The following is a 144,179-nucleotide window of genomic DNA, read 5'->3' on the forward strand; positions in this document are numbered from 1 at the left end:
AAAATGTTGTCTTCATCCATAAATAGATTGTCTATCTCTTCCCTGAAACCCCCCAATTAATTTCAGTTGCTAAAGCCATTGACACTGCTGCAGGATTAATATAGTCTTCATGAACAAAACATTGTCTATTTAACTTGCTGCAGACAATGGAGCTCGGTTCCTCCTGGCCGTCCCTACCAATCCTTGTAAGAAATTAAAACCTACCCCTCTCCTAGAAAAATGAAATATTGTGGGAAATATTGAAAAAGGCAGAATATTATATTTCCCTGGATAAGAAATGGAGAAACATGTTTTTAGGTAGGAAACAGATTCACTTAATAGCCCCCACCTTTGTCAATGGGCCATTAAAATGTCTGAGCCAATCTATTCCACATAACAAAGATCTCCACCCTTCAACTCCAGGGCGATAGGATTAAGGCATGATAGCATTAGCCCTTTACTCATCTCACCACAGGGCACCTGGGAAGAAGCAATGCTCAACCAAACTTGGACTCAAAACACAGCCTAGAGAGTTGCCCCTGCATGGCCTCATGGGAGTCTGACAACCGATCAGAATACAAGCTCAAGATCAAAGGCCAGAGAGCGCATAAAACCAGGAATTTTCAGCATCTCAGTCACTTGTTCTTCTTCACCCAACATGTGGAAGCATGTGATCCCCCTTTTCTGTTCAGGAGCTCAAGCCATGTGATTGTCTTCATCATTCAAACCATCTTTCCAAGCAGCCTCCATGTTTCCAGTGTCTTTTTCCTCACTTGGAACTGAACCCAGAAGGACATTTCTTCCAACATCCTCATGCAGCTCAAGTTAAAATGTTAAACAGCTGAATTTTATCTTGCATTTTTAAAGGCTAATCTCTTTGGGCTTTTAACTTCAGGGTAGGTCTATGTAAAATACTTTAGATTTTATTGTCCACAGAAAAGTGGATGCAGAAAGCAGCAACGAATGAGTATTTCTAATCTGAGCACAAATCCCACATTTGCTCTGTTTAAAGGTCTGAATGTCCTTCTAAGGTGATGAATCTCAACATGTTCCAGAAGAACCAATATATATGTACAATGCCATCTCATCTTGGCTTTCTATTTTTAAAGGGAGATGGGAAGATAGGATTAGGATTGATTTAATAGGGTAAAATTAATTTGGTTCTCCTCCTCCCACTAAAAAACCAGAACAAATTATTGCTTTATACAGTGTATACTATTTGCCTTGGGTCTTCCTAATATTTTGCTTCAGGGGGAACATTTTTACTGTCATCTCTCTTGGCTCCTTAGAAATATACTGTACAGGGTGCTATTACCTCAAAGCAATGTTTTTAAAATTGGTTTCAAGGAATTATTTATTTATTTTATTTCTTTGCACTTCTAGACCGCCCCCTCTCCCAAAAGGGACTCGGGGCGGTGTACAGTCCACACAGCAAATACATCATCCACAGTAAAATTCATTAAATAGATAAACAGATGAATAAATAAATAAATATGGAGGAGGTTAAAAGAATTAAAAGAACTGTACAGCAAGAATATAAATATGGCTTTAAAACCCCTAAAATCAATCAAATTTAAAACAATACCCTTAAAATACCAGTTAAAAATATATTTCCAGGAGGTAACAGTTATAACAGTTATAATTATGCCAGGCCAGCTAATCGGAACAGGTGAGTCTTCAATTTTTGTCGGAAGGAGCGGAGGTCCGTGATGGTTCTAATATCGGGGGGGAGGTCATTCCAGAGGGTTGGGCCCATCACAGAGAAGGCCCTACTCCTTGGCGCCACCCGCTGGCATTGCCTAGTGGACGGCACCTGGAGAAGCCCCTCCCTGTGAGAGCGAATTGGCCGCAGGGATGTATGTGGGAGGATGCGATCCCGCAAGTAACTAGGTCCTGTGCCATGGAGCGCTTTAAAGATGGTGATCAGAACCTTGAAACGCACCCGAAAAACCACAGGCAGCCAGTGCAGCTCGCGCAGGAGTGGTGTTACGTGGGAGTATCTGGTACTCCCCATGACAACCCGCGCGGCTGCGTTCTGGACTAGCTGCAGTCTCCGGGCGCGTCCCAAGGGAAGCCCCATGTAGAGAGCATTACAGTAGTCTAGGTGAGACGTCACCAGCGCATGAGTGACCGTGCGTAGGGCATCCCGGTCCAGTAGGGGGCGCAATTGGCGCACCAGGTGAACCTGGTGGAACGCCCCCCTTGCCACGGCTGCCACATGGTCATCCATTGACAGCCGGGCATCTAGGAGGACGCCCAAATTGCGTGCCCATTCCACAGGGGGCAATTGCTCGTCCCCTATGGCCAGCGATGGAGTCAGCTGGCTGAACCGAGGTGCCAGTAGCCACAGCCACTCAGTCTTGGAAGGGTTGAGCTTGAGTCTGTTGTCCCCCATCCAGACCCTGACGGCTTCCAAACACCGGGATATCACTTCGACAGCCTCGTTGGGGTGGCTTGGGGTTGAGATGTACAGCTGGGTATCATCAGCGTACAGATGATATTCAACCCCAAAACCACGGATGATCTCGCCCAGCGGCTTCACATATGCGTTGAACAGAAGGGGCGAGAGGACCGACCCCTGTGGCACCCCACAAGAGAGTGGCCTCAGGGTCGACCTCTGCCCCCCTGTCAACACATATTGCATCCGGCCGGAGAGGTAAGAGCCGAACCACCGTAAAACGGTGCCTCTGACTCCCATCCCCTCCAGCCGGCGCAATAGGATACCATGGTCGATGGTATCAAAAGCCGCTGAGAGGTCTAATAGGACCAGGATAGAGGAACAACCTCTATCTCTGGCCCTCCAGAGATCATCAACCAATGCGACCAAGCCTGTCTCTGTGCTGTGCCCGGGTCGGAAGCCGGACTGGCGTGGGTCTAGATAGTCGGATTCATCGAGGTGACGTGGAAATTGCTGCGCCACCACATTCTCAACAACCTTCGCCAGGAAGGGAAGGTTGGAGACTGGACGATAATTAGCTAGCTCCATTGGGTCAAGTGAAGGCCTCTTGAGTAAGGGCCTCACCACCGCCTCTTTCAAGGCAGTTGGTAAGGATCCCTCACCCAATGAGGCGTTCACCAGGCCCAGAAGCCAGCCTCGTGTCACCTCCCAGGATGCCAGTACCAGCCAGGAGGGACACAGGTCCATTGAACATGTGGTGGGTCGCAGCCGTCCACGCAACCTGTCTAAGTCCTCGGGGGCAACAGAGTCAAACTCCTCCCAGAGTGGTCTCATAAGACTCGCTGTTGACGGCCCGTCCAGTCCACTGGAGGGGGCCCATCCGCTTCGGATCTGAGCGACTTTGGAAGAGAATGTTCAGAATAAATAGACTTTGTATGTTTTAAAAAAAAACAACAACTGGCTAGGCTGGTCCAAAATGAGACAGGTAGGCATCTCTCCCTCAACAGCTTGCTTGGGAAAATGTGTAATTTCTATTGTTTCTAAACTGAGCCTTTCTTTGAGTCATTGGGGTGTGCCAGAGAAATAAGGGACAGCTTGCAGTCACTTCCATGGCACATTTCCTGCATGGAACCTGAACTGTAATGTGCTCTGAAGTCAGAGGATTATTTGCTCACAGGCCGGCAACCCTATTTTCAGTTGGTTTTGCCTCTTTGCAACGTGTGCCTAGGTTTGTGTGTGATCCACGCAGGTTTCTCTGGTGAACCTGCTGTCTGCTTTTAGCATGTTATAATCCCAATAACATCGTTGCTGGTGTTATACCTTCTGGCAGTGAAGATCCCAGTATGTGTATGTGCAGCAGAATGTTATTTAGAAAAAGACTTTTGCTCTTTTCCAGGACTAGGAATTGGAGAGTTCATGCCAAGCCTTGTCTTTATCCCCTAGAACAGTGATGGTGAACCTATGGCACGCGTGCCACAAGTGGCACGCGGAGCCATTTGTCAGGGCACGCGAGGCGCTGCCCTGTCAGCTGGCCAGCACGCATGTGCATGCTGGCCAGCTGATTTCACCTTTTTAAAAGCTTTTTTTCGCCTTCCCCAGGCTCCAGAGGCATTATAGGAGCCTGGGGAGGGCGAAAAGATTCTCCCCCCCCCCCCCCCCGGAGGCTTCAGGGAGCGTCCAGAGGCTTCCCTGAAGCCTTCGGAGCGCTTAAAACCACCCTCCGAGCAAACCGGAAGCGACTTCCGGGTTGCTCAGAGGGTCGTTTTAAGCGCTCCGAAGGCGTCAGGGAAGCCTCCGGATGGTCCCTGAAGCCTTCGGAACGCTTAAAACGACCCTCCGAGAAACCCGGAAGTCACTTCCGGTTTGCTCGGAGGGTGGTTTTAAGCGCTCCGAAGGCTTCAGGGAAGCCTCCGGATGGTCCCTGAAGCATCCGGAGGGCCTCCGGGGGGCGGGGGAGGCTCTTTTCGCCCTCCCCAGGCTCCTATAAAGCCTCTGGAGCCTGGGGAGGGCGAAAAAAGCATGTACAAATTGGGGGGATCGCGCGTTGTGCGCGCATGCACACTGGGGGATCACGCGTTGCATTATGGGTGCGGCATGCTCGCACATGACCCCCCGCGCTCCCCCCACTTGTGGCACGCGAGCCAAAAAAGGTTCGCCATCGCTGCCCTAGAACAGTGTTGGCAAACCTTTCCATCACTGAGTTCTGGGGAACACCAGTAGAGCAGTTCCCCAGTGTGCATGCACACCGGGGAACATATGCATGGATCACCTGATCCGATCACACGCATGCATGTGTGGAGACCAGTTGGCCTGCACGCATGTGCACACAAGAACTTGGAAGAGCAATGGCTGGTGACAGCTGGCATGCCCAGAGAGATGGCTCTGCGTGCCACTTCTGGCATGTGTGCCATAGGTTCGCCATCACGGCCCTAGAAGATACTATAGACCATCCTGGCATATCTAAAACTCCCATGGAATTCAAATTTACCACCCAGTCTGGAAATCACCCAACCCAGTTCCTTTTGGGCTACATAGAACCAACTGTGTACTTCCGTGGATATAGTATAGATAATGTTGGCTAAGTGCTCTTGATTAGTACCGGCAGATGGATAGGAGGCCACCAGGAATCCTTGGCCTCTAGACCAGATTGTGAAAAGAAAATAGCAACCAAAGAATAGTAAAATTGCTTCCAAGAAAACTAGAAAACTCCATCTATGATATCATTCGGAGTCTAAGAGAACTCGAGAGAGATTTTTAGTCCACAAGAGGAGGCAACATTAAGGGTGGTTTTGGCTGATTTCAGAAAACGAAGCATCAGGCTTAGTCAGTACTTGGATGGGAAAGCATCAGGAAATAGCAGGGCAGCAGTCTAGTTTGGGAAGCTGAGAAAATATGCAAGAAGAAGGCAAGGAAAACCACTTTTGTATTATGGCCAAAGTCAAAGAACTTTATTTTAATCATTGACCAGACTAAAATAACATAGCAGAATAAGTGCAATAAAATAAAATTAAGATGAAATAGGGTTAAAAGTAGGATAGAGTAAATAAAAGATATCATCACACCAAACCATTCCTGGTAATATCCGGATGGATCTTGCCAACTATTTCACAAAATTTGATGACATTTTAGGAGAGGACATCACTTTGGTCAGCTAGACGCCCTGAACACAAAAAGTGTAATAGGTTTGTTCTGTAATTTTGTGATAAAGTTGACAATAGAGAAGTACAAATGTGTTATGTCAATAGCTCCTGATTTGCAGTGACAAAGGGTTCGTTGTATGGGTTTTTCTAGAATCTCCCTTCCAAAACCTTAATTTGCAAAGCAGTTCAGCATACAACTTTTACAGCTCTTTGAAAGTTTGATATAACAATTTGATTGGGATATCTGGCAGACTTATGTCTAATGGCTTGAATACCTACACAAACATCAATAGAGATTATACACTTCTCAGTGTATTGCTCTATATCAAACACCATTTTCTGCGGTTCTTCCCGGCTGAGTCATATCCCAGTGTAATGGAAGCATAAGGGGAGAAGCTGTAAAAATGCAGCTTTTCCTCCAGTCTCAAATTGTTCTTGATTTCTTCTACTGTGATATAATCATACCCAGAAGCTTTCCCAGACTTTAGCTGCTTTACCAGCAAATCTGTGTCAATACAGGTTATTGATGCCCAGCTGGGAGAGAGAGGGGGAGGCCCACTCCAGATTCAACATTAGGGGTGGCTTCACCCCCATTTTACAGTGCCTGATAGCATTCCCCAACACTGCTGGAGGTGACTTCTTTTGGAGTGAGATGCAGTAGCTTGCCAGGAAAAAAAAAAGCTTTTCTATTGAGCTGCAGTAATCAGTTAATGCTAGGCCAGGCATGTCCAAAGTCCGGCCCACGGGCCATTTGCGGCCCGGGGGGGGTTAATACGGCCCTTTAACAGCCCTCCCTGCTCTGTGTAAATGCGGCCCTCCCACGGCCCTCCCTTCTGATTGAGGGCGGCAAGCAGAAGACTGTCTGCCACAGGAGGGAGGGTGGTGAGAGGGCCGCATCGGAAGCTGGCTGGGGAATTCTGGGGGTTGAAGTTAAGAGGGCTTAAAGTCGCCAAGGTTGAGAAACTCTGTCCTACAGCAAAGGTACCTGTCATCCACAGGCCAGCCAAAAAACAGGCAAGGCGACTTGCTTGTAAACTGGTCGGGCCACATTCGTACCAAAGAAAAGGGGGAAACATCTGTCTCCCTTGGGGGGGGGAGAAAGGGCACCTTTTGAGGAAACGAGAGACCAAGCCTCACGGGTATCGCCGAAGAACGCGCGCCGTAGCCTTCGCCACACAGGCTGCGAAATGGGCAAACTACCAGGCGGCGCAGGCACAGTACATGAAACACAGGGCCAAGGGATACTTGTAGCTTCTCCGCCGGGCTCGGAGAGGTCTGGCAGGCGAAAAGCAAGGAACCTTCCCCCAAGGTGGGTTGGTTTTTTGTTTTTGTTTTTTTTAAGGAAGGAAGGAGGAAATATTCAGCCACGCATTAACTTCTCTGCCATCACGGGTTTAGATTGCCCATTAAAGCTCACCTGAGCCGCTATAAACAAATATCGGAAGGTTTTTAAAGGGTATCAATAAGCGTACGTGTGTGCGCGCTCGCATATTTGCCGCGTCTAAACTTTGGGGAAGTTTATTAACATCTTAGCGATGTAGAGAATGAAAGAGAGGTTGTAAACTGGTGAGAAGGAATTGAAGGGGGTAACTCAAGTTCCCGGTTTCTTTCCTTGGACACAGCAACAAAACTCACATATTTTGCTTCCGCTTTAACAAAATAATGATTCATTGGGAAAATGGGGCATAAATCTTCATTTTGGACACATTTTGGACCGAGCCTATTTGCTGCAGTACAGATCTCAGTTTCACCCTTCACATTAGTGCAGGTAAGTTTTTTTAAAATTTATTTAAAATACATTGTGAAAACTCAGTTGTCAGTTGATCTTAATGTTATGAAATGAAAAGTATGCCATTTGCAATTAACTTGGCATAAAATAATTCATTTGCATTTAATTGTAATTGTTCAAAGAATGTTCGGAAAAATGTTCGGCCCTCCAGCATGTTCACTTCATCCAATCTGGCCCTCTTTGAAAAAAGTTTGGACACCCCTGTGCTAGGCTATCCTTGTAACTTCCTCTCATTTTGCTTCTGAGCAACTTGCATTGCTTTTTTTTAAAGAAAGCTCGGTTTCTGTAGAGGAAAGGATGATGGGCGGTCTCTGTGTTCTTGATCTGCATTAATGATGAGATTGGTAGAATCTCAAAGACCGGTAAACCAGATTGGTGGGTCCTTTTGTCTAGTCAAGTAACCAGTGAAAGCTTAACGGACAGTTGCAAATTCCTATTCAAGTAAAATATACTATATGTGGGGATGACCATAAAAAGCGTTCAGAAAACACAGCTAGTGCAAAATGCTGGCATGCGCTTCACATTCTCAGGTGCACCAGCTTCCAGTTACTGAGTCCAGTTCACAGCCCTACATTTAGAAACCTAATATCGATATTTCCATAATTTACAAATGTGATTTGTAAATTACAGACTTAGTTATGGATTTCATCAGGGGTGGGATCCTGCAGGCTTAACAACTGGTTCACTGAGCATGCGCTTCGCAGTTTACAGAGAAATCACCTTCCGCATTACTGCTGGGGAGGAAAACAGCTGAGGTGCGGCAATCCATTCTGTTGCGCCTGTCATCTGGGCTTCAGAAAAGGGAATATAGGGGAGTATAGCACAGGGGTAAGCGGGTGTGCCCAGCTGAAAGTCGAAGTGAACTGGTTCGCTCACAGCTTATAGTTGGAGCTACTGGTTTGCTCGAACTGGTCCGAACCGGTAGAATCCCACCTCTGAATTTCATCATATATAGAAGTTAATCTGATTACCTCTTAAAATAGGGCCTTTTCTTTTAACGGTAAAAGGTAAATGGGTCCCTGTGAATTTTACTCCACTAGTCATTGCCAACGATAGTGTGTGATGCTCTTCTCTGTTTCAAGTCATTGAGCCAGCGCTGTCTGAAGACATTTTTGCAGTCATATGGCCAGCTTGACATCAGAGAGCATTGTTATCTCCCATCGAAGTGGTATGTATTTATTTACTTGCATTTGCATGCTTTTGAATTGCTAGGTAGGCAGGCACTGGGGCAAGAACAGGAGCTCACCCCATCACATGGTGCTGGGGTCTCGAACCTGGGCTACCAGCTTTCCAGCCAACAAGCCCAGCCTCTTAACACTGAGTCACTGCTCCACCTCTTCTTCTCCACCCTGATTTAATGGCAGCCATATATGTAAAACGAGAGCTTTGGTGCTGGAATAATTACTCATGTTGTGGATCAACTCTTCTTTCAGCTCAGAATAGAGGATGTTATATCTCTGTAAAAAGCTTCATGGTAGTTTTGATGTCACACAAAAGAAGATCAAGAAGTTTGACCTCTGGAACTCCAGAGTACAGTAATAATCCAGTAATGGATCTAAATTTCAGGAAGGAAGATGACAACTGTGTCTTACTTCCTAACACTAGCAGTGATTTAACAGTGCAAATTTGGTAAATTCCCCATCTATTCGTTCATCTAAGTCATTTATGAAGATATTAGCACTTAGCACTTAGCCTATATACTGCTTTACAGTGCCTTACAGCCCTCTCTAAGCGTTTTACAGAGTCAGCCTATTGCCCCCAACAATTTGGCTCCTCATTTTACCTACCTCAGAATGTTGAAAGGCGAGTCAACCATGAGCCGGTGAGATTTGAACTGCCGAACAGTAACTAGCAGTCAGCTGAAGTAGCCTGCAGTACTGCACTCCAACCACTGTGTCACCTCAGCTCTATTGAAGAGTAGTGGGTCTAAGACGGAATCTTGTGGTACCCCACTGCTTACTTCCCTCCATGTAGATGTAGTACCATTAAGGACTACTTGTTGAGTACGGTTTGTCAGCTAGTTACAAATCTGAACAAACACCACATTGTATTAGATTACTCCAGAAAAAAAGGCTTGTTCTTACATTTCTTGTTTTTGCTGAGATACTTAATTGCATTGCTTTATTCCAGTGTAGGGAGTTTCTTTTGACTGGGATGTTCATCAATGAAATGAAACCACAGGCTTCCCACTAATAACATCTTTCTTAGTGAAGACATTATTTTTTCTCATTGGGTTTTACAGTTATAGTAGTATAATTTATTGTCAAAGAGCATGCAAACTTCAATCTTTTATGTATTGAAAATTTACTGCTGTCGATAAACATATAAATGGCCTTGGAAAATGGGCTTTTTGTTTCTTTCATGGTGGAAGCCAGGGCTATATTTATTTATTCAACTTGTACATCACCAAACTCTGTCGGACTCCTGGAAATTGACAGTGTTGTAGATCCAGGGTAAATAATTGGTAAAATACCCATAAGAATTCAGTGAAACATACATAAATCATCCATGATGGAAGAGATTTGATTTAAAATCTAAATGTGAAACCAGCCTTAACAATACAGCAATATATTCAATCTAAGGGATAGCCCCCAATCTGTAAATACTGTATAGGGAATCCTTGACTTATGACAACAATTGAGCTCAAGCTTTTTGTTGCTAAGTGAGATAGTTTTAAGTGAGTTTTGCCCCATTTTACAATCTTTCTTGCCATAGCAGTTGTTAAGTTAGAAACACGGTTGTTAAGTGAATCTGGCCTCCCCGTTGACTTTGCTAATCAGAAATTCACAAAGGTGATCACAGCACCCCAGCACACTGCAACTATGATAAATATAAACCAACTGCCAAGCATCCAAATTTTGATCATGTGACCGTGGGGATGCTGCAACAGTTGTAAGTATGAAAAAAGTCATAAATCACTTTTTTCAGTGCTGTTCTGAATGGATGGTTATAAGTCGAGGTCTACCTACATAGAAAAGCTCACTTTTGAGCATCTGAATGGCATCTAAATAGGAGCTAAGTAAACAACCCTAGAACTAAGGAGAAATTTCCTGATAGAACAATTAATCAGTGAAACAACTTGTTTCCAGAAGTTGTGTGTGCTCCAACAAGGGAGGTTTTTAAGAAGTTATTGGACATACATTTATCTGGGATGGTATAAGTCTGCTTGAGCAGGTGATTGGACTAGAACAGACTGAGAAGTGCTGGGTTGGTTTTTTTTTTTATAAATTCCAGGTGTGACATAAACTCAGTCATTTGAGGAGGAAAAAGAGGCATGTGGGATTTAATAGGCATCTATATTGGAAGGAAGCAGTGATATACATTCTTGCCTCTTACAAAGAGAAGATATGTTTAAAAGGAAAGAACAATGAAATGTGTTTTATTCTCCAGCAGCTCCTGCTACTTATTCTGTTAATAGATTTTGCAAATAAGTAAATAAAAGTAACACCCAAGTAACCCAAGTAACACACCCAACGAATGAAGACTCTGAGGCTTGAAGTTCCTCAAAGTTCCATTTTATTAGAGATATCATATTGGCACATCTGGGAAAATCCAAATCTGAAATCTTCCAGATTTTCCCCACCCAAAAGAAAGTCCAAGCACCTACCCAGCACCCACATGTTCATCATATGGTCCAATTTGAAGCACCGTCCCAATTGGAGATGCCTCCCAGTCACACCTCTCCAGGTGCAGGGCAGAATGTCCTTGACTCTTGGAGAAAAAATGTTATTATGGTTATATATCTCCTAAGCTCCATACAACCCCCCCTCCCAGTTTCCCACAGACTAAATTTGGCAGGCCTGAAGGCCCAATGCTTCCAGGCCTGACAAAGTTTGTATATATATAAACGTTATGTTATATAATTATATTTATATTATATAATTATATTATAATATAATATAAATTATATTTATATCATATAATTATATTATATATGTGTATATGTATATGTATATGTATATGTATATGTATATGTATATGTATATGTATATGTATATGTATATGTATATGTATATGTATATGTATATGTATATGTATATGTATATGTATATGTATATGTATATGTATATATGTATTTGTGTTACAACCCCTGGTATGCCTAAATATGGGAGGAAGGTCACTACTCCCTCTTTCTGTCCTTCAGCTTATCACAGAAGACCATGCAGGCAGAAAACCATATAAAAAGGCAACATTAAAAATAAAAATATGGTTTTCTGCCTGCATGGTCTTCTGTGATAAGCCGAAGGACAGAAAGAGGGAGTAGTGACCTTCCTCCCATATTTAGGCATACCAGGGGTTGTAACACAAATACATACCTATTTCCCTGGCTCAACTGATAAGGAGTCGAGCCTGTGGCTTAGTGGCTAAGACTTCTGCCTAAGATATAATACAGCCCAGGTTCGAATCCCAGTAAGGGTATGGCTAGCTGATGAGAGCTAATTAGCTCAAAATAGATCTATACTAGTCTCCCTTTATTTATTTATCAGTACAAATAACACACACACACACACACACATGTATGTATGTATGTATGTATGTATGTATGTATGTATGTATATATTTGTGTTACAACCCCTGGTATGCCTATTATTTATTTATCAGTACACAGACAACAATAATATATATATTATTCTTGCTTTGGAGAAATGTTCAAAGAATAATTGAGTAAAAAAAAAAAAGTTCTGATAAGTTTTGTGAAACAACCGAGGGGAATATATCCATAAACAATTCCCAAAAAAAGTCTTTGCGAAGCTTATTCATTTATTAACACTGTTTATGTTCTCTAAAGTGTACATTGGTTAAGGTTATACTGCAATGTAAAAAGTCCCTGCTGAACGGCGGATAAATCTGGGGAATTCTTGATTTCCCAAGGCTATTAAAAAAAGCCAACATAATGAGAAAAAGAGTGCAATAAAATGCATTCCAAATGTGGTGTATTTTCACTAAAAACAATGGTTACAGTACTGTAATGTCAAAAAGGCTTGCCAAGACGAGAGTTTAATATCTTATAAAAAGGAAGAAATTTCATAATGGCTCTTGGCAGAATCTCCCTTTTTTTTCTGCCATGAAAACTGGTGATCTTCCCTCTTCCACCAACTCCATGGAAGCAGCAGGGTGTGATTTTTGTTTTCTTTTTAAGTATGCAATTGCTGCAGATTATTTGGTAATTTGGAAACCAGGAAATGGCTATTTTAATATATTTATATATTAGAATGTTTAATAACAGGGTAAGGTTATATATAGGGATGTGGTGGCTCAATGGCTAAAACACTGAGCTTGTCGATCAGAAAGGACAATAATTTGGTTGTTTGAATCCATAGCGCTGCATAATGGAGTGAGCTCCCATTATTTGTCCCAGCTTCTGCCAACTTAGCAGTTCGACAACACGTAAAAATGCAAGTTGAAAAATAGGAAACATCTTTGGTGGGAAGGTAACAGCGTTCCATGTGCCTTTAGCATTTAGTCATGCCGGTCATATTACCACGGAGATGTCTTCGGACAGCGCTGGCTTTTCAGCTTTGAAATGGGGATGTGCATCGCCCCCTAGAGTTGGGAACGACCAACACATATCTGTGATGGGAACTGTAGAATAGGCGAAGAAGTAGACGAACGCCGTGAGGCAATTCAAAAGGCTTTTATTTGAACAGGCTGTCAATGGACAAAATACAGGAGAGAAGCGGGAGTTGTCCCTGCCTGACAGCTATTTATATGGAGCTGTCAAGCAGGGAGGCCAATCAGAATGCAGGGATTGCCCGCGTTTAGCCAAGCCACGTCTTAACCAATCAGACGCGGCTTGGCTGTTGCCCGCAGACACAGAGGGAACTCCTGACGTCACCGCCAGGATTCTACAGGAACCTTTACCTTTAAGGTTATATATATGACTGTATCTTTAAAAACAGTGGAGAGCTCTACAGCCTATTTTTCCTGCATCACTATTTCTTGCCAGAGGGAATACTTCAGCCATTCCTCAAATATTTGGGGAATTCTGTAGCCTATCTTTCTCCCTCCCTAAATTGGAGCACAAAGTTATCCCAAACAGAATAAATAATTTGGATAACAACAGAATCAAAATGCAATGAGTTTATTTGGATAAAAATAATTTCATATTTAAAATTCAAACAAAATATGAATCTGGATTCAAGATACACACATTATTTGATTTATTATAATGAGCCATGGTGGCATAGTAGTTAGAGTGCAGTACTGCAGGCTACTTCTGCTGCCTGCTGGCTGCCTGTGATTTGGCAGTTCAAATCTCACCAGGTTCAAGGTTGACTCAGTCTTCCATCCTTCCGAGGTGGGTAAAATGAGGACCCAGGTTGTTGGGGGGTGGAGGGAATATGCTTAGTCTGTAAACCGCTTAGGGCTGTAAAAGCATTGTAAAGCAGTGTATACGTCTAAGTGCTGTTGCTATTTGTTCCCAAGCAGTTCAGGACAAAAGATGCTAGGAGCTGAATACCTGTATTCAAAAGACTTTGCAAAATCTGCTTGCAGAATTACTTGAGAATTGAACAGCCTGGCTATTAAAACAGAGAAGTCTTTTTTTGCTGAGCCTGCCTCTGGAAATGGAGGAGTATTTCCTGGACCAACCCAAACTTCCTAAGTCCTATTGGATTCACCCTCTCCAGGGCAGAAGAGGATCGTCTAAGTGAGATTGTTAACTAAATTTCACATAGCAAAGAGTTGCATGGGCCTTGCTTAGTATACAGAGAAGAAAGCAAGGATAAGTGAAAAGCAAAGAAGCAAGGATAAGTGTTTTCATAGGGGTGAAATGCCAGAAAGTGAGATAACAAATAAGTAACCACCAAATGGCACATTGCTCCTTTACCACCCCCATCCCTGATGATGAAAAGATTTCCTCTGCTGGAATAAATGAAGAAAATTAGGATGTAGCAGTATGGGTTCGGGATATCTTTATTTTGCATCTAGTATTCTTAAATATTCTCCTTATTGTACAGGTCTAAAGAAAAAAAAAACCTCTTTTTCCTTGGCTTTTCTATTGTTGGGAAACTGCCAGCTAGGCTAGAAGGAGGGGTTAAGCGAGGGCCTAGCTTGGAATCTTTGCCCTAAGATTTCCCCCAAGATCTGTGAAGCCTTATCTGATCATTCCCAGGGAAAGGCAAGCAGTCTGGAGAGATTCTTGTAACAGAGGTGGTGGACAATAAAGTTACTGACGTCTATTCACTAGCTTGCACTTGACACCTATATGAGCCATGGTGGTGCAGCACTGCAGGCTTCTTCTGTTGACTACTGGCTGCCTGCAATTTGGCAGTTCGAATCTCACCAGGCTCAAGATTGACTCAGCCTTCCATCCTTCCGAGGTGGGTAAAATGAGGACCCAGATTGTTGGGGGCAATAGGCTGACTCTGTAAACTGCTTAGAGAGGGCTGTAAAGCAGTATACAGGGGAAACTCAAAAAATTAGAATATCATGCAAAAGTTCCCAAATTCACCATCTCAGAAAATCAGAATATTACATGCAGTCAATAAAACAAGGATTGTACATAGAACAATATCAGACCTCTGAAAAGTATAAGCATGCATATGTACTCAGAACTTGGTTTGGGCCCCTTTTGCAGCAATTACTGCTTCAATGCAGCGTGGCATGGAAGCTATCAGCCTGTGGCACTGCTGAGGTGTTATAGAAGACCAGGATGCTTCAATAGCGGCCTTCAGCTCTTCTGCATTGTTCGGTCTCATGTCTCTCATCTTTCTCTTGGCAATGCCTCATAGATTCAGGGTCAGGCGAGTTTTCTGGCCAATCAAGCACAGTAATCCCACAGTCATTGAACCAGGCTTTGGTGCTTTTGGCAGTGTGGGCAGGTGCCAAGTCCTGCTGGAAAATGAAGTCAGCATTCCCATAAAGCTCGTCTGCGGAAGGAAGCATGAAGTGCTCCAAAATCTCCTGGTAGACGGCTGCATTGACCCTGGACTTAATGAAGCACAGTGGACCAACACCAGCAGATGACATGGCTCCCCAAATCAACACAGACTGTGGAAACTTCACACTGGACTTCAAGCATCTTGCAGTGTGTGCCTCTCCATTCTTCCCCCATACTCTGGGTCCTTGGTTTCCAAATGAGATGCAAAAGCTGCTCTCATCAGAAAAGAGGATTTTGGACCCCCGAGCAACAGACCAGGTCTGTTTTTCTTTAGCACAGGTAACACACTTCTGACGTTGTTTGTTGTTCAGGAGTGGCTTGACAAGAGGAATACAACATTTGAAGCCCATGTCCAGGATCCGTCTGTGTGTGGTGGCTCTTGATGCACTGACTCCAGCCTCAGTCCACTCCTTGTGAAAGTCCCCAACACTTTTGAATGGCCTTTTCCTGACAATCCTCTCCAGGCTGCAGTCATCCCTGCTGCTTGTGCACCTTTTTCCCTTCCGCATAACTTTCTATTAATGTGCTTTGACACAGCACTTTGGGAACATCCAACTTCTTTTGCATTTACCTTTTGAGGCTTTCCGTCCTTATGGAGGGTGTCAATGATGGTTTTCTGCACAACTGTCAGGTCAGCAGTCTTTCCCATGCTTGTGATTCCTACTGAACCAGACTGAGAGACCATTTAAAGGCCCAGGAACCCTTTGCAGATGTTATGGCTTAATTAGCTGACTAGAGTGGGACACCTTGAGCCTAGAATATTGCACCTTTTCACAATATTTTAATTGTGGATTTGGGGTTTTCATGAGTTGTACGCCATAATCATCACAATTATGACAAATCACGGTTTGAACTACCTTGCTTTGCATGTAATGAGTCTATCTCATATATTAGTTTCACCTTTTAAGTTGCATTACTGAAATAAATGAACTTTTGCATGATATTCTAATTTTTCAAGTTTCACCTGTATAAGTCAAAGTCCTATTGCTATACAGAGAATAGAGAAGTGCAAGTGAGTAGATAACAAAGGTGAGGGAAATTTCTGGGCTGGAACTTTAAATGTAGGTATATTCCAGGCAGAAGGTATGACAATTCTGTAGCAGGAGGAACACTCAAAGAACCAACAAATCAAAAGTGAGAGCAGTATGATGTATAAGCTGGCTGAAGAAATGAGACTTCTTTCTATTGAATAGTTCTAAAGTGGCAGAAGAACATCTGGCCAAAAGACTGCTTAAAATGGCTGGGAAATAAGTAATCCTGGAATGTTTGTTCTGTGGCATTTGTCATCTCTGTGCCACTATAACATATATGGGCACATACAGCCTGTCTCTAAACACTTGGTCTATGATACACCATCCACAGATGGACTACTGCTGGTTACATATTCTACTTCATTTTAAACTCTTTTATTATTTTTAATGGGAAATTATATTAATGTATAGATCAGTGGTGGGTTTCAATTTTTTTAGAACCTCTTCTGTAGGTGTGGCCTGCTTTGTGGGAGTGGCTTGCTGGCCATGTGACCTGGTGGTAGTGGCTTGCTGGCCATGTGACTGAGTGGGAGTGGCTTGCCAGACATGTGACTGGCTGGGTGTGGCCAACTTGTAAAATGTGGTGAAACTCACTTAACAACACTCTTGCTTAGCAACCAAAATGTTGGCTCAGGAACTCTGGCATTGAAGCACGCAAGCCTTAAAGCTGTCAAGTTACAGGATCCTTGCACACCTAACCCTTTAGAAAAAAAAACCCCAGGGGTGTTCAAACTTGACAGCTTTAAGACTTGTGGACTTCAACTCCCAGAATTCTTCCTCTCGCTCTTCATCTAGATGATGTCCGGACGGGCGGGGGTAGGGAGAGGGAACCGGTTCTAAATGGCACTGTTGATTTGTGGAACTTCTTCTATAGAAGAGGGTAGAACTGGCAGGAACCCACCCCTGGTATAGATTCAAAAATGTCCATGTTCTCACCCAATAACTATTATGTGTAGCCAGTTCAGTCTAATATTTAAGATACTGGGCTAGAGACCATGAGTTCTAATCCTGCCTTAGCAGCTGGGTGATTTGGACCAATCACTGTCTCTCAACCCAGCTCATCTTACACAGTTGTTAGAATATAGGGAGAACAGGAGGAGGAAAGTCTGTTGGATATGTTCCCTGCCTTGAGTTATTTGTAAAAATAGTAAAGGTGGGTCATAAATAAACAAACAAACAAATCCCTTTACTAAAAGCTGCTTCAACCATTCTACACTATTATTTCCACCACCCTACAGGAATAACTTTGTATTCACTCTTCTTACTACATGCCTATGGTGAAGTGGACTGTGAACCATGAAAATGTGACAATAATAAATTTCTTATATTTAAGGGGGGGAAAATGGATTCCAAAATCTTTGGTAGATGTTTTCCAGACCGAGTCCTTTGTCAAGAGTTCTACAAATTAACAAATGTTTATCGGAACATTTGTTTAGAATACATCCGTAAACTTTATATTGTCAAACAATTAACTGAATTTACTGAAAACATTAAGGGTATTCTAAACAAAAGACATATAGCCTGAAGAGTCCTGCTATCATGCTTGATCTGTTTTTTATGTTAAAACTATACTTATATACCCAGATGAGGGAGGTTTTTGTGTGTGTGTTATATAAAAAACAAAGCAAAACATAAAGATAAGAGTTATACATAAAAACCATATGCTAAAAACCTAAGCCATATTTTTCTCTGAATATGCTGCTAGTTCTATCTGTCCCACAATAAAACAACTTATCAGACTCTACAAAAGAATAGAAAAAAAACCCTAGTAACTTATTTTTAAGAAAAAAGTGTTCTTCATAATAAAATGAATAGCTCAGTTTTTATTTGCCTGATACATTTTTTCTCATGCTGGTTACTGTTTATTTATTAGATTTGTATCACACCTTTATTAATTTTATAAATAACTCAAGGCAGCAAACATACCTAAGACTCCTTCCTATTTGCCACACTACAACAACCCTGTGAGGTGGGTTGGGCTGAGAGAGCGGAACTGGCTCAAAGTCACCCAGCTGGCATTTATAGCTAAGGTGGGACACTAGAACTGACCACAGGGACGTGCGGTCAGGGGAGGCAAGGGAGGCAGAGCCTCACCTCTCTTCATGAAATAATAGTATATAATATTATATACTATATATATATATATATATATATATATATATATATATATATATATATATATATATATATATATATATATATATATATATATATATATATATATATATATATATATATATATATATATATATATATAATATTATAATATTATACATCCGTCCGGGCGCACCCGGGAGCTGCGGAGGGCGGAGGCAGAAATGTTGTCGGCGCTCCCGGATGACGTCATCCGGAAACGCCGACATTTGTGCCTCCGCCCTCTGCAGCCCAGGCGCGCACGGACAGAGGTAGCTACAGCGACACCGAGGCGATCCGGGCGGACGAAAGAGCGAGCGAGGCAGCCTGATCCTCGGTCGCTCACCCGCCGGACTGCCTCGCCGCCATTCTGCCTACCTCCATCCGTGTGCGCCCGGGAGCTGCGGCGGGCGGAGGCAGAAATGTGTGCCTCCAGCACACGTGGTCCCATTCCCCACCTTCCTGATGACGTCACCAGCCTCACCAGCCATTAACCTCACCGCACGTCACTGACTCACCATCTTCCAGCTTCTAGACTGGTACTTTAACCACTACACCAAACTGGCTATGGTGAATTGGTCCTGTACTTTTGTCTCTAATAAGAAATATGGTCAGATTTTTATGTGTGTGAAATGTTTGTACATTTGGCGCAGTGGTTAGAATGCAGTACTGCAGGCTACTTCTGCTTCCTGCAGGCTGCCTGCAATTTGGCAGATCGAATCTCACGAGGCTCAAAGCCATCCATCCTTCCGAGATGGGTAAAATGAGAAGCCATATTGTTGGGGGCAATATGCTGACTCTGTAAACTGCTTAGAGAGGGCTGTAAGGCACTGTGAAGCTATATGTAAGTCTAAGTGTTATTGATAAGGGCTATTACTTTATGAGATAATATGAAGGGAAATAAAGGAGAGGTCCTTAATTAATTATATTTAATTTTAATATATTGTAATAGCACATGCATAACTGTCAGCAATGTTCTCCCTGCATTTGTACTTTCACCCAGCCATCCTGGCACAATCCTAGAGTCCCACAAACCAAATACCAGGCAAAGTGCTCCTAATTCATCTGCAACTTCAGCCAAACATTTTGGCAACACTTCTGCCACACAAAGCCATTGCAGAATCTGTTCTTAAGCCAGCAATGTGGCTGTCTGAATATTGCTGAACTACAACATCCAACTTCCAGCATCCTTGACTACACTAATTGAGATTATGGGGAAAAGCCAGTTAGCAATGCCACGGGTTTGCTACCATCACGTTTCTCAAGTTTAGAAAACCTTTAGCCTATCTTTGCATCTTTGGTGTCTATTGTCAAGCTCTGTTCCATAATACTCTGTTTGGTACTTTATAGCTGAGTTGATTTTGTTTTGAAGGCAGGAGAAGAAGTAACAAGTGGAAAGTCATTAAAGAGAGATCCAACCTAGAATTAAAGAGAAAGTTCCTGACACCAATCAATCACTGAAATGACTTGCCTCTAGATGTTGTGGTGCTTCATCACTGGAAGAGATTGGACTGCCATTTGTGCAGAATAGTATATGGCCTCCTGCTTGGACAGGGGGTTAGATTAGAAGACCTTCAAGGTCCATTCCAACTCTGTTATTCTGCTACCTTTAGGTAAAGGTAAAAGTTCCATTTGTATATATGTGCTAGTTGTTCCTGACGCTAGGTAGTTCATATACATTTCAAATCCGAAGAGCCAGCACTCTCCAAAGATGTCTCCGTGGTCATGTGACTAAATGCCAAAGGCACCCAGAATGCTGTTACCTTCCCACCAAAGTTGGTTCCTATTTTTCTACTTGTATTTTTACATAAGTAAAATATGAGTAACAGGAGCTTCCTCTGTTATGCAGCGCTAGGGATTTGAACCGCTGAACTGCCAATCTTCTGATCAACAAGCTCAGTGTCTTAGCCACTGAGCCACCACCTCCCTTTATACATTCTACTGCTACTATTATACAGCTATGATTTAAGCTCTACCATTTTCAAGTCATTTGTTCCTCTTTTTCTCAGCTGTGATGTCTACAGCCACTGAGGTGGGAGGGACAGAGAATTCCCCCCAAGTTTTATGGACCCTGTCACAAGAGAGGCATCTCAAAATGAAACGAGGAGCACCCACAGGTAGCAGTAGAAGACAGCCCCACCTGAGTGTGTCTTGGGAGGAAGCCCAGCGCCTCGTATTCTCTAAAAGAGAAAAAGTAATAATAGTAACCCAAAGTGAGCCAAGAATATCAAGCCTTTCATAGCTGTGAAAAAGCCAGGAAAGGCTGAATCGTGCCTGTCCAATGTTTTTCTTCCAAAAAGGCCTGACCACCCGCCCTACATAACAACTTATTTATTAAAGTTAAGGTTGCTCAACTGGAACAAAACTTATGCATCAGTTAAGGTCTGAAGTGCTATATGGAATGACTTGTAAATAAGCATCATTAAAATGATGGAACTTGTTAATCGGATGGCTATGTTTTAGGCTCACAGCCCACATTTTAATTACTCCAAAGAGGGTTTAAAAAATAATAATTGGGGGAAAGTAGGAAATAAAATGGCAAAAAGACACTGAGAAAATAAGTTGCACAGACAAAAAGAAAATTTTAATGGAGAGGTTGGCACATAGAAAGTTGGACTGTTATTCACAAAACCACACAAACACACACACACAAACACACACGTATTTGTGCTGATCTGTATTGTGACACAATATGTATGTATGTATGTATGTATGTATGTATGTATGTATGGAGAGAGAGAGAGAGAGAGAGAGAGAGAGAGAGAGAGAGAGAGAGAGAGAGAGAGAGAGAGAGAGAGAGAGAGAGAGAGAGAGAAATTGTACAATTTGATTTCAGAAAGTAGGAGCTGTCACTAATTATGGTTAATTAGTACAATTGTAGATGTGCATATGGACGCGGTGGCTCAGTGTTTAAGACACCCAGCTTGTCGATCAGAAGGGTCAGCATTTCAGTGGTTCAAATCCCTACCACCGCGTAACAGAGTGAGCTCCCATTACTTGTCCTAGCTTCTGCCAACCTAGCAGTTCGAAAGCATGTAAAAATGCAAGTAGAAAAATAGGGACCATTTTGGTGGGAAGACAGTGTTCTGTGCACCTTTGGCGTTGAGTCATGCCCGCCACATGACCACAAAGTTATGGTTCCTTGGCTTTGAAAAAGCACTGCCCCCTAGAATCAGGAACGACTACCACATATGTGTGAGGGGAAACCTTTACCTTTGGATGTGCATATAGAAAAATTTTGTACAACATGTTCCAACACTGCATACTCAATTAAAAAATGTACTTACTGGTTGACCATAGAAAGAGATGATGGCGGCAGAGTAGAATTTAGCAAAGTTTGCTGCAGTGATTGGAGACTGATCTGATAGTAGATGGTTTATGTTTTCCATCTTGCAATGTTATTTGGTACTAATCAATCAGAGCAGCACAATACATACTCAATTATCTCTATTTTCCTGAATTTACATGCATAACTCAGTTCCAGGCTGGGTAGACTTTAACATTTATTTAAAATGTTAAAGACATTTAGCCAGACAAAGACATTTAGCCAGACAAAGAAAGTTTTTTTTTTGTGTGTGACAATATTAAATAATTAGTAATTATAAAGATCTTACCTGTAGTCACTACCAGTAAAAAAAGGAAGGCTCCATTTCTGCCTATAGAATCTGCAATATATGTATGCACACACACACACACTATATATATATATATATATATATATATATATATATATATATATATATATATATGTATGTATGTATGTATGTATGTATGTATGTATGTATGTATGTATGTATGTATGTATTTGTGTTACAACCCCTGGTATGACTAAATATGGGAGGAAGGTCACTACTCCCTCTTTCTGTCCTTCGGCTTATCACAAAGACCATGCAGGCAGAAAACCATATTTTTATTTTTACTGTTGCCTTTTTATATATATATATATATTTGTGTTGTAATTGTACTGATAAATAAATAAAGGGAGACTAGGCTAGATCTATTTCGAGCTAATTAGCTCTCATCAGCTAGCCATACCCTTACTGGGATTAGAACCCGGGCTGTATATATCTTAGGCAGGAGTCTTAACCACTAAGCCACGGGTTCTCTTCCTTATCAGTTGAGCCAGGAATAAGGAAGAGAACCCGTGGCTTAGTGGTTAAGACTCCTGCCTAAGATATATACAGCCCGGGTTCTAATCCCAGTAAGGGTATGGCTAGCTGATGAGAGCTAATTAGCTCGAAATAGATCTATCCTAGTCTCCCTTTATTTATTTATCAGTACAATTACAACACAAATATATATATATTAAAAAAAAAGGCAACAGTAAAAATAAAAATATGGTTTTCTGCCTGCATGGTCTTTGTGATAAGCCGAAGGACAGAAAGAGGGAGTAGTGACCTTCCTCCCATATTTAGTCATACCAGGGGTTGTAACACAAATACATACCTATTTCCCTGGCTCAACTGATAAGGAAGAGAACCCGTGGCTTAGTGGTTAAGACTCCTGCCTAAGATATATACAGCCCGGGTTCTAATCCCAGTAAGGGTATGGCTAGCTGATGAGAGCTAATTAGCTCGAAATAGATCTATCCTAGTCTCCCTTTATTTATTTATCAGTACAATTACAACACACACACACACACACACACACACACACACACACACAGATAGATAGATAGATGATAGATAGATAGATAGATAGATAGATAGATAGATAGATAGATAGATAGATAGATGATAGATAGATAGATAGATAGATAGATAGATAGATAGATAGAGATAGATAGATAGATAGATAGATAGATAGATAGATAGATAGATAGATAGATAGATAGATAGATAGATATATAGATATAGATATAGATATAGATATATAGATATATAGATATATAGATATATAGATAGAGATAGAGATAGAGATAGAGATAGAGATAGAGATAGATAGATAGATAGATAGATAGATAGATAGATAGATAGATAGATAGATAGATAGATATAGATATAGATGATATAGATATAGATATAGATATAGATATAGATATAGATATAGATATAGATATAGATATAGATATAGATATAGATATAGATATAGATATAGATATAGATATAGATATAGATATATTGTGGCCCAGCAGGAGCCGTTGGAGCTGCCACGAGACTCTGACATCGAGGGTCCCTATGAGTCAGCTCTGGAGGATGTGGAGGACCCTGGGCAGGGTTCTGACTTTGAGCAGGGATCGGAGAGTCTGGTCGGCCACCAGGAGGCGCCTGAGGCATGGAGCAGCGGTGAGAGCCAAAGGAGGAGGGCTCCTGATGCCATGCCTTGGAGCAGTGGGGAGGAGTCACGGGACAGTGACTCAGACATCAGCAGGGAGTTCTTAGATACTCGTTACTGCCGCGCCCCCAGGCACAAGGAGCAAAGGCGCAGTTACCGGCGGTAAGGGCTCTCAGCTGCTGATAAGTAGACTCCTCTTCAGTCTATAAAAGGACTGATTGTGCATACGCCCTTTGCAGAAGTCAACAAAGGAACTATTGGGAAAGTTCTGTCTTGGGAGCTTGGCATGCTGGATAGCTGCTATTGTGTCTCTGTGCCGGAGGGTTCTGAGAGTCTTGTCGTGGTGGATTGCTGCCAAGGATCTGTCTGTCTGTCTGTGCAATAAATCCTGTTGAAGTAGTTTTGGTCCGGAGTGTGTTCTGTTGTGAAGCCAGAGACCCCAAGAAATGTTTTCAATTGATAATCAAATAGATCCCTCAAAGTGGATAGGAATTTCTCAAGGATTGTTTCTCCCCCCACCCACATGTTACATAAGGTTAGGCTAGATAATCCTTGTAGTTACTTCCAGTTCAGGGGTGGGATTCAATTTTTTTCACTACCAGTTCTGTGGGCATGGCTTGGTGGATGTGGCAGGAGATGGATATTGTAAAATCTCCATGTCACTGCATTAATTGTTTGCTAGCCATGCTGAAAATTTACTGCGCAGGTCATAGGCCTTATCAGCAATGATTTACTGTGCATGCTTCTTAACACGTTTCTTAATACATCACACATTCCAGAGACTTCTTTACTTCTGATCTTCTGTTCGTCTGCCAAGAAGGTGGACGACAATTACTCTTGCCAAAATGTAACAATTAGATAGATTTGTTTTATTTTTATTTTCATATTAAAAGTTTTGTTTTTAATTAGATCATGTTATCGGGTCTTATTTTTGCTTTTTCTGAAGATATGCTTTTTAGGAAAGCCGACGGTCTACACCTCATTAGCTCAGGGTGAAATTTCCCCTGACACTCCATTCCCTCCCCACTCCAGGGGAAGGTTACTGCAAAATCTCCATTCCTTCCCGATTAGCTGGGATTCGGTAGGCAGAGAATAGATGGGGACGGAGCCAGTCAGAGGTGGTATTTACCGGTTCTCCAAACTACTCAAAATTTCCGCTACCGGTTCTCCAGAACTGGTCAGAACCTGCTGAATAACCACCTCTGTTCCAGTTCCATAATTCTATAATTCTATCTCCCTATAATCTAACCCCTAGAAGAGCAAGTGCATGTGATGAACTGGACTGAAAGACAGCGACTGACCCAAAATCAATCAATCACCTTCAGAATGAAGGATGATGAGCTAAATAGATTAGAGGTCATGGGGCACAGATCCAATGAGGAAAAAAAATGCTTCAGCCAAAATTAAGACAGTTGGGAACTTTGGTGTTCTCTGAGCTTGGTTGCATTCTTGCAGACATTTCATCACCAAACCAGTAACGCCATCAGTGCTAATCCTAATACCATCAGAGTCAGACTATACCTGGTCCTAAACTAGCACTGATAATGTTACCAACTTTGGTAATGAAACATCTGCAGAAAGATAACCAAGCTCAAAGAGCATCGAGAACCCCATGGTTCAGCCCTGAGCTACAAACATTCTGTTCTATAATTAAAACAACTAGTTATTATACATTCAGGCCGTTCCCAATTCCAAATTCACTAAGAATAAATTGGGGGACCTAAAATGCAGCTCTTGAGCACTTTGGCAGAATAACTTCCAGTTGTCCTATCTTTATCTATACAAACCTGGGAGCCATAAAACTTTAGTTTGGTTGTCTTGACTTAAAAATAGCTTTGGAGCTTTTGAGGGAACTCTCAGAATTGGACTCAGTTTATTCTCTCCAAATTCCAAAGGCTAGAAAATAAGGCTGTGCAACTATTTGAAGGGGCCCCTAAAAATGGGCACGATGCTACTCTAAAAGAGCTAACAGCAAACATTTCAGTCTTCTCTACCACCAGTTCCAAATGGTTTGTATATATGCAGTATTCTCTTCAAATCACAGGAGATAATAGGGATTACGGGGAATTGGTCTTCAATGGAACAGAACTTTCCTTCATACCATTGTAAATACCACTTATTTCTTCCTTCTGACACCAGAAGGACCATGTCAGAATAGCAGGCATTATGGAGGGTTCTGCAGGATAGGAAAGGACAACCAATTTCCTTTCTTCCAAGGAAGGATCTCTTTCACTCTGATTATAAGATGTCTACTTGTTCTTTCCCAGAGAGGATTGGATGGCAGCCTAAAGTATCAAAGATTGACAGAAGTGAAGTACGCACAATGATGGACAATTAGCAACCTACTTTCAGCAAGTAACAACTTAGAGTTGTGGAAAATGAATCAGAGCATGTTACGCTGGTTAAGAGAGGGAGGAGAAATTGCAGTTCTTTGGATCTGTGAAAATTATGTTGTAAATAGTGGGGAATATATATTAAACCTTTCTTCCAGACATACGTATATGTTTGGATATATGTCCATGTATTCATATACAGAATAGATCGTGTTTGTCTTATTTTTTTAGTCTTAGATAATTATTTTACATTCAAAGTGATTGAATTATTTCTGACTACATTATTAAGAATATGCTAAACTGAGCCAGGTAGACATGGAAGACTGCGATGGTGTCAGAATACTACAGAGGTGTGTGTGTGTGTGTGTGTGTGTGTGTGTGTGTAGATATACACAAGTTCCAAGATTATTATTATTTTTAGAAAAAGTTCAATGGATCAAGAGAAAAACTAAATAAATGTCAAGGCATGGAGTAAGCAAAGCATCCTGCATACTAATTGGAAGAGGTTTTTTCATACAGTAGGTGATGTTGGGTGGAGCTGGAATTTTAGCTGAAGACACTCCCAGTCACAATCTTTTGAATATTATTCATTAAAGTTGGATTGACAGCAGTGCAGCATTGATTGCCAATCTCCAAACCCAAGAAAGACATATGGAGGTTCTTCTAAGCAATTTCCTTTATTGTTGCTCACAAATAGACAGAAATCTTGCAAAACAAAAGCAATTAGTAAACAATGCTCTGAGAACTCTTAGGGAGGAGCTGATTTAACTCTCTTCCTCCCACACAAACTATTTAAATTTTGCTGCCTGTTACTCCTCTGGAACGCACTACACCAACCTATTTCAGGTGCACAGAAAGGGCACATTGTGGGGGCAACATTTCCTGCTATCTCCAGGATAGGAGGAGAGTACAACAAAGCAAAGTATGGAGGCGGGCTACACAACTCCTCCAAGCTGTAAACATACTTGCAAGAAAAGGTTTACCCTGTTGCAATATTGTGTGCTTACATAGGAAGGAATTTATACTGGAGGCTTAGCAGTTGAATTTAGATAGGTCTCAACTAAAAAAAAATATCCATATAATTTCTTGGGGGGGGGGGGAAATCAGCAAGACAATGTGTTCAGCTACTGGAAAACTACAATTGGATATCCGCATTAATTCGCCTGCTTAATCCTTAGCACAGCCTCCAACTCCACCAATCCACAGTGTGCTATTTAATGTATAAGGATCCTTATTTTGCCAGCAGCACTTTAAGGGTTTTGCTTTGCAATAATATTATTATTTTAAAATATGATATTTCTGGGATTAGGTTTTTTTCCCTCCATGAAGTCACCTTGTGATTCCTTTACTTATCACTCATTTACCTATGGAGAGCATATTGAGAAGTTTTATGGACCTAATGGACCTATTGCACTCAGAAGCTAGTTCCACCTGTGAAGGAACACACACACACACACACTTCTGTTAATGCAAAATTGGAAACTATATGTTGCCCATTTGTAAGTCATAAATCTTTTTAGTAACCTCAAGATAATACATTCTGTTGGGGAAGAATTATTGGCTAATTGGGATTCCATGTGGGAAATTCTGAGAAAGAAAATATTCCGTCCAAGAAAATATTCTACTCTTGTATTAGTGCTATTAGAGACATGAGATCATGGTCCCTATTTCACTGAGGCCATTCAAGCCTTTGAACGGAATTAGAAATCATAGGCTTCCTTTTATTTTAGATGACATGTTTTTAGAGTTGAGGAGGAAATGAGTACATTCATTGATCGGGGTGAGCTTTTAAAAATAAAGAATATATACAGCAAAATTAACGAAAATGTGAAGTAGGCCAACCACCTATTTGTGTGTATATATTTCAATAAACTTGGAGTGTTTTCAGACATAGATATTTCATCTATGGGATTTCCATTAATAATTACATTATTTCATTTATATCTGAAATATCTAGGGCTACTTTCCACCTTTCCTTCTTCCTAAATATGATGAGCAATGGAATTTTTGTTTTTGTGTGTGCCTGTTTTTACCACATTTTCCATTTCTGGGCTTATAAGAAAAGATTCGCTAGTGACCAATTCAAATGCTGGAAGTCATTTGCAACCTCCTCAGCATTTAGTATCTGAATTTTGTCTACCTAGTAAAATCTGGGAGGGTTGTCTCATTCCAGGTTCTGTCATTTAAATAATCTTATCTCCCTGAGCTTCTGACATGGGTTATTTCTGCTAGGATTCCTGCCTTCTGGAATAGTATTCTCTGCATAGAACACAGGCCCTATTGGGTTTGAATAAAGCCTTGAAGTCTTGGTTTCTAAAGCAGGCCCTGGGCCAGGGAAGTTGTGATCCACTTCCTGGTGGGTGTTTTATACTAGAGGTCTCCAAACTTGGCAACTTTAAGTCTTGTGGACTTCAACTCCCAGAATTCCTCAGTCAGCCAGAAATAACAAAAGAAAAGAGAAAAAGTTATCTTTTTAAGGCAAATTTTTTAAAAATTACTAACTTGTTATGGTTCCCACCCACCTCCTGACTGGTGCAGATCTTTGGTCTCTGCTAAATATAAATAAGTTTTATTTTCAAAAGGTGGCTTTTCTTTTCAAAACTTTTCAATTAATTCATCAGATATCAGGATCATAGTCTTCTCCCTTTATCAACTTCAAATCATTGGTTCAGGTAGTCCTCGACCACAACTGGCCCCAAAATTTCCATTGCTAAGGGAGACAGTTGTTAAGTGAGTTTTGCCCCATTTTATGACCTTTCTTGCCACAGTTGTTATGTTAATAACACAGTTGTTAAGTGAAGCTGGCTTCCCCACTCACTTTGCTTGTCAGAAGGTCACAAAAGATGATCACATGACCACCGGGACACTACAACCATCATAAGTACATGACAGTTGCCAAGCGTCTGAATTTTGATCACATAACCATGAACGTGAAAAACGGTCACAAGTTCAGTGCCTTTGTGACTTCAAGTAGTCACTAAATGAATAGTTGTAAATTGAGGACTGCCTATATTTGTCTTCTTATGGCAACCAAGAAGAGTGACATCCCCCTGCCCCCCGAAATATAGATATACCTGCTCTACTGTTAATCCTGGACTGTATTAACTGCAAGTACCTACAAGTGATAGACAATGCGCCAGTTAATTTCCCATTTAAAATTGCTCTGTTCCATCCAAAATAACTCAATAGCTTCAACCCATACTTTATATTATAGTATAATATACCGTAGGCATTCATTTGGAGTATTGCCCATGTAATTTTGCAAAGTTTGTGCTTACCGGTAAAGGTGGGATTAATTAAATCAGATCTTTCTTGTTGAAGCATTGGGTTTGATCAAAAGCTACACAATATGCCAATATAAAGTGGTTAGGAGAGGAAAGCCCAGTTTATATGACTCACCTTTTTTGTGTGTGCTAATATTAACTTTGGCTAGTGAGCCTTTTTCCCTGTATTACTTTTCCAGATATGAAAGGCATTTTATAATGTCTGCAACCCAGTTAACTAGATTATATTGAACTGCATCCTGGTTATATCTGAACATTTTTCCTTTATACAATATGTTTGTGTATATACATGTATGATATAATACATACACACAACACACCTCTGTCTGTGAAATCCCTCTAAGATATTTTGGGCCAGAGGTGGTATTCAACCAGTTCTGACCAGTTCTGGTGAACCGGTAGTGGAAATTTTGAGTAGTTCGGAGAACCAACAAATACCACCTCTGACTGGCTCCACGCCTATCTATTTGCTGCCTCCTGAGTCCCAGCTGATTGGGTCTTCTTCTGTTGCCCTGCCTGCACAGGAGAACAGAGCTGGAAAGCAGGTTAGTGGGGTGGAGAGTGAATGGAGATTTTATAGTATCCTTGCCCTAGAGTGGGGTGGAAATGGAGATTTTACAGTATCCTTCCCCCAGGAGTGGGGAGGGACTTGGGATTTTGCAGCATTCTTCCCCTGCCACGCCCCCAGGCCACAGCCAGCAAGTCACACCATGCCCACAGAAACAGTAGTAAAAAAAAATTGAATCCCACCACAGTTTTGGGCCATTGAAAACTGCCGACTAGAAACGAGCATGAAACAGATGCTCTACTTTGCCCCCCTCCCCCAAAGCCATCACATCTGATTTGTCTGGCTTTCAACAAGTTGCCTCCAGAAGTTGTGAAAGCCCCAACACTGGAAGTCTTTAAGAAGATATTGGATAGCCATTTGTCTGAAACGGTATAAGGTTTCCTTCCTAGGCAGGGGATTGGATTAGAAGACCTCCAAGGTCCCTTCCAACTCTGCTATTGTATTGTATTGTATTGTATTGTATTGTATTGTATTGTATTGTATTGTATTGTATTGTATTGTATCGTATCGTATTGTATTGTATTGTATTGTATTGTATTGTATTGTATCTCTCTCTTAATGCTTCTTGGATCTAGATGAATGGCACCAAAAACCAGCATTTCATCCCAATGAGATTCTAATACATCTTCAGGAAGCTGTTAGCACAATAACTATAAGCAAAGCAGCAGCTAAAAGTTCATGGGAATGGGAAATCAATTATGGGAAGCTGTTGTAGAGTCAGATTAGAATTTTTGGAGTGAAAAATTTAATTTGAGTCAAGAAGGGATTTAATAACAGCTATAGCAAGGCCTGGTAAGGACAAAAGGTTTTTTGGGGGGGACTTCAATGAGAGAAATGTGGGTTTTAAAAGAGTACATTCAGCTACGAAGATTAGAGATCAGCTCACACTTCTTGCAGCAGTATGTCTTGCTGGAGTTCAGTGCAGATTCTGTTACAATCATCCATAATTTTCTGGAGAATGGCCACCACAGAATTTTTAAATAAATAAATGCTATAAAATGCTCATAAAAGACACTAAATGCCCTCTTAAAAACCATTCTTTGCACAGTTCAGCCTTCACCTGTCAGGAACTAGATATCTCAGATCATATCAATCACCCATATTAATTTTCAAAAATAGGGGTATAAAGCCAACTCCCTCTGTAAATAGTTTTTATCAGAAATAGTTATTCTCATCTTACTCCCAAATAAGCAGTCTTCAGAAATCATCTTACACATCCTATGTTGTTATTTAAAAATCCATTAGCTCTCCATTTATATTATCTGTCTAAAATCTGTTTGATAATTTTAAAATACTCATTGTTGAATGTTAAGGAAATTCTTCATCTTTATCCCACAAGTCTGTATGGCAACATTTTCTTTGTTATTTACCAAACTTGATCGGATTGTCAAACAAGAAACTTTCCTAGTTGTACCTAAGAGCCATGGCCGTGCAGTGGTTAGAATGCAGTATTGCAGGCTAATTCTGCCAACTGCCAACAGTTCAATCTTGACCGGCTCAAGGTTGACTCAGCGTTCCATCCTTCTGATGTGGGTAAAATGAGGACTCAGATTGTTAGGGGCAATAGGCTAACTCTGTAAACCATTTAGAGTGGGCTGTAATTCACTATGAAGTGCTATATGAGTCTAAGTGCTGTTGCTACTTCCCTCTGCTAACCCCCCCCATATAATCTTCCAGAGGTTGCGCCCCATTCCCAAGGCATTTTCCAAGTCCAACAGGGAGCTGGAAGAGGCTGTAAAGAGTAAGGAAGATGAACTTGATGGAGATAGGCGGGAACCATTATGTAGTCAATAAGGGCTACTACATTTTTTGAAAAAGTTCTGAACAATAAGATATGTGTGGAAGCAGTTCAGTAGATACTTCCTTAACTCACTGTATAAGAAGGAGGTACAGCCCAAGTAGCCCAATTCCCCCAAAAAGTAGCTGTAGCCTTCCCGTGGAGTTCATTTCTGAATCTGGTCTATCTAGTGGATTTGACAAAGAACATAGAAGTGCATGGACACCAGGAATCAGCGAACAATAGGGCAAACAAGGAATTACTGCAGTTCTAAATTCCTACTGAGATTACTCTCAGCATCTAAAAATCTATGACAGCCATGGCAACAGGAGGTCAAGACTGCAAGGGGTGAACAATATAGAAATGTGAGATTTCAGGGGAACGTTTCTTGAGTAATGTTTACTTGACAATAACTGTTGTTACTCTCAAGTAAATTTCAGCTTGCAATTTAAATCAAAACAATACACCTGATTTGGGGCAGAGACTTGAAGCCTGGACCATAAAACTGGCTGATGGGAGATGATCCCAGACTGAAAGTAACATCTTCATTCTCTGTATTTCTCTTAACAAGCTGATAGGACTTTCACTGCATTCCCTAGGATTGTCTCTTTGGCTTGCAACATACTTCGTACTCTGCCTTTGCTCCTTTTTTCTATTCTGCAGGCTTTGGATTTCTTTTGCTAAGTTGGCTGGCTCTTGAACTCTTGATAGACATCTATTCTGCTTTAGTCCATCTGGAAGTTATTTGGCTAGAAGGGAAGCTTAGCAAGTCTTATCTGTCAGCCAAGCAAAGTTCTCATCTATTGGAACAGGCCACCATCGGCCCTCAACCATGTATGATTAGAAGGAGGATGGGGCAGAGCACAGGTTTTATTCCAAGGTTGGAAGAAATATTGATGATTTCAAATGGCACTGGTTCCAGTGTTCAATTAAATAATAACAAGGAAAGCTCATATGAATGACACAAACAGAACTCTGTGTATCTAGATTCAGATCAAGCTATATTTAAGTGTTCTGGCTGGAAAATGCTAATTAATACTAACATGTTGTTTAAACACTAAACGAGTTTACTTTAAGAAATAAAAACAATTTATTTGTTGAAGTAATAAGTAAGAGGGGAGGTTGATGAAATTTCTGACATCCTCAGAAATCCATCCAAGACAAATGGCTTTCCAAACTTTGTCTTTAGTGATCTTTAATAATCTTTAGTGATGGAGCACCTAAGAGGCAGCTAGGCTGTTCCATTGCTTAGAAAGTCTTGTGGCCAGGAGATTCCTTTTTATTTCAAATTTAGATTTATCTGTCTGTCTGTCTGTCTGTCTGTCTGTCTGTCTGTCTGTCTGTCTGTCTGTCTGTCTGTCTGTCTGTCTCTCTGTCTTTGTCTCTGTCTCTGTCTCTGTCTGTCTGTCTCTCTCTCTCTCTCTCTTTCTCTCTCTATATCTATCTATCTATCTATCTATCTATCTATCTATCTATCTATCTATCTATCTATCATCTATCTATCTATCTATCTATCTATCTATCTATCTATCTATCTATCTATCTATCTATCTATCCCCCTTGCTTTTTAGTCAAGGAGTACCTATAAATTAGTTTAGGTTTAGAACAAATGGTCCAATGCAATGTTGATTGGTGATGAGGGAAAATAGTGGATTGAAAGTGCAGAAATAGGCAACTGGTTGCTTTCTGAAGTTATTGAAGTGCAGCTCTATCCCATTAATAATATTGGTGTTAGATACCAACAACGTAGAGCAGGCTCCATTCGAGCAATTTCTGATATAAAGAGTGAGGTATTAATCAGATTTAATGATGCTAGTTCCTTGCAAGCTACGTTTAGCTCACAAGGACCAGCCAAAATTATCTATCCTTTAAACAATTAGGTCTCATTAGTCCAAAACAGTTAATAATATTTCTAACTGATCATCATACCTCTGTTAGAATAGCGAATATGGATCCATGCTGACTCAAAAGAGAACAAACAGATAATAATGCTCCGTTTTCTCTCTTGCCCCCCACCCCCCTGTAAACATTGACTGAAGTACCCATTTAACATCAGCATATTTGGACTGGAAGAGTATTGATGCTCTGAGAGCATAGGAATAAGCTTAAAGTGTAAATTGACTTAAGGAAAAATCGACGTACACTATCGTGAAAATTGTACCCATGGAAATACATATATGCTAATCTTGTATTCATTTCGGATTGTTTATGCAAGTAAACTCCTTGGAGACAAAAGAGTAAAATTCTTCTGAGATCTTGTGGTTAGATCAATTTGTAGAACCGTTTCCATGTTTTCTGATGCAATCAAGTGTAACAATGTTGTGTATCCCAGTAAACATGGAAATGGAGCAAGGAAAACATTTCTTAGCTGATTTCCTAAAAAATACTACGCTGGCAGGGGAGGAATTCTAGTTCAGTTTCCAGACTTTTTGAGCCATTAGACTTTCCACAGTGTCTCAGATCTCACATCTTAACATTTAATGTAGCTACAAATCGGGAAACGCAGAAAAGACTCCAGCCAAAATGCCCACTAGCTTGACATGCAATAACCATTATGCATTCAAATTTTTATATTCATAAGTGGAGAAGTGCCAAGTCTAGCAAAAAGCAAACCTGATCTTTGGCAAGAAGGGCAGCCCTTCTACCTCAAGGCAAATCTCAGTAGGGGCTACCCTTACTTAGTATTTGTGTATATTTAATTCATGTCTATGGGAGGCCGGAGATTTTATTTCATTTTATTTCATTTTATATAACATCCTGGTTAAAACACGGAACAGAATTTGAGATGCAAATCGGTCTGCGTTCATGTTTGCTATAAGCATCAAATTCAGGTTTATATGATAAGAAAATCCACTTTTTTTTTTTGGTTCCTAAACAGTCCAGCCTATTCATTGAGAAGAAAGAGATGATGAGGATGAGAACTACAGCACTATTCCTTATCCCATAACATTTGCATTTCCAGGTTTCCAGTATTCTTGGTTGGCTAACTAAAAATGATAATTGACTCCATCTCCTCCAACTTACGACTGTATGACTGTAACTTTGTTGCTTGTATCCTTACGATTTATATTGATTGTTTCCTAGTATGATTTGATTGCTTATTTTTACCCGGTGACTATCTTTAATTGTTGTACTTTATGATTCATGATGAATGTATCTTTACTTTTATGTACACTGAGAGCATATGCATCAAAGACAAATTCCTTGTGTGTCCAATCACACTTGGCCAATAAAGAATTCTATTCTATTCTATTCTATTCTATTCTATTCTATTCTAAGTCTCCTTATTTCAGTGCTGTTGTAACATCGAACGGTCACTAAATGAATCATTGTAAGTCGAGGACTGCCTGTACTTGTGTACAGGTATAAGGGAATGATCTTGAGAAATGGGTGGAAACCAAGTTGAATAAGAGGCAGCTGTGCTCCCAGCATGAATGAGGGAGTGACAAAGGTCTCAGCTGGGACCCTCACTAGGACTGTAAAGATGAGTGGGTGGGGGATAATATACTTTCAGGCTTATGAAATGTTGTTAATGTGATCTTATAATGAAGTAGAATTAATTCATCTTTACATGCTTCCTGCCTGGGCTGCCTCACAAGGCTGACAACTTGCTCTGTTTGCTTTCTGTCTTGGGGGATGATTTTCCATGAGTAGAAACTCATTGTTTGCCATCAACAATGAAAGACCAGGTTAGGAATAGACAGTCATGGAGAGAATCTATTGCTGTAGTAGCTAGGAGTCAACAATGACTTGATGGGACATAATCAATCCTGAATAAAGGTGCCATGGGAGTTTGCCATATTTCCCCCATTGCATCTTGATTATTTTGAAGAGTGTTTCTGCCATGGACTATATACAGTGGCTATAAAAAAGTGTTCAATATCAAAACCAAATGCAACAAGAAAAGGACAAGTAAGAAAAAAAGGCACTAACTAGCTAACCACCTGACCACCCAGCTGACCATCTGAAGGCCAGCTGCAGTGGTGGGTTTCAAAATTGTTTAGAACCTCTTCTGTAGGTGTGACCTGCTTTGTGGGAGTGGCTTGCCATCCATGTGACCAGATGGGAGTGGCTTGCCAGTCATGTGACTAGGTGGGCGTGGCTAACTTGTAAAATGTGGTGAAACTCACTTAACAATGCTCTTGCTTAGCAACCAAAATGTTGGCTCAGAAACTCTGGCATTTGAAGCACGCAAGTCTTAAAGCTGTCAAGTTTCAAAACCCTTGCACCCCTAACCCTTTAGAAAAAAACCCCCAGGGATGTTCAAACTTGACAGCTTTAAGACTTGTGGACTTCAACTCCCAGAATTCCTCCTCCAGTCATGTTGGTCAGGAACTCTGGCAATGAAGTGTGCAAGTCTTAAAGTTGTCAAGTTACAAGACCCTTGCACCCCTAACCCTTTAGAAAAAAACCCAGGGGTGCTCAAACTTGACAGCTTTAAGATTTGTGGACTTCAACTCCCAGAATTCCTCGTCTCGCTCTTCATCTTGATGATGTGCGGATAGGCAGGGGGAGGGATCTGGAACCGGTTCTAAACAGCACTGTAGATTTGTGGAACCTCTTCTATAGAAGAGGTTAGAACTGGCAGGAACCCACCCCTGGACAGCTGGCTGCCTCAAATGAGTGGAAAAAGGAGAAGAAGGGGAGATCATGGTACAGTGGCCCCCACAATGCTTTTGCTAGGTTTTTGTGAGGAGGTGAACTTGACAGTCATATGGAAGAAAACTCAGTGATCAATTTCAGCAAGCTCCACCAGATGCTATTAAGCAAATGCAATTGATATGAGATACAATTAAAGTAACGTGACTTTGCTTCAAGGGTGATAGACGTAGTATCCTACTGATGATGGCTTAATATTTATACAGTATATCACAGAAGTGAGTTCACCCCCTCACATTTTGTAAACCAGTTTAGACATTAATGGCTGTGTGCTGTGTTATTTTGAGGGGGCAGCACATTTATACTGTTATTCAATCTGTATACTCACTACTTTACATTGTAGCCAAGTGTCATTTCTTCAGTATTGTCATATGTGCTCCTGCCCAACTTTGGACATGATTCTTTGAGGTTCCTGTTGGTCCCCTTTCTCTTTATTGTGAAAGAAGGCTGCTTATATCTGTAGCTGTTATTTCCTGTTGTTATTTTCTTTATGGGCTCATAGACAGTTTTATAATTACAATGGTGTTTGTTTGTTTGTTTGTTGTGCAACCACCCTGTCCATAAAACAGAACTGCTGGCTGTTTCTAAGACAATTTTAGTTCAACCTGAGATTTCTCCATCTGATCATTTACATGGGAGCAATGAAATTACCGGGGGCGGGGGAAAGAGAAACAGCTGGCTTGTATTTGTAGATGAGAATTTAGGAACCATACAGTATTCAACCTAAAGCGCCTGGTGCCTCACTAACATCATACTTTATATGCAAGGAATCAACATAATTTTATGTATTTCTGTTTTCCCTTCCTTGCTTTTGTGATGCTTGGAAGAAGCAGAGAATCAGAGATAAGTGGCAAATTTTGCCAGAATGACTCATTGTTGGCCTGAGCTATTTCCGACTTAGTTTGATTAATCCAGATTTATGTGCAGTGATTAAAACAGAGAGCATTCTTAGACATTGGGATCAACCAGAATTAAGGGGTGGGAGCAGAAATAGATGCCCCTTCCTTCTTCTCCAGTGTCTTTATCTCAACATTGCTCTTGTGGATTCTTCGCATTTGGAAATCTCCAAACTGTTCCCTAGGGTGACATTTTTCTTCCAATCGATCACACTAGTTTTCAAGTAAGATATATTAAGCAGAACAGAGCATGTGTTTATTTTTTTTAAAAAAAACTTTATTCTATTTGATTTCTTACATTTCTACCTATTTTTCTTTAAATTTAAAATGTCTTCAAGTCGGCCTGTCAGAAATACAGATAAATGCTAAACTAAAACAAAACTTCTGCTAACTAATAATTCACAAAGCAACACGGAATAATTTTTTTAAAAAAAACCTACACTGTATTTAAAACATAGATACAGTACTTTGAAAAAGACCAGGAACTTTAAATTCTCCTATTAATGACGTTATCTTGCAAACGTTTTTCAGAGTCAGATACCACTGCATAAATAGCTATACAACTAAGCTCAACAATCAGAGAAATTGATAGGCAAATAGGTAAATAGATATTTTATATAATTATCCACTAAAACAATTATATTTGATATACAAGGTTCCCTTTTCTACCCTTAGTTTTTCTTTAAATAAGGTTGAAAAACTGAAGATACCCAATAAATACATAATAGTTTGCCTTTTGTTGTTGTTGTTGTTGTTTATTCCAGTCCCTTCTATTCTGTTCCTAATTCTCATACCACTGATGATTATCTAATCATATCAAGTCCAGAATATATTTCAAATGCATACCTAAATGTTTAGATAAGATTCTATGGTTCATATTATATATACAAGAGGTAATTGTAGATTAAACAGATTTGCCTGCTCAGGCCTTTACAATCTATGGACTGCAAATGTTGTTTCCAATAAATCCAAAGTATTTCCAAATGGAGTTACTGGATAAAAATTACTTTCAAAATATCTAGGCTTTCAAAAACACCAGTATGTGGATTACACCAATGCAGCTTGATACCCCTTCAAATAAGCAAAGTTGTTAGATTGGCTCTGCTATTTGCATAATTCTGCACTAACCAAAAATAAAGTCAATAAATTGCTGATAATTGCATAAATGTCAGGCACGGTGGGGAAGGGTCAGAGTTGGAATGTTTAGGTCTGTTTGCCAGGTGTGATGGGGTCAAAAGCAAGGGAAATGTGTCAGAGATAATAGCTGTCAGAAGGAGCCAAAGTGAGTGTTGTATAAGGTCATAGTCAAATAAACATCACCCAGTGCTTCAAGAATTGCAGACCGATTAACCACGAATGTTACGTTTCTTGAATTATCACAATTTATCCTATGCAATGTTAAAGACCTTTGACTTACAAATCAACTCTTGAAAAAAAAAAGAGGAATGCTTCTTTCATTCTATACTGTCCAAATTATGTGAGCCTAACAGATGCTGGGATGCTAACCTATAGGACGTCCTTGTATGCTTATTCAATTATTCTGATAGTCTGCTCCCATAATCCACTCCCAATTATTCCTATTATCTACTCCCATCCATTCCTAATTTGTTGTTTCAGAAATATTTAGCCTGATTTCAAGTGTGGTAGTAGAAATCATACAATTTAAAAAAATTCTATAATACCCCTCTCTCTCCAATTTCTCCACCGACTGCTAAATCATTGGGCTGTTGTGATTTTAAGGAGCCATCTGATGTAGATATCATGCAATTTAATATCTCCCATCTTCCCTTCTCCATCATTATATTTAATATAACCTACGTACTGTTCTTCCTACCCCACCCTTCATTTTGGGCAAAGAAAAGAAATTGGGAGAAAATAAGTATCACGGAAGCACAAAATTAGAATCAGAATCAAAATAGAGCTGGAAGGGACCTTGGAGGTCCTTCTAATCCAACCCCTGCTCAAGCAGGAGATTCCATTACATCCGTGGAAATGAAGTTCTCTTTCACTTTGCCCAGGTCCATCTCATGGTTGAAGGTTGATCCAGAATTGAAGGGGTACTTCCAACTGTGAGCTCAGGTATTATTCAACAGGTGTATTTTATGTACTGTATAAACAGATATACTCAGTGGTGAAATTTTCCCTACCGGTTCCGTGGGCATGGCTTGGTGAGCATTGCTTGGGGGGGGGGGGTGTCATGTGATTGGGTGGGCATGGCCAACTCTTTCTTTTTTTTTTTTTTACTTTTTAAGCATTTTTTAACTACCGGTTGTTCCAAACCAGTAGTTTAAAAGTGCTAAAAAAAAGTTTTAAAAAGTTCTGACAATCAGCTGTTTGTCAATCAGCTGTGCCGTGCGATCATTGGAACTTTTTAAAAAAAAATTTAAGGAATTTTTTAACTACCGGCTCGAACCAATAGCATTTCACCCCTGGATATATTGTTAAGTACCGGTATATAAAATAGAAATTCATCTTTCACTACCGAGGTTGGGAAATCATAGATACAAATGCCACTTCCCTGTGGTAATTTTGCATCTGATAGACCAATTTTCTACACATTCAACTATAGAGTCATTTTGTTCATTAAACTGTGTCCAGTATGCTTAGAATCACTCTTATGATCTTTACACTGAATGTGTAAAGATCAGAAAGCATGGGTAACATTAACAGATTCAGTAGGGCCAACACACAAAGCCCCCAAATTTCTACATTTATATGTTTTGATTAATTTCTGAATAGGACAATTGTTTGCCACTGAAATGGAACTGAAATGGATCCCTAATTTGATGATACTGTACATATCAGACACTGATTACTATGCAGGTAGTTCTTGACTTATTATCACAACTGAGACTCAAATTTCTTTTCTGCTAAGTAAGGCAGTTGTTAAATGAATCACTGCAGTGGTTAAGTTAGTAACACGGCTGTAAAGTGAATCTGGCTTCCCTATTGACTTTGCTTGTCAGACGATCGCAGGAGGTGATCACATGACCCTGGGACATTGCAGCCATTGGAAAATCATTTTTGGAGTGCTATTATAACTTCAAATGGTCACTAAAGATAAGGTAAGCTGAGGTCTGCCTGTATTCACTGCAATACTTCAAAGAAAAATAACACAGACTTTCCTAAAGAAGCCGTGGGTTGTTTTCTTCAAAAAAAAGAAGCAAAGCATCCAATCCATTGTCAGTCTGAAAATTTCTATTTAGTTCTTTGTTGATCAAGATGTTGTATGCATAAACAGCAACGGTTGTTTAGAAGCCATCCATTCTGATGTCCCTGTTCCGGCTCTTATTTCTCCAAAGTGCTGAACAAGCAAGAGGACTATTCATTTGTCAGATACAAGTCCAGGACCCGGTAAGCATTTAATAAAAATATGCATCTTCTTCTTTTTCTTGAAAAGAATCCCTGCTTTCTCTTCTGGAATTGTTTTAAAATTTTGGAGAGGAGGAGACGAACGACAATAGCGCCTTTCACAGCTCTATATATGGTTTCTTTTTCTACTGGTTGGCCTTGAAAACACTTCCTATTGAAGGGAGACTTTGAAGTGTCCTCTTTGTTCTTCCAGGCTAGTTGTTTTTAGTCTAAAATAATTTTAGAGGTTTTTTTTTTTTAAATATATGCAAAAGAACAAAAATGCATAGCTTAAAAAGGCCACAAGCAAGTCAAATTTAAATGATGGAAAGTTTAATGTTTTAGTATAAAGAGCACTACATTATTAAATACAAATGAATAGCTTTCATGTTGTCATTATGGATATCTGGGGAGTGAGCCCCAACCAGTTTGTATATTACCATTGATAGTCCACACTTTTCTAATGTTTTTCCCTCCAACTTATTTAGATAATATGCATAGTCATTCATTAATGATGTGAAGAAGGTTCTGAGATTATTTGATAGAAGAAGCACTGTACCCATTAGACCTGGAAACAGCACAATCCCAATATCACATGCAGGTAGAGATAGTTGAGAAAGGAAGATCCAGAAAGCACATCAGCTTTTCATCTGAGAAGACACCAAAGAGTCTGGAGTAGTCTGAGTTCCAGGTCTAATTATCTTGAGACAATAAACAGGTGTCACTATTTATTCCCCAGACATAAGATATGCCAGTTCAATAGTACTTTGTGTATGGTAATTTTGCATTAGATTCTTCATGAAAGTAGAGTAGAGTAGAGTAGAGTAGAGTAGAGTAGAGTAGAGTAGAGTAGAGTAGAGTAGAATAGAATAGAATAGAACAGAACAGAACAGAACAGAACAGAACAGAACAGAACAGAATAGAATAGAATAGAATAGAATAGAATAGAATTCTTTATTGGCTAAGTGTGATTGGATACACAAGGAATTTGACTTTGGTGCATATGCTCTCAGTGTACATAAGGAGAATAAAATACATTCATCAAGAATAAAAAGATACAACACTCACTGATAGTCAAGATTACTAATAAGCTATCAAATCATACTAGGAAACAAAAACAATATAAATTGAATATAATATAAATATAGAATATAAATACTGCTTCTACAGCTTTCGACTTATAATTTTGAACAGTCACTAAATGAAAGTTATAACGGCACTGAAAACAATGACTTATGACCATTTTTCACACTTACAACCATTGTAGCATCCACATGGTTACATATTCAAAGTTGAGATGCTTGGCAACTGACATATATGCTGTAGGGTATGGTATCCTTTCTGTTCAAGCTGTTTTCAGACCCCACTGGTTTGTGGAGAGAGTAGGCTAAAAAATAAAAAGTGCAATAAAAAAGCAGATTAAGAATCTATGAAACTTTAAGCATGCCAGAATGCAGGACAATATATTGTATGATGCATGATGTCTTTCCCTCCAAATTTTTTGGTAGCGTATCATCGTCCTTATTTCAATGATCATTGTTTGATATGGCTTTTTCATTAAATGTGAATTAATAACATGAATATATCAGACCGTGATGTTAAACTAATTGCCCCATTAAAATCAGCAAGACATCTTGAAATGGGACTGCCAACATACATGCATAGAATTTTTATGTCCGGAGAAATGGATATATTTAAATATATTCATAAATATATTTAATGAAATTTTTTTAGCCTTAATGGCAAATTTAAGATACTAACCGGAACTGGGCAATTCTATAATGATGTACAAATAATGAATTATTTGCCACTGAGGTTTATTCTTTTTGACGTATATAAGGGTTGCACATTACATTTTAAGGCATGGTTTTTCTCAAAAGTTGTTGTAAATTTCACTTTATTTATTGTTATTTATTTATTAAATTTCTCTGCTGCCCATCTCTCCTACAAGGTGACTCTGGGTATCTCATTATAAAGCAAGATTTCTAAGATTTCACTATATAAGGGATGGTGAATCTTTTTATTGTTCGGTGTCCAAAATGCGAGGGCGCGCATGCAATAGTGCACCCATAATGCAAAGCATGCCCCCACAAGCGCATGTGTGCAACCCCCCCCCCACTAAGGAAATGAACTAACAGTAGGCCCTTTGGGCTTGTTTTTTTCCTTCCCCAAGCTCTGGAGGCTTTAAGCCTGGGGTGGGCAAAAACAACTGCCCTGGCCCTCCGGAAGGCAGAAAGTCAGTTGGCTGGCACGCACATGCGTGCTGGAGCTGACAGCTCATGTGCCAGCAGATATGGCACATGTGCCATAGATTAACCATCATGGATAGTTAGCTATTGTTAAGGTGACCAACTTTTTTACAATGAAAAGGAGGACAAATAAATTGGGGAAAAATATCGTAAATAAAAGAAATATTTTATTCATTGCAACAATAATACACTAAAATATGATATATGCATAATAAAAACATTTGTAACATTTTATATTGTAATTATTCTTACATGCTTGTTAATTATTATTTAAATGAGTACTTTTCCATTGAATTAATATTTTTTGTCAATGTATCATCTTCTAACAATATATTGGAAATATCTGAACAACAAATATCCTTCATATTGAATTTTACAGCAAGTGCTGCAGCTAGAGTATCAACATTCAATCTCAATCTCAGTCTACTGCATGCGTATGTGCCGGGTCGTGTTTCAGTAAGAAGTAAACAAAGCCACTTGCACGTGACGCTCTCTCTCAAGGTCTCCCATGCGGAGTGCATGCGTCTCATAATTGCATCTTATACTGCACTATACCGAGCCTTGACGAATTGTCATGTCAAATACAAATACGTCACATAACGTGCAACAGATTAGTCTTCAAATATCGAAAAGGAGGACATGTAGGAGGACACTTTTCGGGGGAGGACAAAACTTACAAAAGAAGGACTGTCCTCCCTAAAGGAGGACGGTTGGTCACCTTACTATTGTGTCCCTCTGAATCCATATTTATTTGTATGCAAGAAAAAAAACCCATACAAAACAATATGACTTTCTCTGTTTATATGCTATTTCAAGGAGTAGCAAGGCTGCATTTTGTTGGTATGGAAACAAAATGTTTTAAAAGTGAATCTATTTAAAGTTGAATGTAGACTAATCTCTACTTTTAAAGAAGTGAAATATTTTTTTTTCTTTACTACGCAGTAGACACAACTGTTTATACACTGTCATGGAAACTAGCAGAAATTAACATTATTTCAATATACAGTAATAGCTTCTGTTTCAGCTCTTGGAAAGGCTACACAAATTACAAATATCTTCAAAGTCATTTGTGAAATAGCAAAAAAACAAAGATCCATACTTTTTGATATAGGCCCGTATATCAGATATACTAATCATTTTTATTTTATGCAAATTTTCAAACTGTTGGGTTTTTTTTTTATTGTTGTTGTTTTTTTTTGCTTTCCAAAATCACTTGGGCTGAACAGCTAAACTGCTATGGAAAGTTTTTTTTTAAAAAAAATATTGGCAATTCTAGAATGTAGACAGAGTTTAAGGGAAATTGATGCATAATATGACTGGAAAAATGAAATTTACCTAGTAGCTCAAGTAATTTTTGCTGTTGACTTAAAGGAAAGAGATAGAGGATGGGAAGTTGAAAGCTGATAAATACAAAGAAGAGAGCCATCAAAAAGGGCATATTCTGAATAGTGGGCCAGGAAGGAGTCTTAGCTGAAGAATTCAATGGAAAAGCATAATACAGGTAATCAGTCCTTGGCTTATGACCACAATTGAGCCCAAGATTTCTGGTGCCAAGCAAGAAAGTTAAGTGAGTTTTGACCCATTTTGCATTCTTTCTTGCCACAGTTGTTAAGTGAATCATTGCAGTTGTTAACTTAGTAATATGCTCAAGTGAATCTGGCTTCACCATTAACTTTACTTGTCAGAAGCTCCCAAAAGATTATCTTTCTCTCTCTCTCTCCCCCTCTCTCCCTCCCTCCCCCTCTTTCTTTGTCTGTCTCTGTCTGTCTCTCTCCCTCCCTCCCTCTCGCTCTTTCTTTGTCTGTCTCTGTCTGTCTCTTTCTCTCTCTTTCTTTGTCTCTGTCTCTGTCTCTCTCTCCCTCCCTCCCTCCCCCTCTTTCTTTGTCTGTCTGTCTCTCTTTCTCTCTCTTTCTTTGTCTCTGTCTCTGTCTCTCTCTCCCTCCCTCCCTCCCCCTTTCTTTGTCTGTCTCTGTCTCTCTCTCTCTCCCTCCCTCCCTCTCCCTCTTTCTTTGTCTGTCTGTCTGTCTCTTTCTTTGTCTCTCTCTGTCTCTCCCTCCCTCCCTCTCCCTCTTTCTTTGTCTCTCTGTCTGTCTCTTTCTTTGTCTCTCTCTGTCTCTCCCTCCCTCCCTCTCCCTCTTTCTTTGTCTGTCTGTCTCTCTCTTTCTTTGTCTCTCTCTGTCTGTCTCTCCCTCCCTCCCCCTTTCTTTGTCTGTCTGTCTCTCTTTTTCTCTCTTTCTTTGTCTCTGTCTCTGTCTCTCTCTCCCTCCCTCCCTCCCCCTCTTTCTTTGTCTGTCTCTGTCTCTCTCTCTCTCTCCCTCCCTCCCTCTCCCTCTTTCTTTGTCTGTCTGTCTGTCTCTTTCTTTGTCTCTCTCTGTCTCTCCCTCCCTCCCTCTCCCTCTTTCTTTGTCTGTCTGTCTCTCTCTTTCTTTGTCTCTCTCTGTCTGTCTCTCCCTCCCTCCCTCTCCCTCTTTCTTTGTCTGTCTGTCTCTCTCTTTCTTTGTCTCTGTCTCTGTCTCTCCCCCCCTCTCTCCCTCCCTCCCCCTCTTTCTTTGTCTGTCTGTCTCTTTCTCTCTCTTTCTTTGTCTCTGTCTCTGTCTCTCTCTCCCTCCCTCCCCCTCTTTCTTTGTCTGTCTGTCTCTCTTTCTCTCTCTTTCTTTGTCTCTGTCTCTGTCTCCCTCCCTCCCTCTCCCTCTTTCTTTGTCTGTCTCTGTCTCTCTCTTTCTTTGTCTCTGTCTCTGTCTGTCTCTCTCTCTCTCTCTCTCACACACACACACACAAACACACACACACACGTACACACACTCACATCAGCATCTGCTCTGCGACCTACTTTGTGCTTCTCTGTCTGCCTTCGGCAAAGAAACTGTTCTGCCTGAGGAAAGGGCCAATTTAAACCTGGGCTCACAAATATGTCACTGTTCTTCCTTGGCTTATGGCATAAATCTAAGACTTTTCTGTTAGCACAGGGCTTAGGTCTGTTTATTTTTTTGCCAGCTGCAACATGCTATCCTCTTAGGGGGATCACCTAAAATCAACTAAGGTTTAGGTTGGAGTGGCATGTACAACCCAAGCTGTGGCCTCAGCCCCTCTCTGTGAATTGCAACCTTGTCAAAAACCAAGATTATTATTTTTTTAAATCAAGGCAGGTTTTCTATCATATCAAATACCTGCACAGTAAATTATATTTCTGGTGCCAGTCTGACACACACATTCTCTTCCTCTTCCCTCAACAGCACCTTCTCAGATTTTCTTCCCTTTTTACGATTAAGCCTCCTGTTTTCTTCACTCTCCAGGAATCCACTTCATGCTGGTACAAAAATGTCACTGGAGCTGTATTTGTTACTTGGAGTTTGCCCTGACACATCAGTCAATATAACGGCAGTGATCAAATTATATTGCTGGCAAGTATTGGTTATTATTTGAGGAAAGAGAAGAACAGAAAGGCAAAAATGGGTATGTATTTTCATCTGATATTCTAGGACCAAAGCTTTACCAGATTAATGGATTGGAAGGGACCTTGTAGTTCATCTAGTCCAAACCCCCCCTCCCCCAAGCAGGAGACCCTACACCATTTCTGACAGATGGCAATCCAGTCTCTTCTTGAAAGCTTCCAGTGATGAAGCTCCCACAACTTCCAAAGGCAAGCTGCTTCATTGGTTGGTTGTTCTCACTGTCAGAAAATTTCTCCTTATTTCTAGGTTGAATTTCTCCTTGTTCCAGTGATGAAGCTCCCACAACTTCCAAAGGCAAGCTGCTTCATTGGTTGGTTGTTCTCACTGTCAGAAAATTTCTCCTTATTTCTAGGTTGAATTTCTCCTTGTTCAGTTTCCATCCATTATTCCTTGTCTGGCCTTCAGGTGCTTTGGAGAAATAGCTTGACCCCCCTCTTCTCTGTGGCAGCCCCTCAAATATTGGGACACTGCTATCATATTGCTCCTGGTCCTTCTCTTCACTAGACTAGCCATGTTCAATTCCTGCACCTGTCCATCGTTATGTTTTAGTCTCCAATCCCCTAATCAACTTGGTTGCTCTTCTCTGCACTCTTTCAATCTTTTTTATAGTGTGGTGACCAAACCTGGATGCAGTATTCTAGATGTGGTCTTACTAAGGCTTTATAGAATGGTATTAGTACCTCACTTGATCTTGATTGCATCCCTCTGTTAATGCAATTTAGGATTGCATTGGATTTTTTTTGGCTGCAGCTGAGTACTGTTGGCTCATATTTAATTGGTTGTCCACTAAGACTCCAAGATCCCTCTCACAGTTACTGCTATTAAGGCTGGTTTCACCCAGTCTGTATGTGTGCCTTTGGTTTTTCTTGCTTAAATCTAAGACTTTACCTTTCGATGATATATCACGACAGAAGAGAGTCTAATTCAGTTTTAATTCCTTCTACCTTCATGCTTGATTCTTTGGGAGAAAAGTACAAACCGTTTACAGCCTAACATGTTACATTCCTTCGTCTAAGGAATTCCTAGGTGTTTCTCAAACTCTCTGCAATTGCAGAAAACTAAATAAACATTTGGAAGATGCAGAGAACACCCAATTAAGCAAACACTCCCTTCCTGTATTTGGGAATGGGAGTTCACTTTTTCTGGTGAGTAAGATAATGATTACTGTTCCATTCATAGATGATTGCCTATGGCACTCATTTTAAAGAACCTTTAAAACTACTTTTTATACCCTCCCGCCCCCAGAATCACAGGAAATATTTATGTATTGCTTGTTCTAACCACTCTTAGCACAAAGGTTGGGATTTCCAGCCCAATAAAATGTTAATTTATTTAAATTATTCATCATCACCATCATCATCATCATCATCACTTTTATTTCGTTGTTGTTTACACAAGATCACATTGCCACTTAGTACATCACATCCCACCACCAGTAATTGCCCTTGAGACATGTTCACTATTGTCAATTATCTGAATTTTAGCACCCCCGTTATTACTCGCATTGCATCTTGCACACTTCAGCCATTGATCCATCCTCACAGCTGGGTGTCAGGGCATGAAGATAGGCAGAACTGTGGGGGCCAAGCGGGTCTTGTCAGCCAGCACCCCTTTTTTGTAAATAACATTTCAAAGGCCCATGCATGTGTCTGATTGCCCTGCCCCCAACTCAACTCAAGAGATTATATTCATGTCATCTAACATTAGAAAGGACAGTTTTCCACTACTTGTTTTTTCTATCTCTGTGCTTTTATTAATGCTAGTTAATTGTAGCTACTATGATTATATTACTATTTAGCATTTGGAACTGCCTCTCCTTGAGAATATCTGCCTATTCTCCCCGATCTGTCAGAGTTTTGTTGCAGTAGCAGCATCCAGCAAGCACACACAAGTAAATGAACTTCACCAGGATTAAATCAGGGGTGGGTTCTGGCTGGCTTTATTGCCAGTTCGCTCATGCGCACGCATGCACAGTTCAATTAAAATTGTTTTGCGCATGCGCAGAACTAAAAAAACAAGATGGCAATGGTGGCGACCGGAGAACCAGTTCGGGGGCATGGCAGGCCTGGGTTGCTGCCGATTCCAATGACCCAGGCTGCCATACCACTACCGGTTCGGCCGAACCGGTCTGAACTGGTCAGAACCCACTTCTGGATTCAATTATATATAAGAAACTTCTTTATATACAATACCATACAGCAGAATTCAGCATACAATATCAGGAACACAGAAGCAATAGTCATAGAAGCAAGTCATTTCAGAGTAGAGGCTGTACTACATTACTGCACTACAGAGGCTAATATTGTGCAGAGGCTGAAAAGTTAGAGGCGAAACCAACTCTTATATACAGTCAGCAAATCTAAGCCATGCCCAGGTGCCAAATTGTTGCTTATGGCTCCATACAAACAAATACTATGTTTCAGTTTCCAAACAATCCCCATTGGCTGACCTGTTACCATGTCTATTCCAGTCTATGACCATTCATACTCTAACACGATCAGATAGAATGGGCAGACCCCAGATCTCTACCCTTAAAAGTTGCCACTTTGTGGGATCTAGGAAGTGTGCCTTTTCTGTGGCAGTCCTTGCCCTAGCTCAGAATTCCCAGTACAAAAGAAAAGTCATGATTTGCAGCTGAGAAAAATGCTCCCCCAAAATTTGATTAAATTTGAGTAAATGGTAATGGTTGGGGGAGACATCTAACATTGCAAGAACTTTGGTTTCTTAATTTTTACAAAAAAAAAACAACCCATTCCCATCCCCAGTACAGGTGGTCCTCAACTTACAACAATGGGTTCAATGACCTTTCAAAGCTACAATGGCACCGAAGTAAGTGGTTCACAACTGGCCCTGTACACTTATGGCCATCAGTGCACAATCCCTACCGTCACTTGATTAAAATTTGAGTTCTTAGCCGCTGGCATGTATTTATGACAGTTGCAGCATCCCGGGGTCATGTACAATACATTGCAATACAATAGTAGAGATGGAAGGGACCTTGGAGGTCTTCTAGTCCAACCCCCTGCCTAGGCAGGAAACCCTATACCGTCCCAGACAAATGGCTATCCAACATCTTCTTAAAGACTTCCAGTGTTGGGGCATTCACAACTTCTGGAGGCAAGCTGTTCCACTGATTAATTGTTCTAACTGTCAGGAAGTTTCTCCTCAGTTCTAAGTTGCTTCTCTCCTTGATTAGTTTCCACCCATTGCTTCTTGTTCTGTCCTCAGGTGCCTTGGAGAATAGCTTGACTCCCTCTTCTTTGTGGCAACCCCTGAGATATTGGAACACTGCTATCATGTCTCCCCTAGTCCTTCTTTCTCTTAAGCTAGACATACCTAGTTCCTGCAACCGTTCTTCATATGTTTTAGTCTCCAGTCCCCTAATCATCTTTGTTGCTCTTGTCTGCACTCTTTCTAGAGTCTCCACATCTTTTTTACATTGTGGCGACCAGAACTGAATGCAGTATTCCAAGTGTGGCCTTACCAAGGCATTATAAAGTGGTATTAACACTTCACGTGATCTTGATTCTATCCCTCTGTTGATGCAGCCTAGAACTGTGTTGGCTTTTTTGGCAGCTGCTGCACACTGCTGGCTCATATTTAAATGGTTGTCCACTAGAACTCCAAGATCCCTCTCACAGTTACTACTATTGAGCAAGGTACCACCTATACTGTACCTGTGCATTCCATTTTTGTTGCCTAAATGTAGAACCTTACTCTTTTCACAATTGAATTTCATTTTATTAGATAGTGCCCAATGTTCAAGTTTGTCAAGATCCTTCTGTATCTTAAGCCTATCTTCTGGAGTGTTGGCTATTCCTGCCAGCTTGGTGTCATCTGCAAATTTGATGAGTTCCCCATTTATTCCATCATCCAAATCATTGATGAAGATGTTGAGTACTGGGCCTAAAACAGAGCCTTGGGGTACTCCACTGCATACTTCCCTCCATGTAGATGAAGTTCCATTGAGGACTACACGTTGAGTGCGGTTGGTCAGCCAGTTACGAATCCATCTGGTGGTGATGCTGTCTAACCCACATTCTTCTACTTTATCTAGTAGTAGGTTATGGTCTACCTTATCAAAAGCCTTACTGAAGTCCAAGTAAACTATATCAACGGCATTCTTCTGGTCCACTAATTTTGTCACATTATCAAAGAATGCAATAAGATTAGTCTGGCATGACTAATGTGGCATGTGATTGCCAATTGGTGACCTTTCCAGACATCTTCTGGCAAGCAAAGTAATAGGGGAAGACATTGAGTCATTTAACAACTGTGTAGACTTACTTAACATTCACCTTGCTTAGCAACAAAATTATGGGCCCAGTTGTGGCTATAAATCGAGGACAGGGGCAAGCACTGTTTCCTATAGGATTTGACTACTGCCAAATGAAGGTCTTTTCATGGTTATCTTGTTTACTTATTTATTATTATTTATTTGCAAAAGAGAAGCTGTTCCCGCTCTCAGTGTGGTAAGGGGAGTGGCCACATAGTCAGAGGGACCATGAGGTTTTGGGAGGGCCCTTGGTTGAGCTGCCTGATGCCAGAATCACTGAGGTTCATGTCTATGGATTGTTAGTAGATTTTCTCTATAATGTTTTAAAGATGTGTATCCAAGGCCTACTCTCTTTGCCCTTAGTATTATTCCATTAAAACTGACGTTAATGTGAGCCAATATGTTTCTCCTTATTTTAGACTCCCTCCCCCACCGTTCCTAAAGGTTTGTAAAAGGGAACAATGGAGCATCTATGTAACAAGCTTGCTGGACTGGAAACTCAAAAGTCCTAAGAACAACTAAATAAGGTTTCTAAAAGCACTTTGTATGCTGAACATGCTTTAGGTATAACTTATTAAAATAGTAAATAAAAATAGACGAGTGGAAATTTGAAAAGCTGAATTTTCACTCAGTAATATTATTCCACATCATAAATGGGACCATCAATTGGGCCCTCAGGTTGATAGGACCTTGTAGGCTGTAACCGTCTTCAATGCAAAACAGAACCAGAATTCCATGTCGGGGCAAGGAGACATGTTGGCTTGCCAAAAACCTGAGCAGAGGGGAGCAATTTGCATAATCAGGTACATAAATTTACATAACATCCATTTAAAAAAAAGTCAACTCAATGTTTTATTTTACCATTATTAAATAAACAGATATAATGCAGTTACATTTAATGCATACAATGGCCTCTATTTGCAAGCCCAGTTTAAACAACAGATGATCGTGACCAAAGGAGTATATAGATTATGTTTTGAACCAACAAACGCACTAGTATAATTGGGGGAATAATGCATTTTTATATGCATATGTATGTTTTAATGCAATACACCATATTTTTTTTAGCAAAAGGTATTTGGAAATACTAAATACTTAATTTCTATTTCAGATACATGGCATGACGTAAAAGGTTAACATATGTGACATGTAACATGTCATTAACATATAAAATGCATAAATGTATAAAATTAGGATCACCAGTGTGCTGTGCACAATCTTCATAGAACCATCAAATCTCCCTTTTGGCTCATGCCCAAAATATGATGTTCCCAGCAGTGTGTGTCTGTGTGTATGTGTATGTGTATGTGTGGGTGTGTACACTGATCCTCCCATTAAAAGTAACCTGGTACTTGTGAATTTTAACCTCCAGACATCTTATCCTCCTTCTTTTAGAGCCAGCATATTTGTTGTTCCATATGATACATCAGAATACTTCCAGTGCTGGGATCCTGCCAGTTTAACAACCAGTTTCGTGAACACGTGCTTCACCTGATGCGCACTCCACACGTATGTGTGGTTTTAACAAAACTTACATTCCACGTTATGTGTTGTGGCCCAGCAGGAGCCGTTGCAGCTGCTACCAGACTCCGAGAGTGAGGGTCCCTATGAGTCAGCTCAGGAGGATGTGGAGGACCCTGGACAGGGTTCCGACTCTGAGCAGGGGTCGGAGAGTCTGGTCGGCCACAAGGAGGTGCCTGAGGCATGGAGCAGCGGTGAGAGCCAGAGGAGGAGGGCTCCTGATGTCATGCCTTGGAGCAGTGGGGAGGAGTCACGAGACAGTGAATCAGAGATCAGCAGGGAATTCTTGGACGCCCGTTATCACCGCGCCCATAGACGTAAGGAGCGTGGGCGCAATTATCGGCGGTAAGGGCTCTCAGCTGCTGATCAGTAGACTCCTCTTCAGGCTATAAAAGGGTTGACTGAGCATACGCCCTTTGCAGCAGTCAACAAAGAACTCCTACAAGAAGTTTTGGTCTGGAAGATGTAGCAAGCTGGATAGCTGCTTTCATGTCTTGTCGTTGTGAGCTTTGTCGTGGTGGTTTACTGCCATGGAACTTTCTGTCTCTCTGTGAAATAAACCTTGTTCATTCGTATTGTTCCAGAGCGTGTTCTGTGTGGGCGAAGGAGGAAGGGGAGTCAGAACAGTTATGTATGGGAAGTAACACAGCTGAGGCGTGGCAAGCTGCTCTGCTGTGCGAATCATCTGAGAGGATATAGGTAAGTAAAGCACAGGAGCGGATGGGCGGGCCCACCTGATCGTCAGAGCAAACCGGTTTGCTCCCCAGCTGATTGTCGGAGCTACCAGTTCACCTGAACCGGTCCGAACCAGCTGAATCTCACCCCTGGATACTTCCATAACGTTTCAAATATGCTAGCCAGCCCCCAAAATACCAGGGACTCTTCAGTCTTTCTCAAATGAGAAAGTTCATTTCTTTTTAGTCATTTTTCCTATTCTTATTTCATCAGCTTAGCAAGAGTTTAGCTCATTTTCAAAGAAGCTGTTTTAAATGTGAAAACTTATAAACAGTTTTATCCATATTCTAATCCAGTTAGTGATACATAATTAGGAAGAATGAAAGTTGGATCAAGGTAGAAACATTGCACTATAGCACTGATGGTTGCGCTGATCCATTTGCAAACCATGTTAAATGTAGGCAGGGAAAAATATAAATAATAATAACACTGGGTAACATTTTTTTCCTTGCTTCTTGAAACAACTTTTGGTGATTATGCTAGACCCCTTCAGACTGAATACAAATATAATTTCAGAATGACTGCATCACAGAGGAATCTTGAGAAATATGAAATTAACATTTAATGATTATAATGTATTTGATCACATAATGTTTCCAACACATTGCATGAGTTCAACTAGGTTTTGCTGCTGATTTTCGTTAGTACTCGGTGTCTGAGGCAATGTATCTCACTGCAGTAACGTATGCAACAATAGTCAGCTAGCATTGATGTATTCCAGTTCATCTGACATTGCTTTTCCATTCTGGCAATGTCCTAGTAAAACCTTTCACCATGTTCGTCATTGACTATACCTAGATTTTTGGGAAAGATGTTCAAGAGTTAATGTAGAAAATGAATTTTCAGTGAGATATTGCACGCAATTTTCTCTAGCCCCATTAACAGAACTTCAAACAGCTTGTCATTGATCTAATCCCACTCAAACTTTTCTCATTGCTGATGACATAAAACCACATTCTGTCCTTGTAAGATAGGATAAAGTAAAGGTAAAAGTTCTTCTCGCACATATATGCTAATCATTCCCAACTCTAGGGAAGGCTGCTCATCTCTGTTTCAAAGCCGAAGAGCCAGCGCTGTTCGAAGATGTCGCTGTGGTAATGTGGCCAGCATGACTAAATGCCAAAGGCACATGGAATGCTGTTACCTTCCCACCAAAGGTGGTTCTTATTTTTCTATTTGCATTTTTACATGCTTTTGAAGGGTGTATTGAAAAGGAAACCAACTGGCTGCTGACACTTATTAGTATATTATGAATATCCACGGGGAATCACAGAACATTTTGGGAAACAATTCTTTATTAAAATAGATGAATGGTCATTGTTTGGAGGAAACAGTGATAAAGCAAAATGCTTGCATAATGCTACCAACCACATGTCCTGTTATTAAAATACAGTGCTCTTCTGTGCATTTATACATTTATCTTCTTCATTTCATATCTATGCAAATAATATCCTTCTACAGTATATGATAACAGGGATGGAACAAATACCCTGAAAAAACCTTTTATAATAGATAAATATGTAAAAGTGTTCCTAATTTCTGTACAGAGATTATATACCGTTATTCAAATAGTCTTGTAGGCTAGGTTCTGAAAAGAACTGGATGGCATATCCCATTCACTTGATTCTAAATTTTTATTTTAACCACAACTTCCCTTAGTTAGCTACAACGCTCTTCCTAAAAATTAGGGCAACCTCAGTGATAAGAATACTTACAGTTAATTGTTTGCACTTGATCATAGGGGAATTAGAACTACTATTATATGGAAATTTGTTTAGCTTAAACCCAGGCATCTGTGGAGGTTCATGAAATTTATAATGACATCATCATATGTGATGTGACTAATGAACCTGCATCAGTTGTCGTACTGCAAGTCCATAAATGTGTCATTTGTATGATGACCTCATGGCAATTTTGACATCAAGTTGGCTTGCCACAGCAGTGTGTGTGTGTGTGTGTGTGTGTGTGTGTGTGCGTGCGCGCACCTACAGACACACATACACAATGTAAACATTACACTGAAATTTTTGAATTAAAGTGGAATAATTCCATCACCAGCATGCTGGCTAGGGAATTCTGGGAGTCAAAATTCATGCAGCTTAATGTTGTCAAGACTGAGAAGCACTGTTTTTGTGGCTCTATCTATCTATCTATCTATCTATCTATCTATCTATCTATCTATCTATCTATCTATCTATCTATCTATCATCTATCTACCTACCTACCTACCTACCTACCTACCTACCTACCTACCTACCTACCCACCTACCTACCTACCTATCAATATAGGTATCTATCTATATATTTATCTATATCTATATATGTCTATATTTACATACATACATGCATACATAATACATATATACATACATTACATACATACATGTATGCATACATACATACCAGGGGCGGGTTCCTGCCAGTTCTAACCTCTTCTATAGAAGAGGTTCCACAAATCTACAGTGCTGTTTAGAACCGGTTCCAGCTCCCTCCCCCCGCCCATCCGCCCATCATCAAGATGAAGAGCGAGAGGAGGAATTCTGGGAGTTGAAGTCCACAAGTCTTTGTCAAGTTTGAACACCCCTGGGGGTTTTTTTCTAAAGGGTTAGGGGCGCAAGTATCTTGTAACTTGACAGCTTTAAGACCTGCGTGCTTCAAATGCCAGAGTTTCTGAGCCAACATTTTGGTTGCTAAGCAAGAGCGTTGTTAAGTGAGTTTCACCACATTTTACAAGTTGGCCATCCCCACCCAGTCACATGGCCTGCAAGCCACTCCCACCCGGTCACATGGCCGGCAAGCCACTCCCACAAAGCAGGCCACACCTACAGAAGAGGTTCTAAAAATTTTTGAAACCCACCACTGATACATTCATACATGTGATTTTAGTTAGATGCTTTCTTCTTTGATTTCAAAGAAGGAAATGACTCTTATCTTACCAACATCACATCAGTGAACTCCACACCTATTTCCAAATTATTCTAAATATGCAAATTTTCCCATTGGCAGGTGATGTTATCAATGATCTAATGGAAACTCAACAGGAGTTAATTTGGGATGCTTAAGTATAGTATCTTCTCCATATTTATCCAATGCAGCAGTTTTACAATTTTTAGGATCTAGATGTAAAAAAAGAAATAAAGCCTATTTTAGGTTGTAATGTTTTATTCATTTAATGAAATAATATTTAATGCAATTAAACCAGACTTATTGCATTTGAGAGCCTGGATTTCTGCTCTAGATTGTTAGCCTTCCATTCTAATCAACAGATTTAGGATTGTGTTGAAGCTTTGCATCCAGCCAAGATAGAAAATTCTGTCTCCCTCAGTTCTACATTTCTAAGTAAACTCAAGAAAACGAGATAAGTAGACTTCCTAAGAGAAACCTTCCTCTTAGAAACTTACACTTAAGAAGATGCTCTGAATTTAGCACCACAGAGAAAAATTGCCTTCTTTATACATTTGGATCCCAAAGTTCAAATCCTATGCCTCTTCCTCACTACCATTTTGAATCAACAGATTTTTAGCTAATTAGTTATTGGTTAGATTAAGAAAAAAAATAATCCTGGAAATAGATTATGGCAAACCATATCTATAACACTATCAAGAAAACTGCATTGATCCCACCCTCAGGGTTTAATTCAGGTTAAATAATTGTGTTTTTTTTTTTCCATTTGTGATAAGAAAAGTTTAGGCTATTAAGAAAATTAGAGTAAAAAAAGAGGCATGAAGAGGGGAAAGGGGAAATATTAATGGAGAGGAATGGGAGAGTAAGGGAAAAGGAAGAAAAAATAACAGAGAGGAAAAGTAACAAATTTTTAAAAAGTACAGAGGTGCTTTTAGATGCAAAGCTTCAGAGTCTATTAATTATAGACTTAATTATAGTGTCACTATTTGATATTTTTTCTTTCTTAATGGTCTTTATCTTAGGAAAAAGATGAGAACAATCTGGTGAAAAGAAAGAAAAGTTGTGCACAGTGAACAGAGTTATCTGGATACCTTATAAAACTTCATAAGTGAAGGAAAATGCACAGTAAACATTTAATCTGAAAATACACTGAAGATAACCAATATTTATTTTATTTAGTTATTAAATTTGTATGCCACCCACCTTCCTTATAAGATGATTTTGGGCAGCTTTCCTTTTAAATTAAACACACACATAGACACACACATAGACGGGTGTGTGTGTGAAAACAGTATATCTCAGTCACTAAGTCTGTATCAATACAGTGGGGATATAAACAAAAACAACCCACATAATTTGTTTTTAAAAAGCTGTCCTTTTGCATACCAGACAAGAATAGATTCCCTTTTACAAAGGCATGAGAAATATAATTTATCCCCATAGCTATTTTTCCAGGGCACAAAGTATTGTTCCGTTACTGTTAAGAACTATTATTTAGATGTTAGTAAAACCATGGGAGCAGTGTTGTTTATAACAGAAAGTGTTATGTTCTGGGTGAAGAATTGGGGGGAGGACTGAGTGACTTCTAACAGCTCTTTATTCAATGCTGCCTGTTGAGGCAACTGTTTCTCCCTGGCTGACACAGGGCGCTTTATAGGGAAGCTGATCAGCCCACAACCAATCAGGAGGGAGTATATTCCTGCTCCAGTAGAGGACCAGACTGAGAACTTCAACTGACAACTATATACAATACATAACAGAAAGAGTTTCCACAATGGGAAGCAGCTTCTCTAATAGACTTTTCTGGAGGGTCGGAGACAATTTATTTTGAAATATGAACTTGCAATTGCCTCTCCTCCAACAAGAAGAGGTTTTAAAGAAAAGATTGGACAGCCGTTTGTCTGGAATAGTATACTGTCTCATGTTTGGGCAGGGGGTTGGACTAGAAGACCTCCAATTCTATTATTCTGTATTATTTCCTAAGTAGAGGTGATTTAATAGAGGTGTGCTATGATAGATTTCCGGGCTTAATTGACACTATTCCTTTCTAGAAGCTGATATGACTTGCATAAGAAATGTGTGATATGCCTCCCAAAATATCAGATTCCACCTTTCATTGTGCAATCACAACTTGACAGTCTGATTCCAAACTTACCTTAGTTTATCGAGATAGAATTGAGACAATCAGCTATTTTACAATTACTAAGTATCAACACTCCTGAGAGTTTGATTAGGCAGTGAACTGTGATTAATTAATATTGAATGAAAGGTGTAAATTTAGAATGAGCCTAATGGTATTTGGAACTTTGATGTTATACATGCTGACAGCCAGTGACGTGCGGTGAGGTTTATGGCTGGTGAGGCTGGTGACATCATCAAGAAGGCGGGGAATGGGACCACGTGTGCTGGAGGCTGAGGCTGCCTCAGCCTCCAGCACAAGTGATCCCATTCCCCACCTTCCTGAGCGCGCTCCGCCGGCTCGCGCTCCGCAGTCCCCAACAGCAGCTGCTTTTCAGTGCTTTCTGAGCATCTGGTGTTTAGGACATCCAGCTATCTACCTAAACGCCAGACACACAGAAAAGCACTGAAAAGCACTTTGCCTCCAAGCCACTTCGTCTTGATGACATCGCCGCAGCGGCTGGGCGCGGCTGGACCTCCAGAGCGGCGCCGAGGCAGTCCGGGCGGACGAAAGAGCGAGCAAGCGAGCGAGTGATGGAGGATCAGGCAGCCTGATCCTCGTTCGCTCGCCCGCCGGACTGCCTCAGCGCCACTCTGGCTACCTCCGTCCATCCTGGGAGCTGCGGCGACATCATCAAGACGAAGTCCAGCGGAGGCAGAAATGTTGTCGGCGCTCCTGGACTTCATCTTGATGACGAAGCCACAAAAGCGACTGGGGAACGACAAGAACCTTCCTGCCTCTGCTGGACTTCGCGCGCTCCTCGCGGCTGCAATATACGTCCAGAAGCGGCTTTTATGGCTAATGGGGTTTGGGCTTCCAGCCCAACAGCCCCTGCCACTTCTGGACGTCTATTGCAGTTGCGAGGAGCGCGCAAAGTACAGTGGAGGCAGGAAGGTTAGTGGCGCTTCCGAGAACCCTCCTGCCTCTGCCGGTTGCCCAGCTGGCACCGCCCCTTGCGCGCACCTCATCCTCATCCTCCCTCCTCTTTCTCTTCACTCCCCAAAAGCTCTTCTCCTTACCGGAGCTTAGCGGGAACCGTGCAAAAGGGATGGGAGGAAATATATATTATAATTTATTATTATATATTATATATTATTTCATGATGAGAGGTGAAGCTCTGCCTCCCCTGCCTCCCCTGACCGCACGTCCATGCTGACAGCAGCAAGAATGCTCTATGTACAAAAATGGAAAGATATTTCAATTCCCACAATGGATAACTGGCTGCAAAAAGTGATGGAGATAGCAGAGATGGCTAAAATGACAGTTTTATATAAAGAAAAGAATACAACTAATTTTGTTTCTACTTGGAAACCTTTTCTGGACTTTGTGCTTGAAGTGGAAAACATGAAATTTTGACTTTGGTTTTTGTTGATTTTTATTGTTATAGAAATGGCAGGTATATTTTATTATATAAAAGCAAAAAAATGAGGCTGTATGTTATTATTCTATTGCACTAAAAAGGGTTGGAAATCAATACTTTTTTTTTTCTTTTCCCCTTTTATCCTACACATTTTCCTCTTCCTTTTTTTCCTCCCTTACTTTCCCTTTATGTTCAATTTTCTTTTTCTTTGATATTTTGATAAACTAATACAAATTTAAATACTGATAGTGTGATCCTAATACTGTGCTGCTTATTTTCTCCATCGTTATACTTTCTTGGATTATATATTTACCATATAGGGAAATTGCAACCAAAGCATCAGTTAATGGATTAGTCCTCATGCAAATGTCCTTGAAGAATAATAAATGGATAAAATTTTAATTCACAACCAGTTATTAACTTGGGAAGTGGGTGGAAACACTGTTCTGTTGCAGAGATAATGCTCACCCCCTATCTGACCATCCTATTATTTGTACTTGAGTGCACATTTCCTATTGCACCACAAAATTTGCATTGCTTTATATTTCTAAGGAAGTGATAGCCCTAGAGCACTGGTGAAATGTAACTTTTAAAAAATATTTATCTCTCCATAAGTGCCTACACTTTTCACATTATTATAGGGTTTCTCAGTGTTCCATTTTATTAAAAAATATTTATTTGGTTTCTAAGATTACTGCTTCTCAGACCACAGAAAATTCAATTACTGAAAACTGCAGCTATCAAATTGGTCAGAAATAAATAGTCTTTTATCCAAACCTGGCACAAGCTGGTTTACTTTTTAATATGTAGCCATAAAAAAAAAAGTTCTTTCCACAGAGAGTTAGTTGGTTACAGTGCCAAAAGCCAAAGTATATTTCGCACCATCAGATTTTATTTTGAAAAAGTAGAAAGGAGCTTTTCAAAATGGAGTCATTATATCACAAATTAACTTTGTTATTACAAGCGATAATACTTTGCAATGCTTTGTCCCCTGAAAATTCTTTCCTCTCTCCAGTTAAAAAGACAATAGCTGTTACAAATTGTATTAATGCAATGCCAAATCATACTAAACCAACCTGATCTCCTTTTCTGCTACAATGAGCAGTGTAGATGTCCATGAGAACATAGTTGGCCCAGTATACTTTGACTTCAGTGGAGTGTTTGATAAAGTCTCCCATGAAACCTCAGTTACTGTGGACTTATGAATTTAATGAGAAATAAATACATGAATCAATAAAATGCCTTGCAAAATATTTTTAGTTTAGAATAAATCCTCAGATTTCATTATATTTTATTTAAAGTATTTGAATATAAATCTGGGGGGTCAAAATAAAAGTAACTATGTGTTAATTCTTCTCTAAACTAATCCCTTTTCCCTTTCAATAGATCTTATTAAATAAAACTTCAATAAAAGTTGTTTGATTGTTAATTGTTTGATTGTTAATCCCTTTTCCCTTTCAATAGATCTTATTAAATAAAACTTCAATAAAAGTTGCTTGATTGTTAAAAGTGTTATCCAACACTAATGAAAGAAACAGGAAAACCACAATGAACTTTGTTTGACAACAGGGAACCCAAGAACCACTTAACAGCATCAAATAACCAATCTGTCAGGCCTGTAGTTATGTTCCTTTTAGGATCTTTGGCCTGCCACACTTTCTATTATTTCATTGTGCTGTTTCATGAGTGTTTATTTATTTATTTATTATTTATTTATTTGAACTTGTTAGTCGCCCCCTCTCCCCACAGGGACTCGGGGCGACGTACAAAAGCAACAATCAAAACAGTATCATATAGAGAAGGTAAAAATAAATAAATAAATTACAGTGCTTAGAAAAAGTTAAAACCCCAATAACATTAAAAATTTAAAAACTAAAATTAACAGTTAAAAAATGACCAAGGGGTGGAGAAGCTGTAGAGTTATGCCAGGCCGGCTAGTCGAAACAGGTTGGTCTTCAGTTTCATACGGAAGGAGCGAAGGTCGGTTGTTGTCCTAATGTCTGGGGGGAGGTCATTCCAAAGGGTAGGGCCCACCACAGAGAAGGCCCTACTCCTGGGCACCACCCTCTGACACTGTCTGGAGGACGGCACCCGGAGGAGTCCCTCTCTGTGTGAGCAAATGGGTCGCAGGGATGTATGGGGCAGGACACGATCCCGCAGATAACTAGGCCCTGTGCCATGGAGCGCTTTGAAGATGGTGACTAACACCTTGAAGCGTACCCGGTAGGCCACAGGAAGCCAGTGCAGCTCGCGCAGGAGAGGTGTTATATGGGAGAACCTCGATCTCCTCATAATTACCCGCGCGGCTGCATTCTGGACCAACTGCAGTCTCCAGGTGCACCTCAAGGGGAGCCCCATGTAGAGAGCATTACAGTAGTCCAGGCGAGACGTCACCAGCGCGTGAGTGACTGTGCGCAAGGCCTCCCGGTCCAAAAGGGGTCGCAATTGGCGCACCAGGTGAACCTGGTGGAACGCCCCCCTCGCCACGGCTGCCACTTGATCTTCCATAGCCAGCCGGGCATCAAGGAGGACGCCCAAATTGCGCGCCCATCCACCGGGGCTAATTGCTCATCCCCGATGGCCAGCGATGGAATGTGCTGGTTGAACCGGGAAGCCGGAAGCCACAGCCACTCTGTCTTGGAGGGGTTGAGCTTGAGCCTGTTGTCACCCATCCAGACCCGTACGGCTTCCAGACACCGGGACATCACTTTAACGGCCTCGTTGGGGTGGTTTGGGGTGGAAATGTACAGCTGAGTGTCATCAGCGTACAGATGGTATCCCACCCCGAAACCACGGATGATCTCGCCCAGCGGCTTCATATATGTGTTGAACAGGAGAGGCGAGAGGATTGACCCCTGTGGGACCCTGCAAATAAGGGGCCTCGGGGTCGACCTCTGCTCCCCTGCCAACACACATTGCGTCCGGCCAGAGAGGTAGGAGCGGAACCACCGTAACACGGTGCCTCCGACCCCCACCCCCTCCAGACGGTGCAATAGGATACCATGGTTGATGGTATCAAAAGCCGCCGAGAGGTCTAATAGGACAAGGATGGAGGAACAACCCCCATCCTTTGCCCTCCAGAGATCATCCACCAACGCGACCAAGGCCGTCTCCGTGCTGTGACCGGGTCGGAAGCCGGACTGGCGCGGGTCTAGATAATCAGCTTCCTCCAGGTGACGCAGGAACTGCTGAGCCACCACACTCTCAACAACCTTCGCTAAAAAAGGAAGGTTGGAGACAGGACGATAATTTGCTAGCTCCTTTGGGTCCAGAGAAGGCTTATTGAGCAGGGGTCTCACCACCGCCTCTTTCAAGGCGGCTGGTAAAAGGCCCTCACTCAGCGAAGCGTTCACCATTCCCAGTAGCCAGCCTCGTGAGCCCTCCCAGGAAGCCAGTACCAACCTGGAGGGACACGGGTCCAAAGTGTGGTAGTTGGGGGGGGAATAGAAAGGAGTAGAATTGTGGAACATGTTGTTGTCATTCTTTTCTAGAAGCCCAAGGTCATCTTTTGTCTCCGCACCTCTGCACCTGACCGGAACCAGCTGGGTGGAGATGCCAGCGTGGCCGAAGAAGATTGCACCATGTGATGGATTTATGGGCGTGGGGATAAGATCATGAACTTTCAACTGGGTGGAATCCCAGGAAGTTTTTCAGATTTGGGATTCCACAGTTTGTTGCCAACATGTCTGTCTTATTAAATTGAAACTTTAAGGATAGCTCTGCCTTGGACTCTGATTTAATTCTGCATGATATTTGGAACAACGACACAATCATTTTAATACTAAATAATAAGTAGTAGTCTAGCACTTACACTCTAATGGCAAATTCCATGAAACCAGGGGTTCTATTCTTCCGGTTCGCCACGGTTTGGGTGAACTGGGAGTGGCAGTGTTGGGAGACTCCGCCCACCCTCCTAGACATCATCATGGATGCTCTGCGCATGCGCGGAAGCACCGTGCACACTCCCAGTTCTGAACCGATAGAGAAGATAAGAGTTCATGCCTGCATGAAACCTCACAAACAGTGCATGCTATGCTGAAGGAAACAATAACAAGAAGGTTATAAAAGAAGCATGAACCCAAGAAGACACTGGAAAACATCTGATCTGGATCTTCACAAAATCACAAAGCAGACTCCTTGTCCTGACAAAATCCCCTTTTATTCAGCTAATGTGAATTCCTCACATTCACATCCAACAAAGTCACAGCAAACAGTCTTTCAAGGAGGCAGAGATGGGGCCAGTGCAGGATGAATTTACAGCCACACAGCTTATCAAGCTTGGAGAGCTGCCAGGTCGATATCTTCCAAATGCAATGCTGTACAAGAAAATATTTGGCAAGGAGTCTCTGAGAGTCACTAACAAACCTTCACACCAATTAAGCAAACTAATTGTCTCCTGCAAACTCCCCTCCCATTTCACTCCTCTTTATTCTCTATGGGAGGGGCCATTCACCATCCACCTGTGCCTTTATTCCCGAGTCAGCCCTTGTTCCTTAACTGTTCCCTTTTCCTGGAACTTCTACACATGCTCACATTGAGAACAGGCTCCAGCTGTTCTTCTGCCCCACTGATCTCCGACTCTGAAGGCAGCTGATAACTGTCAGAGGGCACTGGCCCCATCTCTGCCTCTGACACAGAGCACTCTTCAGAGCCTTCCCCAGACTCCAGGACTGGCCCATGTTTCTTCCCAACCTCCTCACTCTCTGAGTCTGCCACCAACTCCGCTGTCCGCTGGCGGGCCACGACAACATGTGACGTAGACTGCAATTCAATTGGACAGATACAGAATGGGCAGAACAATCATAACCAAATAAACTTTTGTCAATGGCTGTATATCAAGCTTGAAGGAGGCAATTGATACCATGTTGCAGGGTTCCATTCTAGGCCTTGTATTATTTAACACACTTATAAATGACACTGGATGATACAATTATGAAACTTTTGGATGACCCAAACATACAAGGTTAACAAATGCCTTACATTCAGATTCAGGACAAACTTGATCATTAGGAACAACCACAGACTGAAATCAGCAAGGTTTAATTTTAACATGGAGAATGCAAAAACCTATATTGGGGTGGAAAAAATTGTAGGCATGAGTATAGACCGGGAAATACATATCAAGCAACAATAAATGTTAAAAAAAAAAGGATCAGGATGTCTTGTTGCATCTCCTGGCAGTGCAATAGAGCTGCAAAAACTCAAGCAGAATTTTAGGCTGCTTCAAGATCAAGAAAAGTCATTTTTTTCCTCTCTATTCTACATGAATCAAATCACAGCCAAATATACCGTGTAAACCCAAGCTAATAGATAAAGGGGAAAAATGGTTTGATTCAACAATGGAAAAAAAGGCCACTGCCTTCATTCTTAGTTCTATGATAAAGACAGAATTCTACAAAATAAAAAAGACAGTGATGTTAAATTATTTCAGCTTGGTTCTGTAATAGTCTTTCATTTTCATGGTAAAGGAATTCCGCCCAAAGTGTGTCTCAAATGTGTATTTTTAAAGGCATCTGGACTGTGGTTTTTTTTCCTCGAGAAGATGTTTTCCTTCTCATCCAAGAAGCTTCATCAGTTCTGACAGCATGGTGGGAGGAGGGAAATAGAAGAATTATATTTCTTTGCAACCATTTAGTTGCTAACACTCGTTCTGAGAGCCATTGAGGTTACTTAGAGGTTTATCTGTGCCCTCGGGGTCACCTGAATCAGAGAGCAAATGGATGTGGAATGTTCTTGGAATTGCTGAAAGGACTACTTTGTAGACAGGAGATTGAGGGAGTTTTTCACTCTTATTCAGGACACAGAACACTCCCCCCCACCCCCGGCAATAGCTCTCAGAGAGACTGCTAACAACCACATGATGGCAAAACAATAAAATCCTTCTGCCCCCCCCCCATTCATCCAGATCTGATGAAGCTTCTTGGATGAGAAGTGAAACATCTTCCTCAAAGGGAAAAAAAACATAGTCCAATCGCCTTTTGAAAAAGCAGCTTTGAGATAACCAACATCTAGATGACTGAGAATCTCCATAGACACGTCCAAAAACGTAATAATTCATTATATCTGAGGCCCATTGTGTACCAGAGGTTTACCTTTCAATACACCTACAGTTTACTGTTAAGAGATTTTGTTCACAAATCAACTGAATCAGAGTCCTTTGCTTTAGTGGATGAAGAGTTCACAGGGGAAGATGGTTTGATGGGGTATATTGTGATTAATGGAAGGGAATGAAGGGGCCCTCTCCAGTTGGCAGAAGGATGAATAGACCAGAGATCAAAGCTAAAAGATAAGAATAGAATAAGGAGCATGGAACTCAGATCTGTAAAGAGAAATCAGGCTATCACCAAAAATAAACAAATCACATATCATTTGGAGGAGCAACAAGTTAGGAAATCCAAGCACATATGAATATTTCATTTTCTGGCACTATCTTTAAATAGGAAGTGTTAGAATACAAAGCAGCTGGAGCCCTTAAAGAACTATCAGGATTCTTCCCTTTCCCTTAACAATTTGGAAAAAATTTCTTTTGTGCAGTCCTCTGAAATGAAACTCCTCTAGAAATTATTTTCTCTATTTTTTTACATCAAATGTGAGAATTCAGAGCTCATAGTAAGGATTCCCTTCCCACATGCTGAACAAACATACAGCATATCTTGGATATGCCTTCTGAAACCCAAATCCCATTGAGTTCAATGGTCCTTGTGCTGAGGAAAGTGGAAAGATCACAGCCTTAGGAATGCCTACAGAACCTCATTGCTTCAGAGTGCAATTGATTCCAGAATGGAACTAACTATTTTAGGATGAAACAACCTGTTGTATTACTTCGTAGAAAGAAGCACTGATATAACAAACTAACTTCCTTTCCTTTCCTTTCCTTGCCTGCTACAGCTTTAAATGCCCTTTCCTTTCTTTTCCTTTCCTTTCCTCTCCTCTCATTTCATTTTTCCCTTCCTTCCTTCCTTCCTTCACTCACTCACTCACTCACTCACTCACTCACTCCCTTGAATCACATGGTCCAAGAGTTGGATGGGATCATTTAGGCCCTACTCAATGCAGGAATCCAAATGAAAATATCCACAAGAGTTAACCTGAGCTTTCACTTCAACACATTTAGCAAAAGAGATCCCACCATCTCACTGGATAATTGGTTCTTCTGTTGACCTAGTGTTATTGTTACACTTGTCCCTTAATATTAGATTGCATTCTACCTTCCTGTAACTTAGACCCATATTCTAAGTTCTGCATTCTTAAGCACTAGAGAACAGGATTCTGTGTGCCATCCTTCCACCCGATACTTGACGCAGATCATTATATCCCCTTCATCTCCCCTTATTTTTTTTTGGCAAAGCTAAGTATTTTCAGTCTCCTCAATTTGTCTTTACCAGGCTCTATTTCAAATCAGTTGATCAACTTTGGGGCTTCTGTATCAACCATGCCAATTTCTCTGAATTCTTTTTTAAAGGGTGGTGTCCAAAACTGGATGCAAAACAGCCTAAATTGGAAGGATAACTTCCTTGCAACCATACACATTACTTTCAAATAAGACAACAAACATGCCGCAAGCACTGCAGGTCATAATTTCAGTTTATTTTTGTCCTCCAACAGCAGCACCAGTAGGAAGATTGTATTTCTTCTTGTTGTTGTTCTTTCCTCTGGCGCCTGCATTAGCCAAGTCCTTGACTGTCAATGAGAGGCAAAATTTGTTAGGGTCTCTTTTATAAATACCCCAGGCAAACTCCTGTTAACTTTCCTTCTTTTTTTTTTTACTCAATTAGCAGTGCATATTCATTCAAATAGTTATAGTTATGATATTTAAAAATAAGCCCTTGAGAGCTTTTTTTGTGATTTTGCACCCATTCTTTGTCAGAAGATGGAATAAATTTATTTTCTGAGCAACTTGTAGAATCTTCACTGTGTACTTTTCCTTACATTTTTTTAACCCCCCAAAAAGAGTTTCTAATATTAAGGGGGGGAAACCTCAAAATTCTACTTTGCCCACCCACTATTTACAATAGCTCTTCTTAAAGTTCAGTCCAGTTAATATGAAGCCGAGAATAAACTCCACTGAACTCTTACTTTCTAGAAGCAAACATGTTACGTTGCATTATAGATTGCTGCGCTAGGCAATAAAAGGGCTGGAGAACAATCAGGCAAATAGTTTTAAATACTTTTCAGTTCCAAATCTTGGAAATCTCAAGTTGGGACTTTGTGATCCTACATAAAACTGTGGGCAGACATTCTCGCTTAGCCCAACTCTTCTCGCAGGGTTGCTATTGAGAGAAAAATAGGAGGATGAAGATGTGTTTGATGCCTTTAGTGTGTGTATATATACATACACACAAATGTGTGATACTGAGAAAAAAGAATAAAAAAACAACTCAGAAGGCAGTTCGAAAGCATGTAAAAAATGCAAGTAGAAAAATAGGGAGCACCTTTGGTGGGAAGGTAACAGCATTCCATGCACCTTTGGCATTTAGTCATGCCAGCCACATGACCATGGAGACATCTTCGGGCAGCACTGGCTCTTGGGCTTTGAAACGGAGATGAGAACCACCCCCTAGAGTCAGGAACAACTAGCACATATGTGCAAGGGGAGCCTTTACTATAAATATATTTACTATAACTTATTTACTATAACTACACACACACACACACACACACACACACACACACAAACACACACGCTTCTGAGTAGATTTTTTTCCCCCTTTTTTCTCAATATCATATAGAAAGAAAACTTCTCCAATATCTTGCTTCCTTCCACCGTGCATCCTAAGAAAATACTAGCTAATGCCACCTCTCCTGCTGGATGTGTCCATTAAAATGCATTTTGAAGAAAGTCATGTTTAATTTAAACCTCTGCCACCTGGGATTGATGTCCCACCTCCATCCCACCTCCATTGTTTTGACTAGACGGAAGATCATACTGAATACATTAGCCAGCCAATGACTTGGGACACCCATGGCTTGGAATGTCATTGCATTCTGAAAGGAGAGGAATAAAAATGTCCACCCTTCAGCCCTCCAACCCAAGAACACAGTCATATTTCTGCCACAAAAATACTTTGCTGTCAGTTCCAGCAAGGCAAGGCGGGGTAGCTGTGGCGGTTTGTTGTCAAAATGAAAAATGGTTCAGTGCAAAAGGTCTCGTGGTTGGGATGCTAACAATCAAAGAACCTTAACTCAAGCATTTGACAGGAACTTTGGTCTTGCTGTTAAATACCACTTAATATTGTCCTGCCTGATGATCCCTGCTGTTTAACCACTATGCAGCCCAAAGCAGAAACCTGGGCTCTAGGTCATGTGTTTGCCTGCATCCGAAAAGGAAAACATAAGGCCCTTTTAACTTTCAAAGAAAATAGAAATAACTATTTCTACTTATGTGCAACATAATTGTAAATTTATTAGCAAATCTATTTGTCCATGGTGCCTGTTTCTAAGATGAAGGCATGTGTGAGATTCCAGCTGATATGGGGGAGCTTATAAAACTAAAAAGGACTTATATCACCGCCATTTTATTTAAGCTGAGCTCCTTCTTGAATGCGAGGACCTTCTGGGAATTTAGGTGTTCAGCCATTCTTAACAGAGCTTGAAGCCAAATCTGTGGAAGTTAACACAACATCTGCATGAAAATACATACAGTTTAAGGAGAAATTTTCACCACCTAATTCGTTCAGGTACGTTCTTCAAACCACATTATCTCTGGCCTCCATATTTTGGCAGTGGGATATAGAGAACAATTGTCAGACTGCTTTGGTTAAAAAGGTAAAAGTTCCCCTCACACATATGTGCTAGTCGTTCCTGACTCTAGAGGGTGGTGCTCTTCTCCATTTCAAAGTCAAAGAGCCAGAGCTGTCCGAAGATGTCTCCATGGTCCTGTGACCGGCATGACTAAATGCCGAAGGTGCATGGAATGTTGTTACCTTCCCACCAAAGGTGGTTCCTATTTTTCTACTTGCATTTTTATGTGCTTTCGAACTGCTAGGTTGGCAGAAGCTGGGACAAGTAATGGGAGCTCACTCCATTATGCGGCACTAGGGATTCGAACTGCCGACCTTTCTGATCGACAAGTTCAGTGTCTTAGCCATCGAGTCCCCCCATCCCCACTTTGGTTACTGAAACCCTATAATATCTGGCTCTGTGAAGAATGGTAAAGAAAGATGTAACGGCTCATTTTAATAGTAGCATTTACATATACGACAAATAAGCAGAACATCTATCTATCCATGGGAGATAAGTCCCAAAGGTGCTTTTTTCAAAAGACAACTGGACTTTCTTTGTTTTTCCTTGAAGATGTTTCACTTCTCATCCAAGAAGCTTCCAATTCTAAAGAACCTTTTTAGATGAGAAGTGGAACGCCTTTGGGACAACCATGACCTGGATAACTGAGAATCTCCATGGATACAGGAGACATAGTGTCTCAGTGGCAACTGCATTTCATTAGAAACATTTGGGTTGGATTTTGGAGGCAGAAGATGGCTAACAGGGATGTCCATATGCAATGTAGCCTTTCCTCCCCCTTATATTTCCCCTATCATACTTCGTATTTACTATACCATATTTTAGGAGTATAAGATGCACCTTTCCCCCTCAAAAAATAGGCTGAAAATCTGGGTGCGTCTTATACATTGAATACAACATTTTTTGCCTCCCAAAACCCTGCCCCCTTCACCAAAATGGCCGTGCATAGCCTTTAGGAGACTTTCAGAGTGCACTCTATAAGCCTCCTAAAGGCTCTGCATGCCCTTTTTTTGAAATAAAATGGGCCCATTTTCACAAAAAACGGGCTGGTTTTTTTGCTCGTTTTTGGGGCCATCCATCCCCCAGGAGCACTCTACAAGCCCCCTAAAGGCTATTCATGCCCTTTTTTTGGGAAAAAAAAAACCAGACCTCTTTTCATGAAAAACGGCCCATTTTGGGGAAGTCTGCAGAGTGTAAAAACTTTTTTTTTTTTTAATTTGCCTCTTCAAAATCTTGGTGCTTCTTATACTCTGAAAAATACAGTTGAGTGAGTTTGGAGACATTGGCATGTTTGAATAACTTTGCTAACCATTTCCAATGTCCCCTTGAAAAGAAAAATGAGAGGCTATTTTACAGTAATGGCACTAGAATGACAGAAATTAATCTGCAATGATTTTTTTGCAACTACTGTTGTAAAAGTCATTAAAGATCCATCTAGGTCAGCTCTCAGAAATGATGTTGTTGTTGTTGTTGTTGTTGTTATTGTTATTAATATTATTAATATTATTAAGGAGGCAGATGCCAAAATGTATTAATAAGAGCCACGGTGGTGCAGTGGTTAGAGTGCAGTACTGCAGGCTACTTCTGCTGATCACAGGCTGCCTGCAGTTTGGCAGATCGAATCTCACCAGGCTCAAGGTTGACTCAGCCTTCCATCCTTTCGAGGTGGGTAAAATGAGAACCCAGATTTTTGGGGGGCAATGTACTGATTCTGTAACCCTCCTAGAGAGGGCTGTAAAGCACTATGAAGTGTTATATAAGTCTAAGTGCTATTGTTAAGTGCTAATAAAGCAGCATCCTTTGTTCCATCTGCACCAATCTGTAGAATATGGTTGAATTGAAATATCAAATAGTGAAATAGATACATTTTAAAAAAAATTCAGAATGATAAGTAACGAAATACTTAAAAGATATTACTCTATACCCATAAGAATACGACTGTAGGTTTTTTTTTAACCTGCTTTAAACACCTTCCTGTATGTAAGTATTTAAACATAAGGACCAGATTAAACAGAATCTATAGAAATATTCTAATAGCAAGTTACTTACTGCAGTTTTTTCACCTTTAAATAACTTAAAGAAAATGCAAATGTTTGTTTTAAAAAAATAAAAAGACATTTTTTCTGTGCATATTCTTGATTACTACTGCAACTTTTACTCTAGAAAAAAGAATTGAAAGGAAATTGATTTCTCTTGAAATGGAATCTGATTTTAAAAGCTGTATTTAAACAAGATCAGGCATTTAAAAGGCAATCAGGAAATTTCGACTTTTCAAAAAAGTTATTGGAGCCTCTTTAAATAACCTTTACTTTTTGTAGCAAGCAACATTTTTAAAAAAGAAGCAAAATAATAATTAATCCCCTTTCTACCCCATCCCCAATCTGAAGTCAAAAGATTTTAATAAACACAACATTCTTTTGTCTTACTATTTGCAGAGTGTGAGTTTATTGGCTCCGGCTAGCTCTTATTTCTGTTCCAAGCCTGCACTCCTTGTTGAGCAAATAGCATTTTTTGTCCTTCAATAGCTCCAGAGGGAACGTCTGAAATTCTACAAATTCATGATTGAACGTTATAGAGAAATGATACTTTGCCAGATTGAACAAAGGAGCCGAGAGGTGCCCAGCGACAGGAACAGGGCTACTGTGGCTGTGTTTCTTGGTTTGCTGGGGGTGTTCATTTTTAAAGAAGGATTACTGGCTCGACCAACTAATATTTAGTTGCAGGAATGGAAAAGAACGATTGATTGTTTCAAAGCATTTCCATGTAGCTGTTTCTCCTAGGGTTTTGCAAAGAAGTCCAAAGAGATATTTCACCAAGCCCATTAACAGACCCTATGTGGCCATCTCTAATTGTTTGCACATGCACAGATAACATTTCTACTGGAATCACAAGGAAGCAATTGCTTCTGAATGCACATGCATTATATATGGATGCATCCAGGGAGAGCTTTCTCAACAATTAATAAGTGGAACAACTTGCATTCCAGAAGTTATTTTAGAAGTTTTAAAGAAGAGATTGGACAACCATTTGTCTGAAATTACATAAGGTTTTTTCCTTTGCTTTAGCAGGGGGTTGGACTAGGAGATCTCTGAGGTCCCTTCTAACTCTGTCATTCTGTTAATCTGTTAAACAACTATGCAAGCTTTGCAAAGTATAGGGCAGCTAATCAGTGGTGGGATTCAAAATTTTTTACTACCGATTCTGTGAGTGTGGCTTTGTGAGCGTGGAGACAGGGGAAGGTTACTGTAAAATCCCCATTCCCTCCCCACCCCACTAACTTGTTTTCCAGCTCCATTCTCCTGTTCAGGGCAACAAAAGAAGATTCAGCTGATAGGCTGGGAGGCAGCGGGGGCAGGGCCAGCCTATTTGCCGGTTCTCCGAACTACTCAAAATTTCTGCTATCAGTTCTCCAGGACCTGTCAGAACTGTCTGAATATCACTTCTGCAGCTAATGCTTCAAAGAGAGGCTTGGCGTAAACACACTTTGCAAACAACTCTTTAAAATAATTTCAACAACCCTTATTTCTCTGCTCTCTTATGTATATGACTGCATGTATTGATTGCATTCATTAGAACTGCATTCAATAAAAAATCTCATCTAGTCGGCTGTATGACTTAGATGCATCTGCTCCCTTGCCATAGTGCTCTTTGTTTATTTATGAAACAGGTTTTTGGGGCATAATATAACCATTTTAAAAATAATAACAATGAGGAACTAAGATCTGGGACTGTTGGAAGAAATGTCCTTCTGGGTTTTGGCTCCAAGTGGGGGAAAAGACACTGGAGGCTGCTTGGAAAGATGGTTTTAATGGTGGACAGGACCACATGGCTTGAGTCCTGAACAGAAAAGGTGATCACATGCTTCAATGTTGGTGGAGAAGAGAAGAGAAGAGAAGAGAAGAGAAGAGAAGAGAAGAGAAGAGAAGAGAAGAGAAGAGAAGAGAAGAGAAGAGAAGAGAAGAGAAGAGAAGAGAAGGAAAGAGAAGAGTCTGAAGAAGGGCTTGCAGGGCTTTTTACAATCTGTTTGGCCCAGTGGTGGGTTCCTGCTGGATCGCACCGGATCGCGCGCGCTCCCTTTCAGCGCTCCACCTGGTTTGCGCGCTCCCTTTCAGCGCTCCACCTGGCTTGCGCGCTCCCTTTCAGTGCTCCACCTGGCTCTCGCGCTCCCTTCCGGCACTGAAACCGGAAGTACAGTCTTGCCCCGCCCCTGGCGAAGCAACGACGCCTGCCTGCGCTCCACCAGCTCGGCTGGGAACGGAGATGTTTCCTCAGCGGAGCGGAGCGCCTGAAAAGACTTTTCAGGCGCTCCGCTCCGCTGAGGAAACATCTCCGTTCCCAGCCGAGCTGGTGGAGCGCAGACAGGCGTCGTTGCTTCGCCAGGGCCGGGCAAAACTGTACTTCCGGTTTCAGCGCCGGAAGGGAGCGCGAGAGCCAGGTGGAGCGCTGAAAGGGAGCGCGCAAGCCAGGTGGAGCGCTGAAAGGGAGCGCGCAAGCCAGGTGGAGCGCTGAAAGGGAGCGCGCAAGCCAGGTGGAGCGCTGAAAGGGAGTGCGCGCGATCCGGTGCGATCCGGGAGGAACCCACCACTGGTTTGGCCCCACCTATCCGTTTCTTGTTCCTGTGTAAGAATTGTATTCTGATTGGTTGTCAGACTCCCATGGGCCCATGCAAGGGCAACCTTCTAGGCTGAGTTTTGAATCCAGGTTTGGTTGAGTTCAGATGCCATGTGGTGAGTTGGGTAAAGGGCCAATATTATCATGCCTTAATCCCATCCCCCTGGAGTTGAAGGGGAGAACTCTTTATTATGTAAAGCAGTGGTTCCCAAAGTGGGTGGTACGCGCCCTAGGGGGTGGTGAGATGGCTTAGGGGGACAGTAAGAGGCAAGGGGGGTGCAAGGGGGCGGTAAGAGGCAAGGGGGGTGGCAAAGGAGTGCTGGAGGTGGCTTCCTCTAGCAAGCCATTCAGAACCAGTTCGCTCACTCACCCCCGCCCATCCAGAAGCTGCTTCATCGCTCGCACCCCCCGCCCATCTGCACTATGCTAGCCCTGCCCACTCACTGATTGGCTGGCTCACCAATCACCCCGCCCACCTCTAAGAGCCCTATCTAAACCCAGTTAACTTTCTTTCTGCTTGGCTTTCTATAGATAGGGTTCTTAGAGGTGGGCGGGACGATTGGTGAGCCAGCCAATCAGTGAGCGCAGGGCTATCATAGTGCGGACAGGCGGGGGAGCGAGTGATCAAAGGGAGGCCACTTCGCTTCCCTTCGCTCCCACTTTGTCTTGATGAGGTCGCTGCAGCTGCGGGCGCAGACGGACGGAGGAAGCTAGAGCAGCGGGGAAGCCCGGGGGGGCGGGCGAGCGAGTGAGAGAGCTGCCTGATCCTCCATCGCTCGCCCGCTCTGGCCGCTCTGGCTACCTCCGTCCGTCTGCGCCCGGAAGCTGAAGCGACCTCATCATGACAAAGTGGGAGGCGAAGGGGCCTTGGTGCCCTGCCTGATCCTCCTTCGCTCGTTCGCTATTTTGCCTGTATGGGGTGCCTCGGCGGAAGCCCTTTGCTGGCGGCCAGACCTCCCCTCCCCGGGGCGACAGCCCATCCATGCTCACCGTCCCAGTAGTGCTGTGGCTGCTCGGCCTGCGAAGAGAGGGAGGGAGTAAGAGTGAAGGGTGAGGGAGAGCAGCAGGGGCTCTCTGCAGGGGCTCCGCACCCCCCCCCCACCAGAGTCTTCCCAGAGGAGGTGGGGCTGGGGAATGTGGGGGGGGGAGGCGCTGTCTGGGGTGGGACTTGATGACCTCTGGGGGTACCAACCGCCCCTTCTGACTCTGAAGACCAGAAGCAAGCTAACACACACACACACACACACAGCAAAAGTGTCTGGTTTTGAATATAATTCTCCCTAGTGCTTGGGGAAAAATAAGAGGAACATTTGGATATACATTTTGAATTAACTTGGGAAGAAAATTGCTAAAATCACTTTTAGCTGTGTTCTGCATTAGGAATTCATGCAGTAGCATTTCTTGTTGAATTAGCAGAGTAATATTTACAACAGCCAGCTAAGACAGTTTTATCTGTCTTATAATGTGCGTGGGTAGAGGACTTAGACATAAGTGCAATCTTTGCCTGTCATTATATAATAAATTCACAGCTTATACATTTTTATTACAATTACAATAGTAGAGTTGGAAGGGACCTTGGAGGTCTTCTAGTCCAACCCCCTGCCTAGGCAGGAAACCCTATACCGTTCCAGACAAATGGCTATCCAACATCTTCTTAAAGACTTCCAGTGTTGGGGCATTCACAACTTCTGGAGGCAAGCTGTTCCACTGATTAATTGTTCTAACTGTCAGGAAGTTTCTCCTCAGTTCTAAGTTGCTTCTCTCCTTGATTAGTTTCCACCCATTGCTTCTTGTTCTGTCCTCAGGTGCCTTGGAGAATAGCTTGACTCCCTCTTCTTTGTGGCAACCCCTGAAATATTGGAACACTGCTCTCATGTCTCCCCTAGTCCTTCTTTCTCTTAAGCCAGACATACCCAGTTCCTGCAACCGTTCTTCCTATGTTTTAGTCTCCAGTCTCTTAATCATCTTTGTTACTCTTCTCTGCACTCTTTCTAGAATCTCCACATCTTTTTTTACATCGTGGTGACCAGAACTGAATGCAGTATTCCAAGTGTGGCCTTACCAAGGCATTATAAAGTGGTATTAACACTTCACGTGATCTTGATTCTATCCCTCTGTTGATGCAGCCTAGAACTGTGTTGGCTTTTTTGGCAGCTGCTGCACACTGCTGGCTCATATTTAAATGGTTGTCCACTAGAACTCTAAGATCCCTCTCACAGTTACTACTATTAAGGAAGGTACCACCTATACTGTACCTGTGCATTCCGTTTTTGTTGCCTAAATGTAGAACCTTACTCTTTTCACCATTGAATTTCATTTTATTAGATAGTGCCCAATGTTCAAGTTTGTCAAGATCCTTCTGTATCTTAAGCCTATCTTCTGGAGTGTTTGAATTAGATGTTATTTGAATTAGATGTTATAATTTGAATTAGATGTTATTCAATTCATGTTTAACCTATACTTGATATACTTGTATTCAATACATAAGGTGTTAATTATGTCAATGGAAGAGATAGGAAACTGCATTAGTGATATATATGTCAATGCGTTGATTTGTACTAAAAATATTTAGTTTAAAGAAATTATAAGGGTTTTAGTTACAGAAAGAAATTTCTGATCACTATCCTGCACTATGGACAGTGGTTAAGAAGCTCCTTGTTGCATTTCCAACATCATATTTGGTGGAACATGGCTTCAGTGTTGTCTCCAAGCAAAGAAATCGACTCCAGATTACTGAACATGGTGATTTAAGACTCCTGCTAAGTGACTTAAAACCAGACATTGGGAAACTGGTATCACTTCATCAAGGCCATCCATCACATTAAGAATTTACTGAACAGTGAAGTAGTTACTAAATTTTACTAAGTTTACTACTAAGTTACTAGTTACTAAGGTTCTTGGTAAATGACTATCAGACTTTGAAAACCTGATATCACGGGATCATGTTCAACACTTTTGTTGAATTAACTAACTACAAAGGTTTTTAAATTGGATTTTGAATAAATGTGCAATTAATTGTTACAGTTTTGAATTTTACTGTTACTATCTTTATTCCTTCATGCAAACCACCCAGTCACATGACTCCCCCAGCCCTGCCCATCAAGCCACGCCCACAGAACCGGTCGTAAAAAAATTGAATTCCACCACTGGGTGGGGGGCACTGAGGATCAGTTTGTAGCACAAAGGGGGCGGTGGACTGAAAAAGTTTGGGAACCACTGATGTAAAGGGACTGGCTTGGCCTTCTTAATGGCCTGTTGACAAAGTGGGTGGACGCAGGAAGCTATAGGGAGCTATTCTCAATTTAAAACATGTTTCTTCTTTTTCACATCCAGGGAAATATAATATTCTGCTTTTTCAATATTTCCTAGGATATTTCATTTTTCTGGGAGAGGGCTGGGTGATAACTTCCTACAGGACTAAAAACATTTCCTTTCAAGACAGTAAACTTTAGTTTAAAAAGTGATCCCAAGGACAGTACAAAGTGTGCAAGTAAAGCCAGCCAAGAAATAAAAACAAAACAGTGTCATAGGATTAAAATAAGAAAGTTATGTAATCCTGTAAATATACAGTTTACTATCATTTGTTGGTATATCTACAGTACTTGTTAACAAAGCAGACAAAACAAAGTAGAATGAAGAATAATTTGTTCTGAGTAGAACAATTGTTGTCTGTTTCAAACATAAAGGGAAACTTAATCAGGTACTAACTTATCAATTGCAGTGATTCACTTAACAACTGTGCCAAGAAAAGTGGGGCAAAACTCATGTAACAAATGTCTCACTTAACAACAGAAAATTTAGGTTTAATTGTGGTCATAAGTCGAGGATTATCTGTAGTTTGTAAATGTCTCCATAAAGCAGTGATAGTCTTTTATGGAAGAGAGTCTGTGCTTTATGAGAGTCTGCTGAACATAATTCTATGAATGCAAAAAAATATTTGGATATTATAGGATGCCGCCACTGAAGGACTTACTGTAACTATGGATATTATTAATGCCTTAAGTGAGGATATGCTACTATTTCCTAATAGTATTGAATAGGGATATATTAAGTAAAGCTAGAACTTAAAAAAAAAACATTTCATGCCTGAAAATGTAAAGGCCAGGTACAGCTATTTGCGCCAGTATTGTAACAATAAACAGTTGAGAAATAAATCCATCATTGTTAATTACTTAGTGCTTAGTGGATACCTATGCATGTTAAGAAAAAGAAATAAATAAAGTAAGTTAATTAACAGAAACTGGCATCCTACCAAAGTATAATGTAACAACCCAATGAATCGGAGGTAGGGAAAATCAGGATCGCATTTATACAGAAAAGCATGTCCCTCAATAAATCTTGGAAAGTCAAAGGAATAGGGGTCAATTAGGAGCTCTCAGTTGCAAAATTCCAGCCAGTCACATAGAGAATGTTTGTATCCCTTTAATAATATCTAATTTTTACAGCCTAGATCTGCTCTGGTCATTCCAGTTGCATCACAAGCAATTTTAGGATAACACTGGCTGCAACTATTTAAAAAGGAGGAGGAGGAGGAGGAGGAGGAGGAGGAGGAGGAGGAGGAGGAGGAGGAGGAGGAGGAGGAGGAGGAGGAGGAGGAGGAGGAGGAGGAGGAGGAGGAGGAGGAGGAGGATAGCCAAATTTCATGAAGGGTATATTTCGGTACCCTTCATTCTGACTCTAGGGTTTATTTATGCATTTATTAGATTTTTAATCCCACTTTTATTATTTTATATCTAATATCTAATACTCCTTCCTCTTTTTCCCCACAAGAAGTTAAAAAGACAATGGGTTGGGATGAAAGAGAGGGACTGGCCCAAAGTCACCCAGGCAGCTTTCATGACTAAGGTAGGACTAGAACTCACAGCCTCCTGGTTTCTAGGCCTTTAATCTCTACACGCAATTGGCTTTTTTGAATGGCGTTCATCACTGTTTATCTTATAACTGACACTCTATTCTATCTTGAGGGAGGCCATGGACCATGGTTCACACCAAATGTTTTGGGAGGACTTAACCTGTTAAGTCTCTCCTTAGCTGGCTGGCTAGGCTGAAACCACCTAAAAAGGCATATAAAAAGTCGGGGTTTCACATAAAAATGTAGAACATTCCAGTAAGGAGTTTACTGTAGAAAAGATTAAGCTATTTCTAAATATTGGAACTCTGCTTGTTAATCAGACCTGTGCTTGTTTCTTCCGCCTAAGCTATAGAAGAGGCTGGGTCTCCTTTTCTTTTGATTAGGAGGCCAGTTTTCACATCTCTTGTTTCTTTGTTAACAGTAAGGAGAACAGATTGTTTTCTTCTGGCTGAGGGAGGATGAGCTTGAAGACCCTCTAGCAGACAGCTTTTCCTGCAGTGATCCATTGATATCAGAGGAGGTCTTGTGCCTATCAGCAATTGTGTCTAGGATATTTTTTTTTCTTATTGTTCAATCACTAAGTCATGTCTGACTCTTTGTAATCCCATGGACCTTAGCATGCCAAGCTCCTTATCCTTCATTGTCTCCTGGAATTTGCCCAGATTCATATTCATTGCATCAATGACACTATTTAACCAATCTAGGATAACAAGGCAGTCCAAATTATCTTCTGGGAAGGAATCTCTGAAATCTTGCAAGGACATTGTTTGAGGGTATGCATTTTCCCCCAAACTGCAACTCATAATGAAATCACCAGAGGAACGAGACCCAAATTTCATCCGCTATGACAGGATCCTTTTTCAATTTGGTGTCTCCTGTCTCACTCAGTATGATTTTAATCGAGGTTTCACCTCTCCCCCAACCAGTTTAGGTATTCTGGAGTTTAGCACATAGAGTTTTTCATTTAAATCCTAAACTCTGTTGTCTAATCGCTCGCATTTCATTATGGTTGCGATATTATAGTCCCAAGTGTTTTAGTAAGTACTCAAGCTTCATATTTACCATGAAACGCAGGAAGAATTACAGTCATGTCAAATTATTTCTTCATTTACATAGATCAATGTTATCTATGAAGTATTGCCTATCCTTGCTTGTAGTAGATCGTAATGGGAGAGAAATGTTTTAAGGAGGGGGAGAAATCCACTGATATGTATTTACTCAATTCACACTCCCAATACGGAAAAAAAAATGCTTTCTGCACCAAACCTGCAATTTCAAAATGCTGCAAAGTAGTCCATGACTCAGATTGAAGGAAACATCTTTTCAGCATAAATGTGAAGTATTTGTTTCTATAAAATATTGCTAATAAGAACAAGAACAACAAGAACAACCAAGAGTAATCAACTCCTGGCATCACTTAGTTCTTCACAGTAGTCATGGTTGCAGCTGACAGTCTCAGCAGTTAATTTCACTTATTGCTTTATTCCACATTATTTAAACTGTAGACTCACAGGTGTCTGTGCCTTATTTCTTTACACACTATTCCATCTGAATTATGTTTTGTTAAAACTTACCGCCCTAGGTACAGTTGATTCAGCACTGAATCTCTGTGCAAATCGTGCAAATAACTAACAAGAAAGAGAAAGTTGTGATTTTATTATGTTATTTTTCCATGGGTTAATTAGGGATGGATGAGCTAGGTCCAGTTAAAACAGGGGTGTCCAAACTTGGGAACTTTAAGACTTGTGGACTTCAACTCCCAGAATTCCCCAGCGGCTGGCTGGGGAATTCTGGGAGTTGAAGTCCACAAGTCTTAAAGTTCCCAGGTTTGGACACCCCTGAGTTAAAAGATTGCTGGGAGACTAAATGAAAAAGAATGTTTGTTCTGGTTATTCTGTTCATCTCCTTTCTGAAACTGAGTCTCCTCATTTGCAGTGTGCTGTTGATTATGAAATTGAACAGCATGAATTCAAAATCCTGTTCAGTTAAAGAGAGAATGCAGAGAGAGAGAGGGGGGGGGGGGTCTATTGGATCATTCAGACCTGTAGAGTAGGACTTGTTGCCAGATTTTTTTTATACACAACTGAAGGTGGCAAACATACATAACACTCCTTCCTCCTCCTATTTTCCCAATAACTTTGGGTTGTTGAGGTGAGAGAGAGTGATTGGCCCAATGTCATTTATTAAATACTCAGGGAGGTGTATAATGACTGAGACAATCTCTGCTATCAACAACTTTTTAAATCAGTAACAGCTAACAACAGAACAGAACAACCCCTGGTTTGACAGCTATTTATAGGGTAGCTGTCAAACCGGCAACCAATTAAAACCATGCAATTTCCTGCGGACAACACTGGCACGTCTTAGCCAATCTTGGCAACTGCAGGTGTTGATTGACACCTCACGGTTCCCATGGTGCAGGCACAACGCCATTGGCTTTCATAGCTAAAGTGAGACTAGAACTCACACTCTCCTGGTTTCTAGCCTGGTGCCTACAGTTGATTTTCCTTATTCAGATACATACATACATACACACATACATGCATACATACATACATACATACATACATACGGCTGTGTTTGTGTATTTTCCAGCATAACTCTGGAACGCCTCAAGTAATTTCAACCAAACTTGGTACATAGATGACTTAGTCTCTGGAAACAAATGCTGTGGTAGTAAGACACCCCTAACACTCCTTTAGGGGCGGGTGTTCTGTTAAGATACAGCCTGTTATGCCTTAAAATGGTTTCTACTGCACCGCACAGTGGAGTTGCCATGGTAACGGCTTCACGGTACTCCACAAGGGGGCTCCCTCTGGTAAGGGAGAAAATCCAACATTAGAAATTACATTTGGTCTGGACATTTGTGAATGTCTAATACAGAATTGGGATGAACAAATACCCGGACAATGCTGGGTTAACAGCTAGTGTTATATAAAGTTGCTGCAAACGCTGAATTACCAAATACTGAGTCACATCTGAAAATGTGTGAATCAGGCAAATCATTTTTTTTGTCTGATCATATCTGCAAGTAACCACAAAAGTGCCAGCAATATTGATTTGGGTCTTATAACTTTTACAAGAAGGCAAATTCACAAATACATAATCTGAAAATAATTACGATCAACTGTATGTCTACAAGAGATGCTGCAATGTAACTTATAACAATTGTTTAAACCTTAGCCTGAAGGCAGAAGAATCCAGAGGGAGTTACTTTTCCAGAAAAAAGTCCCTTTTCTGGGCATCATTTTTCTTCTTAAGAATCAGTAAACATGTACATCAGGCAACCTAGCAAAGGGAAAATTAAAAAGTTCTTTCAAACATGTATAACAATATGGTGGCTATTATCTGTGTGCAAGAGTAAGATCATTTTTGCTTAAGCAAAAAAGAAAGCACAATTTTGAAAAAGTATCATATTTTTCCGAATATAAGATGCACCCGAGTATAAGATGCACCCAGGTTTTGAAGAGGTAATTTTTTTAAAAAAGTAGGTAGGTAGATAGAGGTATAGAGAGGGAGAGAAAGAGAGAAATACAGTAGGTAGGTGTGGCAAGAGAGAGTACTTAGGTAGGTAGGTAGATAAAGGGATAGAGAGAGAAAGAAAGAGAGAGAGAAAAAAACAGTAGGTAGGTAGGTAGAGAGAGTGTGTGTAGATAGATAGGTAGGTAGGTAGGTAGGTAGGTAGGTAGGTAGGTAGGTAGGTAGAGGGAGAGAGAGAAATACAGTAGATAGGTAGGGAGAGAGTGAGAGTTGGTAGGTTGGTAGGTAGAGGGAGAGAGAGAGAAAAATAGAGAGAGAGAAATACAGTAGATAGGTGGGGGGGAGAGAGAAAGAGTAGGTAGATAGAGGGGGGAAAGAGAGAGAGAGAGTAGGTAGGTAGATGTTTCCAGGTGTATTTATCCATGTGCTGGAGAAGTAAATAACTGACAACCTGTAGCACGTAAAACTTTGTTTCTGCTAGGAGAGTACTTGATCAATGTAATTCTCATCAACCACTCTAACTAAACAGCTTTCCGAAAGGGGAGGGGAAAGTTTCTGTACTCTGCAAACCTCCCCAAATCGGCCCGTTTTTTTGCAAAAATGGGCCCGTTTTTTTTTTTTAAAAAGCATGAATAGCCTGGGGGAGGGGGCTTGCAGAGTGCTCCTGGAGGGAGGGGGAGCAAAAATGTTTTTTGTAAAAAAAAAATTGCATGCATAGCCTGGAGGCTTATAGAGTGCTGCTGGGGGCTGGGGGGGGGCAAAAAACAACCCATTTTTTGCTCATTTCTGCCCTCCCCAGCCCCCAGGAGCTGTCTAAAAACCTCCATAAGGCTATGCAGGGCCATTTTGGTGAAGGGGCGGGGCTTCAGGAGGCAAAAAATGCTGTATTCAGTGTATAAGATGCACTCAGATTTTCAGCCTCTTTTTAGAGGAAGAAAGGTGCGTCTTATACTCCGAAAAATACTGTAAGATCTGAGTTAGAAATAGATTGAAGTTGTGATTTTGCCTACCATGTTTTTGTAGGAAATTCCAATGTGTCAAATTCCAACGTTATCAAAATATTGGGAACACTCCAGGCAGAAACTGACAGGTGTGGCTTCCTTACTTTCTGGATAGAGGTCCCATGGCAAATGTAGGTGTGATGCTTCCCTACATGGCACGAGACTTTCTCACGATTCTTCCTAATTGATCAGAAAATTGAAGAGCAAGATAAAATAAATAATTAAACATTCTTAGACACTGGATTCCTTCCCTAACTCCATAATTAATAAATATGGATATTATTTTTTCTCAAATGCATTGCAAAAAAAATGCTGAAAAAATGGATACAATTATGTGATGCTTGGGTATGGCCAGTCTATAGAAAAGAAGGACTAGGGGTGACATGATATCAATATTCTAGTATTTGATGGGCTGCCAGAAAGAAGGGGGGTCAACTTATTTTTCAACGCACCAGAAGAAGCAATGGATGGAAATTGATCAAGGAGAGAAGCAACCCAGAATTAAGGAGAAATGTCCTAACAGTGAGGACAATTAACCAGTGAAACAGCTTGCCTTCAGATGTTGTAGGTGCTTCATCCCTGGAGTTTTGTGAGAAACAAACAAAAAAACCAGCCACTTCTCTGAAATGGTATAGGGTCTCCTGCTTGAGCAGGGAGTAGGACTAGAAGACCTTGAAGGTCCCTTCCAGCTCTATTCTTGCTGACAGATTCATTGCCATTAGTTAAAAGAGCCTGGTTTTGTTTTGTTTTTAGCCTATCTATACCTTTCTGTAACCAATGCCCAAAGACAGAATCTTAAAAAACAAAATATTCTCTTTTGGATGTTATTCTATGTGAAGGGATGGTGTACACTTCCTATTTTCAGGATTGCTGTATTCCTGCTAAATCGTTGGGGAGGAAATGGTAAGAAAAAAAATACGTCTTTATCAGGAAACCTATGCTCTCCTGCACTGAAGAAGTGGATGGTTTCGCATATTGGATGGAATTTAACAAAGAAAATATGTTTCCAATTCAGATTGAGCCACAGGGGGACAAACTTCCAATGTACTGAAAGCTAGAGCACTTCTATCACACTATATATATAAAGGTAAAGGTAAAGGTTCCCCTCACACATATGTGCAAGTCATTCTCAACTCAGTCTCAATGCCAAAGAGCCAGCGCTGTCCGAAGACATCTCCTTGGTCATCTGGTCGGCATGACTAAATGCCGAAGGAGCACGGAACACTGTTACCTTCCCACCAAAGGTGGTTCCTATATTTCTACTTGCATTTTTACATGCTTTCAAACTGCTAGATTGGCAGGAGCTGGGACAAGTAACGGGAGCTCACTCTGTTACGCGGCGCTAGGGATTCGAATCGCCGAACTGCTGACCTTCTGATCGACCAGCTCAGTGTCTTAGCCACTGAGCCACCCTGTCCTGTGTGTGTGTGTTGTTGTTGTTGTCATTGTGGAGAAATAGATCTTTTGATATTATGTAATAAGTTTTAACTAGGTTAAATTAGTGCTACCCATAATTATAAATTATACTAAATAAATTACAATGCATTGCAGAGAGCCAGTTTGGTGTAGTGCGTAATGTATCAGGCTAGAAATCAGAAGACTGTGAGTTTTAGCCCTGCCTTAGGCATGAAACCTACTAGGTAACCTTGGACCAGTCATCTTCTTAATCTTAGGGAGAAGGCAAGGAAAAACCACTTCTGAAATCTTGCAAAAATAACTGCAGGGACTTATCCTGGCAGTCACCAATGACTGATTCAAAAGTGTGTGCGCACACACAAATCTTCATTACAACATACATAGCTTTCATCTGAATATCTCTACTAGTTCTATGCTTACCACTGGAAGACCTTAGCTATAAAAATCTGGACAACTGGATGGCTACAGTGGAGATACAGAGAGCTTGTAACCTTTTGCTCCCATCCCTTAGGAGTCTGGACTGTGGCAGATCTTGTAGACTTGATTCTATTGTAATTTGGATTCAGAAAAGGCCAGTGCATTGAGCAGATATCAGAAACTGAATTGCATTAAATCTGATGGCAAACCTGTATCTTCCAGAATCTCAAGTTTGCAAGGGAAAGGACAGACTTGGTTTCACTTCCATCAAATCTCTTCGGTAACAGAATTCTGCTACCTCTGCTTTGTAGCCTTCCTTCCTTAAATCTTGTTTAAACAGCTGGCTTTCACATGTTTGTTTTGCTGGTAAAGTGGATATAAATAAGCATCTTTTAATTTAATGTGTTATGGGCCACTGTCTCTTTCTGTGGCCAATCATCACTTCTATGGAACACACTGATTTAAAAAAGTGAATTATATTGCTGGGATTGTGGGTTATTGCTACAACAGCGTCCATGGCAGAAGCAAAAAGTCATTTCAGGCTGCAGGTGGGTGTTTTAAAGGGAGTTCCCCCCCTTCCTATTTTCTTACAAGGAGATATGACATAAAGCCAAATGCTTTAAATTCCCTTCCTGATAATGATCATACTATTTACCATATTGATTGACAACCATGTTATTCAAAATGGATAACTAAATTCTTTCCCTTTCTATTTATGTTAAAACCTGTACTGAAATGAATTTATTAGTAATTGGGAGGAGAGGGAAAGCATCCTCCATGGGGAATAAATTCCTCTATCTTCATTTATTTTTTTTAAAAAAGGAATTAACCACCCAATTTGTAAGATCAACCCTTTAGAAAACTAACATGTGGGACTTTCCAAGCATCAGATGCCCAGCGGCAAACATAACCTTTTTGGTTTGGAAACCAGTGTACCCAGTGAGTGAATTTGGTATAAAATAGTAGCTAGCCTTCCCATGAATGATGTGCTTAGTTCCTCTCCCACTCATTCCACTTTCCTGCTGAGATAAAATGTACTGACATTGAAATGGAAGCACACCCTCCTGGGGAAAATTAGATACAATACCCACCTAAATTACAGAGTTTAGTTGTGGTTTCATGTGGAACACTTTTTCTGACAAGTTTACCTCTTTCTTTCTGCGTGTGTGTGTGTGTGTGTGTGTGTGTGTGTGTGTCACTGTGTGTATGTGTCTGTTGTGTATTGTTTGCCATTTTTGTTTTTGTGAGCAAAGGCTGTATACCAGTGGTGGTTCTTACAGGTTCGGCTAAACCGGTAGTGGTTTGGCGGCCTGGGTCGCTGGAACCAGCAGTGACCCAGGCCTGCCATGCCCCTGAACCGGTTCCCTGGTTGGCACCGGCGGCGGCAGCATCTTGCTTTTCAGTTGCGCATGCAGCAAAGTGTGCACATGAGAGAACCAGCAGTAGTGCCAGCCAGAACCCACCCCTGCTGTATACCCTTCAGAGTGGGTATGTTCTTATTTAGAAAACTGTCCCTTTGAAGTTGTGGCTGATGGACTCAGTATGTGATGGCCCAAAAGGAATCTTACATTCTCCCAGTCTGAGGTGATAGTGGCTGTGTTCTTGCCTGTTTCCCCTTTCACAGTAATATGAACATTGTGGGCCCAGCCCCAGTTTTAATTGGTGCAGTAGTGTCAGAGTTATTAAAATCATTTGCATCAGCAGAGTTGAAATGCTAGATGGAGAGTTTGGGATCAAATATCGGGTCACAAATCTATGATCTAATCTTGTCTCAAAATGAGATACTTGGTAGTGTTTTACAAAAAGTAAGAACAGTGATCACTTTGATAGCAATAGCAACAGCACTTAGACTTATATACTGCTTCATAGTGCTTTGAATTGAATCCCACCAGGCTCAAGGTTGACCCAACCTTCCATCTTTCCGAGGTGGGTAAAATGAGGACCCAGATTGTTAGGGCAATAGGCTGACTCTGTAAACCACTTACAGAGGGCTGTAAAAGCACCAAGAAGTGGTATATAAGTCTAAGGGCCATTGCTATGAGGTATATAAGAATCATATAAAATGATGATGGTCTTTTTCTCATTCATTAGGCTGATTTTATATTCTTTCACATTATGATTAATGATACCCCCTTCTGCAACTTGTGGCAGTGCTCACAGAACATGCCATATTTTTCAGAGTATGGGAGTGCTCACAGAACATACAATATTTTTCCCTTAAAAAAGAGGCTGAAAATCTGGGTGCATCTTATACACTTCATACAGCATTTTTGCCTCCCCAAACCCCACCCCCTTCACCAAAATGGCCAATGCATAGCTTATAGGAGGATTTCAGAGAGCTCCTGGGTGCTGGGGAAGGCAGAAATAAGCTTTTTTTTTTTTTTTGCTCAATTCCTAAAGGCTATCCATGCCCTTTCCCCCCCCAAAATGGGCCTGTTTTTTGGTCGTTTTTTTGGGGGGGGCACTCCCCTAGGAGCACTCTACAAGCCTCCTAAGGGCTATTCATGACCTTTTTTGAAAAAAAATGGGCCCGTTTTCCCCAAAACTGGGCTGTTTTGAGGAGGTTTGCAGAGTGCAAAAACTTTTTTTTTTTAATTTGCCTCTTCAAAACCTTGGTATGTCTTATACTCTGGTGCATCTTATACTCTGAAAAATACGGTAATTACATTTCTAATTTCAGGCTGCTATATACTTGCAAAATCTCAAACTCTCTAAAAATAGGAGCTGTTTTATTTCTGGAAGCTAGAGAAGTTGGTATTTTTCACACTTTACTGCACAAAGTATACGTTCATTTCATTTCTTCTTGTTTACAGTCCCAGTTCATTATAACACAAGTAAAACCTCAAGAAGCACCAAAATGGAAAGACATCATTTAAAAAAAAAATAGACCTGAAACAATTAATAAGGAGAAGCGTAGTGGTTGTCCAATTAGTCTTATGGAAGGAAGATTGTAATGTCTTGGTCAGAACATGGCTAAAATTTCTGCTAATTGGATTCATGCCAGAGATGGTATTCAGACAGTTCTCTCTGGTTCACGCAAACCAGTAGCGGCGGCTGTGGGAAGCTCCACCCACCCGCCCCGACATAATGAATGAGCAGTGCACATGCACAGAAAGCGATGCACATACACAGACATGGCACGTGGGACTGAAGCAAGCATGCATGCATGCTCACATTTGCAAACTGGTAGGAAAGGTAACTGAATCCCAACACTCATGGTGGTGTAATGAGTAGTGTGTGAAAAATGGATTTGTATCTGTACCTGAGTGGAAACACATACAATAGTTGTACAGGAGACTAACATATTTCCATAACAAGTATGGCCCCAATTTGAGCCAAAGTAAAAAGTTTGAGCTTTTCATTTTTAATCTTTTTTTTTTTTTATCCTCCTTTTGTCTCTGCAGCTGGTGGTTCATGATTGGCACACCTCAAGCCTGATTTCCTTTCTGCCTTGATCCGAAATGAATGTGTTGATGCATCTTTTCCTTCACTGCACAGAAACAAAACAAATATACCGTTCATACAAATGAATCTTACCCAAGATGCCAACAGATGGCAATATTTTCTCATCCTTGCACAATATGGGGCGTGTTTTCTTCCCTATATGGGGAAAGTAGCATCCCTCTTTTTGTTGCTTTTGAGGTGTTTCAGAGACTTTTCTCAAAATTACTTTGATGTAATTTCCATCCCACCTCATCAGTTTCAAACAGCAGTACCACCTATTGTAGCATAGACAGAGGGTACTTCTTAGTTCCTTTGGGAAACAGCATGTCTGGAACAGTGGTGGGATTAAAATATTGTTACTACAGGTTCTGTGGGCATGGTTTGGTGGGCATGGCGTGGCTTGGTGGGTGTGGCGGGGGAAGGTTACTGCAAAATCCCCCATTTCCTCCCGATCAACTGGGACTCGGGAGGCAGAGAATAGATGGGGGCGGGGCCAGTCAGAGGTGATATTTTCTGGTTCTCTGAACTACTCAAAACTTCCGCTACTGGTTCTCCAGACCCGGTCAGAAGCTGCTGAATACCACCTCTGGTCTGGAAGCATAAGATTAGGGAGGGAGAGGGAAATTCTAGGCAGCCTTCCTTAAAACAATGTGCTGGATTTTGGATTCCATAATTTGCAGCCCACACGTTGCTAGAGGACAATGGAAGTTAGTTGTGTTCTTTTTTTTAATTAAAGCAGTCAATTTAGCCATCTCTGCAAACACCCATGAGCTTTTGCAGTCATTTGTCCGTTGTGGGAATTGAAGTATCCTTCCATTTTTGGGCATAGAGTGTTCTTGCTGCTGTCAGCATGCATAACATCAAAGTACCAACTTCCCCCCCCCCCCTCAGGTGGGTGTGTTTCATCCTGCAAGGTGAAAGGGGTCTTATTTTGTTTCCTACCTGGATTTGAAGCCATCTTTGAAATCCTATGCTCAAGAAATTCTAGCACTTCCAATAGATGTGTGAGCATAAGACTTTTGAACTACAACTTGCACACCTTCTCACCTATATGCCTCCCTTCAGCAGTAAAACTCCCAGAACTCAGGGATATTTCTAGTTAGGTACAGAATTCTAGCCCTACATAAATTTGAAATTCTCCTGATCACTTTCTCTCTTATCTCAAAAAAAGGAACAATTAAGGTGATCTGATGAATTCTCTTTCAATTGCAACATGGCACTTCAAAGACAGAAATAGCTGGGGAAAAAATATAGAACTCTTTTTTTAAAAAATAAAGGCCATAAAATTGAGACCACCAGAAAAATCAACTCTCTTTCCCCTCATGTAATCATGTTTTCACTCTTTTCCCTTTCCCTCAGCACTCCTCCTCTGAGATACTTTAAAAAAGATCTTTTGGTCAAAACTCAGCAGGAAAGGTTGTTGAAAGCTTTGATAGTCAGTGAAGTAGAATATGGCTACACAAAGCAATAGCATGTCCCAGTGAAGTCCCTTGTCAATGGACCTGCCTCCAATAACAACTAGCCATCATTATTCATTTATTCCCCCCCCCCCGTCCATAATACCATTGACTCCAACCGTGTCTTGCTCCCCTAGCTGCCCTTTCCAAAGGTTTGCTTAAAGCAAACAGCAGACAGTATTTCCTAGGTGTGCAATGCTTTAAATCACCTTAATCTACCCAATGAAGCATTTGCAGCCAATAAAAATTGCACGGTGGTGCAGCCTTACTTCAAGAAGGATGAATGGTAGAAAACAAAATGGGGCAGGCTTTGTCCCAGCCATGTTCTCTCTGAAGTTCTGCAAAACATCCAGAGGGGAAGGGAAAGCAGTGAACCCTTGGACCACATCTGGAGAACAGGGAAGAATAATGACCACATATGCCACACTAGAGCAGCAAGGGACAAATATGATTGCACAACTTTAAATGATAAAGTGGCAGAAGCAGAAGAAACTTTTGAAAGAGTCAGGAAGAGGACATAACTATGCTTTTCTTTGCCTTGCTTTTTTTTTTTTTTTGAGTATTTACATGCCATAACTACACACTGCACTAAATACCATTAATTTAAGAGATCAAATGCTCTGCTTTTGCCTTTGCAGACAACGATTGTCAGATGCTATTGAGTCGTTATATCCCCTGGCTCCAAATTCTTACCACTGGCTTTGACTACTTTGCTCATAATTAATTCTTGCTGATGGACCTGAAAATCTTACCCGCAATAGCCAAGATTCCTGGTTCTGTAAGCCTCTCAGTTGTTCTAAAAACAAGCTATTGTTAACTGAACACTTTCAAAACAGGACTGAATATTTCGGAATTGAATCTCGTTCTCCGCCCACACACATTTTAGGCTTCTGCTGGCTCACAGGTTCTTTTCCATTTCTTATGCCCTTGAGTACAGGGTGAAAGTTTTTGCTTAAGCAGAGACTATTCAGCAAAGTTAAGGAGGAATCAGCTGAATGCCTAAAACAACATTAGCAACAAAAGTTGACTGCTAAGGAATTTTATTTCATTTCTGCTTAACGAATATGACCTACAACTCCGGTATTTTAATTGGTAGTACCCAAACTTACTATCTTTTTGCAGTACATGGGACCAGCATCAAACCACTGCCAAATACTTAAATTCTGATCAAACTTGCAATGTTTCCTTGATTGGTAAGTGACTATCGGATGCAAACAATGATGGATAGATATGAGCCCCTCCAGATTTTTTGGGGGGGACTCTAAGGATCTACTGGACCAGTAAAAGAACAAAATAAACATCTTAATATAACAACTTGATAGAGCGATTGAATAACCTTGTCACCATATTGAAACAACAGGATAGTGTCTCCATTATGCAATTATGAAGCAATTAGGCTTTCGATATCATTCTCTTTCTACACGTGTTCCCTTTCTCCATTCATTTTCTCTTTCCTCCAATTCTGACCTGTATAAATTATAAGACACCTAACAGACTATTATCTTATTGTCTACCTAGGTTTGTATCAAGGCTCAAAAGGCAAGTTGGAAAATACTTTATAAATATTTGTGGGATTTTTAGGAAGCCCATGGCTGTTTCAGCCATTCCTTAGTAGGACTGAAGATATGTATGAAAGTATGATTCTCTTACTTGATACCAATTCAAGTGGGTGTAAATTAATCTATTGGTAAATCTAAGTGGTTGAGTCAGTCACTTCAGGTTTGCCCACATTCTGAAGTTGGATTGTCCTAGTACAGATAGATTTGACTGGATAGAAAGCAGTGATAACATCTCAGTTGATAGGATTACGGAGCCAGCAGGAGGGGACTTCCTAAAAGGGTCCCTAGTTTGCATGAATTGTGCTACAGTATAGAAGTGTAGGGGACATTGATCTCACTTAAAATATCCCTTTATTTTCTAAATGTAGTTATAAGCATTCAGTTTAATTCAGGGAACTAGCAATCTGCTCTATATCTTTCCTTTGATTTTTTTTCTTCTTTTTATTGATTGATATTTTGAATTATGCTAGTTGAAAAAAAGAAGGAATGTGGTGGCTCAGTGGCTAAGATGATGAGCTTGTCGATCAGAATGGTCGGCAGTTTGGCAGTTCGAATCCCTAGCGCTGCATAATGGAGTGAGCTCCCATTACTTGTCCCAGCTTCTGCCAAACTAGCAGTTCAAAAGCATGTAGAAAATGCAAGTAGAAAAATAGGAACCACCTTTGATGGGAAGGTAACAGCGTTCCGTGTGCCTTCAGCATTTAGTCATGCTGGCCACATGACCATGGAGACATCTTTGGATAGCGCTGGCTCTTCAGCTTTGGAACGGAGATGAGCACCGCCCCCTAGAGTTGGGAACGACTAGCACATATGTGCGAGGGGAAACCTTTACCTTTACCTTTACCTTTAGTTAAAAAAAAGCGAATGTTGATTCTCGGCTGTACTTTAGAAAAATGAATAGGAATATTCATTGACACTCATGCATAAAAATTGTGGATAGGGAAAATTTAAATGAGAAAGAAACCGACAGAACCTTACATAGTAAAATCATCGCGTAACCTCCTACTGTTGAGCTTCCTTTGCTTAGAACCAGATCATGTCCTCTTATACATGAAAATACTAAGATAAACTCCTTGGCAAACGCATGGCATTATAAATGGATGTGGAGAAGATTGCTGAGATGATGTTCTCACAGGTCTATCTTGCTTGGCAGTGGAACTCTTCTCTTAGAGTTAAAGCCTAAGGAGTTGTTGAAAGAGTTTACTCGCATCCAGAAAGGAGATGACTAAGCTGAAAAGCTGACATTGTAGAAAACACACACACACACACATACATGCACGATTCTCAAACCAGGCATTTGCCACATGATCCATTTGCTTCCAAGAGCCCATGTGATTCCAATGTGTCTTGTTTGAGTGGGCAGGGATGACTCAGACGTTGGTAAATGTTGCAGACCACATATGACACCTAAGTGGGAGAGGACTATATTTATTTATTTAGCTTGGAAAGAGTGTGCTCCGGAGAGGTGAACATCTAATTGGTGATGACTGTACTTTCTGAATTGGCCAGAGTTCTCTCTGAGTTTTCTGGTTGATAAAAGTCTTAATAAAGGAGAATATTCGTAGCTCAGAGTTGAAATGAGGGGGGCCCTTGGTTTCTTGCTTGTTTTCTTGCAGACATTTCATTGCCTAAACTAGGTAACATCATCAGTGACAAAAATCTATTTGAAGACAATCTTTTATCACTTGGTCCCAAGGATAGCAAGGATTCCCTAAAAGCTTTATTCCAGGCCAGTGAGCAAAGATTTTGAATGTAAAGTATGCAATCTGAAATTGACATATTTCCAGGGGTGAGCTGCTACAGCTTCACCCGGGTTTGGAAGAACCCTTAGTTAACGTTATGGCCAGTTTGCGGAACCTCCAAATCCCACCCCTGGCTGGCCCCTCCCACTCCACCCCACCCCTCCCAGAAGTCTCCATGTGGCCTGTTTTGGATGCAAGGTAAGTGCAAGGCCCATGTGTAAGCTTGGGAGGGGGGGAAATGGAAGGCTCTGGAGTCCAGGGAAGGCAATTTTCACCCTCCCAGAGATTCGAGGAAAGCCTCCGGAGCCTGGGGAAGGCAAAAATGGCTCCCCTGCCATGGTGCAGGAGGCCACACCCACCATGGTCACACCCACCCAGCAACCAGGCAAAGAACCCATTGCTGAAATTTTTGAAGCCCACTCGTGCATATTTTTTCTCATCTAGTTTCATGTTGGAAAAGTGAAAGAATGTGAATTTCATTTATTTTCATTTATTGGATTTGTCAACCGCTCCCTCTCCCCAAGGGGACTCGGGGCGGTGTACAGACAGAATAAAAACATTATAAAAAACATTATATACAACAATTACAAAACCCCATAAGAATAAATTAAACACAGGTCTGTACAATAGTGCAAAGATTAATTAATGATTAAAACCAAATTAAAATACCCCAAAATTTAAAATAACCGGCCAGGAAAGTCAAGGGATTAGATCATGATTGCGATTGGGTCAGGCCAGCTAGTTGGAACAGGTGGGTCTTGAGTTCCTTACGGAAGGAGAATAATAGAGGGAATGAGTGATAAGTAAGAATGGGAGGGACAGGGAACCTTTGAAACTGATTGCTTCAGACATAATCCAGAGATAAGAGGAAAAAATTACAACAGAAAATGCAGTTGAGTATGAAACAAATATATCAGTTCATTATCCCTGATGCAAGGACATACTTCTCCACTTTTTCAAAGTACAGTTAAAAGCATAATAGGTGATGCACTTTGAATTAAATGTTTTGTTACAATTCTGAAATTGATGGGTTTATACTATACTGTAAAAATAAATAAAATGACTTGGAATCTGTGACATCAAATCCTAATTCAGGAATGGACAACCTTTTCAAAAGGCTTCATACAATCATTTGTGATCATCCATGTGCTAAGGAATTTTTTTTTAAACATAAGAACAGTGAAATTAAAGGTGTCTCTCATGTGGGAACACTAACATCTTGGGACATTTGGTAAAAGACCATGGCTTAGTAAGTTTTAGATCATGATTTTATTTTTACATGTGAATACTTAATTGTGAGGTCTGCAGACTCTGCTATCTACAATTCTTGGTATGTATTGTTATTTAAAATGTATTTTTAATAATTTAAAAACCATTTTGAAACATGTTAAAAATATTTAAAATTCCAGTAACAACTTTTATATGTATTGAACAATTTGGCCAGTTTTAGCTTGCAAAAAGGTTCCCTAATTCAATCGAAAGCAATTATTTTGGTATACTTTATTTATTTTTATTCCATGTTTATTATTTTGTGTAATAATTCAAGGTGGCAAATGTACCGAACAGTCCTTCCTCCCCTTGTTTTTCCCCACAACAACAATAACAACCCTGTAAAATGGGTTGGGCTGAAGGAGAGTGAGTGACCCAAAGTCACCCAACTGGCTTTCATGCCTGAGAGAATTCTAGAACACCCAGGCTCCTAGTTTCTAGCCTCATGTCTTGACCACTAGATCACTTACCTATATGTATATTGGTGTGTATGATCCCTGGTGAATTAGATTGTTTTTCCTAAGTCTGACTTGGAATGGTATTGATCCATCCCAATACCCACACTGACCGTGGAAACCTTTACAAACTGTCCAGAGTAAGCAAAAGAGAAAAACTAATGTGTGGCGTAACTGGAGTATGGATTTACTTTACTTTACTTTACTTTATTTAAATTTCTAGACTGCCCCCTCTCCCAAAAGGGACTCGGGGCGGTGTACAGTTAATAAAAACACAGGAATACATAAGAATAAATATACAAATACACAAATCCTTAAATACGTCGATGAGGAGGGTATAAAAACTGTAACTTAAAGTAAAGTAGTTAAAAACAATATTAAAAATAACCCCCTTAAAATAACCCAAAAAGTTAAAATTAAAATAATAACCTAAAAATTCCCAATTAAAATATCTGCCAGGAGGTGAGATAAAACTATGGATGGGCCAAGCCGGCTAGTCGGAACAGGTGAGTCTTTAATTTTTGACGGAAGGAGCGGAAGTCGGTGGTGGTTCTAATGTCGGGGGGGAGGTCATTCCAGAGGGTTGGGCCCATCACAGAGAAGGCTCTACTCCTAGGCGCCTTGTAGCAGCTAAAAATAATTTTCTTAACTAAACAGCTCCTCAGCTCCTGCAATCCCATGAGCAATGGTTAAATCTGAACTGTCATCCTTTCTTCCAGAAGACAGTTTCCTATCGCCTCTCAGTCTATCTAGACAGGTCACAGAGAATAAAGAGAAGCAAGTAACCATGCAGTGAATCCTAAGTTTCTAACAATATTTGTTTGTTTTAAAATGCAACAAGCAAATGATAACGCAAAGAATATGATCTGCAATCTGCCATATCCACTTCTTAAGACAATTTTAATGCATGAAAAATCTGGTCTCTATTTTAGAAGATTGTCTGAAATTTTGTTATTCTGATTGAAAATTTGTGGCATTCATTTTGTCGTTACATAGGTCTAAAATCCAAATAGGATGAAGGGCAATATTTGTTGTACTGAATATATAAAGAACAACATTTTTGGAGGGGGGAGTGGGGAGAGGGAGGGAGGGGAGGGAGAGAAAGAGAGACAGAGAGAGTATTAAAGTAGTATTGAAATTATTTCTTTTAATGATGTGTAACTCCCTTCTGAGCTCAGAAAACCAATCATCATCAAAGTTTTTTTAAAAGGCATACAAAGGCATCTAATACATACTCATGCATAAATGTACATGCGTACTATGCATACATAGAGTATAGACCTATTGTTGTTGATCAAGGCCAGTGCTGTAGATATAATACCAAATAAATTTATTTACTGAATTAATAAAACTGTCATGATAGCTCTGTTGGGCTGGTTTCACTAGAAGTTTTATACATTTATTATGGTTCCTGGCTCATTCACACATTCAGTGTATCAATAAAGTAGCTATAGTTACCCGAGTGACATAAAACAATAATGCCCTCCTTCAAGTCCAGCTTATCTCCTGCTGACTTCCAAGTTGTGCCCATGTAGAATTCTTGGCAGAAAGACAGAAATAGTTTGCCACTGCCCTCTTCTGGGGCTTCCTTGATTTCCCTGTTTAGCTTACAGCCTGGAGTTTCCTAGATCAAAGCACTAACCAAGCCCATTCCAAAGGGTTGTTTCCAAGGCCAGACAAGATGAACCAGGCTCTGAAATCTACTGAGACACCCAAGGTTGAATCTGTATGAATTAACCAAATCTTTGCTGAGGATGTCTGCATCCTTAAGCATTATTATTGCTTAATAATGAGTGAACTCCTGTTACTTGTCCCAGCTTCTGCCAACCTAGCAGTTAGAAAGCATGTAAAAATGCAAGTAGAAAAATAGAGACTACCTTTGGTGGGAAGGTAACAGTTTTCCATGCACCTTCGGCATTTAGTCATGCCGGCCACATGACCACAGAGACGTCTTCAGACAATGCTGGTTCTTCGGCTTTGAAACAGAGATGAGCACTGCCCCCTAGAATCAGGAACGGCTAGCACATATGTCCAAGGGGAACCTTTACCTTAAGCATTATTATTATTTTTTAAAAGCTATACATTTCCATAGGTTGTAGATATAGATGTATTTAAAGATCTGCTTCTCCAGAGAAAGAGATCCTTTCTCTACTTTATATTTACCTTTTAAAAACGGAAACACATTGAGGGTTATATTCTCATGCCTACATTTTTTTATCCTTCATGTTGGCCGTGTTTCTGTATGTACTTGCATAGGATGACGTGATGGAAATCCATGTTTTAATATACATTAAAATATATATATATATATACAAAAAACAGTTCCCATGTGTTACTTTTTTTTTAGACTGCTTTTGTTCCTGCTGCTTATGACTAAGCATGGGTCGTTAAAATCACATTTTCCACTCCACCCATATTTATCAATAACCTGTTACCAGTTTACTCAACATCTCCCTCCACTCTTCCCCTCCCCCAAACTCCCACAAAATGAAAAGACTTCGAGACTGACACATGTGACAGTAATGTAGGATGTCTAGTTCTAGGCAAAACTGAGGACAAAATATATGAAATATTCAGAAATGGGCTCAGACCCAGTATTATTTTTATTTGATGGGAAGGAAGAACATCAGGAGCCAAAAAGGAGATGGCCAGATTTATCTGAAATGCCCCAAAGGAATGGTCTTCCCTGGTTTCCCACTATGGTCACCCCACCAAACCCTGGAGGTGGATATCACACTCCACATCCCTACAGAACATAAATAGTCCTGAAGGGAAAGGAAACCATTCTGTGATTGACATGATCCCCTGAGGCATCTTGTTCATATGTATGGATGTAAAGACATTGATAACAGTTAGATCAACAACTAAACAAAACAGCTAGAATTAGCTGCTTGAGCTTAACTATTTAGTAGATGGAGGCACTCTGGGTCCATCAGGGCCCCCCTTGGGGAGCATATCTCTGGTAGGCTGGGCTAGTGAAACATACTTATCACACACACACACACACACACACACACACACACACACAGAGAGAGAGAGAGAGAGAGAGAGAGAGAGAGAGAGAGAGAGAGAGAGAGAGAGAGAGAAAGAGAGAGAGAGAGAGAGAGAGAGAGGGGGGGGGAGGGAGGGAGGGAGGGAGGCAGGGAGAAGTCTGTCCAGAAAATGGCCAGCACCTGTGCTACTGATGTACTGTCTCTTTAAGCCCTCACCATAGCCAGCACAGCAAGGTTGGCTATAAAAGCTACGTATGTTAGGAGACAGCTGGGAGTGGTGTAGTATGTAGGAAAGAGAAGAAAGTGTGTGTTTGTGTGTGGAAATAAAGCAACTCGAAAGATAATTGTCTCTAGCAATATTCACAAGGAATAGGAATAGGATTCATAAGGAGTATGAGTTGGAGTAGCAGTATAGAAGCAGTGGGGAAAAGAGTGAAGCAGTGGTGAGCAGTGAGTAATAACTGTGAATGCTTGTTTGTGTGTTGTCTAGAGATCTGTGTTGTTGTTGGCTCTTTTGTGTTTGGAGCCCATCGTATTGTGTATATTCTAAAGCAGGGCTGTCAAACTCATGTCAAGGTGGTGTCACATGACATATCGGGACTTTTACCTCATTTGCTAAACCAGGCATAGGATTGGCCAGTGCATGACTCAGCCGGCCCACGGGCCACTGGTTTGACAGCCCTGCTCTAAAGAACCCATGACACAATTGGAAGAGATACACTTAATAGTAGCATACAGCTTTGCATTGTTACCTTCTGCTATACTCCATTTTTTTCTCCCCTAATCCCACATATAAGTAATGATACTGTATACTATAATATAGGTAAAGGTTCCCCTCGCACATATGTGCTAGTTGTTCCCGACTCTAAGGGGCGGTGTTCATTGCCGTTTCAAAGCCGAAGAGCTAGCACTGTCCGAAGACATCTCCGTGGTCATATGGACGGCATGACTAAACGCTGAAAGCGCACGGAACGCTGTTACCTTCCCACCAAAGGTGGTTCCTATTTTTCTACTTGCATTTGTACATGCTGCTTGGTTGGCAGAAGCTGGGACAAATAACGGGAGCTCACTCCGTTACATGGCACTAAGGAGTTGAACCGCCAAACTGCCAACCTTCCCGATCGACAAGCTCAGCATCTTAGTCACTGAGCCACCGCGTCTCACCATACTATAACTCTTGTCAATAGTGGAACAATGTGGGACACTGGGACACATACTTCTAGATCTAAATCAACCAACTGATATATGAGTTCAGGGATTCAATAAGGCTGCTACTTTAAGATCTACTGTTCCCAACAAATGGCATAGGTGTCAGTCACAATGCCTTCCAGCAAGGGACACACTTGACATATTGGTGTCAAATGTCATGGTGTGCGAACCGGATGCCCATTCTCCCTTGCTCTCTCATTTAAAGCAAGCAGTGCCTAAAGCCCATTGAAGTATGCGTAGCTTTAGAATTTAACTTTGCTCCAGATTGGTAAAATTTGATTTGCGCCAATTCTATATTACTCAATGAGTCCAATAGTGAGCGTAGAAAGAGAGTTTCTGAGAAGTTTCTGAGTGGGAAAAAAAACAATATCAGATGTAATGAAGATTGTCTAGACAATCAGGCGGTAATATTTATTGAGGCTGTAGCACAAAAACTAGTGAAGGTAGCAATTTGCTATTAATTGTGGCGTACTTTGGATTGCATCCACACATACCACTGTATTCCTTCAATTTTTATTCTGAATCGGATGCTAATGTAATTTAAGGAAAGAAAAGACGGGCTTTCAGTGCATCTGAAGGGAACACCAATGCCTTCCAAAAACTGTTATGCCTCCCCACCCCCAAGTCATCTTTAGAATCTTCATTAGCCATACCACTTAAGGACTCCATATTTCGTACGGGCAATGGAGAGATTAAATAGGCTGGAGCAAATTCAATTAGAAGAAAACTTGATATCAAATCTGCTATTCTTTCCAGCTAGTGGTAGCTTCTGGCAAAGAGACGGGAAGGTAGTTCACACAAAGGAGGAAAGCCAGGAGGAAACATGTTTCAAACTTTGGATTTTGCTTTGCTTGGGGAGGGCTGTGTATGGGGGGGGAGGGGAGTGTTTATCAGACACAACGTTGTTTTTAGTATTTGGTCCTATGAAAATGATCTGCTACCCTTCGTCCAAAAACTTCAACTCGCTCAATTGATTTTGAGATAATTTCTCTGTATTTAATAAAGGAGCCATGCAAATCATTGTAGACAAATGCAGTGATAAATTATCAAGGGAGACTGAGCTATTGGTATTTCGCGCACGTGTGTGTGAATGCGCACACACCAAATCAGATCAGTTGTCGTTGCAGTCAACTTTTCTCTTGACCTGAAATTTTATGAAGAAAAGTTACTTTGACTTATTCCTTGCTTAGAATGCCAATGTTATATAGCAAATTATATCTATAGATACTCTATAGCTTTATTTCTAACTTTAACCAATTTTAATTCTGTTTTTTAGTCCATTCTTTTATTTTTGTATTTATATGGTTTTATTAACAAGGATGTGATGGCTCAGTGGCTAGGATGCTGAGCTTGTTGATCAGAATGGTCAGCAGTTCGGCAGTTTGAATCCCTAGCACCACGTAATGGAGTGAGCTCCTGTTACTTGTCCCAATTTCCGCCAACCTAGCAGTTCGAAAGCATGTAAAAAAATGCAAGTAGAAAAGTAGGAACCACCTTTGGAGGGGAAGATAACAGAGTTCCATGCCCCTTTGGCATTTAGTCATGCCAGCCACATGACTACGGAGACCTCTTTGGACAGCGCTGGCTCTTCGGCTTTGAAATGTAGCTGAGCATCGCCCCCTAGAGTCGGGAATGACTAGCATGTTATGTGCGAGAGGAACCTTTACCTTAAATCGCTCATAATCATTCAGGTAGGATGGGTTGTCCTTTTTACTTCCTCTTTTACCACTTTGGGTCTCAAGGGAGATACAAAGTTCTGTTTTTTGCTCTTAACAATCAATGAAGGTTAATTCATGCTATTGTAGTGTGTCTGATGTTCCCTCTCCATCTCCTTCTGGGTCCACCCAATAGATAGTATGTTACCAGATGAGTAGTGTAGAAATTTAATAAGTAAATAGCTTCAGAAAATGTTGGGATGGAAGTAGGAGAGTGGGAGAGCAAGAAATGCCACCAGTACAATAACCTAAGCCACTCCAACCAATGACCCGCCTTTTATAACATATAAGAGAGGCCCACTGTGACCATACGGAATGTTAAAATTCAGACAGCATTGTCTGGTATGGATGAATGGTTTCCATATGTGCTGGACTGCAACTTCCATCACTTCCACCAATGGTTGATGCTGCCTGGCTATAACCGGAGGTATAGTCCTATCCTTATGCCAAGGACCAGATTGAAGAAGGCTGCTCGGTTGCTGTAGAACTACAGAACTGAGAGATTAGATCTTCATCAAGAAACCTAAAGACTGCAAGCAGCTGACGGGGCTGAGAACTTTGTTCTTGCCAATTGGCTAAAATGTTTTTGGATTATAAGAAAATAGCTAATTGATGTTGGGTTGCTGCAACCGGCTGCGTTTTCTCCATTCTGTTTTAGACAGTTTTGTGTGACAAACCCTGAGGCCTTGTTTTGTGGTCAAAAAGGTTGGCTTAGAACAACCAAAAACATTCAGGTGAATAAACAAACAAAAAAAATCCTGTGTTTCTGTTTCTAAGGAAATGCACCATTTACATTGACTGTGGTCCAGTTCCCGCTGCCTATTTTCATGGAATTTATTCATTGCAAATGAGAACAGTACATGTGGCTTCACTGGCTTGATGGTGCAGCATTACCTACTGCAGGTGGGTACAGAATGGGACCCTGGGCCAAACAAATCATGAATTTGTGTGGGATTACCTACTGGTGGGGAAAAGATAGGTCTCACGTCTCCAGACAAAGTCTCCTGTTTAAAATATTGCCATGCAATTCATCTGGCTGTTCCCAGAGTCTGCTACTTAAGAAGCACACACTTTGTTTTGCCACCACATACATAAACATATACATATACATATACATACTGTATACCTATACCTATACCTACCTACCTACCTACCTATCTATCTATATAATGTGGTGCTGGAATATCCTGGGTTGTTCAACCTCTTTTGAGGAAATGTAGTTTCTTTGGTTTGAACACTGAATGCCAACATTTTGCTGGGAAAAGGGTTAGTAGATATTCAAAGGCTAAAGACGTTAGAAACCTCTGTCAGAAAGTTATATCTTGGTTTTAATGTCTGACACAGAGTTTTGAATGTATATGTGTCTCAGTGGTGGGTTTCAAATTTTTTTAGAACCTATTCTGTAGGTGTGGCCTGTTTTGTGGGAGTGGCTCAGAGGTCATGTGACCGGGTGGGCTTGGCCAAATTGGAAAATGTGGTAAAACTCACTTAACAATGCTCTTGCTTAGCAACCAAAATTTTGGGCTCAATTGTGATCATGTTCTCTTACTTCTCTCCCTCCCTCCTTCCTTCCTACCTTCCTTCCTCCTTCCTTCCTTCCTTCTTGTGTCTCTCTCTCCAACTTTCTTTCTCGTTCCTTCTTTTTCTTTCTCATTCTCTCTCTCTCTCTCTCTCTCTCTCTCTCTCTCTCTCTCTCTCTCTCTCTCTCTCTCTCTCTCTCTCTCTCTCTCTCTCTCTCTCTCTCTCTCTCATACACACACACACACCATTTCCCTCATGTCTGCCACTGACAGCTCTCAAAGAGAGGAAGGACTCCTGCCTTGGGAAGGGGTTGGACTAGATTACCTCCATGTTCCCTTGCATCCCTCTATGTTCTCTGTCCCATTTAGTCATGAACAGCCCCATTCACTTTAAAGTTGGTCGCAAACTCCACTCACCCTGTGCGCGCCCTGGTCCCACCCAAGGAGGCGAGCTGTGGGGCGAGGGAAAGGGGGGAGTCTGTAGCTCCACATCTCTTGATCTTCTTCCCTGCCTTGGTTCTGTGGGCGAGAGGTGCTGCTGCTGAGGCGGCGCGGCGGCAGCCCGCTGAGTAGCACGACCCACAGCAAGCCCAGGAACAGTAGCTGCCACCACCGCCAGCCGCCCTGCACCGCCATCACTCATTTCCCCTAAGGCTGGTGGAGGAGGCGCAGTGGCAGCTAGGGCAACCTAGTGGGGGCAGCGCTTTGGTGGGTGCTGATGGAAGGAAGGAATGAAGGGAGGTGCTGCTGCTGAGGTGGTGCGGCGGTGGCAGCGGGAGAGTCAGGGCGCTGCCAACCGAACAAAATGACCCACAGCGAGCCCAGGAGCAGTAGCCACCGCCGTCACCACCAGCTGCCCCATGCTGCCATTGCTTGTTCCCCATCAGGCCAGCAGACGGGCATGCAGATGGGCACGGCAGCAACGGGGGCAGCCAAGTGGGGGCAGCGCTTTGGTGGGTGCTGAGGGAGGGAAGGAATGAAGAAGAGCCAATTTGAGGGGAGGAAGAGCTCTGCCAAGCAGGGGAGCAGAGTGGGTCTCTCCATGGTGGGCCGGTCCCGCCGCCATGGAGACTTTTATTATTTTTTCTCTTCCCCTCACGAGAGTCGTGCCGACAGCGGCAGTGGCAGGAGGAGCAACAGCCTGGTGTGCGCTCCCGATCCGGCCTGCCTGAGGAACAAGGAGGAGAGTTCAGCTGTTTGAAAAGCCCTACGTGGAACTCCTCTCCTGTTCCTTCTTCTTCTGTTTGAACAAGACATGCGGGGCGCACTGCCTTGTCTTTCACAGCTGCCTCGTTTCCAATTGGGGCAGGGTTCCATGGAGAGGGAGGGAAAAGGTGGATTTCTTCCCCCCCCAATTGGAAACAAGGCAGCTGTGAAAGACAAGGGAGCGGGTCCCGTGTGGCTTGTTCAAACAGCAGAAAAAGGAATAGGAGTGGAGGATTTGTTGGACAAGCTCAGGGGCACGCGCTGCTCTCTCCTCTGACAGCCGCCTCATTTCCAATGAAGAGGGTAGGGACAGCTGCCTCATTTCCAATGAAGAGGGTCCCTCTGCATGGATTCCCACCACCTTCATTGGAAATGAGGTGGCTATCAGAGAGAAGAGGACAGCGCATGCCACGTACGCTTCTCGGGGGCCTCCGGAAGAATCAGTATGTTAAAGTACGCTATATTTCACCAACTGGTATGCCCGTACTGGTCTGTACCGGCTGAAACCCACCCCTGATGTGTCTTCATCAATGTTATATGGCATTGATGGAAATAATTCTTTTACAGCATAATTCTATTGAATATGGAAGGCTGCAAATTCCTTTAGTTGGAATCATTCTCAAGAAAAAATAACTTAACACTCTTTGCAGCAGTCTGGCCCAAATCTCTGAATTTTCTAGTACTTGACTGAGCACGCTGGTTTTCCTGAAGTACATTTTGCCATGAGCTCTTCTCTGTCAAGTTGGACATGTCCTTTCCTGCCTCTGATAATTCCCAGAGATTTAACAACCTGAGGAAAAGGAGAGAACTTTTAAAAAACAGTTCAGGAGTAGATTATAGACATTTAGTCTACTAGAAATTAACCAATGGCTGTTAGACCATGTCTATCTTGTTCTGAAGAGATTTAAAGGAATCTGGGTAGAAACAGGAAGGAACACCAGATGAAATTTTCTCTACGAGTCCTCTAATGGAGGTCCGGCATCTCCTACAACATCGTATCTTTCTGTATATTTTGTCCCGAAATCTCCACACTGCGTAAATTTTCCCACACAACCCAAAAAGTGAAACTCTGAATATTCACACTACAAGCAATCATGGGAGGGGAAAAAAAACCCTCCAAATTTTAGTCAACAAACAGAATGTGAGAAAGTTGGGTTCTGAAGAACTGCATTGTTCTTTGACACTCAATTTGTGTGTGTGTGAGGTGGATTAATATTAGTTATTAGGAATATATGAAAGTTCATACCACAATCACAAAGGGAAGAGCAAAGAGCAAAGAAAATCAAGCTACTTAAAAGGAATAAATGGATTAGACAAGCTGGTGGTTGAGGCTATTTGACAGAAATGGGTTCTGTCTGACAGATTTTCTAATATTTAGAAATACTATACCCAAGTGCTTGCTTTGGAGTTCTCAAAGTTAGTGTCTGAATTGACCAACGCTGATGGCATAGCTCTGTGGACTTTATGATGGTTTCTTGAGCTCATCACAGGGCATCAAAGAGGAAAACTGACCATCTTATGAGCAGTTGAGGGAATCAAGACATCAGGAGCCAAACTTATTTCGCATTTCCTGTATTTCTTCCATTACATGAAAATTGAGAGGATGGTTGATGTTAATTTTCTCCTTTTCAATAGCTTCTAGTGAAGTACCCCATTCTACTCCCATCTTGACAAAACACTCCATCACCGGAGTTTTTAAAGACGAGACTGGACAACCACTTGTCTGAAATGGTATAGGTTCTCCTGCTTCAGCAGGGGGCTGGACTAGAAGACCTCCAAGGTCCCTTTTAGCTCTACTCTACTCTACTCTACTCTACTCTACTCTACTCTACTCTACTCTACTCTACTCTTCTCTACTCTACTCTACTCTATTCTTCTTTGACTAAACTGTGAGCATTCTGGACTCCTTATAGTTCTCTCTGCTGAAAGCTGTGGTCCACAGATACTGGTTTTCTCAGACAGTCTCTTCATTGTTGAAAGTTGATTTGCTGCCTTGCAAATTTGCTCAATGGCATCCTCCCATTGCACTATTCCCCGGCCTTTGCCTTGTAGTCAAAACCAGTTTGAGGCTAATTGCTGGCTTAAAATTTAGCTCCGGGAAGCAAATTAATCGAAGCATTTTCATTCGATAAACTGTTTTTAATTCTTTCCGATGTGAGATCTAAATGCACAATTTCCCAAAGAAAGGAGTTTTTAATGATTAGCTAACAAATAACTAAATTGACATTGGGCATCTTGATCTGCTTCTGCCAACTCACTGTCACACCAGAGTATCAAATGATTTTGTGATACGGATGGAAACTAGCCCCACTCCTATTGAATGGATGCCAACATCATTCCCCATTTATAAGCAGAATTATGTTCACTATACGTTCCTGCCATGTCAGGGGCCTTTAAAGGGAACATTGTAGCAGTATACAAATAGCTGGATATATATCAAATGAATTGAGGTTTTTTTTTTTAAAAAAAAGACAAAAAACAACACTGTTCTAACATTTCAAAATCTGATAACCATATGTATTTTTCTACGAAGCAACGATGCCTGTTTCATAGCCCTTAGTTTCATGGCTAAATAATAGATACATTTATGATTTGAGCTGGGAAAATATTGAATGGATTTGCATGATTTAAAAAAGCACTTCAGGTTGCAGATAAATCAGACCAGAAAATGGTCATTCTGCACCACCACCCCAACAAACCCGAACCAAAATAAATAATTTTTTAAATCAAATTTCATGACTGGAGAAGAAAAAAATAGGGATAGGTAAAGCTGTCAGCCATCCGTTCAATCATTTTGCAATTATTTCCAAAAGCTTTAAGTTCATTTCATCCTGCTTATATGTCAACTTAAGCAAAGAAAAGAGGCTGCTTGAAAATCAGTATGTACTGTATGTTCATACATCCTGTATTTCTTCTAACAGACTCATTTTCTATGTCCTTTTCCAAATATACAGACTTCTCAATTGTTATTCAAAAATGTTGTGTTTTTTTTCTTCTTGATAGGATGCATTTTTATCTGAACATTATGGGAAGCAGAAAACTGGACAATAATCTGAAAGGCTTTTTAAATTTGTGTCATGAGCCATCAGAGATAGGCCTGCATCTGAATTCCTCTTCCTGATTCAGTTCTCTTGTTTATTTTAGTATAGGAGTTGTGTGGCAAAGGAGTAAAAGGAATGAAAATGGCTTTTTAAAAGCCTGCAATGCCCCTCTACCCACCATCTAGTTCAAGAGATGCAGAAGACGCAGCCCTAGTCAATTCTCCAACCATGAAGCCCAGACTAAAATAAGAATGCTGGTAGATGGTTTGTTTATACAGAGCCTAGCCCGGCATTTTCCTTTGAGTGGTTTGTTGGTAAATAAATACAAAGCAGCCTGTCAGAAGAGAATATTTTTGTGGTTGTTTCTAATGATTCAGTGGATTCTTGAGTTTGGGGCATGTCTGGCCAGGGGCGAGGTGCCTTTGACCTGCCAGATGTTGCCAGACTGCAATACCCATCAGCAGCAGTGCCATTGCCAATGATTAGGAGATCGGTGGGAGTTCAAGTCATACAAATCTGGAAGCCCAAAGATGCTTTCCATTTCTGGAGAAAAGATCATAGTGTATGGCAGGGGTGTCCAAACTTGGGAACTTTAAGACTTGTGGACTTCAACTCCCAGAATTCCCCAGCCAGCTGGCTGGGGAATTCTGGGAGTTGAAGTCCACAAGTCTTAAAGTTCCCAAGTTTGGACACCCCTGGTGTATGGTAAGTAATTAGCTACCATGATACTTAGCTTCTTTATTAAGATAGTAAATGAACAAATTGTGCCCTACAGATTCAGTCTGTTCAACTTTGGCTGCCGTTGGATGCTGAAGCTTTAGCTCAGATTCAGCGCTGCTCCAAGCAGAGCTTGAATATTAGCTGTACTCACTGTAATTTCTATGAGTCAGTATAAGAGAGCTAGTTTGGGGTAATGATGAAGGTGCTGGTCTAGAAATCAGAAGGCTGTGAGTTCTAGTCCCACCTTAGCCACCAAAGCCAGCTGGGTGACTTTGCGCCAGTCTCTTTTCTCTCTCTCTCTCTCCCAGGCCAACCCACTTCACAGGGTCGTTGTTATGAGGAAAATAGGAAGAAGGCATATTAAATATGTTCATTGCCTTGGATGTTACCTAAAAAGTAATAAAAGCAGGATAAAAATGTAAAAAATAAATGAATAAAAATGAGACATGGGAATATCAAAGTGTAGTCATCAAGTAAATAAAAAGTGAACCACATTAATACCTTTTTAAAAGTTTTTTTCCTGAATCCCTTGAAATTTAGAAAGAGAAAGGCTGTACAAGAATGCAGACGTAATCTACAACAAAACACACACTTCCAAGTTGCCTTTTAATTGGAGTGATTTGTTTGTTTCTTCTCTGATCAAAGACACACACACACACACACACACACGGCATTGCAGTTCTACAGCAAAAGAATATGTTTCAATTTACTTATTTAATGGTAGAGATCATCTTGTTAAACAGCTGACCTAATGGATATGTTCCTGGCCACGACAGATATAAAGTGTTATTATACTCCGTTCAAAAATTAAGTTATGATTCAGCCACTCTGCTATTTGTCCTAGTAACACAGTGCTTCATCCATTCCAAGCGGTTCATTTTAAAATGTTTTGGAAAATGTAAGCATGTGTCCCTTGAAACTTTCCCTAATATATCAAAAATTTGGACGCAAGATTTAATATTTTAATACTTTCAAAGTGTTGACTCTGTAATCTCTTCCAGCAAATCAATAACCAGAAAGAATCCTGTGGCACCTCAAAGAATAATTTTCTTTAATTATAACATAATTGTTCATGAATCATCTCTACAAATAAGAAAAAAATGGCCTTTGAGACCTAATTATATCCATCTGAAACACCTAATTTTAGAAATGTCAAGAAAAGTAAACGTATTAAAATATTAAAACACTGCACTGGTTGGGCCTTAACAGGAAGTGATGGCAGATTAAGTTAGTATGATGTTGTTTTTTCTGATCTTGCTCAGGATTATCCTACAATGTAGCTGTTGAATTGCTGGTGCTTGTAAAACTCACTAATATTTCACTAAACCATATATGTTCTAATTGTTTTTTTAATTTATTACACGTTGCTCTGAAGCATTCCCTGCTTTATGACTTGCCTTTTAATACCAGAAAGTGGGTTTAAAATGTAATAAATAAACCTACCCTGAAATAGTTTTAAAATAATCCTGTATACATCATAATATCTATAAATTTTTCGTTATCTTTAAGCAACTTTAAGATGTGTGAACTCCAACTCCCAAAATCCTCCAGCTGGGTTAGTTTTCACCCAATCCAATTCCGACCCTTCTGTCTTTGAAATAAATGAAGCTTGATGGTGTTGGAGTGCAGGAAAGGCGCTTGTCTGTTCACTAAAACTTTGTTGCTTGCAATATGCTGGTTTTAGCTTCAGCTAATACTTCACACCTGTCTGCAGTTGACTGCAAAACTGAAAGGAAATTGTGCAGACGCTGTCCACCCCCAGATCTATTCCCCTTCCATGTGGTTTTTGGGATCCATGCAGGTTTTAAGTTGTGCCTGGAAAACATAATGTAAGTACTGTAACAACATCTGGAACTATCCTAACCATTGCTTTCAGAATTATTATCATCACTGCTGGGCTATTCCTACAAATTTGCAGCATTAGCTTGCTTTGGTTATCCGATGCATTCTAGACCAGCTCTCATTGCAAGGAAAAGAGTACAGAACTTAGAGAGTACGGATTAATGTAATAAATGGTCCAGAAAATTTTTAAACTGATGATTGGTTCGAAATCACTTACTGGTTTTGTTCATTAATAGTTAGCCAAAATCAAAAAAATTTAAAGGGAAAGGCGGGGGGGCAGGACGAAACGACGGGGGACTATTTCTTAAAGAAACAGGAAATATCTTCATGTTTTTAATTTTGCAAAAGTTTTGGACTTTCCATTTTTAGAGGTCTCTATTAAATCAGAAAATATCAGACCTGGGATCCAAAAAGTCACACTGAGGGGGTGTTTCCGTTTTGACCCTCTAATAAGTACCAGTCCTGGTACTCAGTGGGTTTTTGATGTGGCATGAATGGTTATGGTGAAAACAGAAAGGAAGGGAAGCCAGGATGTGTATGGGCTTCAACTGGATGACTCTGCAGTTTCCAAATGGCACAAACCAAGCCAACTCTGACCTCTGGTGTTAGGCCAGGCCCAACGTGGATAGGTCTGAAGTGCTGGAAATTGCCTCAATTTCCCACACATGGGTGGGAGGTGTGGGTGAATACCACTTTGTATTGAAAGAAGGCCTGCAAATAGTGTAAGACATATTGCATGCTCCATCTCTTGTATGGATACAGTGAAGCTCAGATTTTGTGGGAATAGAAATGTGCTGGAATTAAAAATCCTTAAAAATCTCAGGAAGGAAAACTGCCTCGCCCATTTCCATCTTCCAGCCTTCTGTATTTATACTAACAGAAATACAACTAAAATATCTAATAATAACAAAAATAGGGTTAAAAAAAGGATGAAACTGGTTAGATTTGTTAATTGTACTCCCTCATTTGTCTCCTTATATATACAAGTCACTTGACCATTCAAAATTACGATGGACCCCCTCCACAAAAAAGTATTTATGACTCGATTTTGAAGTTTCGATAGCCGCACCCCTCCCCCTGGTCATGTGATTCCCATTTGAGGCATTTGGTAAATCATTCACCTTTACGACTATTTGCAGTGTTCCATGGACACGTGACCACGATTTTCATCTTTTTTTGGGGGGGGGGGCAGTTTTTAATATTTACTTCTGGTTTCCAGCAAAAACACCCCCACCTATTGGATAAAATAGATTTGCTAAACAACTGCTGGGTTCACTTCAAAAGGTTGTAAAATCAGGCACAGTCACTTAATGACCACAACAACGTATGACCATAATCCCAGGTCAATTACAGTTGTAAATTGAGGACTACTTGTACTTCAAATATTTGCCAGCTCCCATCACAGAAGTACTACATATATAATGCTCCAAATACTTCTGAATCCTGTGACTGCCTCCTGAATCTTGAGTTCTCTTGAGTCTTTTGGATTTGCCAGTCTTTTAATTTCGTTGTACGAGGTGCAATGGCAATAAAGTAAACTTAAACTTAAATCTAATGAATTAATAAAAGTAAACCTCAGTAGCAATCATGTTTTTTTGTAGTCTACCTTCGCGGCCTAGTTTGTCTTACCTGCTGCTTCTTTACATTCTGGAAATTCAGGAGGCACTTATTGTGGATCCTGGGGTTAGACTAGATGGTCTTTAGATGTTGGAAGCTCTATGAATCAGATGAAATCTGTTGACACCACTTTGTGTTGCTTCAGTCTGGGATAGATGCCACTCCAAACATGCTGCAGGCAACGGAAAGTGGGTGTTGGTCGGTTATCTGAGACACATCTCCTTGCATTTCATAATAACTGCCTTTCAGGAAGAGAGGGCTAATTAAAACGATTCCCAGCATCGTGTTTTCAAAACACAGAGCGCAAAGAGGAAGGTTTTTAAAAAGGCAAGAAGGGCGATCAAAACTCTTTTGCTCAGGCCACGCAGAAGGAAGAGCTGGAAGCAGAACTTGAAAGGTTTTGTTTGAATCCTAGCAATAACATGAATCAAGGCAGTGCTATCTGTTAATTAAAGCATCCATGTGTGTTAAGTAAAATCCAGCGATTCTTCGCAGGTTGCAGGAATTAAAAGCCAATTTCCTTTTTTTCCTCCCCACCCCTCACACTTTTTAATCTCTTTACACTGCACATCAAAACCTCAAAGTCTGACACTGACTTCTTATGAATGCACACTTGCACGCACAAGAACACCATATTACTACAAACGTTAAATTCATGGGTGTATATGTATGCATGGGTGTGCATGCAAGCAAGCATATGTGCACCTGTTCCTGTATTATCATTTTTGTGTTTCAGTGTTCTGAAATTTACCCTCATATATAGCAATAGAATATCACTTAGATTATATACCTCTTCACTGTGTTTTGCAGCCTTCTCTAAGCGGTTTACAGAGTCAAAATACTGCCCGCCACAATCTGGGTCTTCATTTTATGGATCTTGGAAGGATGGAAGTCTCGGTCAACCTTGAGCCAGTGAGAATCGAACTGGTGGCTGTCTGCAGAATTAGCCTACAATAACCACTGAGCCACCATGGCTGTTATTATATTGTGTTATGTTGTTATGTTATGTAATATGTTATTATTCTCATTTGATGATGATGATAATGATTTGCAAAGGAGAAAAAATGGGGGTTTTATGGGTAATTAGATTTCTCGTGTCTCACCATCCTAAGTGACTCTGGGTGGCTTTTCGTGTTTAATTGCTTCCCTGTGTATCTGTTTCCACACTGATTTCCCTGTCTACAGTTAAATCCCAAAGGAAGACATCCTGAGGAGACTCCCCCACCCCTCCAGTTCAGGAAACAAGGACAGCTAGAGAAAATACAGCATGGGAGGAAGACATATGACACAAACAGAAAATAAGTTCACCATGCTCTGCCATCTTGGATCTATAAATGAAACTCAAAAACACAGGAAGAAATGCTGAAGAAATTTTGAATTGCTTTGAGAAGAAGGAAGAAAAAGAAGAAGCCACTTTTGCAGGAAAAGAAAACCTGGGCAGTTGAAAAACAGATAGTATGTTTGCGCCTCACCAGGCCGTGATTTGTTTAGGCAGGTTTATTGAATAAACCATATTTTGTTAGATTTGTACAACATATTACAATGGGAGAGCTTGAACATCACAATAAGGCAGGCAATCAACATATCAGCATATATGTAGATATATATTAACACAAATACGTATGTATGTATGTATGTATGTATGTATGTATGTATGTACATATGTATCTACTTGCAAGTTCACAGAATTGTGCTTTCATATAAATTAAAACTATTTTATTGTAGTGGAGAGAAGTTACAAATGTGTGTGTGTGTAACATTTCAGTCTACTTCATAGTTTAAGTTACAGATACCAATCATTTGCAGTTTCTGTGCCTAATAACTCCAAATAACATCATTGATTTTTATTTCTTTTGTATAATTCTTCCGCTTTGGAACATTTTTCTAGGTTATTCATTGTGCAAATGAATTTATTTCACTTTCAAAGCAGTGTATGAAGTCATTGTTTCTCCCATATGAAAGATGGCAAGAAAACCCAGAAACTATTTTCTAGGTTTTGGATAAGTTAGGTCTCTTTGCTTCTCAGAATATTCTATACAGTTGAATATTAATCAAGGGAAAAGGGAGAAGGAGTTAAAACATTCCTTCCTTAACAAGGTAGATTTTTTTTTAAAAAAAATTGTGATCTACCTCAAATTACCTAATACTACACAAAATACTAAATACGCCTTCTTCATGTGTGTGCATGTTCAAGTATGGTGGAACATGTGTGCAATTTGGCTAGTCTGCATATTTTTTATGGTAACTAGACTGTGCTGAGCCTGTTGGTGGTGCCCTGACTGGACATGCGAACAGTCCACAGTCCCAAAGGTTCAGGCACTGGACAGGCTATCTTTAACTCAACCTAACCTGGATGACTCTATAGTACTGCAAAGCTAACCTTAATGACAGAGCTTATTTTGGCAACGCCTTGCAAATAACTTTTTTTACCTTGAAACATTGTTCAAACATTGTTCTCAGTTAATCCTACAGACACATATTTCTTCATCAGCACATGAGCAAACAGAGGAGGGAGCAAATCTTGACATTTAAAAGGGAAGACAAAGAAAGGTTAAATAAGCAAAACATATAAATGGTGTCTGAAAGACTGCACGTGCCTGAATGCGCTCTTCGGCCACTCTCGACTAATACTGGCAGGAAAATATTGCTTTTCATAATTTATCTAATTTCCTGCTCCCTCCTTACATTAGTATCTTGTATATCGGTTCCTGGTTCAAGCTTTGTTTGGAAATGCCAAGCCTGTCTTCCCCCATGGAAAGGCATTCCTGACGTATAATATCTGGCAGTCACTCACCATGTTTATTGCCGTAACATTTCAATTTTGAACACCCTTGGGAGCTCTTCCCCAGTACTTAATTATATCCTACACATAACGTAAAAGGTCATAACCTGTGTTTCACTGTCACTGTCATAGATTGCATATTCCGCCCTAGAATGGATATTACACTTCTTAGATTGGATCCTATCTGTGCTAGCTGTATATGGATCCCAACATACCTCCTTTCTACTAATTCAGCTCTGGCGATGAGTTAATTATTATTTATTTAAGGATGCATTGGATTTACTACCCACCATTATTTTGCACAAGTCAAAACAGAGTCTCCTGTTTTCTTCACAACAAAAACTTGGTGAGGTATATTGGGCTAAGTGAGACAAATTAGCCCAATATTTCAGAAAACTATGTATCATTGTACTGTGTTTCCCCGAAAATAAGACAGGGTCTTGTTTTCTTTTGACCCCCGAAATAAGCACTTGGCCTTATTTTTGGAAAGATCTTACTATTTTTGAGGTGCAGGAGGCAGCGAGTGTGGTCACCTCATGGCTGCTGCTGTGTTGCAATATTTTCAGGGTGGGCTTATTTTGGGGGGAGGGCTTATTTTAGTGCATATGCTCAAAAGCCCAATAGGACTTATTATCCTGGGAGGTCTTATTTTCAGGGAAACAGGATAGGTTTCCATCACTGGTATCTATTGGGTATTGTTGAGCTTTCAAGGTTTGGTGACTGTGGTCTAGACAACAGATTTCCTGATGTTTCACCAATATCTGTGGCTGGCAACTTCAGAAGCAAGGCATTGTGCTACATAGACCCAAGGCAATTGAGCCGGGATTGTCTTCATAGCCGAGTGACCTGACATCTGATGTTACTTAGCCCCAAGGGAATAGCATGATAGGTATGCTTCTATGTATGGGTTTCTGCTGTGGCAGCTTTTTACATGTACCAGCTTGGATTACAATCCAAGCAGGATAACAGTTTTTTTAAAAAAAGAAATTCTGCCAAATGTGATGAGCTGGACAAATTCTTATTGCAAATCAGCTAAATAGAAATGTTGGCAGCATCTCTAGGGGCTGCTGGTCTGTTCTGTACCCTGGAATGAACCCAGCCCAAAGACCCTCCCACGGAGTGCCAAAGGCATATTTGAGAATGAGAAGAAAAGAAAACTATCCCTGATTTACATCTTAGGTAAACAGGCACTTCATCAGGTGGCTATATTTTCAACATTCCTCCCACTGCTTTTGTTAAAGGCGTCTAGTCTCATTTCTACTGCACTTCAGCTCTTGATCGCCTCTTTAGAAATGCCAACAAATCACAGGTTGGATCAAGCCTAGGGATTTTCATCCAGGGCTGACTATTTTAAACGATTTACCAGTGAAGTTTCCCTTTAAATACAGTTCAGCCTGTAGTAGGATTTCACTACTAAGAGTTTGCTATGAAGGACACATTGCTGTATATATCCCAATCTTTGGTTTTGGATGATGTGTGATTGGCATTCTAAACCAGCATGAGTTAGCATGGCTGCCAAGCCAAGTAGGATGCAGTTGGTCTCTGGCATTGTGGCAGAATTTGGAGATATAGTGGGGAGTGGAATTAAAACTCTGGCTAACCTGGAATCCTTGTGGAAGAAGAAGCGATAGAGACCTGACATCTCCCTCCGTTCCCAATAATCCTTTGAGCTCTTATCTGGTTGTTCCTAAGAGAGTGTAGTTAACCTGACTCAATTCTTGTAAATAGGCAAGTTAACAATAAGAAACTATTCTGATCAGCTCACAGTGTCATTCTGTTTCTTTCGGTCTGACAGACGTGTATTGATAGAACTCTGACAAGAGTTGGGATTTGCAGCTCTAATTCTTATAAATAACTAATTTGATTACTTTATTGACTCTATTCCAAATCTTCATTCTGCAAAAACTGAGGCTGCCACTTCATGAATCAACAGGAGATTTTGTGTTTGATTTTTGCTTGTTCTTGTTTTGGAGTTCTCTGATGCTGAATCTGCCAGGGACCACACTCTATTTGTGTTTTTAACTGAGTTTTTTTTATTATAAAATGCTAGAAAGATTGCATTTTTTTTTGCTAATTACAATTAGTAAATAATATTAATAAATAAATAAGCAGGTCTCCATCTGGATTAGCCAAAGGCAAAACATAGAAACATAGAAAACTGACAGCAGAAAAAGATCCAATGGTCCATGAAATCCTCCCTTTCACTGTTTGCTTTGTTTTCGTTTTCTTTTTAATGTAATGTATTATATTTTATTTTATTATTTTTAATGTTTGTCAAATAGTTGACATGTGTTTACCCCAAGCGTCTTTAAACTCACTTACTGATGATCGACCTACTACCCACACTAGAAGTTGGTTCCACTACTCTTTCCACCCCTCTCCTCCACTACTCTTTCTGTGAAGTAATGCTTTCTACCCTTACTTCTGAACTTCCCTCCTGTCAGTTTGAGGTTATGCTCTCGTGTTCTGGATTCTTGCTTTATATTGAAAATACTGCCTTCTAGAACCTTATTCACAACTTTAATATATTTAAAGTTTTAAATTGTGTGTGTGCCCCACCTTCCCTTCTGTCCTCTAGGTTGTACACATTCAGCTTCTCTAACCTCTCCTCTAATCACTGAGCACCAAATAATTGAGGCCTTTGAACTATGGTGCTGAAGAAGACTCCTGCGAGTCCCTTGGACTGCAAGGTGATCAGTCCTAGAGGAGAACAACCTGACTGCTTGTTAGAAGGCCAAATCTTGAAGATGAAACTTAAATTCTTTGGCCACCTAATGAGAAGGAAGGATCACTGGAGAAGAGCCTAATGTTGGGAAAGATTGAGGGCAAAAGAAGAAGAGGATCACAGAGAATGAGGTGGCTGGATGGAGTCACTGAAGCAGTCGGTGTGATGTTAAATGGACTCCAGGGGATGGGAAAGGATAGGAAGACCTGGAGGAACATTGTCCATGGGGTTGTGATGGGTCGGACACAACTTCGCAACTAACAACAACAACAATCTCTCCTGATATGTTTTGTCCCTCAGACCTGGAATCACTTTTGTTACTCGCTCATTCTTATCAATATCAATCAACATTTTAAGTGAGGTCTCCAGAACTGGACAAATGGGGGTCTAACTAAAGTCCTATGGGATTAGCAGCTATAGGACTTCCCGTTTTAGAGTGGTGATGATCGACAGTTTTCTCAACTTATTAACTCTTATGCCTTTCCCTTTGCTGTAGAATTGATAGGCTGCTATATCTGGTTCTCCACCACAGGGAGATTGATTTACTTCCCCAGTGCTGTAACTATTGCCTACAGTATACTAGTGGGGCTAGTGATTTTTTTTTAAAGAGAAGCCCTTTAGATGAGCTCCTGCTGTGCCAGACAAGTCATACACCAACTTTCCCTTCTATAGCACAACTCCTTAGTCACCCCTCCTCCCTTTTCATTTGCTGGGAGGCACAAATTGTTGAAAGTGAATGTTTGCTGTCACAAATGCAAGAACAGATGCTTGGGGGTGGGGGGAACAGGACAACAGTATTTGTTGTAAAACAACTAAGAGCAGTTTTGCTCGCATCATTCTCCTTTGGGCCAGGGCTCCCAGATGTTTTGAGTTAAAGGAAAAAGAAAAAAAATGCCAATAAATGGAGAAGAGAGGTGGAAATGTGGAAGTGCCTAATTCTCTGCAGGATTTATATTATTTATATGGTAAGCGTTTGCCTTTGATGGAACAGAAACCAATTTGGTTGATCCTACCTTACATTGCAAAGGAAATGCAGCAAAACCAAACAATCATCAGCCTGACGGTCATTGCATTTAAAAGACTTTTATTTTATCCTTTTACTCAGCAAGACCAATTGTGATTTTTTTATGCTCCAGAAAAGTTTCCTCTTACATTTTATGTCTTGCCTTGCAATGCTCAATTGAAACCTAATCCAGTTGCATTAAATTGATGGCAAAATACGTTCCAAAATACGTCTCTATGTAGGTGTTTCAGTCTGGTCTCTGGAAATGCTAGCTGAACTTTAAATATCGGGCTTATAAATCATCCCTGACTTTTGATCACAACTGAGCCCAAAAATTCTGTTTCTAAGTGAGACAGTTGTTTAAATGAATATTGCCCCATTTTACCAATCTTCCTTGCCACGGTTGTCAAGCGAATCCCTGCACTAGTAACAGGGTTTTTAAAGTGAATCTGATTTCCCCATTGATTCTGCTTGTCAAAAGGTTGCAAAAGATGAAAAATGACCCCGGCAACTGCAAATATCAAAAACGAGTTGCTAAAGGTCTGAATTTTGATCCTGCCACAATGGAGAACATGCAATGGCCGTGTGAAAAACCGTCGTGTCATTTTTTTCAGTGCTGTTGTAACTTCAAATAGTCACTAAATGAACTGTTGCAAGTCAAGAACTCCCTGTAACAAATACTACATTCCTCACATTCTTTTGTGTTTTGTGCTTGTCTAGCATTAAAAGTCATGCATGACTTTGTCTGTCCATTAGGATCTTTATAGCAGCCAAAGGAGTTCAGAATTTGATGCCCTCCACTAAATTTGTCTCGATGAAAAAGCTCTTCATTTCTCCAGGTACTGCATGAAATAATACAGTTTTGATATTTCTATTAAGCAACTTGGAGATTCTTACTCCCTCCCCTTTCCCCCCTCCCCAGTTAAAATCAAGCTAGATATTGCACCCAGTTTGCATTTAAAATCCAGGTTTAAAAACACCCCAAGTAGCAGTAATTGGGCCCCCGTAAATTATCAGCTTCTCCATAATTTATATGTGGGAGAGCTACTCAGACAAAAGTCTTGGGTTTCCCTTGAAAAATGTTAGCCCCAGGATGGTCACAGTTTGTTTCAATATTTTGTACATCAAGCCTTGATTTAAGACCCAGAGGTACAGCATATCTGACAGGTGGTTTGTTTTTTTTTAATCTAATAGTTCCAGCCATTTAAGTGCTGAAATTACAAAAGCAATGATGGATATCATTCATCTTGCATTATCTAAACTACAATGAGGAAATTGTGTTATATTACCATGGAAAGTTGTCAAATAATCCCTTAATGGCACATATGATTGTGATTTTTGAAGGCGGATAGTGAATCCATAATCTCTGCATAAGTGAAAACAACTACCTTCTACTTCATTTAAATGGAATTGAAGTCCAAGCTGCTGCTCTCCAGATTTTAAGTACTTTGAAAGAAATAACATGATATTTGACATTAAAAAACCCTTCCCTTTAGTTGCTGAGATTTTTAACATTTTATTTTTTAGCTCACTATTTATTTATTTATTGCTTTGTTTGTTTGTTTGTTATGTTGTATCCTGCCTTTATTATTTTTATAAATAATCCAAGCCAGCAAAGATATCCAACACACCTTCCTCCTCCTATTTTCCCCATAATATGAAGTGGGTTTGGCTGAGAGAGAGAGTGGCTGGCCCAAAGTCACCCAACTGCCTTTCATGATTAATGAGGGACTTGAACCAGTCCTCTCCCATTTTCTAACCTGGTTTCTTAACCAATAGATCAAGCTGGTCTAACTTATTTTTAAAAATTGCCAGTATATTTAATGGCGCTTACTCTAGATTAGTAGAAGTTTGTCCATAATGATTTTTTCAGACCATTTTACACATTTGGGAAGCTTGGCCTCATCAGTCAAGTTAATTTAATTCAGACTGTTCCAGTCGCACTAAATGTGACCAGAGTACAGAAGAAAGGATGCCCAGTATGAGAATGGGAACCTGGGAGTATTTGTGATGATGGATGGACGGATGGATGGATGGATGGATGAGAAAGTAGATGGTAGATTGATAGATGATAGATATAAAGATTTTAATAAAGATAACATTAAACAGATGTGGGAATGTAGGAAAAATGTTGAAGCCTAAATATTGATATAGCAAGAATACTAAATATTTCAAAATTACACTATTAAAATCCAAACAGTCCCAGGGACCAGGGGAAGAGGCTTTTTTCTCCCCCTCTCTGGGTAACAAAATCAGAGAGGATGCTGCATCTGTAACCCACTTTCTCAAAGTCTTTCTACTGTGTTTCCCCAAAAATAAGACAGGGTCTTATTTTCTTTTGACCCTAGAAATAAGCTCTTGGCCTTATTTTTTGGGAGGTCTTATTATTTTTGAGGTGCAGGAGGCAGTGAGTGTGGTCATCTCATGGCTGCTGCTATGTAGGAGGGCTTATCCGGGAAGGTCTTGTTTTTGGGAAAACAGGGTGCTAAAATAAATATGTCTCAGACTTTATGCAAAGCAATTCAAATGCTTGCTACTGGAGAGGAAAAATATAAGACATTGCAAAACTGAACCCATCATCTTAACTTTGGGACGATTCAATTGGATGGCAAGCCTCTCCAGAAAAATTGACGCAGGGTGGATTCGACTCAGAGAAATGGCAGAGAGGTGCTTCATGAGATATGACTTGATGCCAGTGGGTTTTGAAATACTCATCCAGAACAGGTTTGGTTGTTCATCAAGCTTGTGAAAAAAGAACTAGTTCCCAGGGTTACAAATAATGCCCTCAAAATGATCACAGCCTTTAAGGATGGGTGTGGTGTCCTTTCCACATAAGCACCCACACCCTGGTGCGTTTATCTTCACACTCCTTAATGAGACCAGAAAGTAATAACAACAGAAAAATAGCTTCAAAGTAGGCATGAATAATTTCTGAGGATTGTGTATATCCAATCACAATTTTCAGTATTACTGTGAATTCAGTACCTAGCATATTTCCTAATGTGATTAGTATAACCTACGTTTCAAGCATCTACAGTAGATTCACCTTTCGGGTCAAACAAAGGTCTAGAAATTGGAAGTTGGGTTTCTGATGGATTTCTTGGAATAAGTTTGAACAAGTCTCATGTAAGAAGGCTTTGCCAATTCCTGTGAAAACCATACGGATCATGTCTCTCCGAATAATGTATGAAAATTAATTTCTGCCAGGTTTGGCATTTCCTGAGTATTCTGACTTTTTCATATGCTGATGAAAGAAAGCATGAAAAAAATATTTAGAACAATATAGATGCTTGTTAATGGCTGTGTTTCAAGAGGTACTAAGTTAGACAATGTTTTCCTTGGAATAAAATATACTTTAGTTCTCCACTATACATATTAAATGTCTGATCTTTAATCATATTTATATTGTTGTATATTTACCATGACCAGTAAATATGGCACTGAGTAAATGAAATATCAGTACAAATGCAAATCTCCATTTGGATATTTTTCAGATTAATGCAGAAGTGGATGTAACATGAAAGGAAATCTGAAGATGTTTATTTCTTGAACTTTATTTATTTATTTGATTTATACTGTGGCGTTATTTTCAAATAAGTCCTTAACAGAGGCTGAGTCACTCACCTCTAATCCCCTGTGAATTTATGTGCCTTGCCTCGAGATTAAGTCCGGACAGCCTTGCACCTTAGATGACACCACTGCATCTGATCCATAATCTGGATTTGAAGAAATATACATTTATTGGCAAGTTTGTAAGACTGTGCAGAGAATATGTTAATTACTCCCATGCATGTTCATGGCTGCCAATTGATTAATTATGCCCAGTGGAGCACCAATATTGGTAATTTGTGTGTGTATTGTCTAGATGTTTGTGGATGAAATAACAGGTAAGATGGAGAAATAACAGATAAGATAGCCAAGATGGCAGATATTGGGAAATCCTACCAGTGGCTGGAGAGGATTGGACTAAAAAGACAGGACTGTCCCCAATGGTCTGCCGTAAGTCAAACTCTAAGAGCAGAATGGAAATATCAGTCCTATTTGAAGGTTGTAGACAGAAAGATTGTGAAAGAACATTATTCTTCCCTCATTGTTATTGTTATTGCATTTGCAATTTTCAGAGTAGCTTTTGCTCTCTGATTTATAATATCTTAAAGATGCAACTTCAAGATGTTGTGAACAGGTAGACAAAAATATTTTAAAATCCCAAGTTTTGGCAGTCTAGAACAGCCAGCAAAAATAGGATATTAATAGTTTTCTCAGTGGCCATCATAAATAACTCTTTTACTTGGTGCATCAATTTGGAAGATCTGTTCCAAAGAATGCCAATGATGATGTGCTTTTATCTGTATTGCCTTATAGCATTCTTGATGCATTCTTTCCCCAAAGACCTGAGAGCTGCAAAACCCTAAAATATGTCTTTAATTCCCCCAATATTATTTCTGAAAATTTAGATCAGGACGAGATTTAAAACTATTAGTCCTTCCCAAGCATCAATACAGTTCCATGTTTATAGAATGAGGGCAGGCGATCACATTTTGTTACAAATCATGCAGATGCAACCATTTTATCAGAGTACTCTGCCAGTACTAATTTATGTTCTTCTTAATCCTATTCATAGGTTGAAAATAATCTTGGAAATATATGGAGTTTGTATGATTTAGCTTTAAAGTACAATTTTGAAGGCCACTCCAAACCAACTTTGGCCAACATTATTTCATCACAGTTTTATTGAAACTGTTTGAGCTTCTCCAGGGCTAGGATATCTCTTGCACTTGCTCAATAAACTTTTATAATGCTCGCCCCGCCCACCCTCCCAAGAATCCCAACGTGACCCATTTTGGATGCAGGTAAGTGCAGGGCGTACGCAGAGGCTCGGGTAGGCGAAAAACAGGCCTAATAGAAATAATTTCAATTTCAATTTCAATTTATTTGTGCTTCTAGACCGCCCCCTCTCCCAGAAGGGACTCGGGGCGGTGTACAGTCCATAGAGAATATCACAAAAATACAATAAAAATTAAATATGTACAGTTTGGAGGAGGTTAAAATGCAATTAAAAGAACTGTACAAAGCTGATAAATATAATTTTTTAAAATCCCTAAAACAGACACAACAGATTAAAAAACCCTAAAATAACCAGATAATAATACATTTGCCAGGAGGGACAGTTGTAATTATGCCAGGCCTGCTAATCGGAACAGGTGAGTCTTCAATTTTTGCCGGAAGGAGCGGAGGTCAGAAGTGGTTCTAATGTCGGGGGGGAGGTCATTCCAGAGGGTTGGGCCCATCACAGAGAAGGCCCTACTCCTTGGTGTCGCCCGTTGGCATTGCCTAGTGGACGGCACCAGGAGAAGTCCCTCCCTGTGTGAGCGAATTGGCCGCAGGGATGTATGTGGGAGGATGCGATCCCGCAAGTAACTAGGTCCCGTGCCATGGAGCGCTTTAAAGATGGTAATCAGCACCTTGAAACGCACCCGAAAAACCACAGGTAGCCAGTGCAGCTCGCGCAGGAGAGGTGTTACGTGGGAGTACCTCGTACTCCCCATCACAGCCCGCGCGGCTGCGTTCTGAACCAACTGCAGTCTCCGGGCGCGTCCCAAGGGCAGCCCCATGTAGAGAGCGTTGCAGTAATCCAGGCGGGACGTCACCAGCGCATGAGTGACCGTGCGTAGGGCATCCCGGTCCAGTAGGGGGCGCAATTGGCGCACCAAGCGAACCTGGTGGAACGCCCCCCTCGCCACGGCTGCCACATGGTCATCCATTGACAGCCGGGCATCAAGGAGGACGCCCAAATTGCGCGCCCGTTCCACAGGGGGCAATTGTTCGCCCCCTATGGCCAGCGATGGAATCAGCTGGCTGAACCGAGGTGCCGGTAGCCACAGCCACTCAGTCTTGGAGGGGTTGAGTTTAAGTCTGTTGTCCCCCATCCAGACCCCGACGGCTTCCAAGCACCGGGACATCACTTCAACAGCCTCGTTGGGGTGGTTTGGGGTTGAAATATACAGCTGAGTATCATCAGCGTAGAGGTGATACTCAACCCCAAAACCACGGATGATCTCACCCAGTGGCTTCACATATGTGTTGAACAGGAGAGGCGAGAGGACCGACCCCTGTGGCACTCCACAAGTGAGTGGCCTCGGGGTCGACCTCTGTCCCCCTGTCAACACACATTGCCTCCGGTCGGAGAGGTAGGAGCCGAACCACCGCAAAACGGTACCTCCGACTCCTATCCCCTCCAACCGGCGCAATAGGATACCATGGTCGATGGTATCAAAAGCCGCCGAGAGGTCTAATAGGACCAGGATAGAGGAACAACCTCTATCTCTGGCCCTCCAGAGATCATCGACCAACGCGACCAAGGCTGTCTCTGTGCTGTGCCCGGGTCGGAAGCCGGACTGGCGTGAGTCTAGATACTCGGATTCGTCAAGGTGTTGTGGAAACTGCTGCGCCACCACATTCTCGACAACCTTCGCTAAAAACGGAAGGTTGGAGACTGGACGATAGTTAGCTAGCTCCATTGGGTCGAGTGCAGGCCTCTTAAGTAAGGGTCTCACCACCGCCTCCTTCAAGGCGGCTGGTAAGCATCCCTCACCCAATGAGGCATTCACCAGGCCCAGAAGCCAGCCTCGGGTCACCTCCCAAGATGCCAGTACCAACCAGGAGGGACACGGGTCTATTAAACATGTGGTGGGCCGCAGCCGTCCACGCAACCTATCCAAATCCTTGGGGGCAACAGAATCAAACTCCTCCCAGGATGGTCTCACAAGACTCGCTGTTGGCGGCCCGTCCGGTCCACTGAGGGGAGCCCATCCGCTCCGGATCTGAGCGACTTTATCCTGCAGATATTCCCCAAACTCCTCTGCTCTGCCCTACAAGGGTGCCCCTTGCGTCCTCTGTGACAAGAGGGAGCGGGTCACCCTAAACAGGGCGGCAGGGTGGTTATCCGCGGACGCAATAAGAGCAGCGCAATATCTACGTTTGGCCGCCCTTAATGCCACAAGGTAGGTCCGTAAATAGGCTCTTACCTGTGTTCGATCAGATTCGGAGCGTGAGGACCTCCACCTGCTCTCTAGACGTCTCCTATGGCGCTTCATCACCCTCAGCTCCTCGGTATACCAAGGAGCCCGGGTGGGTCGCTGCCGCAGGAGAGGTCACAAAGGCGCAACCCGGTCCAAGGCCCCAGCCGCCGCCCTATTCCAGGCGGCCGCTAGGTCCTCCGACCGAGTGCGGGTCAGGGCTACAGGTAATGGCCCAAGCTCCATCTGGAACCTATCCGGCTCCATCAGGTGCTTGGGGCGGTACCAGCTTGGACCATCTGGTCCCGCCTCCTCGTGGTGGGGGGTAGCGCCAGGGAAGTCCAGCCGGAGACATGAGTGATCCGACCATGACAGGGGTGTAACAACAAAGTCCCCTATACCCAGATCACTCGTCCACTGCTCAGATACAAAAACAAGGTCCAATGTGTGGCCACCTTCGTGTGTGGGGCCCTGAATTAACTGGGTCAGGCCCATGGCTGTCATGGAAGCCATGAACTCCCGAGCCACCTCAGACGCTGCACCCGTCGACGGCAGGTTGAAATCCCCCATAACCACAAGCCTGGGGATCTCAACCGCCGTCTCCGAGATCAGCTCGAGGAGCTCGGGCAGGGCCGCTGATGTATAGCGAGGAGCCAAGTATACAATCAGCAAACCCAACTGCCTCCCTGGGCCCCATTTCACACCAAGGGACTCACACCCGGATATCTGAGGAACAGTGAACTCCCTCGGCTCTAGACCTTCCCGTATAACTACCGCCACCCCACCACCCTTACCCAGGGCCCGAGGCTGATGGAATGCGCGGAAACCTGGTGGGCACATTTCCACGAGGGGTAAACCACCCTCGTGGCCCAACCAGGTCTCCGTTATCCCTGCAAGGTCCAGCTCCCCCTCAGGAAGGCCGAAAACAGGGCCATTTCTGGCCTCCAGGGGGCCGAAAATTCAGGAAGGCCGAAAACAGGGCCATTTCTGGCCTCCAGGGGGCCTCCGGAGCCTGAGGAGGCTGTTTTCACCCTCCTGGAGGCTCAAGGAAAGCCTCTGGAGCCCCCCCCCAACGTGGTACAGGAGGCCAACTAGGCCATGCCAACCATGGCCACGCCCACCCAGCAACCGGGCAGAGACCCTCTTGCTAAAAATTTTGAAGCCCATCCCTGGCTATATATCAAGCACTTTTATTATCCATTCCTCCAAGTAAATGTGATTGCTTATTTCCTATATTTGCCTTCTTCACCCTGTAGTTAAAGCTCATAGCAATCAGTCTAAGGTTACACCAGTGAGCTTCATCGCCAAATTTTTTTTTTCAACAGGGTAAAAATGAGATCACATCTATAGATGACAACCTAAAATACTAGTCAATACTTCCTCAATAGGATTTTTTTAAAAAAAGGCTTTGAATTGCATGCTGGTTAGCCTAAGGCCTTTAATAGCAACCTTTACAATAAGTTTGTAACCTAACATTCCTAACATTCATTTTAAGTGGAAGTCATTTGCATTTTTAAGATTGGCCCTAAATAAGACTTGATTTTTGGGTGCACAGAGATAAAGTTTGGGTTGATTTTTAAAATAAGCCCCCTATTTTTCCAAACAGATTATTTGCTTAGAATCCATGTGAAGAAAGAATATTTTAAAAATCCATCATTTCGCATTTATGGCCTTTCAGTTTAAGCATTAAAAAAAATGGCAAAATTGAGCTGGCTGTCTCCTAAAGCTATTAATATTATAACCAAACATTTAGATAGTGGCACAAAGCTCTTATTTTCAGTAAATGTTCTTAAAGGTCATAAATTTAATTCTGCTTCCCAGATTCATGTCTTTCCAGCTGTATTTTCTGTTTGGTTATTAGATCATTGGATCATTCCCCTGCCCCCCCCCCCCCCTTGGCAAATGAGCAATGAATCCCAAGAGCACTAAAAATAGATTGCCTTTTTAAAATGTATTGATAGCTTTTCTTTTCTTTTCAAAAAGGAAAAATTAAAACATCAGAGACAAAAGGTTAGAAAATGCAAACTGTTACATCAATTGATTCACTGGAGTTGGCTCAAACTAATTAGGTCCAATTCTCATTGATGTGTCGTGTGTGTGTGTGTGTGTGTGTGTGTGTGTGTCTGTGTGTTTGTGTTTATTTAGCAGGGTCTTATATCATTGGATATTTCCATACTATTAATTCATACCCACATAGGCATAAATCATATGAATTAATACATATGAATTAATGAATTAATGTGTGTGTCTGTGTCTGTGTATCTATCTATCTATATTTCTATCTATCTATCTCTATCTATCTATCTATCATCTATCTATCTATCTATCTATCTATCTATCTATCTATCTATCTATCTATCTATCTATCTATGGCATATAAACACACACACTTTAATCTTTAACATTTCTGCTGAAGTCTCCTTATGCGGAGGCTTTCTGTCAGACATAAACTTCATTTTTAGGGCTGATCCACACAACTAACTTGATCCAATGTGAATACAGGCCATTGGACATTTCTCAGGGGCACCAATGCGTAACTAGACTCTACCTAGCCTAATTCACCAGGAAGAAAATCTCTGCCCATCTTTTCCTGCTGCATGTCAAAAGCAGTGTTCTAACATTTGTGCCAACACAAGTGTTGCTGTCCAGTCTTGTTTGCTTGCTGTGCTTCATTTCATTGTAGGCAAATACCTTGACTCTAATTGGCTGTTCTACACTGTGGCAGAGATGTCTCCTCCTTCACTTTTCTCTGTGGCATTTTTTAACAAGCTGACCAAAAACTAATCAGATGAAACAGACAAGGATTCTACCCAGCTGACGGATAAAGTGATACACTGGTGTTTTATTTTGTCCTTTCTTTCTTTTCTCTCTCTCTTTTTACAAGATTGCTGATGGAGCAGAACACATGGGTTTTTTCTTCTTTTTTCAATCACAGAGGAAATTGAACAGAGTTCTTTCCATTTCTAGCTCTAGCATATCAACGAAGATCGCCTGGTTAAAGATCGCCTGGCTAAAAAGAAGGACGAGGCTCCGCTGGTCCGGAGCCCATCGACGGGGGGGGGATCCCCCTCACATTCCTCGTCTTCCTGGATGGGCTGGTAAGGGGAAAGAAAAGGTTGTTCTCCAGTCCCAGGTTTCAGCTTCCTGTCTTCAGTATCTCTTTCCAGCTTCTTTTGTTGAGCCTGCAATTAAGGTTCTTTTTTATGTCTTAGGAAAGTTTGCCTGGTTAAAAAGAAGGAGGAGGCTTCACTGATCCGGAGTCCATCCAGAAAGACGAGAAATGTGAGAGGGATCTCTCCCCCCACGGATGGAGCCTCCTCCTTCCAATTGGGGGGATCCATGCAGAGAATTTCTCCCCCCCCCCAATTGGAAACGGCTGTCAAAGCAAGGCAGCGCCCCCCGCAGAAGAAGGAACAGGAGAGGAGTTTGCACCAGTCACCGGCTGGCCAGAGCCCCCCCCACATTGGCTGCTCCCTCCTGGGCCGTGCCCGCGCCCCTGTCCGGCCTGCCTGCTGAGGAGGAGGAGGTGGGGGCGCGTTGCTGAGAAGTGGGCAGGGCAGAGGTGGGCATAGCGCTGCTGCCCTTGCCCTTGGGGCTCTTCTTAAGCGACATGCTGGCTGATGCTGCTTCAGGGCGCCTTGGCCGCCAACTCCTCCATGCGCAGCCCGTTCCCCCCCCCCAAAGACCATTTTCGTTTTAAAAAACGCCTCTACCGAAGATCTTGAAAACCTGCGAGGTTGCTTTGGGAGGGGACAGACGGGCAACTGTGCAAAGGCTTGTTTTAAAGCTGCAGGCTCCAAGGCTGCAGGTGCCCAGGGAGGGCAGCGGGGCAAATGAAAAAGCTGCAAGATCTGGAGAGAGATCCGGTTGTGCCCCAGCTGGTGGAGCGCTGGCAACCGCCGTCCCGTCGCCAGGGAGACAGTCAGTGAGGTGAACCGCGTGGTTGCTCGGATCACATGGGCGCAGCCTGAGAAGACATTTCTGAGAAGAGAAACTTCTCCGGTCGGGCTGTGCCCGTGTGATCCGAGCAACCACGGGGTTCACCTCACTGACTGTCTCCCTGGCGACGAGACGGCGGTTGCCAGCGCTCCACCAGCTGGGGCGCGACCAGAGAAGTTTCTCTTCTCAGAAATGTCTTCTCAGTGTTCCTTTGAGGTACTTCGACCCCCGGGAGGGAGGGTGCGGGGGTGGGCGTAGCTCCAGCCTCTCTCTCTCTCTCTCTCTCTCTCTCTCTCTCTCTCTCTCTCTCTCTCTCTCTCTCTCTCTCTCTCTCTCTCTCACACACACACACACACACACACACACACAAACACACACACACACACACACACACATTGCTCAGCAACCCTAACCTTTGCGCTCTTATCCGTGCTCTCCTCGGCTCCTCACAACTGCAATAGATGTCCAGAATTGGCTTTTGGGGCTAGGGTTTCCGGCCCCCACCGTTTCTGGACATCTATTGCCGTCGCGAGGAGCCGAGGAGCGCGGAGAAGAGCGTGAAGGTTCTTGGCACTCCGGGAAGCTACGAAAGTGGCTGGGAGAGGTGCGCGGCTTGGTTTAGCCTCCCTGGACATCGCAGCAGCAGCCCCAAGTATGCTGATCTCGCCATTTTTTGCATCAGGGCATTCTGCAAGGGGGGGGGACTGAAGACCTTTTCCAGCATGGGCCCGCACCTCCACCACCACCAATCCAGAAAAGGTCTTTACTCCCTCTCTCTTGCAGCAAGCCCCGATGCAAAAAACGCCAAGGCCTTGCGAGTGAGTGACAGGGGTGGGGCAGGAACTTACTTCCGGGTTCATTGACCAACCGGATCACGCGATCCGGTGTGAAGCGGCAGAAACCCACCACTGATTGTGACCCAAATAGAAGAAGATGTTGAAATCTTCGGGGAGAGGGGGTGGTCTCGAAATTTAATAAATTATTATTATTAAATCCATGAAGATCAGTCATTTCTATAATTAACAAGGAACCAAGTCATTAAAGCTTTATATGTAGGTAAAATTCAGGTGAAAATGCTAATATTTGCATCCAATGCTATATGCATTGGCACACTGTGTGCAAAGGGTGTATATTGACAAAGTCTATAGCTTACTTAAAGAACAAATCTTGTTATGAAGGAGTCCTCTGCACTAAAGCATTTTTGCTTACATTTTGAGGTCAAACCTTTAAACTACCCCTAGATGGCACCACATCACTAAGGTCTTCTGTATTTTTTTGTTGCCATCTGGTGGTCATGTGAAATTTTGCAGCCCACATATGATAGTCCTGCCATAATGCTATTTCAGAAATGGGGATTTCAGATTCAACATGAGATATTGGGGTGTGATTTGATTTCCATTTCTTAGAATGGTCCTGGGAACATTGCTATAGAACTTAACAAGTTACTATATAATATTGATTCTAGTGTCTTACCACAGGGACACATTTTGAAAAGTGACAGATTTTACAAGTGTTTCTAATGTTTTATTGAGGACTCAAATCTATAAAGTAGTAGAAATAACAAAGGTGGCCTTCACCCCATCTCACTTGCATAAATCATGAAAGGAGCCCCCAATTGTGCACCCCTCGGGCAACAGTGATGTCACTAGCTAATCCTTTCAATCCAGAAGCACCTTGGGGTTTCCGACATGAACAGGTCATTCACACTCGTTAAGTGAATCAGATTCCTATTCCTTCTTTGGAAACCTGTTTGCACAGAAGATGGTCATCACACTAATATGACCACATTACCCAGAGAATGTAGTTAGTGCATAAAAATCACTGAAAAACAAAACATTTGGGTTTTCTCATTAGATTTTCAAGAAATCCAGGTACCTTAAAGTTTTCGCTGATAAGAAGCCAGTTGTTTCCAGTATAACTAGTAATTCAGAATGTCTCAAGATCCTACTTTGGAAATGTAGTTTTGGTTTGATTGAGGTTATCAAGCTGGTTTTTTTTAACTAATTTGGATTTGAATTCAATAAAGAAAAAAGACTATATATATACTTACACACGCACACACATTCTAAATTCTATATAGTATAGGTATATATAGTAGTAATGCATGCATATATATACCTTATGTATCTATATACTTTATATATCTCTATATCTATATCTATATATCTCTTATCTCTATCTCTATCTCTCTCTATATCTATATCTCTATTTCTATCTCTATTTCTATATCTATATCTCTATATCTCTATATTTATATCTCTCTATCTCTATCTCTATCTATCTCTATCTATCTCTATCTATCTATCTATCTATCTATCTATCTATCTATCTATCTATCTATCTATCTATCTATCGTAGATGTATATACAGTAGTAATACAGTATAGTATACTATATTGTATTATACTGTATAGTATACAGTATAGTATACTATACTGTACTATACTGTATTACTATAGTATACTGTACAGTATTACAGTAGAAATACACACACGCGCACACAGAAACACACATAAAACACAATGTAGCAATCTACTGCCCAGAGTTGATTCTGCTATCTTGTAACCAAACTGAGAAGTACATCTGTTAAACTATAGAGAAGAAAATTAGAAATTAATGTCATTAAACCACTTAAACCCAAAACAGAAGAAAGGGAAAGTTATTGATAGGTTGAGCTGTTAATCTATCATGCTAAGAAAATTACAACCAAAAAGGAAGAGCATAGCTTAGTACTGGGAATTCTTATTTTTTAAAGCCATAAAAACATGCACATATATATATACAGATTCAAGCTATTATATGGGAGTAGTTGTGTGAGTTAAATTAAGCATATCTTCTAGGATAGCTTTTTTACTTTCAAATTTTTCTCACACAAAAACACAGTACTGCAAATTTTAAAAAAGAATTATTTTGGCACTTGAAAAGTCTTGTTCCCAAGAGTATATATTTGAATGCATCTGTTAAAAAAGGATCATTAGATCCAAGATAAAATATGTATTAATTTATTTAAGACATGGTAGTTTTTCATTTGGTCCAGAGTCTTGGTGATCTCCATGCAGTCATGAGCTTCCAACATGTCATTCTGTAATCATATTTCGTTGATCTTCTCTTCAGCAGTTGCTCTGTAAAACAGGACCCGCAAATTGCAAGAACTTTAAATGCATAGTCACATCTCATGTTTAGGAGTGTCAATGGAGTTAATAAATAATAATTAACAATTTACTACCGTGTTTCCCCAAAAATACGACCTGTCCTGAAACTAAAGCCTTGCCACATATTTCGGGTGGGCAAAAATATTAGCCCCCCCCAAAAATAAGCCCCTGGACAACCCCACCCCTCTCTGGCCAGGCAGAGCCCCATTCACTCACCTAGGGGCATTCCGAATGCGCCGAGCCGCGGGAGGCGGAGGGCGGCGAATAGGCACTTGCATTGCTTGGTGCCTTCTGGGTACCACTAGGTTGGTCAGCAGCGCTATGCCCGGCTGGAAAGGGTAGTTGCCGGGCAGCTGCTCACGAGTGTTGTCACCTCATGGCTGCTGTGTTGCTGCTGTGACAGCGCAACACAGCCATTCAACCCTCTCTTTGGGAGCCCAGTTGCAAGGGAGCAGCCACCCGGCAACCCAAAAACAATAAGCCCTCCCCTTTAATAAGTCCAAGGCCATATTTCGTGGGTCAAAAAAATATAAGACCGTCGTATTTTTGGGAAAACACGGTATCTATTTATCCAGAGGACATATAATAGAAGGGAGGGTTTTCTAATGAATTCTCATTGAGGTCTGTAACAGACACCTTACAACAGGGGTCCTCAAACTTTTTAAACGGGGCCAATTCATGGTTCCTCAGAATGTTGGGGGTGGGACCAGCTGGGTGGATGTGGCTAGGTGGTCATGTGACTATGTGGGCGTGGCTAGGTCATGCAACTAGGTGGGCATGGCCAATTTAACAGTCCATTAAACAATGCACACAAATTAAGCTTTAATTTGTTTTGCTCCTGGGGTGTTTTAGTTGCTTTTGCTTGCATTTTGCTCTTTTCTTTTTACTAGATCATTTTTTAAGTTGTTTAGGAGTCTAGTGGTCCACTTCAGTTTTGCAGCAATTCTTCTCAGCCCCAAGGAGCTTACAGTTGACAAGTCTCTCTCACTCTGTCTGTCTGTCTGTCTGTCTGTCTGTCTGTCTGTCTGTCTGTCTGTCTGTCTATCTATCTATCTATCTATCTATCTATCTATCTATCTATCTATATTTTGGAAGTGGAGGAGGTGAAAAACGGGTCCATTGTTGGCCTCTTGGGGCATCTGTGCACCCCATTTTTCACCTCCCCCGCCTCCAAAAACATTCTGCAGGCAAAAAATGGGTGAAAACAGCCATTTGGGGCAAAAATGGGTCATTTTGCTATTTTCTTTGGCCTCCTGGGGCATTTGTATGCCCCATTTTTAACCTCCTCTGATCCAGAACATCTCTGTAGGCCAAAAACAGCCCATTTTCTGGCCTCCTGGTGCATCTGTGCACTCCGTTTTGCACCTTCCCCACCTCCAGAACATCTCTGCAGGGCAAAATTGTTGGCTTTACTTTTCAGTTCCAGCTCAAAAGGCTCACAAAGGATAGTCCAGTGCTCGGCCGAAGGGTGGGCGGGGTGATGTGGGCGGGGCCTCATGGTCCTATGCGGGCCGGATTAATGGCTTCGATGGGCCGCAGTTTGATGACCGATGCCCCACAAACTGCCCACACAAGGAATTTCCTTCTGGATGGAATCATCCAGCCAACTAGATCATGTTGTAGATGGTTATCCAGGCTGAGAACAATACAATATAAAATATTCTTGCCTTATTGGGTTATGTTTTTGTAGAGTAAAAAAGAGCACCACTTACAATATATTATTTGTGCAAAATTCTAAGTTACAGATCAATAATTAATGCTTTCCTGTGTGTAAGAGAGAAGCAGGGGTTAAGAGAATGTAGAGTTTTTACATTTCATTTTTGACCTGGGGTGGGGGAGAATAGAATGATACACTAAGATGTGTAAAAAATTTAATACACTAAAGTACCATGTGTGTAATCATTTAAAGCTGAGCTGAAACAGGCTTTTTGGTTTTGTTTTCAATTTTATTATTGTCGAAATTCTCTCTTTGGGGGTTTCATTTTAGGTTATGCTATGCTATTATTTTATCCCAAGGCTTGGATGCCAAAAAGACAACTCAGGCGACTTTGTGCAAAAAATGAAAACCATAACGGCCAGTTGTTAAAAGTTCCTCTGTCCAGAAAGACTAAGATGAAAAAGTTCATGAAAAATATAGTGTCTCCCCCTCAAATATAGAAAGTCTGACAAGGAAAATTGAAACTCCCAGTATTTAGGCATAGCTCTAAATTATTGTCACTTCTTTGTTTTTGGAATAGCTCATTTTTTAAAATAAGGAAAAAAACAACTAGCAAAAGCCAAGAATTTAACTAGCAAATTTAACTAATAATTTAACTAGCAAAAGCTAATAAAAATAATGGAATTCATTACCCGACTCTGTTGTTACATCCTCAAATCCCTATAACTTCAACTTTAAACTATCTAGTTGGACCTCACTCCATTCCTAAGAAGTTTGCAAGGGGGCGTGCATAAGTGCACCAGCATGCCTACCATCCAGTGGTGGGTTCCTACCATTTCAGCTGAGTAGGTAGTAACTCGGCCTGCCACTCTCCCAAACTGATTGTCTTGGACTAGTCATCCCGCTCGATGGGTCCTCCCATAGCAATTTTCTTCATTCACAGGAGGGTTTTTTTTCCCCAGCTTGTAAGGGAGATTATCACCTTCACTATTTATTTTTATAGAAATCTACCCAATAATTGATAATTAAGAGATCTTGACCTCAGAAGATATGCTTCTTCTGAGCTTAAGTTTCAGCCTGAAATGTTGATGGACACCTGCTTGTTTTTCTTTCTGAAACAGTATTTTTGAAATTACAATAAAGCCCTATGGGCATTTTTTAAAAGATGTGTTAATGATAGACTTCCTCCACCTGGTGTCCTCTCAGATATGTTAGACTTCAACTCCCTCCTGATATTGGCAGATCATGGGTGTTCATAATGACTAAAGACACATCTCCAAAGACACTAGGTGGGAAAACGAAGGGCGAGACAGCTTTGGAGTTGGGGGATTAGGTTTTAAAGGCATTAATTTATTTTTATACATCACTAAAATAACTACATTATCCTTGTGTTTGAATCTTTGTATATTATTTTTTAACTCCGTTCTGGACAGAGGTCATTATGAGAGAAAACGGTGCAGAACATACACTGCTCTATTATCCTGTAGAGACAGGATAACCAAAATATACTCCTTGCTTTTTCATACATAAATTCTTAATTGAATAAAGCATAAAGCATGACATACATGTATTATACCAGTATTTAGGAACGTCTGTCCATTTTGCTCATGATTTGAACGAGCTTCATCCTACCTTCAGGACAGCAGTCGTTACTTGTAAAATAATAGACCATTAGCCAGCAATAATTCGCAATCCAAACAGATTTGACATTCTCTGAGATTTATGGAAACCTCAGTCCCTGCCCACCAGTTTCAGTTTTCCTCCCTTTGCTCTGTTTTTACAGACAGACAAGTGCTTAGACTTGAGTTTAATAAAGAGGAGACATTTTCAATTGGCTTTGCTTTGCTTGTGTTGGCTAAACTGGGGCAGACAGGCAGTTGGAGTTAATTATGTTAAATTTTGAGAACATTATTTGACCCCAGTGGTTCAACATTAAATGCTATTAGCTTGGCTTTAAATTACCTGCATGTTCAGGCCAGATTATATGGGTCGTATACCAACTGCAGAGGAGAATCGCCAAGGACTATCTGTCCCAAAGCAAAAACTAAGCTTCAAGATATCATGATTGGCAGAGGTATTTGTCTATACAGAGCTCTGGGGAGTTAAGGTTGAGTCACACAGACAGGTAGATCAATTCAGTGAAATTTTCTACACAATGTAATTTATTACCGGAAAAAATGAGCCAGGGCCTTGATGTGCTAAATTCAAAACAAAGTACTTTGCAATATAGTCTGATCACTCAGGAAGCAAATGAATTTGTGTTTTTGAACATAACTTGTGCAGACTTGAAGCTTCTCTTTGTGTTTTGAAAGAAGTTCAGTTCTGGGGCAGACTTTCTTCTTAAGCTTTACTGAACTTAAACCCAGGTGCCAGAGCAAAAGCCTACTGTAAGATTCTGATTATTTTTACAAATGGAGGGGGGGGGATGTCTTTGTGGAATCAGAGCTGAAGGTGTTTAATCTTCTACGAGGTTTTAGCTGTTTTGCCAGCAAGATAAGCAGAGGGCCTATAGAAACACAACAGAAATATTTAACAGTAAAAATATTTAACAATTCATGGCAGTCTCATTGGGCACAAGGAAATCTCTAATCCAACTGGCAGTCTTTAGAGATAGAGTAGATAGATACGTCTTAGAACTATTCTGAATAGGAAGTTTATATTGTCTAACATATTAGATAATTGCTAATGAATTGCTTAGAGGGGGAAAAAGGGAGTTAGAGAATAAGAGCAAAACATACCGATAGACTTTTAAAAGTTAACTAAGTGAGCAACAGCTCATTATTAATTTATCCTATAATGCTTTACTACAATGATTGACCACCAATAAAATATAATACAAAAGCAGAGTTGGGAGGGACCTTGGAGGCCTTCTAGTCCAACCCCCTGCCTAGACAGGAAACCCTATACCGTTTCAGACAAATGGTTATCCAACATCTTCTTAAAGACTTCCACTGTTGGGGCATTCACAACTTCTGGAGGCAAGCTCCAAATAAACAATATATGAGTTCCAAATTAAATGCTGCTTATAACCAATCAGCATGTTTCCCTTGAATCTCACTGCTAAAGTTTAATTCAACAGACATCCAAACCTGCATTTCCCAGGAGCAATCATTAAAACAGAGGGCAGGAGTGATAGCAGAGATGTCACATTGCAGCCTTTATTTTAAAATAAGCTTTTGGATTGAGGATCAGCACATCAGTTCATTTCTGATACACATCACTTCAATGTGCTTGCATTCATCAGCCGGTCTGACCGTGTTCTGCATTAATTGGTCATCAGTAACACTGCACTCAGCTTTACATTTCGGTGAGTAATATGCTGGATAGCTAGTTAGATATCTAGATAGCTTGAAACAGAGATGGCTGACTGGCCAGCTGGCTGAATAGATAGACAGACAGATACAGTAGATGATAGCTAGATGATAGATAGGTAGATGATCAATTGATAGAGCTAGATAGATTGATGTAGACCAGGGGTGTCAAACTCAAGGCCCGGGGGCCAGATTCTGCCCATAGGGTACTTAGATCTGGCCCATGGGCCACCCTGGAAATAGGGAAGGACCGGCCTGCCGTGCATCTTCCTGCGAAAATAGAGCTTGGGAGGGCCGCACCCCTCTGTTTTCGCTGGCAGAGGGTTGCAGGAGGCCATTGCAGGTGAAAATAGAGCTCGGGAGCCCATTTTCACTGGCAGAGTGCTCGGGCTACCATAGGTGCCCTGTCATGAGTCATTGAGCTGGCCATGCCCACCCTGGCTACCCTCCCCCTTGAGCTCAAACGCAACCCTGATGCAGCCCTCAATGAAATCGAGTTTTACATCCCTGATGTAGAGAGATTGATTGGTTGATAGGTGATGGCTTGATAGATGACAGACAGACAGGCAGGCAGACATAAAAATAGAAGCAGAAGAACATGATACCTCAAACTTGGAGAATGGAGATCCTCTTGGCTCAGAAAATTCCATATATTCGAAATAGTTTGTTGCTCCTGAACTTTGGGAGAGGACATTTGAGCAAATGGCCCATTCTGAGGGTGGCCTTAATCTTCAATGAAGTAGGAGGAGCATCATCTTGAATCTCCAGAAATAGTTGAGGTTAAAAAGGTTTAGGAGATTAAAATTACAACAGCAGGCCACAGGATGACAAAGTGCTGGGCAACTACAAATTTCATGAGGAGGAAGAGGAGAATGCTTATTTAAATTGAATATTATCCTACCAGAATTCTTTTCACCTCTGCAAAGTGAATTTTATTTTATAGTGCAATATTAACACCTACAAGTGCAAGGAAAGCACTCATTGTCCTTGCTTTGGTGTGCCTAGAAATCTTTCCAAATAAACAATTTGTCAAGGTGCTTTTGAAAAGGCTTTCACCACATCTAATCAACTTTTTATTTTGCCAGAGGCTTGAGCAATGCAAAAGGAAGCTCTTTAAACTTACACTGTTTTAGATGGGAACTACTGAGGTATCTGGTGGAAAAGAATACACTGTCTCCATGGCCTCGTTTTCACATCCCACTGGATTGTATCAGCTATTAAGATAGTCAGATTTGTTTATTAAGATTTCCAGAAAGGCTTTGTGACATCACTGCTCCCTTCCTTTTACACAGTTAAGAACATGCACCATTTGATCCCCCAACTACACCTAATTAGCCTTTCAGAACTGTGTTCTATGTTGTTGATCACCACATTGAGTTGTCTAATGCAGGGTTCCCCAAACATTTGAACCTCAGGGACCACTAAATCCATAATTTTAAATCCCATTCACCACTAATATGATGTGCCTAATTACTGGCTGGATAGGTGTGGCTACGTGGTCATGTGACTGGGTGGATGTGGCCAACTTGATGTTACTCACATCGAGGGGCACCTCGTTGGCCTCTACATGCCCCTCCCCTCCCAGCCACTCATCACCTGCCAGCCTAGGCTCCTTAGGAGCCCAATAGGAAACAGTTGTTGGAGCTAAGCAGCCACCACGAGAAAGAGTTGGCAAAATAGCTGGCTCAATTCAAATTGGATGTGACCGAGAAGGAGGCTCAGCAGAAGCACTTCACTGAAGACTACGAGCATAGGCTTTCCAAGCAGAAGGAAGGCCTGTGGGAGTGCAAGGCCAGGTACCGGCGCCTGGAGGCTCAGCAGGCTGAGATAGTCAGCCAGTTCCAGGCCATGATACAGTCCCACTGGAACAAGGCCCTCCAGCTCTTTGCCACCAGCGGTGCTTCCCTCCAGCCTTCGCCCAAAGCCCCACACCAGGAGGCTGAAACAGACCCCAAGTCAGATTTTCTGCCCTCTTCCAATCCACACAAAAAGACCCCAAAGGGGGAGACTCACTGCAGTAACACAAGCGTTCATTGCATGTATCCAGGCCAGGGGCCGTAGTTTGAGGCCCTGATTTAGTGCAATATAAAAAATGCAAATAATTTTTCTGTGGACCACCAAAAGTTTCCCACAGACCACCAGTTGGTGACCGCTACTCTGATGGATAGGCCCACATCTCCAGTTGTTCCTTTTCTTCATGTCTCTCCCCTCCCCCCCAAGGATCCAATATGCAAAGCAGATCACCCAAGTGGGCTTAGGAGTTTACACCACCTAACTGACTGGGTGGAGTTCATTAACCCCATGCATAACTGAATCTGCTATGGGTTGCCTGTAAAATCCCCAAAGGATTAAGCTGACTGGGTCATTTAATGCCTTTTTGGTCTGATCACAACAAGCAAAACCCACCCCTTTGATCCTGTTAAGGTGTTGTGAAAAAAATAAACATGGGCAGAGATTAGCTGGTGAAACACTGGTTTGGCATTCTTATTTACACCAAATGGTGAAATAGCTTTGCCCTGAGTCAGCTCACAAAAGTTCTCTGTGAAACACATTTCCGGAGTGAAGAATCACGGATACATACAAAATATTTGTATCATTTGTAAGTACATGAGTCTAGATCTTGCTATGCTGGGATATTTGGCCTGGGCAGTGTTTATATATTTGAATAAAGCATATTCCCAGAGACCTATATCCAAGTTTCATTGAGCCCTGCAGCTCACTGTGTGGTTTGGGGGGGGGTGGTGTCTATTTTTATTTTTCAGTCTGATTTACCTCAAAGGATTGTTGCAAGGATTAAATGGAGCAAATCTCTGTGAGCAGCCTTAGTCCCCAGGAGGAAAACAGGAGTATAAATAAAATAAATAAATCCAAGTCGTGATCTATCTTGTCTAGCATTATGCTCCATAGTGTTCAAGCTGTTTTTCCTAGGGGAAGACCCTGAGAAGCTGCCAAATATAATAGCAACATCTCATTCCTCTTCTGAGCAGCTGGCATTAAAGGATTAACAAACACTAGACTAAAAGTTGTAATGGTGTCTTTCTTTCTTCATGAATTCGTCTCATATCTTTTCAAAGCTATGCATCACTATGATGTTGGATACACGTTTCGTAGTTTAATTCTTCAATAAAGAAATGCTTTCTCTGATTCCACCACCACCCCAACACACACTCACTTAGTTTTATTGGATGGCATTGTATCCTAGTCAGTGATGGTATTCAAAAAATGTTACTACCAGCTCTGTGGGTGTGGTTTGGTGGGCGTGGCAGGAGAAGGATTCTGCAAAATCCCCATTCCCTCCCCACTCCTGGGGAAAGGTTACTGCAAAATCCCCATTCTCACCCCCACCCCCCATTAACCTGCTTTGCAGCTCCATTCTCCTCTTCAGGGCAACAAAAGATCAGCTGGGAGGCAGCAGGGGCGTGGCCAGCTTATTTCTCGGTTCTCCGAATTACTCAAAATTTCCGCTGTCAGAACTGGCTGAATACCACCTCTGATCCTAGTAGTTGAGGGAAAGGCTTACTTCTCACATAGTTCTACACAGCTATTATGTCTTACATGACTACTTTTCTTTCAACCTATAGAGCCACACAACTTTCTGCACATCCAATTGACATTTTCATTGAGCTGCACACCCCTGTCACTGTATATATGAAATCAGAATATTGCACTGCAAGAGGCATTGATTTGCACCAGTTTGCATGATTACCACATCACCAGAAGACTTCCCGTGTTCTTCCATAAAGTCAGGAAACTGAGGTATAGCACTGATCATTCAAAATGGTTGATTCTTTATCTGCATGGGTCATGAGGGTGTCTTTGTGATTTCTATTCAAAATTTTGGCACGCGCTACCTGGCAACACCGGTGAATGAACCTGGGATCATCTACAGGACATGCAAAGTAATGGCTGTTAGGGATAAAGGGGTAACATAGATAATAAACACCTCTCTCTATCACCATTTACCATTATTATGAAGAAGAGGAGGAAAGGAGAATATAGACAAAAGTATTGGCAGTATCTTTAAATGGGAGGGAGGGAGGGGGAGAGAGAGAGGGAGATAGAGAGAGGGAGGGAGGGAGGGAGGGCGGGAGGCTGGCAGCAAATGAGGAAGTAGCATCAATGCCGAGTCCATGGGAGTGAGTAGATAGATGAGAGGTATTATTCAATTCTCTGCCCCAAGAACATTTACATCTTAGGCAACCGGAGGATTAAAATAATTGTTAGGTTTACTATTTTTTAATACAACTTATAGTTGGAGTGCTTTGTCTTTTTGCGTAATCAGAGTTATCTCTTAGGGTGTGTATTATTCCAGTCTCTTAATAGGAATTCCCTTGATTATTTTGTTTTTTAATTCGCAAGAGGTTTTTTTTTTAAAAAAACCAAATGGGGGGTGGGGAATCAATTAAAACTTTTCTGTACTATTGCAGACACATAATTCATTTATTCTTTCTGATTGGTGCTATAAGTAATGAGCCAGCCAGGTGTTCGGCTGTGATTATGAGAATGATTTTTGAAGTGTTTGAACAGTTAACCTGCAAGAGGTATGGCATAATCATGGAACTGGGTGATGATGCAAAAAAGGCATAGTTCTAGTGAACCAGTTCAGGTTGGGACAAGCCCAGAAGCAGGAGGAGAGGTTGTGAATGATTTTCCCAGAGCAGATCACTGGACCACTTCCATTTTAAACCAAATTGCCTATTCAGACCATGGAATGCTGCCAATAAGCTTGCAAATATTTCTCGCCCTGATCTTCCTTCCTCCATAAGTATGAGTGCAATGCAGAGATTTCAGCTTTAGAAAGTTCTGCAGTACTCACACACACACCAGAAATCAATGAATTATATGCTTTTCAAGCACTAGGGTTGACATGATAGCAGTGTCCCAATGTCTAAGGGGCTGCCACAAAGAAGGGGTTAATCTATTCTCCAAAAAAACTTGAAGGCAGGACAAGAAGCAACTAATGGAAACTTATCAATACAATACAATACAATAGTAGAGTTGGAAGGGACCTTGGAGGTCTTCTAGTCCAACTTCATGCCTAGGCAAGAAACCCTATACCGTTTCAGACAGATGGCTATCCAACATCTTCTTAAAGACTTCCAGTGTTGGGGCATTCACAACTTCTGGAGGCAAGCTGTTCCACTGATTAATTGTTCTAACTGTCAGGAAATGTCTCCTCAGTTCTAAGTTGCTTCTCTCCTTGATTAGTTTCCACCCATTGCTTCTTGTTCTACCCTCAGGTGCCTTGGAGAATAGTTTGACTACCTCTTCTTTGTGGCAACCCCTGAGATATTGGAACACTGCTATCATGTCTCCCCTAGTCCTTCTTTCTCTTAAGCTAGACATACCCAGTTCCTGCAACCGTTCTTCATATGTTTTAGTCTCCAGTCCCCTAATCATCTTTGTTGCTCTTCTCTGCACTCTTTCTAGAGTCTCCACATCTTTTTTACATCGTGGTGACCAGAACTGAATGCAGTACTCCAAGTGTGGCCTTACCAAGGCATTATAAAGTGGTATTAACACTTCACGTGATCTTGATTCTATCCCTCTATTTATGCAGCCTAGAACTGTGTTGGCTTTTTTGGCAGCTGCTGCACACTGCTGGCTCATATTTAAATGGTTGTCCACTAGGACTCCAAGATCTCTCTCACAGTTACTACTACTGAGCAAGGTATCATCTATACTGTACCTGTGCATTCCGTTTTTGTTGCCTAAATGTAGAACCTTACTCTTCACCATTGAATTTCATTTTATTAGATAGTGCCCAATGTTCAAGTTTCTTCAAGATCCTTCTGTATCTTAAGCCTATCTTCTGGAGTGTTGGCTATTCCTGCCAGCTTGGTGTCATCTGCAAATTTGATGAGTTCCCCATTTATTCCCTCATCCAAATCATTGATGAAGATGTTGAAGAGTACTGGGCCTAAAACAGAGCCTTGGGGTACTCCACTGCATACTTCCCTCCATGTAGATGCAGTTCCATTGAGGACTACACGATGAGTGCGGTTGGTCAGCCAGTTACGAATCCATCTGGTGGTGATGCTGTCCAACCCACATTCTTCTACTTTATCTAGTAGTAGGTTATGGTCTACCTTATCAAATGCCTTACTGAAGTCCAAGTAAACTACATTGACGGCATTCCTCTGGTCCACTACTTTTGTCACATTATCAAAGAATGCAATAAGATTAGTCTGGCATGATCTGTTTTTGACAAATCCATGTTGGCTTTTGGCTATTACTTTGTTTGCTTCTAGGTGTTCACAAATTCGTTGCTTGATTATTTTTTCCAGAATCTTTCCTGGTATTGAGGTCAGGACAGTGACGTGCGGTGAGGTTTATGGCTGGTGAGGCTGGTGACGTCATCAGGAAGGCGGGGAATGGGACCACGTGTGCTGGAGGCTGAGGCTGCCTCAGCCTCCCACACACGTGATCCCATTCCCGCCTTCCTGAGTGCGCTCCGCTGGCTCGCGCTCCGCGGTCCCCAACAGCAGCTGCTTTTCAGTGCTTTTCTGTGCGTCTGGCGTTTAGGACATCCGGCTATCTACCTAAACGCCAGATGCACAAAAAAGCACTGAAAAGCACTTCGCCTCCTAGCCACTTTGTCTTGATGACGTCGCCGCAGCTGCTGGGCGTGCCCGGACGGAGGTAGCCAGAGTGGCACCGAGGGGTCCGGGCGGACGAAAGAGCGAGCGAGTGAGCGATGGAGGATCAGGCAGCCTGATCCTCGGTCGCTCGTCCGCCGGACTGCCTCAGCGCCACTCTGGCTACCTCTGTCTGTCCACGCCCGGCAGCTGCGGCGCCATCATCAAGACCAAGTCCAGCGGAGGCAGAAATGTTGTCCGTGCTCCCAGACTTCATCTTGATGACGAAGCCACGAAAATGACAGAGGAACGACAAGAACCTTCCTGCCTCCGCTGGAATTCACGCGCTCCTCGCAACTGCAATATATGTCCAGAAGTGGCTTTTGTGGCTAATGGGGTTTGGGCTTCCAGCCCAACAGCACCCGCCACTTCTGGATGTCTATTGCAGTCGCGAGGAGCGCGCAAAGTACAGCGGAGGCAGGAAGGTTATTGGCGCTTCGTAGAACCCTTCTGCCTCCGCTGGTTGCCCAGCTGGCACCGCCCTGCACGTGCACCTCCTCCTCCTCCCTCCTCTTCACTCCCCAAAGGCTCTTCTCTTTACCGGAGCTTAGCGGAAGCCGTGTAAAAGGGATGGGAGGAAATATATATTATTATTATATATTATTATTTCATGATGAGAGGTGAGGCTCTGCCTCCCCTGCCTCCCGGGCCCGCACGTCCCTGGGTCAGGCTGATAGGTCTGTAGTTTCCTGGATCTATTTTATCCCGTTTTTGAAGATGGGAACCACATCAGCTCTTTTCCAGCCCTCTGGTAGTTCCCTGGTGTTCCAGGATCTCTGAAAGATATAGTTCAGTGGTTCTGAGATCTCCAGCACACGTGGTCCCATTCCCGCCTTCCTGAGTGCGCTCCGCTGGCTCGCGCTCCGCGGTCCCCAACAGCAGCTGCTTTTCAGTGCTTTTCTGTGCGTCTGGCGTTTAGGACATCCGGCTATCTACCTAAACGCCAGATGCACAGAAAAGCACTGAAAAGCACTTCGCCTCCTAGCCACTTTGTCTTGATGACGTCGCCGCAGCTGCTGGGCGTGCCCGGACGGAGGTAGCCAGAGTGGCACCGAGGGGTCCGGGCGGACGAAAGAGCGAGCGAGTGAGCGATGGAGGATCAGGCAGCCTGATCCTCGGTCGCTCGTCCGCCGGACTGCCTCAGCGCCACTCTGGCTACCTCTGTCTGTCCACGCCCGGCAGCTGCGGCGCCATCATCAAGACCAAGTCCAGCGGAGGCAGAAATGTTGTCCGTGCTCCCAGACTTCATCTTGATGACGAAGCCACGAAAATGACAGAGGAACGACAAGAACCTTCCTGCCTCCGCTGGAATTCACGCGCTCCTCGCAACTGCAATATATGTCCAGAAGTGGCTTTTGTGGCTAATGGGGTTTGGGCTTCCAGCCCAACAGCACCCGCCACTTCTGGATGTCTATTGCAGTCGTGAGGAGCGCGCAAAGTACAGCGGAGGCAGGAAGGTTATTGGTGCTTCGTAGAACCC

This window comes from Natrix helvetica (genome assembly GCF_964273705.1).
Source record: "Natrix helvetica genome assembly, chromosome: 1".
Classification (NCBI taxonomy): Eukaryota; Metazoa; Chordata; class Lepidosauria; order Squamata; family Natricidae; genus Natrix; species Natrix helvetica.